The 144,179-nt window shown below is 42.9% G+C and overlaps 1 protein-coding gene across 1 annotated transcript; it reads right to left on the minus strand.

The window, feature by feature from the left end:
• Window positions 1-19,297: 19,297 nt before the first annotated feature.
• LY86 (lymphocyte antigen 86) lies at window positions 19,298-112,142 on the minus strand. Its single transcript, XM_073567319.1, has 5 exons — window positions 111,899-112,142; window positions 74,719-74,805; window positions 72,339-72,467; window positions 46,393-46,445; window positions 19,298-21,539 (listed from the first exon to the last, which is right to left on the minus strand). Exons 1-5 carry the CDS (start codon window positions 112,017-112,019, stop codon window positions 21,447-21,449), a joined length of 483 nt encoding a protein of 160 aa, XP_073423420.1. The 5' UTR covers window positions 112,020-112,142; the 3' UTR covers window positions 19,298-21,446.
• Window positions 112,143-144,179: the final 32,037 nt, after the last annotated feature.

Raw genomic sequence — 144,179 nt, forward strand, 5'->3', positions numbered from 1 at the left:
GAAAGCACTGGAGACTTCTAAGATGGCCAGCAATGAGTCCAGACCTGAATCCCATAGAACACCTGTGGAGAGATCTAGAAATGGCAGTTTTGAGAAGACACCCTTCAAATATCAGGGACCTGGAGCAGTTTGCCAAAGAAGAATGGTCTAAAATTCCAGCAGAGCATTGTAAGAAACTCATTGATGGTTACCGGAAGCAGTTGGTCACAGTTATTTTGGCTAAAGGTTGTGCAACCAAGTATTAGGCTGAGGGTGCCAATACTTTTGCTTTTTGCTTCATTCTCTTTTGTGTTTTTTCCTTTAAGACAAATTAAATGAAGATAATAATACCAAAGAATTTGTGATTGCAATCATTTTCAGGAAGAAACTGAGTATTATCTGACAGAATTGCAGGGGTGTCAATACTTTTGGCCACAACTGTAACATGACGCCCGCAGACCATGCCATCAAAGTCAGCATTTCAAAATGTCACTACTTCCCTTCTGATCCCCGACGTGTGCCCAAACAGTGGTTCCCCCCCACATATAGGGTACCAGCCTACTCAAGACAAACTGTACAGCAACTTTTGTGGTCCAATTTCTCCTGTTACCCTTGTGAAAATAAAAAATTGAGGGCTAAAAAATTTTTTAGTAAAAAAAATATTTTTTATTTTCACGGCTCTGCGTTATAAACTTCTGTGAAGCACCTGGGGTTCAAAGTGCTCACTATGTATCTAGATAAGTTCCTTAGGGGGTCTAGTTTCCAAAATGGGGTCATTTGTGGGGGAACTCCAAAGTTTAGGCACACAGGGGCTCTCCAAACACGACATGGTGTCCGCTAACGATTGGAGCTAATTTTTATTTCAAAAAGTCAAATGGTGCTCCTTCCCTTCGGAGCCCTGCCGTGCGCACAAACAGTGGTTCCCCCGCACATATGGGGTACCAGCGTACTCAGGACAAACTGGACAACAACTTTTGTGGTCCAATTTCTCCTGTTAGCCATGTGAAAATAAAAAATAGCGTGCTAAAAAATCATTTTTGAGGAAAAAAAATGATTTTTTATTTTCACTGCTCTATATTATAAACTTTTGTGAAGCACTTGGGGGTTCAAAGTGCTCACTACACATCTAGATAAGTTCCTTAAGGGGTCTAGTTTCCAAAATGGTGTCACTTGTAGGGGGTTTTCACTGTTTAGGCACACAGGGGCTCTCCAAACGCGACATGGTGTCCGATAATGATTTGAGCTAATTTTTCATTCAAAAAGTTAAATGGCACTCCTTCCCTTCCGGGCCCTGCCATGCGCCCAAACAGTGGTTTATGACCACATATGAGGTATCGGTGTACTCAGGAGAAATTGCCCAACAAATTTTAGGATCCATTTTATCCTGTTGCCCATGTGAAAATGAAAAAACTGAGGCTAAAAGATAATTTGTGTTGGAAAAATAAAAATGTCCATTTTTTCCTTCCACGTTGCTTTAGTTCCTGTGAAGGGTTAATAATCTTCTAGAATGTAGCTTTGAGTAGCTTGAGGGGTGCAGTTTTTAGAATGGTGTCGCTTTTGGGTATTTTCTGCCATATAGACCCCTCAAAGTGACTTCAAATGTGAGGTGGTCCCTAAAATAAATGGTTTTGTAAATTTTGTTGTAAAAATGAGAAATCGCTGGTCAACTTTTAACCCTTATAACTTCCTAACAAAAAAAAAATTTGTTTCCAAAATTGTGCTGATGTAAAGTAGACATGTGCGAAATTTTATTTAGTAACTATTTTGAGTCACATAGCTCTCTGGTTTAACAGAATAAAAATTCAAAATTTGAAAATTGCGAAATTTTCAAAATTTTCACCAAATTCCTGATTTTTTCACAAATAAATGCAAAAATTATCGACCTAAATTTACCACTAACATGAACCCCAATATGTCACGAAAAAACAGTCCCAGAATCGCTAGGATGCGTTGAAGCGTTCCAGAGTATTTATCTAATAAAGGGACACTGGCCAGAATTGCAAAAAATGGCCAGGTCATTAAGGTCAAAATAGGCTGGGTCATTAAGGGGTTAAGAGCCACCACACACAGACATATCTAGAACATGGGCTACAAGTGTTGCATTCCTTGTGTCAAGCCACTCGTGACCAATAGACAACCCCAGAAGTATCTTACTTAGGCCAAGGAAGAAAAGAACTGTACTGTTGCTCAGTGATCCACGGTGTTGTTTTCAGATGAAAGTAAATTTTGCATTTCATTTGGAAATCAAGGTCCCAGAGTCTGGAGGAAAAGTGGAGAGGCATACAATCCAAGCTGCTTGTTGTCTAGTGTGAAGTTTCCACAATCAGTGATGGTTTGGGAGCCATGTCTTCTGCTGGTGTAGGTCCACTGTGTTTAATCAAGACCAAAGTCAGCGCAGTCGTCTACCAGGAAATTTTAGAGCACTCCATGTTTCCCTCTGCCGACAAGCTTTTTGGAGATGGAAATTTCATTCTCCAGCAGGACTTAGAACCTGTCCACACTGCCAAAAGTACCAATACCTGGTTTAAAAACAATAGCATCACTGTGCTTGATTGGCCAGCAAACTCACCTGACCTTAACCCCATAGAGAATCTATGGGTTATTGTCAAGAGGAAGATGACAGACAGCAGATCAAACAATGCAGATGAGCTTGAGCTGAAGGCTGCTATCAGAGCAACCTGGGCTTCCATAACACCTCAGCAGTGCCACAGGCTGATCGCCTCCATGCCATGACGCATTGATGCTGTAATTGATGCAAACGGAGCTCCGACCAAGTATTGAGAGCATTTACTGAACATACATTTCAGTAGGACAACATTTTGGATTTTAAAATAATTTTTCAAGCTGGTGTTATAAAGTATTCTAATTTACTGAGATAATGACTTTTGGGTTTTCATTGGCTCTAAGCCATAATCATCAACATTAACAGGAATAAACACTTGAAATAGATAACTCTGTTTGTAATGACTCTATATAATATATGAGTTTCACTTTTTGAATTGAAGAAATGTAATAAATTAACTTTTTGATGATATTCTAATTTAATGAGAAGCACCTGTATTTATAACATTAACAACATTTAATATTCGGGAGCAGCCTGACATTTTCTAGAAAAGCATGAGGGTAATTTAGATGATTTTAGGTTTTTTGATCTAGAGAAGGTAACAAAACCAAATTAGGGTGTTAGATGGCAGCAGAAGATTTTTATGAGAGAAGCTTTTTGGATCATTTCCCTAGATACTAAGCAACCAAAGGGATTAAACTATAGAAGTGATACAATGTTCATTTATTGAGTTAATATGAGAATGGTAATGTTATTCCAGTATATATGTATATACATTTTTGTGACATTGTGCAGTAGTATATATGCATGCAACCATTGATACACTTTTTGTTTTTTTATGTGTTCTGTGTAGGGATGAGCGAACATGTCACCTGTTGTGCAGTCAATATGCATGCGGGAATTGCCTGTGAATCACTGTGCTGCCGCAGCCATCTTGGTTGTGGCATTACTATGATTGGCTGGCCAACACCAAAGAGATTGGAGTACATACAAACCACCACAAGGATAATAAAATCCAGATAGTTTATTAGACTAGATTACATACATGAAATAGGAGCCATACATATTGGCACCAGGGAGTGGAATAGGTGTGGAGACATACTGGTACAGCGGAGGAGAAAACAAGGGCGGAAAAGTATCCAGGGGTGAGTCAGATCATCACTTATATAGGAAACTAGCTGACGAGCCTGGCGTTGCCTGGGCATAGTAACCAACTGTGGTTAGTTATAACAAATTATAATGATTATTTTGCACATAAAAACATTTCACATCAAATATTCAACACTAAAGATTTGCAACACAAATTAACTAAACGATTACCCAAGTATTGATAGTATTATATTTTCAACTCATTCAAGAGCCTTTTCATAAACAACATGTGTATCTGTGTATCTAACCCTATCCTGTGTGATAATGTCTGCTGAGCTGTATACCTAATCCTCTCCTGTGTGATACTTTCTGCTGAGTTGTGTATCTAATCCTATCGTGTGTTACTGACTGCTCAGCCGTGTATCTAATCCTATCCTGTGTGATACTGACTGCTGAGCAGTGTATCTAATCCTATCCTTTGTGATACCGTCTGCTGAGCCGTGTATCTAACCCTATCCTATGTGATACTGACTGCTGATCTGTGTACCTAATCCTATCATGTGTGTTACTGGCTGCTCAGCCGTGTATCTAATCCTATCCTGTGTGATACTGACTGCTGAGCCATGTATCTAATCCTATCCTGTGTGATACTGACTGCAGAGCCGTGTATCTAATCCTATTATGTGTGATAGTCTGCTGAGCCGTGTATCTAATTCTATTCTGTGTAATACTGTGTGCTGAGCTGTGTTTATAATCCTATCCTGTGTGATACTGACTGCTGAGACTTGTATCTAAACCTATCCTGTGTGATACGGACTGCTGAGCCATGTGTCTAATCCTCTCCTGTGTAATACTGACTGCTGAGCTGTGTATCTAATCCTATCCTGTGTGATACTGACTGCTGAGCCGTGTATCTAATCCTATCCTGTGTGATACTGGGCTCCCCCTGCAGTCTGTGTCAGAGGGTGGTCTGTGTTGGCACGATAATAAATTGTGTTATTTCCAGCTTTACAGAAGGGCGATAACACCATAGAAATGATAAGAATAATAGGCAAAATTGTTTGGTGAATTGGAACGCGCAGGGTTAAAATTTCGCCTCACAACATAGCCTATGACGCTCTAGGGGTCCAGACGTGTGACTGTGCAAACTTTTGTGGCTGTAGCTGCGACGGTGCAGATGCCAATCCCGGACATACACACATAATAATAATAAATTTTATTTCTATAGCGCCGACATATTCCGCAGCACTTTACATTTCAGAGGGGATTTGTACAGACAATAGATATTACAGCATAACAATAATCACATAGATTATAACAAATACCAAGAGGAATGAGGGCCCTGCTCGCAAGCTTACAGTCTATGAGGAAAGAGGTAAACACGAAAGGTGGGTGGTAACAGTTGCCCTGATTGTATGGACCAGCCATAATGTTAAGTGTGTAACAGTACAGACACAGAGGGCTAATGGATGCATAAAGCATGTGGGAACATGATGCGGGGAACCTGGTTATGGTAAAACTTTTGGCTGTGCCACACAGGGATAGATTAGGTTAATGTGTTGAGGCGATAGGCCAGTCTGAATAAATGCGTTTTCAGGGCACGCTTAAAATTGCGGGGATTGGGGACTAATCGTATTGACCTGGGAAGTGCATTCCAAAGAATTGGTGCAGCACGTGTAAAGTCTTGGAGACGGGAGTGGGAGGTTCTGATTATTGAGGATGCTAACCTCAGGTCATCAGCAGAATGGAGGGCATGGGTAGGGTGGTATACTGAAACAAGGGAGGAGATGTAGGGTGGTGCTGAGCCATGGAGGGCTTTGTGGGTGAGGGTAATAAGTTTATACTGAATTCTGGAGTGGATGGGTAGCCAGTGTAATGACTGGCACAACGTAGAGGCATCGGTGCAGCGATTGGTGAGGAATATGATCCTGGCTGCAGCATTCAAGACAGATTGGAGAGGGGAGAGTTTGTACATACATACATACATACACTTTTTCCCCATTATGTACTGTACATAGGGGCCAAATTGTTTGGTGAATTGGAACGCGCGGGGTTAAAATTTTGCCTCACAACATAGCCTATGACGCTCTCGGGGTCCAGATGTGTGACTGTGCAAAATTTTGTGGCTGTAGCTGTGCCGGTGCAGATGCCAATCCCGGACATACACACATACATACACACATACAGTACATACACACACACATTGAGTTTTACATATTAGATATATACCACCAGTGGAATCAATAAAATACATAAACCACCCAATACATGTATATTCCGTAATTAATCCTGCTCACCCATTATATCTGGCACAGTCCTTGCGTCTCCCCGCTGGCCCCCTTGACATGTGTTTTGCGTAGCTGCTTTCTCAAAAAGGGGAGACTCCCATTTCCCCATATAGTTTCGTACAGTATAATGGCATCATATATATTTCCCTACAGTATAATGGCCCTATATAGTGCCCCACAATACAGTTTAATGACCTCATATAGTGCACCACAGTGTAATGGCCCCATATAGTGCCCCACACTATAATGTGCCTCATACAGTGCTCTACATATAAAGGCCCCATATAGTACCCCACAGTTTTATTGTCCCATATATTGCCCCACACTATAATATGCCCCACAGTACAATGTGCATCCTGGTATATGTTCCACTGCCTGGTATTTATCCCTCCATCCTAATATATGTCCATTATCCTGGTATATGTCCCCCATTCTAGTATATGTTCCTTATCCTAGTATAAGTTCCCCCATTTTGGTATATGTTCCCCCATCCTTAATTATGTCTCCCATCCTGGTTTATGTTTTCCCATCCTGTTACGTGTATCCCATACTGGTATATGTCCCTCCATAATGGTCCCCATCATGGTATATTTTCCCTCAGCATGGTATTTGTCCTCAATCCTGGTATATGTCCCCCATTCTTGTATATATCCCCATCCTGGTATTTGCCCCCATACTGGTATATGTCCCACATTCTGGCATATGTCTGCATCCTGGTATATGTCCCTCTGTCCTGGTATATATCTCCATCCTGGAACATGTCCCTCCATTCTGGTATATATCCCCATTCTGGCATGACATGTCCCCATCCTGGTATATGTCCCTCCATTTTGGTATTTGGACTCCATTCTGGTACATATCCCCCATCCTAGTATATATCACCCATCCTGGAATTTGTCCCCCACATATTGAATGCATAGAAAAAAACAATAAGCACTTCTACTCATCTTCCCCTCCACTCTAACACAGTGCGGCGTCCTTTTCTGTGTATTCAGAGCACAGCAGCATGAAGATTTCCCCATTCTGGTATATGTCCCTCCATCCTGGTATACAGAGGGGAAAAAAAGTATTTAGTCAACCACCAATTGTGCAAGTTCTCCCACTTAAAAAGATGAGCGGCCTGTAATTGACATCATAGGTAGACCACAACTATGAGAGTCAAAATTAGAAAACAAATCCAGAAAATCAGATTGTCTGATTTGGCAACATTTATTTTGAAAATTATGGTGGAAAATAACAAAAAAAAAAACAGGCAAACACACGTAAAATAGACTTGAAAAAAGGCACAAGTAAAATAATGAATTGGGTGCAAACAACAAAAAGAGCACAAAACACACAAAATTGGACAAAGCACAGGAGCAAAGGTAAAAGGCATGAATCGGGGTCTTCGTTACTTACAGTATGATTATGCTCCTAATAACAAACCTTTTGAGTTAGGTCTGTGCATTTTCTCGTAAACTGCTCAGGTGAAGGTTTTTTATGTTATACACTGCTCAGATGGGACCTTGCTACTGAGATTTGGGGAGCTTCACTTTTAACGGTGAATTATGTTTCTGTACAGCACAATCTATGAACATTCTGCACATATTGAAATACCTGTTAATTTTCACAATTACAGATGAAATATCAGAGCACATGCCAAAGTTTATTAAAAGGGTTGTCTTTGGGGTAAAATTGTTTTTATAATGACTAGCATGAAAAAAAAAAGAAATAAAAATCACCCCAATCAATTGCTCACAGTTTCAGGTCTAAAGCTTACCTGGTCCCGTTGGTCTCTTCTTGTTCTTCTTGTCCCATCTCAACACACCAGGATTCACCAAAAAAGCCAGCTCAACCAAACACTGGCTAAGAAATTCGACTTTCAAAGAGGACATTTCAGTTTTTTATTTATATTCCCTGGACAAATTTTTAACATATTCCCAACATCACAATGTACTTCTATGCTTTTTACTACCTAAGTTTGGATATAATAAGCTTATGCAAATTAATAGGTTAAATTGTACATTCTAGCAATTGGAAATGGAACAAAGCTGCCAACAATGACCGCCACTAAATATACTCATTCATTATTTTCGAATTCCTCTTGGCTAAGCATGTCATATATTTTGTAAGATGTGTTGATTAGTGTCTTTGGGAATCACATTTTTTGGCAGATGTTTAGTGTTTTTAACATATTCTAAATGAGATATGAAGCTGTTGGCAGTTTCTTTAAGCAAGTGCTTATGTTACAGAGCTAAAGTATCTGGAGGATTGGAGTGGTAATAGTAAGCAATCAGTCAATGTAGTGAGAAATTATTATGAACTGTTGGCAAAAAGTCACACTTGTGATGTCTATTCTGAATAATACAAATGTCAAAAGAAGGGCTGGCAAATGAACAAACCCATTGTGATTTAGGTGTGTGTGTACAGTTACCTAGCAAGATTTAGTGCACAGAATAAACACATCAAGTTTTCTCAAGGCTTGTGGCTGAAGATTTACACTTCACATCATTCTAGAATGCTTTAAAAAAACTAAATAGCAGAATAAAAGGTTTCTTTGTATAAGGCTAGTGGCTAGGAAAAGGCACAAGCAACTAGAATTTGAAAGGTATCACATTTGTTGTATAAAAACAGCTCACATTTTCAGAGCTATGAAGATGAATTCACAGTGACATTACTATGCCCATACAGCACCTCTGTACCTCAGATTAGAGATGAGCGAATTCGTTCGGATTCGGTTCCGAATACGATCGGAATCTAATATTGTTTTTGCAATATGTGTCGAACACAGCCGAACTTCATTAGAGTCAATGGGAGTAGAAGTTACCGAATATGTTCGGAACCGATCGGCAAACATACATTTGTCACGAAGAGTGTTCAAATATGGCTCGAATATGTCAAAATTAGATTCAGGGACAAAATCCAAACAAATTCGCTCATCTCTATCTCAGATGAGTGTCTGGATTATTATTCACAGACTGGCTTTCACTCCCATTTCCAATATGTTTCACGAGTGATGTAGAACAAATAATTTTGGTTTTGGCCGTTGCAGCTGAAAAGAGGAAATCGGAAAACCAGGGGAAGAGTCTTGAGGAGATCATTTGCATATTCCCAGTGCCTTCTGGGATAAGTGAAGAGTCTCCACAAGCTCAACGATCACTGGGTTTTGGCCGTTGCAGCTGAAAAGAGGAAATCGGAAAAACGGCGCGCCTATCGGCGCGCGAATTTGGGCTCATCTTTCATCGTTTTTAAGAAATCTCAAGATGGAAGAGGCCAGGAGCCATTTGGTGAGCTGCATTTCTTGCTACATGTTCACAGACTTACCAGTGGAAAAGCCAAACTTCACATGCCACAAATGCAAGCTTGTGTCCCTGTTGGAGGAAAAGTTGCAAAATCTCAAAGAGAGGTTAACTACGTTGAAGATCATTAAGGAAGGTGAAGAGTTCTTGGACAGAGCAGAATTATCTCTTCATGTTACAGAAAGAGAAGAAATTCGAAGTGCACCTGAAGAAACAGAGGAATGGAGACATGTGACCCAGAGAAGCAGGAGGATCAGGAGGCAGTCAGCACCCATACTGCTCAGAAACCAGTACCAGGCTCTCACGCAGGAAAACAATGAAGAAATACATCAGGATAAGACTTTGCCAACAAGCAGCAACCTTGTACACCTTCAGAGTCCTCCTGGATGGAGAAAGAAAAATGTTGTGAAGAAGAAACGGAGAGTGGTGGTCATGGGGGATTCCCTGTTGAGAGGAACTGAGGCCGCTATCTGCAGACCGGATATAACTTCAAGAGAAATGTGTTGTCTTCCAGGTGCAAAAATTAAAGATGTGTCTGACAGGATATCAGGACTCTTCAGACCTACAGATGACTACCCATTCCTGCTACTACATGTGGGGACAAATGACACCGCAAGAAACGACCTGGAAACCATCTGCAGAGACTTTGAAGACTTAGGCAAGAAAGTGAAAGAACTGGGAGCGCAGGTGGTCTTCTCTTCCATCCTCCCAGTGGATGGCCATGGAACAAGGAGGTGGAATAAGATTCTGCAGGTGAACAACTGGCTACGTCGATGGTGCCATCAGCAACGATTTGGATTTCTGGATCACGGAGTGAACTACTTATACGATGGACTACTTGCTAGAGATGGGGTGCACCTTACGAAGACTGGTAAGCATGTATTTGGAAGTCGCCTTGCTACACTTGTAAGGAGAGCTTTAAACTAGAACAACATGGGAAGGGAAGCAAAAGACCAGAAAAAGCCATACACCTGACAAATGCTATTGAGAACTCTGCTATTAGAAGTGGAAAGGAAGAACAAAGACGAAAGAATCTAATTAATAAAAATATTGGAGAAAGAGAAACCAATCACAAACTAAAATGTTTCTATACTAATGCACAAAGCATGGGCAACAAACAAGGAGAATTGGAACTACTAACACAGGAAAAGAAATATGATGTCATTGGAATCACTGAAACTTGGTGGGACAATACACATGATTGGAATACAAGACTAGAAGGATACAACTTATTTGCAAGAAACAGACTTGATAAACGAGGAGGGGGTGTCGCATTGTATGTTAGAAACGCGTATATCTGCACAGAGATTGAAGCTTCAGAGACTGGGAGTTCTGTGGAGACTGTTTGGGTAAGAATACAAGGACAGAACAATGGAAAGGACACCATTGTAGGCATTTACTACAGGCCGCCTGTGCAAGCTGAAGCTATGGATGAACTCTTTATGCATCAAATGGCCAAGTTCTCCAAAAAATATGACATAGTTGTCATGGGAGATTTCAACTATCCAGACATTTGTTGGGAATCTCTCTCAGGCAAAACTAACAGGTCAAGGAAATTCTTATCCTCTCTTGCTGACAACTTTATCTTCCAAAAGGTAAGGGAGAAAACAAGGGGAACTGCTACCTTGGATCTAATCCTTATAAACAGGGAGGAAATGGTTGAGGAGGTAAAAGTGGCTGGGACCCTAGGAGGTAGCGACCATGCTATTTTAGAATTTTGGATAACTAGAGGCGGAAGACCTGTGAAGACTCAGACATCAAGGTTAGATTTCAGAAAGGCAGATTTTAAGGGATTCAGAAAGAGAATTGGAGGGATCCAATGGCTGGATATCCTTAAAGACAAAAATGTCCAGGAAGGATGGGAAATCTTGAAAAATGAAATTCTCAAAGCACAGTTGTTAACAATTCCGAAAAGAGGGAAGAATAGGAAGCAGTTAAGGAAACCAGGATGGATGAACACAGAACTTAAGCACATGCTAAAAAGGAAGAAAAAAATGTTTATAAAATGGAAAGAGGGAGGCATATCTAAAGAAGAATATAATGCTGTCTGCAGAACCTGCAGGGCACAAATCAGATTAGCTAAAGCTGAAAATGAATTGAGGCTTGCAAGAGATGTCAAAAGCAATAATAAAGGATTTTGGGGATATGTCAAAAGTAAAAGAAAAGTCAAAGATGCTATAGGATTTTTACAGGATGAAAATGATGAAATGGTAAGACAGGATGTTGAGAAGGCTGAACTTTTAAATTCCTATTTTGCATCTGTTTTCTCTCAGAAAGGAAATGTAACATCAACTGTTATTCACTGTCCTATTAAGGGAATAGAAGAATCCATGATATCTATAAACAGAAAGATAGTGAGGAAACACTTAGCTAGCCTAAATTAATTCAAGTCTCCAGGTCCAGATGAATTACACCCCAGAGTACTGAAGGAGATAGCAGAAGAAATTTTTGAACCCCTCTCTATAATCTTTGAAAATTCTTGGAGAACAGGAGAAGTGCCAGAAGACTGGAGAAGAGCAAATGTTGTTCCTATCTTCAAAAAGGGGAAGAAGGTGGACCCAGGTAACTATAGGCCGGTGAGTCTGACTTCTATACCAGGAAAGATCTTTGAACAAATTATTAAACAACATGTATGTCAATACCTGGATAAGAATGAAGTGATTAAACAGAGTCAGCATGGGTTTGTAACTAATAAGTCATGTCAGACTAACTTAATTTCCTTCTATGACGGTATCACTGATTGGGTGGATCAAGGAAATGCTGTAGATATAGTATATCTTGACTTCAGCAAAGCATTTGACAAAGTCTCTCATACAATCCTTATTGAAAAAATGACTAAGTATGGAATGGACAAGGCAACTGTTAGGTGGATTCATAACTGGCTTAGTGATCGGACCCAAAGAGTGGTCGTAAATGGCTGCACATCCAGTTGGAAGAATGTCTCAAGTGGGGTACCACAGGGCTCTGTCCTGGGCCCTGTATTGTTCAACATCTTTATCAACGATTTAGATGAAGGAATTGAGGGTAAACTGATTAAATTTGCTGATGACACAAAGCTAGGAGGGATAGCTAATACTAGAGAAGAGAGAGAGAGGATTCAAAAAGATTTAAATAAACTGGAGAAGTGGGCAGCAACTAACAGAATGGTTTTTAACAGGGAGAAATGCAAAGTACTACATCTGGGCAATAAAAATGGAAAAAGCATATATAGAATGGGAGGAATAGGGCTAAGTGACAGCACATGTGAAAAAGACTTGGGTATACTAATAGATCACAGACTGAATATGAGTCAACAGTGTGATGCAGCAGCAAAAAAGGCAAATGCAATTCTAGGATGTATTAACAGAAGCATACAGTCTAGATCACGTGAAGTCATTATTTCCCTCTACTCCTCTTTGGTCAGACCTCATCTGGAATATTGTGTCCAGTTTTGGGCACCACATTTTAAAAAAGACATCAACAAACTGGAGCAAGTTCAGAAAAGAGCGACCAGAATGGTGACCGGTCTGCAAACCCTGTCTTATGAGGAAAGGTTGCAGGATTTGGGAATGTTTAGTTTGCAAAAGAGAAGACTGAGAGGAGACTTAATAGCTGTCTACAAATATCTAAAGGGCTGTCACATTGTAGAAGGATCAACTTTATTCTCATTTGCACAAGGAAAGACTAGAAGCAATGGGATGAAACTGAATGGGAGGAGACACAGATTAGATATTAGAAAAAACTTTTTGACAGTTAGAGTGATCAATGAGTGGAACAGGCTGCCACGAGAAGTGGTGAGTTCTCCTTCAATGGAAGTCTTCAAACAGAGGCTGGACAGACATCTGACTGGGATGATTTAGCGAATCCTGCTTTGAGCAGGGGGTTGGACCAGATGGCCCAGGAGGTCCCTTCCAACTCTACGATTCTATGATTCTATGATTCTATGAATTCAATTTCGGCCTTTCTCTCACCCAGTCTGAATCAGCTGACCTCCTATTCCTATACAATAAAAGCATAAAATGGCGTTACTTGGCTAGCTCCCATCTTTATTTTTACAGGCGGTGCTAGTTCACTCAGATTGATGGTGCTTGACCATGTGATCTGATTGATGCATTACCTTATGAAGATTCCCGCGTGGCTGCTCTTGACGTCATTAGACTGCTCAGTGACTCTTCATTGGTATGCGAAATAGTGCCAGGCATTTTTATTGTTATTGTGGCCGATCCACAGGAATTGAATCTCAAACTGTCCGAGTTTGTGGTGATTCAAATATGACTCAAACTCGATTCTCTGTGCGACGATTTGATCATCTCTAATTTAAAAAGTTCAATCCTCGTGGCATCAGTCTTAATTCTCTTTGTTTAACATTATAATGATATTTGTACCTAAACTGTCTTGATAGTGAACATGTGCTTTATATAAAGAATGATGGTAAAATAACAATTGCAAGACAACATTTTACCTAAATCAGAACGACCAAAACTGGAATGGATAGCAGTGCCAGTCCATTTTATTTGAGTCACTTTTTCCTGGTCAGTGTCCATATTTCTCTGAAACAGCCTTCTGTTCCTGACAGCAATAGTAATTTGAAACGCTGAGAAGCCTGATGTTTTGCTCTTTGTATTCCAATATGGCTACTTAGACATACTCTGAAAAACAGCTAAGTGTAAAGTTAGCCTATATTACAAGTCCGTGACTACATCAAGTTGCTAAAAAGTTTGTTTACTACAGAAAACAATTTACCTACCGTGCAAACCTCGTGGACTTTTTGTACTAGGGTTTGTTCAGTGTAGTAAACTGCTAACAAATGTTGTCTTATCCGAAAAATATTCACATGCAATAAAAAATAGAATTTCCATATCCACAAATCTGAATGTTATGAACGCGCTAAACAATGGTTTCTCAGTTAAAAATAATGAGAAAACTTGCCAAAGGTGTCCTCAGGTGCATCCAACATCTCCAGAGACTTATTTGTGGAATATTATCTATTTATGAATTTGTGGTTATTACAACAAGGATACTTAATCAAGGTCAGAAAATTTTAATTTATATTTGCCAGTTTTTTTGGCCTTGAAGAGGACCTTTCACACATTTGGACTTTTATAAACTGTATATTCCTGCACATAAGTAATTCATTCAAACATGCCATCACAATGCTCTGAATGAAATAAGGCAATTATTTATATCGTTGTGCTAACTTATGTGGATAAACGATGGATTAATAATGAAGAGAAGTGGCCTTGCACTAACTATGGTGAGTTGACGTCCTTTTGTCACATAGTAACATGTTTTTCTCCTTTTTGTTCTTCACTCAGTTGTAGAGATACAGAGCACCGAAATTACTGATGCCCAACATGTTCATTTTCTTATTCAGTATTTCAGTCAGCTCTATGGGACTATTAATTCACTGTGACTCTGATCAATCATGAAGAAAGCAGAGTCCTAGGGAAAAAAAAGTAGACGCCCACAGTTCTGATTAAAATGAAATGCCTATGGAGAAGGTCAGAACTGTGCCAGCGTGAAGTTACCCATCATGGGTCCACAGCTGATCCCGTGATGCTCCTCACTCTTCCTGTTGCCCCAACACTGTGATGCTGCTGGCTGTTCGCCTCCTCTCTTTACTAACAAGAAGTGCTGGAAGTCTTGTTGACAGAATCATGAGAGTATCAGAGCTGCAGGAATAGTGAGGAGCATCGTTGTAGCAGATGATTACCAACTCTGGGTGAGTACCATACTGGCACAGTTCTGACCTTCTCTGTGGCAAGGTTGCCCATTGCCCAGAAACTCCAGGACAGTCTGAAAAAAGAGGTCACTTTTTTGCCATGTCCATAAAAAAATTTGAAGCTGGATTCGTTTCTACAGATTATTTTGACTGTAATTAATATAATTTTACAGTTTCCAGTGAATGCAGCTGAGGTCATCATATCAGAATTATGGCCTTTAGCCATGTATCACTTATAATCATAATGATTTATTATGGTTTTCCAATGTGTCTGTAAAAATATCATCTGTTTGTGATGTTTTGATAAGCTGTCCAAAAATAAAAAGTCTGTGGCCGTTTCATTTCGGCCAGAACTGTAGGTGTGTACTTTTTCATTGCCCTTTTGAATGATTGGACAGCATCATAGTGGGATGAAAGCATAATCCCAAAGAGCTGAAGTTCCCTTTAGAAAGAGTATAAAATTAACATATACCAGTAATTAATTTCAGTGCCCTCTATCTCCTCCAAGAATGGACAAAAAACAGAAGGAAAATGTTTTTGTCTTCTTTCCTGCTACATTATGCAGGAATATACAATCTGTGTATATTCATTTTAACGTAATAAGTGAATAATGTAGTCAGAAATTTTTCAAAATAATATTTTGCAGGTGAATAATTATGTGAGATGTAGGGGAGACCTCGTTCATTTAAAATAGCTCTTTCTTTAAGTTAAATGTAATATGTATTTTACAAAAATATAATCACATAGTTCTCTAGAATGGACCTCACTTTAAAGAAGCACTTTTAAAGTTTTTATTCTCTTAATATATTGCAATCATGATATTATATAGCACTGTGTACTTACAGTTGCTCATTTTGCCTTTCTACCCAGCTAATTATTCTTTTTTCTTCACTCTATGTAGAAACATGAAGTTTCTTGTCCTTGCATTTATCAATCCCCTCTTCAACTTCTAACCCAGCTGCTCTGCTCTTCCCCCCTTCCATATAATTTTGCTGTGACTCATGACTTGTGCAGAGAAAATTGACCTCCTGTTTCTACATAGAGCTCAGAAGGAATCAGCTACTCCATTTTTAATCACTTGATGTCATAGACCTAATGGAAAAGAGAAGAATTAGCTGGTTAAAAAGGCAAAATGAGCAATTGTAAGTACACAGTGCTATTTAATGTGATAATTGTAATTTATTAAGAGGATAAAAATGTTGATGGGAGTGCTTCTTTAACCCCTTTCCGACATCAGGTGTAAATGTACACCGATGTCGGACTCTCTCCCTTTGATGTGGGCTCCGGCACTGAGCCCACATCTTTCCTGGCAAATGTCAGCTGTTTTGAACAGCTGACATGTGCCTCTAACAACCGCTGGTGGAATCATGATCCACCCGTGGCTATTATCCCCTTAAATGCCGCTGTCATTCTCTGACAGTAGCATTTAACTCGCGCTTCTGGCAAGTGTGCTGGAAATCCCACCCATCGGTGACCCTGTCACATGATCACTGGTCATGATGGGTTGTCATGACCTCTATAGTTGTCGCTACCGGATTGCTATGAGTGCGCTCATAGCAAGTGAGCATTTCTGCTACACACAGGCGATCTGATCATCGTCTTTATGTAGCAGAGCCGATCGGATTATGGCAGCTTCTAGTCTCCCATGGAAACTATTGAAGCATGCTAGAAGTAAAAAAAAACAGTTTTTAAAAATATTAAAAAAGATAAAAGTTCAAAACACCCTCATTCACCCCATTCAAAATAAAGCAATAAAAAAATAATCAAACATACACATATTTGGTATTTCCACATTCAGAATCGCCCGATCTATGAATATAAAAAATTAATTAACTCGATCGCTAAATGGTATAATGAGAAAAAAGTAAAAGCGCCAGAATTATGTTTTTTTGGTTGCCGCAACAATGCAATAAATGCAATAATGGGCAATTAAAAGATTGTATCTGCACCAAAATGGTATCATTAAAAAGTCAGATCGGCACGCAAAAGATAAGCTCTCACCCAACCCAAGACCACGGAAAATGGCGCAATTTTTTTTTGCTTAACAAAGTTTGAAATTTTTTTTCACCACTTAGATAAAAAAGAATCTAGACATGTTTGGTGTCTATGCACTCATAATAACCTGGAGAATCATAATGGCAGCTTAGTTTTAGTGAACATGGTTAAAAAAAACACAAAAAACAACTGTGGGATTGCACTTTTTTTTGCAATATCACCGCACTTGGAATTTTGTTCCCGTTTTTCAGTACACAGCATGGTAGAACCAAAGGTGTAGATCAAAAGTACAACTTGTCCAGCAAAAAAACAAGCCCTCACATGGCCATTTTGACCAAAAAAATAAAAAAAGTTATGGCTCTTGGAAGAAGGGGAAGCAAAAAATGAAAATGCAAAACCAAAAATAGCTCTGGTCGTTCAGGGATTAAGGGTCTGGTCACACAAGCATATGCATCAGACGAGTGCTGTTCCATGTGCTATTGAATAGCACTTGGACGAATGTTATGCTATGGGGCAGTGTTGATCAGCATTTTTTTCTCATACCAATTCGGCATGAGAAAAAAAATTGTAGCATGATGCGAGTTGCACCACAAATCGAATTGCACACAATCATTCAAGTCTATGAATGGTGGAAATCTTCCTACTGCACTCAGATGACATCCAAGTGCAGTCCAATTTCTGTGAACCCACAGAGTGGAGAAGATGGAGAAATTCTGTTCTCCATCTTCTCCTCGCCTATGCTACAATTCTCTCATCTGAGAGAATCTGATCACACTACGGTAAGTTGACTAAGTTGATCAACCTCGGTTCGGAGCGTCTCATTACCATAATCGACCATATTCTCTTGGAGGAAAGAAAATATGCTCGTATGACCTTGGCCCAATTGTGACTACAGGAAAGAATTTATGACGGCAGATTTCACTTCACTGAAATACCTTTATCTTTTGAAATGACAGTCTAAAATATACAGCTTAACGTTTTCATAAAAAATCACACAAACAAAAATAAAACATTCTTTAAATGTATAGGGTTACCATCATCAAATTGTACTGTTATTGTGAGCAGCATTGATAGTCTATATTGCCTTTTATATTCAAATTGTTAAGTCTTGTATGGTTTTACACCTACGAAACTGCTGGTCATTGAAAGAAGTTTCTCAATATCTCCCTTAGAATGGAGTGGTAATGCACATGTTTTACCACCTCTCCATTCATTCTTTAGCATTGTCTGCATTCAGCCATTATGCTGAGCTAGGTCTTAAGGCCCCGTTACACGCATCAATGTCCCAGCGATCCCACCAACGATCCGACGTGGATGGGATCGCTGAGACATAGCTGAACGCTGGTGACCTGTCACATAGGCAGACTCACCAGCGATCAGGACCTGCGAGCAAGCTGGTATCCAAGGTAAACAGCGGGTAACTAAGAGTCGCGCGGCTCTTAGATATCCGTGATGCGTGCTGGCCAGCGGGAGACCAACGATCAAAAAATGGCCCAGGACGTTCGAGCGCGATCAGCGATACCCGGCAGGGGGGCCGGTCACTTATACATGTCACACACAACTATATCGCTGGTGAGATCACTGTGGCGTCACAAAATCAGCGATCTCGCTGGCGATCTCGCTGTGTGTGAAGGGGCCTTTACTGAGGGATGAGTGCTGATTGTATGCAAATTGTGTGTTCTTGAAGAGGAATAAATGCCTCTATACAAATTAAACTAGTGTTCTGATGTATATGGGTGCACCAGCTGACTGATAGGGGGGAGAGGTTGATTGGCTTGTCCAATTTTGGACTGGTGATCGCAATGTTTTCCAGGTGATAAACCAGCGGCTTTCTCATACGGGATTGCTCAGCCGAATGAGTGCTCCTGTGTATAGAAGAGTCAGCAGAGATTGCTGTCCACTGAACAATTGGCCAAAGCATCGTCCAGAAAAAGTATAATGTGTATGGCCAGTTTAACACCCACTGTGTGCAGATTATAAAGCAATCTTGATGTCACTATTACGTCAGAGGGATCACGTGGTATGGTCTCTTCACTTGCACTAGCGTGACGTTCTACATCCCCCTGGGAATTCTTAAGGTCAGCTTGGCACAATTTTACATAGACACCAGCTGTCCACACAGGCCCCGGGAGGCATGGGTAGTGAGAGAATGTTTCCCTCACAGTCCCTGACATGGCACCACACTCGCTCACAACCCTGACAGGCTGAGAGGTCCCTTTCACTAGCACCAGAGAAACTGAACCTTATCAGCTTGGCAGGACTGCCACCAGTTCCTTGTTAGATATAAGCCCGGTCTGTTAACAGGATTATATCAGATCAGAGACCACCCCTGGTAGCATGGGAAGTTAAAACCAAGAACACGAATGTATGAATTCGTGGATCAAGATAAAAGAGCAGCCCAAGGTTAAATTATATATTTAATCACCTTAAAGGCACACTAGACAATACACTATATACACAATGGCTATACATATACAATGGTCAGATATGCAAACACCGGTGAAGTGCAAAAGATATAAGCAGATGAATCATGTCAATAACTGGTTTGATGTTTGACCATGTGTGCTGGGCCGCATGAGGACATGGGCTGCCAGGTGATTCCCTTTCCTCCCAGCACGTTATTTAACATGCCCCCCCTCTTTAGACGTGAATAGCAAGCATGAAGAAAAGAGAGGACCCAATGCCTTACACAAGCCTTTATCCTCTTCGCCGATCACCCCTTTGTGTCCCCTGGAGAGGCCTTATCCTTATCCCCCACCACTGGGTGTTTGAAGCTAAAACTCCCAAAATCTATGAAACGTCATGGGGCGGTGGTTCTGGCGCCATCGGATTTGTCTGAGCACTCATTATGCTTGGAGACCAAACACAGCATTGTTACCTGGCTTCTACCAGCCATTTTGCCTAACTGCCCACCCTGGGATGCTAGAATGGATCAAGACACTGGATGATGTTCGTCTCGTTCCCGAGATCTCGCAAATGTAATCGTCTGTGACTAAGATTAACGATAACTCCAAATTCTTCTTAAATCTAAAATATATAATGTACCAACGGCGCTAGTGGCAGGGTTGATTCTGCAGCGAGTAAGAAACCCCCACACCACCAGGGGTGAAAATAAACAATTTAAACAAAATGATACTCGCGCTGTGAATCAATGGAGAATAAAAAAAAAAAAAAAAAATATATATATATATATATATATATATATAGTTACCTGTAGGATCAAGACAATAAACTCATAAGCATTAAATGCTAGAAGACACTGAGTATTGATGGATCAAACTACAAAAAAGACAGAGCAAAACGTAGGTTTTTAAAAAAAAAAAAAAAAAAAGAGTGAAGTGTCCGGGTTAGGCTCTAGTGACTAAGACCATGGTTGGTATTGCGTTCTAATAGTTAATTAAAAACACCTACCATATAACTATGCAGACATAAGTAAAAACAGAAACAAACACACTGCGGGAACCATAAAGTGCTATAAACGTAACTTGCACCTACCCCCACTGTGACTATTACCTCTTAATAGGAGTGCAGTGGAAAACGCCAGGTGGTTCACTTATGTGAACAGACTTTTAAGCAGTAGATTCACCGCTGTGAGCAGACTTTTAAGCGGTAGAAGCCAGCGGCATATACTTGCTAATCGTTTAGGAAGTCTCTCAATCAGTAGATAAAAAAACAAATAAATCACCAAGCTCTGTTCCAGCCGTGTGGTTCCCCCAGTGTGTTCCATTGATTCACAGCACGAGTATCATTTTGTTTAAATTATCTTCTTAAATCTATTTATGAATTCCTATCTGACTAGTCAAAGCAGTTACACAGTGTGAGCTCCACAGGAGGTCATCCTGAATGAGCTTGGATATTAGCTGGTGTGGCTGGACCACCTGATGAGCATGGTGTCCTGTTACAGCTATACATGCTGAAGGAGGATTGTAATCTGCCATTAAATCCCCCCAATATTCTTCACAGGAGAGTTGACTGAGATGGATTCGACTGAACAATTGGCCAAAACATTGTGCAGAAAAAAACATCCAATGTGTATGGCTAGTTTAACACCCACTGCATGCAGATTATGACGCAATATCTTTATACTGAATGGTTGAATGGCAAGATTTCAACAAAATAATTACAGTGAAAAGCAAAGTAAAAAAAAAATATATAGATCCTCTAACTGCACTTGAACTGGTTTATTGCTTGCACTTAGCAGCGTCCCAGGAGGAATATATAAGGAGAATTTAGTGGAAAAGGCAATGTTGGCGATGCATGAATTGTGCTTTCATGTTGTAAGGTACTTCACCATAAAGCAAAATGAGTATTGACTTTTTACTGGAAGGCTCTGTTCACATTAACTTCATGTATTTCTTTCTTCATTTTTAAACAGATCTCAGTGAATCTTGATGGCTCCTATAACAGTATTTTTGCAGAAAGAATAGAACAGAATAGACGATCAATGTAGTGTGAACAGATTCTACCTCAGTTTAGCAATTAATTCATGATATGATTGCATGTAGACATTGTGATATAGATTTTACTGCCATAACTAATTGTTAAACCTATAATTAAGCTTGACGATGACTGTAAAGAGTGAAGTTTGCACAAGCAATTTTATAATTGTGTTCGTTCAGGAGCTCCAACAATATGTAATATTGTCCCTGCAAAAGATAATAGAAAAATAATGAACAGCTAAAATAACAATAAGATTCCAACTTTTTTATGCTGTGAATTAAATTATGGATAGATGTAAAACTATGATCAATTGGTTTACAATTATATGTTAGCAAAATCATGGCTGTAAATGGACCTGTAGCTTTTTAAATATTTTAATATACCGAGATTCGGTTAGATTGGTTTGATGCATTCTTCTTTTGACACAGTTTTTGAAATTCACCAATTTTGCCCAATCAACATTCCCAAACTGGGAAATGTACCACATATCAACAATAAATCCCTTTTGTGGCCCCCTAAATCCTTTATGACAAAGTGGGTCCCACACAATGATACATAAGAATAAATGTTTTATTACACAATAAATAAACAATCATGAAAGATTATTTTACACATATGAAAAGATTAAAACAGAAGGTGCTAGAGACCAGTGTGAGAGACCAAAATCCTTTTGAAGCACCAAAATCTATTTCCCATGTGAACATGGCTGTGTAGCATTACGGGGGAAAAGAGACTCACTCCTAATTATATACATGAGCTAACTGTCCTCAGACATGACTCGCTATATTTAGAGCAAAGAGCTTTTCAATACTCCCCCAGAAAAAATTCACACCCTGGGCTCTGCAAAAGCCTAACCATGTGATAAAAAACATGTGAAAATCTACAAACATACCAAGTACAAATGGCGCTTCTTTGGAAGTCCCTCACGCCCCGATGCGCGTTTCGCTGTGCTTCATCAAGGAGGCGTGTCTAAAGGGGGACGCAACCCATTTAAATATACATTAAGTTTCTATGATTGGTCAAAACTAATAGTTCACACCTGATTAAAACGCTGTATCGCTCCTAAAGTGCATATCGCGCCTGCGCGCATAAGAAATCAGTACCAACCCCCACATATTGCTGTTTATAATGCGCATTGCGCCTGCATGTGAGAAGGTCCTATACTTCACTCAAAAGCCGACCACGTGATCCTTTTCAACCAATGAACACATACTCAATGGTGGTCACATGGTCTCAACCGGAAAGGTCCTATTGGAATACACACTGAAGTAAATATACTGCGCCTGCGCGCTAATGATCCAAAAAATGTCCGAAAATAGGCATAATCGGCGCATGCTAGAGACTATTTGAGATCCGTCATCTAATGGGAGAAATACCCAGCGGTCATGTGATCCATGTACAGCTGGATACCGTATTATTCCAGCTGCCACGTAACACTAGTGACTCACCGCACATTTCTCAAGACATCTCAAGGTCCTAGCATGCGCATCGCCTCAATATTCCTGCAAATTCATTAGGGGATTTAATGAAATATTACTATTCTCTACAAACAAATCTAATATTAGAAATACTAAATGACATCCGCTGAATTACATTGTAAATTTATGTCAGTATGCTGAAAAACCCTACTACCATTCCCTACAGACAGTTTAATGTAAAACTTACTAAATGACATGCGCTGGATTACATTGTTGATTTATATCAGTATGCTAAAAGACCCCAAGAAAAACCTTTCCAGATAACTAGTATGAATATATATGATTAGAAAAACTACACAATCATTACAACCATCACTCTCGGAATATATAGTCAGTTGACCGAAAAACAATCAACATTTTATCTCTAACCCCATCCCAACATAAAAAAGGGGAGGGATGGAAAAACAGTCATGTACACACCAACATGAAAAAAGTGATAACTGCAGGATAATAATTAGTGTACAAAAGGTAATCCTAATTCGAGAACAAAGGTCCCTTCTTTACTGATGGATATAATCCTTCTCAGAACCTCTTCATCCATAAATGGACCCAGGTAGCCTCCAACATCAGCTGTAAGTGAGGAAATCAGGATATGCATTTTGGCAGAGCAAGAAACTAAAAAAAGATAAAAAAATTAGTTAAAATAAAATAAATATATGCAACCCCCTATACTACTTAAATATCTCGTGGCCACTATTTAAAGAAAAGCATTGAATCCAAAACTCTCATTTAGTCCCTGCGGTACAAGTGTCCCCAACCTGAAGATCCACTGGCACTCTCTCTTCGCAAGTTTATTTTGCAAGTCACCCCCCCTAGGGCCCATATCCACTATGTCAATTCCTTTTATCATCAAAAAATTAGAATTGCACTTATGAAACCTCTTAAAGTGCCTTGGCAAGGTTTTTAGTGATGTCTCATCCTTGGCTGTCTTCGCTTTATCTATGTCTAAACAGTGCTCACGCACTCTAACCCTAAGTTCACGAGTGGTCATTCCAATATAAACCTTACCACAAGGGCATTCAGCATGGTAAACTACACCTTTTAAGGAACAAGTAATATGGGCCCTAATATCAAATCTCCTTGACTTGTCATAATTAAAGAAATAGGAACTCCTTTTCATGTTGGCACACCCCTTACACAACCCACATGGAGAGAAGCCCTCCCGTTTTACATTCCTTCACAATTTGTCCCTCCCCTTAGGATCATATGCACTGTGAACCAAGATATCTCGTAGGTTAGGGGCCCTCTTGGCTACAAAAGATGGAGAAGGATGAAGACATTTCTTGAGAATCGGATCCGTAAAAAGGATCTTCCAGTGTTTATTCACACTCTGTTTTAATTCATTCCATCTATTATTGAAATTTGTGATAAATCTCACCTGATGGTCTGACCCTTCTTGTAATGACATAGAAAAATTTCCATGTAAAAGATGATCCCTTGGTGTACTCTTGGCCCTCAAATACCCTCTTTGGATCATCCTTCGGCCATATCCCTGGTCCTGAAGACGTTGCTTAAGAATCTTCGCCTGCTCTTCAAACTGAGACTCCTCCGAGCAAATCCGTTTAGCTCGCAGAAACTGGCCAATTGGTATGCCAGAAATTGTGGACCTAGGATGGGCCGATGAAGCGTGTAATAAAGAGTTTATGGATGTGGGCTTCCTATAGATGGTGGTGGAGAGACGTCCATCAGGGAGAGCTGCAATCGATAGGTCAAGAAATTCAATCTTGCATCCATATTTGTAGGTCAATTTGATGTTTTGGTCATTGGTGTTTAACCTAACCATAAATGATTCTAACTCATCCACCGGACCCTCCCAAATGAAGAGGATGTCGTCGATGTAGCGAATCCAATTATGGACCCTGTCCATACTGATTACACCCTCCTCCTGGAACACTGACCACTCCCAGGCACCCATGAACAAATTAGCATAAGAGGGGGCACATGAGGCCGCCATTGCTGTGCCGCTCTGCTGTAAAAAAATTTTTCCGTCAAATGTAAAAACATTATGGGTCAAAATAAATCTCAAAAGTGCAACGATGAATGATACCATATCACCTCCAATATTACCCTGTCCCAAATATTTTTCAACAGCCTTTAAACCATTAACATGGTCAATGGAGGAGTACAACACCTCCACGTCTGCTGTAACCAAAAGCATGTCGTTGGTCAGCTGGACGCCCTCTTATGCTAATTTGTTCATGGGTGCCTGGGAGTGGTCAGTGTTCCAGGAGGAGGGTGTCGTCGGTGTGGACAGGGTCCATAATTGGATTCGCTACATCGACGGCATCCTCTTCATTTGGGAGGGTCCGGTGGATGAGTTAGAATCATTTATGGTTAGGTTAAACACCAATGACCAAAACATCAAATTGACCTACAAATATGGACGCAAGATTGAATTTCTTGACCTATCGATTGCAGCTCTCCCTGATGGACGTCTCTCCACCACCATCTATAGGAAACCCACATCCATAAACTCTTTATTACACGCTTCATTGGCCCATCCTAGGTCCACAATTTCTGGCATACCAATTGGCCAGTTTCTGCGAGCTAAACGGATATGCTCGGAGGAGTCTCAGTTTGAAGAGCAGGCGAAGATTCTTAAGCAACGTTTTCAGGACCAGGGATATGGCCGAAGGATGATCCAAAGAGGGTATTTGAGGGCCAAGAGTACACCAAGGGATCATCTTTTACATGGAAATTTTTCTATGTCATTACAAGAAAGGTCAGACCATCAGGTGAGATTTATCACAAATTTCAAAATAGATGGAATGAATTAAAACAGAGTGTGAATAAACACTGGAAGATCCTTTTTACGGATCCGATTCTCAAGAAATGTCTTCCTCCTTCCCTGTCTTTTGTAGCCAAGAGGGCCCCTAACCTACGAGATATCTTGGTTCACAGTACATATGATCCTAAGGGGAGGGACAAATTGCAAAGGAATGTAAAACGGGAGGGCTTCTCTCCATGTGGGTTGTGTAAGGGGTGTGCCAACATGAAAAGGAGTTCCTATTTCTTTAATTATGACAAGTCAAGGAGATTTGATATTAGGGCCCATATTACTTGTTCCTTAAAAGGTGTAGTTTACCATGCTGAATGCCCTTGTGGTAAGGTTTATATTGGCATGACCACACGTGAACTTAGGGTTAGAGTGCGTGAGCACTGTTTAGACATAGATAAAGCGAATAGAAAGAACACCGTGAGCACAACTCAAGATGGTGCTAAGGTTAGGTTCCCAAACCGTTAAAGCAACAAATATAAACCTAGCACTCAACTTAAAGGTATTTGCAAGGCGGTTTATTGTAGTACACGAAAAAGACGTTTCGGTCAATGTGACCTTCTTCAGTTATGAGGAGAATCTCTCTCAGGTAATGAGCTTGTCAGAATATAGGAGAGGGGCAACCGTGCCTCCAGATGCGGTGGACACCGCATCTGGAGGCACGGTTGCCTCTCTCCTATATTCTGACAAGCTCATTACCTGAGAGATTCTCCTCATAACTGAAGAAGGTCACATTGACCGAAACGTCTTTTTCGTGTACTACAATAAACCGCCTTGCAAATACCTTTAAGTTGAGTGATAGATAAAGCGAAGACAGCCAAGGATGAGACATCACTAAAAACCTTGCCAAGGCACTTTAAGAGGTTTCATAAGTGCAATTCTAATTTTTTGATGATAAAAGGAATTGACATAGTGGATATGGGCCCTAGGGTGGGTGACTTGCAAAATAAACTTGCGAAGAGAGAGTGCCAGTGGATCTTCAGGTTGGGGACACTTGTACCGCAGGGACTAAATGAGAGTTTTGGATTCAATGCTTTTCTTTAAATAGTGGCCACGAGATATTTAAGTAGTATAGGGGGTTGCATATATTTATTTTATTTTAACTAATTTTTTAATCTTTTTTTAGTTTCTTGCGCTGCCAAAATGCATATCCTGATTTCCTCACTTACAGCTGATGTTGGAGGCTACCTGGGTCCATTTATGGATGAAGAGGTTCTGAGAAGGATTATATCCATCAGTAAAGAAGGGACCTTTGTTCTCGAATTAGGATTACCTTTTGTACACTAATTATTATCCTGCAGTTATCACTTTTTTCATGTTGGTGTGTACATGACTGTTTTTCCATCCCTCCCCTTTTTTATGTTGGGATGGGGTTAGAGATAAAATGTTGATGGTTTTTCGGTCAACTGACTATATATTCCGAGAGTGATGGTTGTAATGATTGTGTAGTTTTTCTAATCATATATATTCATACTAGTTATCTGGAAAGGTTTTTCTTGGGGTCTTTCAGCATACTGATATAAATCAACAATGTAATCCAGCGCATGTCATTTAGTATGTTTTACATTAAACTGTCTGTAGGGAATAGTAGTAGGGTTTTTCAGCATACTGACATAAATTTACAATGTAATTCAGCGAATGTCATTTAGTATTTCTAATATTAGATTTGTTTGTAGGGAATAGTAATATTTCATTAAATCCCCTAATGAATTTGCAGGAATATTGAGGCGGTGCGCATGCTAGGACCTTGAGATGTCTTGAGAAATGTGCGGTGAGTCACTAGTGTTACCGTGGCAGCTGGAATAATACGGTATCCAGCTGTACATGGATCACATGACCGCTGGGTATTTCTCCCATTAGATGACGGATCTCAAATAGTCTGTAGCATGCGCCGATTATGCCTATTTTCGGACATTTTTTGGATCATTAGCGCGCAGGTGCAGTATATTTACTTCAGTATGTATTCCAATAGGACCTTTCCGGTTGAGACCATGTGACCACCATTGAGTATGTGTTCATTGGTTGAAAAGGATCACGTGGTCGGCTTTTGAGTGAAGTATAGGACCTTCTCACACGCAGGCGCAATGCGCATTATAAACAGCAATATGTGGGGGTTGGTACTGATTTCTTATGCGCGCAGGCGCGGTATGCACTTTAGGAGCGATACAGCGTTTTAATCAGGTGTGAACTATTAGTTTTGACCAATCATAGAAACTTAATGTACATTTAAATGGGTTGCGTCCCCCTTTAGAGACGCCTCCTTGATGAAGCACAGCGAAACGCGCGTCGGGGCGTGAGGGACTTCCAAAGAAGCGCCATTTGTACTTGGTATGTTTGTAGATTTTCACATGTTTTTTATCACATGGTTAGGCTTTTGCAGAGCCCAGGGTGTGAATTTTTTCTGGGGGAGTATTGAAAAGCTCTTTGCTCTAAATATAGCGAGTCATGTCTGAGGACAGTTAGCTCATGTATATAATTAGGAGTGAGTCTCTTTTCCCCCGTAATGCTACACAGCCATGTTCACATGGGAAATAGATTTTGGTGCTTCAAAAGGATTTTGGTCTCTCACACTGGTCTAGCATCTTCTGTTTTAATCTTTTCATATGTGTAAAATAATCTTTCATGATTGTTTATTTATTGTGTAATAAAACATTTATTCTTATGTATCATTGTGTGGGACCCACTTTGTCATAAAGGATTTAGGGGGCCACAAAAGGGATGTGTAATGCAATTTTTAAAAAAATTTAATTAGGTCTTTTTAGTAAAACTAGCAATTGAATACTCTAATCAATTAATAGGATTTTTGATTTTACAGAAAAAAGCTTAAAGAGGACCTGTCAGTAGGTCAAAATTGGGAAGTTTTTGTTCCATTTATTTTTTATCCACCATACGCTTCCAGTTATACTGTCCAGTTTATTCAGTGCAAAGTTTTAGAGTCTCTATGAAGGGGGCCTGGTCTACAGAGTAGTAATTAAGGCACAACCTTAAAAAATTCTGTGAGCCATGCCTTCTTGATAAAGACCTGTTATGATAGTGCTTAGAGCTGGAACTCCAAACACCAATCTATATAGAAGTATATAGAAGTATAGCCAACAAGTGAGGGAAGTGAAAGGTGATCTTATAAATTCCATCCCAAAATGTGATAAGTCAAAGCCAAAAGGGAAAAAATGGAAAAAACCTGGAGAGAACCCATCCAAGAAAGGAAAACCAAGACAAAAGAAACCATCAGTATTTGGACAGAGATGAAAAAGACTGTAGCCCAGCAGAGAAGGAAACCAACCACACAGCAAAAGATCACCACATCGAATCCCAAAACGGAGCCATGACAAGACCATTAGAATTAGCACTAAAACATCCCCATCTCTTGATACTTACAAAAATCAGAAAAGTCAAGTGAACAGTGGTGAAAAAAGAGAAAAAAATAGCTAATTTTATCTTGGTTACAAGTCCTCTTTAAAGCTAAAGGATAAGTACCGTGGTGTAGTGACCACTGTGTCCGCTAGGGGGTGCTGTGTGTATGTCCTAGGAGAGAGGATGAATGGCAGAATACTGAATGACCGTTGTGTATCTCAAGGTGGGAGGCCTTGAGATGGAGACTTATGGGTGTGTTGATCAGCAGTCATACTGCTGAGGTGCTGTTTCAATGTGTTCTGCTCCAATGTGTCAATGCTCCTGAAGAGCACCCGCCGAGCCCCTGGACCTGGTGAGGCCGGTGTGTGGGGAGACCCTGGGAGGAGGGTCGCTCCCTGAATCGCACCCGGTGCACCCTGTATGTTGGACGGTCTCAGGTGGAGACGGAACGTCCTGAATAGCACACAGACAGGACACGTGAGTTTTGTGCTGTGTTTTTTTTTCTCTTGTCTCAACTCAGCTTGCGGTGGCTCAGTGGGAGTCAAGAAGGTGACAAGCGGCTTGCTGTAACTCGGCGGGGTTACAAAGGGGACAAGCGGCTTGCTGTAACTCAGCTGGGTTACGAAGGGGGCAAGCGGCTTCTGGTAACTCGGCGGGGTTACGAAGGTGACACCAGCAGCTGTGTGTGAACGGCAGCCGGAGGTGTCGGTGATCGTGACAGCAGGAACTGTGGTGGTGCCAACAAGGACTTGTGTGGTATCGTAAAGAGACATAAACTGTGTTGTGTGAACTGTGGTCTAAGGAGACCTGTAGAGAGGACATGGGGAAATCCCTAAAGGGGGAGGTGACCCAGATCGGGGTGGTAGCCCAAAAGGGGGTGGAGTCCCAGAGGGTGGCAGTGACCCAAATCGGGGTGGTCCAGAAAGGGGCCGGGGTGTCAAAAGAGGAACAGCAGTGTTTGTGTAGAGTGTTCAGAATGTGGGTTATACTTTCCGGAGCATGATGGACCACAAGTGTGTACCGTGATGCTGCACCGGGGAGAAATCTCGGGACAGTTGGACTCAAAGAGTCAGGTGACTTTGTTAGGAACTCCTCTCACTTTCTGTCTGACCAAGAAAATGGCCCAGGTTCGCTGTAAACATGGGGTCACTGTGAACTATGCGCTAGACAGAGTGTTGTTTGAGGGGCCCAGAGGCAGTGAGTGCCAAGGTGGTGGTATACCACCAGACTTAGTGTATACTTTGGAGGGGGCCGGGACTTTGTCGTGTTTGATGACCTATGGTACGAGGGTGGAGACGTTTCTACTGTTGGGCTAACAGATATTAAGACAGTGATGGCTCCTGACAGGGAGAGGTCAGAGGTAGAAGTGACCGGGAAAAGGGGTACGTCTGCCCAACAAACAGACCTGGCGTCTCGTGACAGGACTGACGTTGACCTGGTTGATACGACGGCTGAAGTATTCACACGGTTAATGGGTAACTGGAGGGATTGCTTGGCAGGTCGGGGTGACTCAGACTCTGGGGGTGACTATGGCTCTGAGAGGGAAAGGGAGCACAGACTAGAGGAGCTAGAGAAAGAAGTCTCTGAGCTCAAAGGTCACATGGTAACGTGGCAAGGACTGAATAAGGCCCTCAGAGAAGAGGTGGAAGAACATGTCAAATGAGAAGGAGTCCTGAGACAAACGGCCGAGCACAGGGTCGAGGAGCTCGATAAAGAAGTCTTGGAGCTCAGAGGTCACCTGTCCACCTGGCAAAGTGTAAACAAGACCCTTAGGGAAGAGATGGAGGAACTCAAAGAAACTGTAAGAGATCTTCGGCTGAGAGGAAACTGGACGAAGACATACAGCGGTTGGGCCCGAGTGACAACAAGACGGAACTGCCAGTACCAATCGTGGCAAAGGGTCTTGAAGAGAAAAAATCTTGTGAAGTGGGTGAGCAACGAACTGAAGAAGACAGTCACCCAGTCGGGTCACCGGTAGTGAGGGAAGTGTCTGTAGTAAAGCCAAAGCCTTCGGTCCAGGAAGTGAGCAAGACCAAGACCTTCAAGTCTGTGATTGATGTATCAGAAGACATGCAAGAAGCCTGCATTGAGGAAGGTGTGCATGAGGTTTTAAAGGAGGCGGTCAAGGCGTGTAAGGTGCACTGGGCACCTGAGACTCGACAGTTGGTGATAATATCGGCCAGGGAAGATACAGCAAACCGGGTAGCTGTCCTGAAAGAGATGCATTTGCAATGTCTCCACGCCAAACAGTTGGTCAGGCGGAGTAATATGAAAGCTGCTCGAGGCCTAGAGTTAGCAAGAGAGGCTATGGATTGGCTGGGTTTGCGGAAATATGTAGTTCCGGTTCCCAAAGGTCTGATTGGGAGAATCATTGGAAGATTCGGGAAGGTAATGCAAGACTTTGTGAATATCTCCGGTGTGGTGAGGGTGAGGATCCCTCCTGATGATGAAGACCAGATATCCAGTGAAGAGGGTAGGATTCCCATCATGGTGGTTGGCTCCATGGAAAGCCTGAGAAACTTTCGGATGCTATTGGAGTATTGAATGGGGTACCTGCAAGAGATTGAGAAGTTGAGGCTGGACCGTCGGCAAATCAATAAAGAGGTATGGAACACCAGGTGGCGGCCACCTTCAACCCAAGATGTAAGGACCCAAATGGTTCCTCCAAGAAGTGACAAGGCAGATGGCCGAAGAATGTCAGCAAGTGGTAGTTCGACTGGCAGGACGACGTTGAGAGACCGTAGTTCCTGTGAGATGCTGAATTATTTCAGACTCGGGCCAGACAGTAGGCTTAACTAAGACTTATGACCGTACTGACCGGGGGAGCTGGTCGGGGAACGGAACAAACAGGGAGAGGAATGTGGTGACCAAACAGTGTCTGATGATGCAGACAGGCTGTGATTGGGAGGACAAAGATCAGGTCGGATATTCTGACTGCTGGGGGCGGGGGAGGCCTAACGTAGGAATGAGGCCATATGACAGATGGAGACAGCTCTCTCAACCTGTGGGGCAAGGTGTAATGAGTGCCCGGTCTCGAGATCCTGGTGTAAAGGTGTGTGTTCAACCCCACAAGTTTGAACAGAGGGGGGAGGTATGTGGTGTAGTGACCACTGTGTCCGCTAGGGGGCGCTGTGTGGATGTCCTAGGAGAGAGGATGAATGGCAGAATACTGAATGACCGTTGTGTATCAAGGTGGGTGACCTTGAGATGGAGACTTATGGGTGTGTTGATCAGCAGTGATACTGCTGAGGTGCTGTTTCAATGTGTCCAGGAGAAGTCTCCAGGTAGCTGGGGAGACGGGCGGTTTAGTTACCTACCAATCCACCCAGGGGTGTGGTTAAGAACGATATTGTAAAGAGTGTGAGAATGGTTCAAAGACCTGTGATGAGGTCATAGCCATGTGACCTGGTGGGCGTGGCTACGGACCATATAAAATGGCCAGGGTAGGTCACATGGGTGAATGCTGGGCCCTGGTTGGTCCGTTTTAGAAGGCCCCATCTGGGAGAGATGGGGGCTGTCTTCCTGACAGCAAGGAACGCTGTGTTAAATGGCTGCACGTGCCTGATGATTCCCTGGAGGGAATGTCCATCTGCAGCATGATGAGGTGAAGCAGTCATGAGGAAACCCTGACATGGGGAAGATCTCTGAGGTTGAAGAGCCTGTGTATGCCTTACCTGAGTGACCACAGGGGTTACAGAGCTGAACTCTGTCATGGACGCTATGCTGATGTGATGAACTTTGTGTTACTGCTATGGGGTTATGATGCTGAATAAACCGCATGGACTATAATTGTTTTATGGAAAACCCATGCCGGATCTGGTTTTGTGGTGGCTAAGCGAGTATCCCCTACTTGAATAACAGCGCTACCTTACAGTACCTAGTGACATGCACACTCATTAATATGTATAATATACAGTATGTATAATTTAAGAAATTTTATTGGCAAAAAAGGGGGAAAGGGGAGACATACATGTAAATCAAGTAAAATCATGCAATGAGTCCCAGACCTAGCATTCCATAATAGCAAGTCACCAATCAAAGTAAGATGAAGAGTAGAGTTGAGCGAATTTGTTCAGGTCCCTGCTTATTCTGCAAGCTATAGCACTTACCGAATAAGCTTTCCGAATAAGAGCCCAACACACGGACTCTACATGTTTGTGCTGTGGCTGTCACACAGCTGCGACACATGCAGCTGCGGCACCAATCAGCTGATCAGCCAGCTCACTCCACGTATCCGGATTCCCGCTGCAGCTTATTCGGTAAGCTCTATAGCTTGCTGAATAAGCAGGGACCCGAACAAATTCAATCAACTCTAGTAAAGAGTACAGCTCAAATAGTGTTCATTCCCGAAAGTAATGTTAATGAAAGGTTCATAGGAGAAAATATATATATTAGCTACAGATAATATAACAATAAAGCACAGAGCCAATACAGAAGGAGCCCCCGACTGTGGTAATTATACAAAATACCACATATGTTGGAACATGGGAGAAGTCCCAGTTGATAGTGAAAACCAAGAATAATAATATATCAAAAAAAGCTCCAATAAGGCAGGTAAGACAAGATTCCAACAGATGGAGGCCTGCTAAAGGATGTACCGGCAACACCAATGTATGCACGGGAATGTATATATTGGAAAAAGAGGGCTAGACGCGAGGTGGCACTATGCCATAAAGTGGATAAGAGAATGAAGAGAATAGCCTCAGCCCTCAAAGGGATACCTTTAAATAGATATTGGTGGACCTGTCATGGATAAGGTATACCTACTGACACCAATAGCAGGAGTATAAGAAGCATGGTCAGGTCTGGGACATGATCCCATGCGTATCGCCGTGTGTAGCAAGCTTTGTCAGGGGAAGTGTAGCCTGTTAATGCCTATATAGATAATTAATTAGATTGAATACATACCGATGTTCAGCATGTAGTTGCCCCACAGAAGCAGAAGTAAGGAGAGTGTCACGAATTATGCCAAAGAGGGCAGCTGTCTCTGCCCTCAATAGAGAGGTGTGCCTGCATCGCAGGTGTATGAACACTGGTATTAGATCCAGCTAGTGGGCAGTAGCAATGTAAAACAAGCAAGCGCAATTGCAAAGAGCAAGATGCACGCGCAGCTCCCTGGAGACAGGTAAAGGCATATAGCCTGAATGTAGGAGAGTAACGCAGGCAAAATGGATACAGTTATGTGAGCAAAGTAATAATATCCCAATGATGCATGTCGGTGCGGGGCAGGGGTGAGCCCACTCGCCCACCCAGTGAAGTAACAAGGATTTATATAAAAATCAGCAAAAATCATAACAAAATATATATAGAATATATGAAATCGTCATGAATCCAGGGGCATCTGTGGTTATGGCAGATAAAATATTGTGAGACCCTAAACAGGTAGTATAGGTCAAGAGTGGAAACTAGGTATCATGAGGACATTCCCTGTATCCAGAACTTAGATGAAAATATTACTACTACCCTAGCCAAATTATCAATAGTAATGCTCACCACAAATAAGTACAAAAATCCAAGATCACCTCCAATTGGAGTACAGATCAACACCAGAGCATTTCAAATGGTAAAATATAATTACTTTTATTAATACAAATATCAAAACATTAAAAGACATACAAGTTTCCAAGATCAGTGCAAAAAGAGAGGGACCTGCAACTCCCATTATATGTATTTTTCTGCTGCATGGTATAGAACCTCATAGCTACTAAGCAATCAGTTGATGTATGCTCCTGGAAAGCTATACTATAAATGTCTGCTGTTTACACAAACATGCAGAGTATAATGACTACACAGCACAAGCTCATCGGTTCAGATAAACCAAAGTTATAAAATAACATCCATGGTATACCTATGTAAACTAGTTAGCATTAGAGCTACTGAGGCCATTACCTGAATCCTGGCAGCGTTAATAGAAGTCCCCTGGGAGAAAAATCCCTCCACCCCGACATGCACGTTTCGCTCCCAGCTTCCTCGGGGGGCGTGAGGAAGCTGGGAGCGAAACGTGCATGTCGGGGTGGAGGGATTTTTCTCCCAGGGAACTTCTATTAACGCTGCCAGGATTCAGGTAATGGCCTCAGTAGCTCTAATGCTAACTAGTTTACATAGGTATACCATGGATGTTATTTTATAACTTTGGTTTATCTGAACCGATGAGCTTGTGCTGTGTAGTCATTATACTCTGCATGTTTGAGTAAACAGCAGACATTTATAGTATAGCTTTCCAGGAGCATACATCAACTGATTGCTTAGTAGCTATGAGGTTCTATACCATGCAGCAGAAAAATACATATAATGGGAGTTGCAGGTCCCTCTCTTTTTGCACTGATCTTGGAAACTTGTATGTCTTTTAATGTTTTGATATTTGTATTAATAAAAGTAATTATATTTTACCATTTGAAATGCTCTGGTGTTGATCTGTACTCCAATTGGAGGTGATCTTAGATGAAAATATGTATGTTCAATAATAAAAGACTGTCCATGGTGTAGAGCATACACCGAAAGATGTAAACATATAATTTGGAAGGGAATACAAAGGCTACCCCACCCACCATGTGTAGCGCTAAAACAACTATGGTGGTCAAGATTTGGTTTTCCTATAGAGTTGACCATTGTGTTCAAAACATGCTGAGTAGAGATGAGCGAACTTGTTCAGAAAACATTCCGCAATCTCAAATTCAACACAAATTTAGCTCATTCTGATTTGTGTTCGGATTCCCAAGCATTTTTCCTTGAAGTTGGCTAAATTCGGGCACAGTTCAGTAAATGATTGTGTTTCCACTTATGGTTTTGTTAGGACCTTGGCTAGGGTAGAGTGGTTCTATATGATGACCGGGGGGATACGTGCTTTATGAGGGGAGGGTGTGTGTATAGGTCACAGTAGCAGCGGAGTGTAATTTTTTTTAAAGTTAACTTAATGTGTGTACATTCCGGCAGGCAATCAGGGTGCAGAAACCATCCACCATGTCCAGACACAAGTGCTTCTGTCATTGGCTGCTGAAGTCACAAGTCTTTCTCGATATAAAAAGTGGACATATTGTTTTGGTGTTGCCATTTTGTCAGTTTAACAGCACAGAGAGGCTGTTCCTGCTCCTACTGTTGCAAGTTGTCATATAGTTAGATAGGATCCAATCCTATGTGAAATCAATCTTCTAGCATCTAACTAGTTTGTGCCTATAGTGTTGTGCAGGCAAGAGTCCTCATTTCCTATTCAAAATAGTTTGGGCTAATGCTGTGATGCAGTCAGAATTCAGGAGGTCACATTTATTAATCAAAATCATTTGGGATAATATTGGGATTCAGGCACCAGACCCCATTTCCTAACCAAAATCATTTTGAATAATTTTGCGGTGCAGGCAGGATGCCCCATTTCCTAATTAAAATCGTTTGGGCTAAAGCTGGAGTGCAGGCTGGAGGCCCTATTTCCTAATCAAAATCATTAAGGCAATATTAGGGTATATGCATCAGGCCCCATTCACTAATCACAATAGTTTGGGCTAATACTGTGTTGCAGTCAGGAATCAGAAGGCCCCATTTCTTAATCAAAATCATTTGGGCTAATATTGGGGCACAGGCAGGAGGCACCATTTCCTAATCAAAATCGTTAGGGCTAATATTGTAATTTAGGCACACTATCTAAGAACATAAATACTGATTGTTAATTTAGTGACAGATGACTGACAGGTCTGAGGGTAGGGTTGTGAATCAGCTGTTTAAAAGAAGAGACAAATACATCCAACATGAGTGGGAAAAAGCGAAATCATGGTGGAAGGGGGAATAGGCTTGGTGTTCGACAAGTACATGGGTTAGGTGGTAATGTTACTAAAAGCTCTACTGTACAAACACCAGTTCATCATATCCAAAGACCACTGACAACATATGCTATTGTCTACTTGACTCCCTTTCTTTGGCAGCTGCACAGTGGTACGCCTTGTAGATGAAAGCCAAAAAGAGCATGTGGTCCACAAATCTTGGAATCCCCAAAAATTTGCTGGGCAAACCTCTGGATCTAACACTTCCTCTACTGCTTCTGGCTCCTCCACCTCCTCTAGGGCCTCCACCTGTGCCCTCATCTTCTCCATTAATGAGACACGTGTTCCAACAGTGCAGAGAATCCAGCCAACTCTGTACTGCGCAGCATTGTGATGCATTGATCTTGCGTTATTGCAGTTTGTGCCTGCTGTTGCTACAGATGTTACAAACTTTTTTTTATCTATGGAGACTCAAAGTGTATTGCATGTAGTGGAAGGAATCTCATAACACCAATATGCTTTTTCTACTCTGGGGAATTTGATGCCACTTTAGTGGTGTGTGACAATTTTTGGAAATGTGGAGACTCCAAGTTCAGTCTCCATCTGGTGGGTTGCCTGAAGTGGAAGGCATCTCAGAGCACCATTATGCTATTTCTCAGGAATTTGATGCCACTTTAGTGGTGTGTGATATATTTTTTTGAAATGTTGAGACTCCAAGTTGGGTCTCCATCTGGTGTGTTGCCTGTAGTGAGAGGGGTGTCAGAGGCCCATTATACTATTTGTACTATTATTATTACTTTAGTGGTGTGTGGCAATAATTTTTTGAAATGTATGCACTCCAAGTTTGGTCTCCTTCATGTATGTTGGTTACTTGTAGCAGTAGGGCTCCGAGGCTTCATCAGGTGTATAAAAAAATAATTTTCTATGTGTTTTCAACTCTGCAAGCTTATATCTGGTAACCAGCTTTTCCAATCTCTGCTCTGAATCCACTCCTGTGTCTCCATTCAATGTCAGCAAGCAGTTAATCCTGAATGCTATCTATGTGTTTTCAACTCTGCAAGCTTATATCTGGTAACCAGCTTTTCCAATCTCTGCTCTGAATCCACTCCTGTGTCTCCATTCAATGTCAGCAAGCAGTTAATCCTGAATGCTATCTATGTGTTTTCAACTCTGCAAGCTTATATCTGGTATATAGTTATTTTCAACTTACTCTGCTTGTCCCCTTATGTTGTGAGGTCAAGAAACTTTTCAAAGTGCTTTATGATCCATGTAGTGCTGGACATGTGTTTATTTGACCACAACATTTTATTGGGTCCTGGTGTCTCAATTTAGTGTGATTGATTAACAAGAAGAGAGAGCCAACAAAAAAAAACAAAAAAAAAACTTAGCCTTAACCTTCTATATATTCAGACATAGCTAGGGGGAGCATTTATGCAGGGGTGGCATTTATGCACATGTAATCGAAGTACATGTATCAAAGTACTTCTGGCAGTTATAACATGGCAGTTAGACAGAGCAGGAGACAGGTAAGACATTTATATACATCTACTCCCTGTACATTTGGAGTACAACAAATATATACCATATGCATTTGTGTAATTTATATCCTGGCCGCTGCATTCACACACATCCACCGCCCTGGCATTAACTCTCTACACTCCATCCATATTGGCCCCTCGCTTCTTTCCTCTCCTATGTATAGCACTCACGCTCTTTTCACATTGTTAAATTGCACAGATCCAGGCAGTCCCACCATTCAACATCAGAGACGCTCTCACAAATCACTTAACCATCTGCTCACTCTTTCTATCCTCCTTCTCCTAGTCGCAGGAGACATTGCTCCCAACCCTGGTCCCCCATGTTATAGAAAGTCAAACCCCCCAACTGCTACACTCAGAAACCCCTCTAATCTTATTAATATTCCCTGCATGCTATCTGTCTCTCTTAATTGTGCACTTTGGAATTCTCGCTCAGTGTGTAACAAACTCTCCTTCATTCATGACTTCTTCCTTTCTAATTCTCTTAACCTCCTGGCTCTTACTGAAACCTGGATCCAGCAGTCAGACACTACTGCTGCTGCTGCTCTTTCATACGGGGGGCTACACTTCTCTCATACCCCAAGATCAGACAATAGAGCTGGTGGAGGCGTTGGTCTGCTCCTATCACCAAAATGTACCTTTCAGGTTATTCCTCAAGTACCCTCACTTGTCTTCCCTTCTTTTGAGGTCCATGCCGTCAGACTCTACACCCCCTTCTCCATGCGAGTGGCGGTGGAGTATCGTCCTCCCGGCCCCTCCCATCAGTTCCTGGATCATTTTGCCACTTGGCTTCCACATTTTCTCTCCTGTGACATCCCTACCCTCATCATGGGAGATTTCAACATCCCCATTGCTCTTCCCCTCTCCCCATCTGCTACTCACCTTTTATCTCTAACCTCCTCATTTGGCCTTTCGCAGCTTACTAATTCTCCAACGCATGAAGACGGAAACTCCCTCGACTTGGTCTTCTCTCGGCTTTGTGCAGTGGATGATTTTGCAAACTCCCCTCTCCCGCTCTCTGACCACAATCTTCTTTCATTCTCTATAAAGAACTGCCAGGCTGCTCAGGTCACCCCCACTGTCCAGACTTATAGAAACATACAGGCCATTAACACCCAGAAACTTCTGAAGAACTTGCAGTCTTCATTGGCCCCTATCTCCTCCCTCTCATGTCCTGATTCTGCATTGAAGCATTACAATGAAACACTTCAAACTGCCCTGGATGAATTTGCACCCCCTATAAATAGAACACCACAACACAGACGGCGACAACCCTGGCACACAGTGCAAACACGTTTCCTGCAGCGGTGCTCCAGGTGCGCCGAACGTCTGTGGAGAAAATCCAATCTACACGAAGATTTCATCCATTTTAAGTTTATGCTTAGAACATACAACACTGCCCTTCACCTCTCCAAACAAACCTATTTCAACACCCTCATCACCTCACTGTCCAATAACCCGAAACGTCTCTTTGACACTTTTCATTCTCTACTCAATCCAAGAGTACAGGCCCCAACCACGGAGCTCCGAGCTGACGATCTGGCCAATTACTTCAAAGAAAAAATTGACCAGATCCGACAGGAAATTATCTCCAAATCCCCTCATACCATGCACTGTCCTCCCTCCCCCACTGCATCTAACTCACTCTCTGATTTTGAACCAGTCACAGAAGAAGAAGTAAGCAGGCTCCTTGCATCGTCTCGCCCAACTACTTGCACCAGTGACCCATTTCCGTCACATCTCCTCCAGTCCCTTTCCCCTGCTGTCACCCCTCACCTAACTAAAATATTTAACCTCTCTCTCTCTTCTGGTATTTTTCCCTCCTCATTTAAGCATGCCATCATACATCCACTACTTAAAAAACCATCCCTCAACCAAAACTGTGCCGCTAACTATAGACCTGTCTCTAATCTTCCCTTCATCTCTAAACTCCTGGAACGCCTGGTCCACTCCCGTCTTATCCGCTATCTCTCAGAAAACTCTGTTCTCGACCCTCTCCAATCCGGTTTCCGCTCTTTACACTCCACTGAAACTGCCCTCACTAAAGTCTCTAATGATCTGCTAACAGCTAAATCAAATGGTCATTACTCTATGCTAATTCTCTTGGATCTCTCTGCAGCATTCGACACTGTGGATCATCAGCTCCTCCTCACTATGCTCCATTCCATTGGCCTCAAGGACACCGTTCTCTCCTGGTTCTCCTCCTATCTCTCCGACCGCTCCTTTACTGTTTCTTTTGCCAGTTCCTCCTCCTCTCACCTTCCCCTTACTGTTGGGGTTCCTCAAGGATCGGTTCTAGGCCCCCTCCTCTTCTCCTTGTACACTGCCCCTATTGGTCAAACAATCAGTAGATTTGGTTTCCAGTACCATCTCTATGCTGATGACACCCAATTATATGCTTCTTCTTCTGACATCACGCCAGCCTTTCTAGAAAACACTGGGGATTGTCTAAACACTGTGTCTAATATCATGTCCTCACTATATCTGAAACTGAACCTGTCAAAGACTGAACTCCTGGTGTTTCCTCCCGCTACTAATGTACCTATACCCGACATTGCTATTTCTGTGTGTGGTTCCACTATTACTCCCCAGCAACATGCCCGCTGTCTTGGGGTCATACTTGATTCCGAGCTTTCCTTTGCCTCCCACATTCGATCACTGGCTCGCTCTTGTCATCTGCACCTCAAAAACATTTCTAGAATTCGACCTTTTCTTACTTTTGACTCTGCAAAAACTCTTACTGTTTCTCTTATTCATTCTCGTCTCGACTATTGTAACTCTCTTCTAATCGGTCTCCCTCTTACCAAACTCTCCCCTCTCCAATCTGTCTTGAATGCTGCAGCCAGGATCATATTCCTCACCAATTGTTACACCGATGCCTCTACCTTGTGCCAGTCATTACACTGGCTACCCATCCACTCCAGAATTCAGTATAAACTTATTACCCTCACCCACAAAGCCCTCCATGGCTCAGCACCACCCTACATCACCTCCCTTGTTTCAGTATACCATCCTACCCGCGCCCTCCGTTCTGCTGATGACCTGAGGATAGTATCCTCAATAGTCAGAACCTCCCACTCCCGTCTCCAAGACTTTACACGTGCCGCGCCAATTCTTTGGAATGCACTTCCCAGGTCAATACGATTAGTCCCCAATCCCCACAATTTTAAGCGTGTCCTGAAAACGCATTTATTCAGACTGGCCTATCGCCTCAACACATTAACCTAACCTATCCCTGTGTGGCAGAGCCAAAAGTTTTACCATAACCAGGTTCCCAGCATCATGTTCCCACATCCTTTATGCATCCATAAGCCCTCTGTGTCTGTACTGTTACACACTTAACATTATGGCTGGTCCATACAATCAGAGCAACTGTTACCACCCACCTTTCGTGTCTACCTCTTTCCTCATAGACTGTAAGCTTGCGAGCAGGGCCCTCACTCCTTTTGGTATTTGTTATAATCTACTGTATGTGATTATTGTTATGCTGTAATGTCTATTGTCTGTACAAATCCCCTCTGAAATGTAAAGTGCTGCGGAATATGTTGGCGCTATAAAAATAAAATTTATTATTATTATTATTATTATTATTATTATTTTGTTGTCAGCTTTTTATACCCCATTTCATTGCTAATGGGTGTGGTTCTAATAACCAAGGAACCAATCAATATTTATCAAACTCTTAATATATATGTTAGTTTTTTGTTATTTATTTATTTAATTTATTTATTATCTTTAGTACCTGCAGTTCTTCTAGTTTACTGCCTGACCGCTTGCACCAAGAGAAGTGAGGTGTTTAATCAGGCATATGAACAGGTGTTTTTTTTTGGAACATGTACACTTACGTGTGACTGCCTAAAATTTACAGATATACTGTTTTAACCCTGAAGGAGGGATGATGTTTTATAATATGCGTGCACACCATTCTTTTCTTGGGGATGAAGTTACAATATACATACTTTAACTGCTAAAGAGTTTGATAAATAGTGATTGGTTCCTCAGTTATTAGAACCACACCCATTAGCAATGAAAATGGGGTATAAATAGCTTACAACAATATTATTTTTTTATACACCTGATGAAGGCCTACATGGCCGAAACGCGTTGTGTTTTTTATAACAAAAAATGTTTTAAAGTTTTTATTGTCTTTTATAAAATTTTGCATTTTACCTAGCCAATAAAATATCATCTGATTTAACATCAGAGATACTTAGTTATTCGGCTATATAACCTTCTTGCTTCAAATTGGGTTAAGGATCCTCTGAAGGAAGCAACCTGAAACTTCTTAATTCGCAATATCAGGTGGAGGAAAATTTCGTTCTGGGAGAGGGAAATTATCTCCATGCTATTACAGACGGGCAGCATTCCGGTGGAAGGATCACCCTTAGAGTTGAGCGATACCGTCCGATACTTCAAAGTATCGGATCGGAATGGATCGGCCGATCTTAAAAAAAAGTATCGGTATCGCCGATTCCGATACCGGAAGTCCCATTCAAGTCTATGGGACTTCCGGTATCGGAATAAGAAAAACCCTGTTTTTGCCTTGTACAGCCTCTCTGGGGTCTGTACGGGCCTTTCGGGGGGCTGTGCCGGCCTGCCAGGGGGTCTGTGCAGGCTTCGGTGGTCTGTGCCGGCCTGCCGGGGGGCTGTGCCGGCCTGCCGGTGGTCTGTGCAGGCTCCGGTGGGCTGTGCCGGCCTGCCGGGGGGCTGTGCCGGCCTGCCGGTGGTCTGTGCAGGCTTCGGGGGTCTGTGCAGGCATCGTCCGATGGGACTACAAGTCCCATCGGGCGATGCCTGCTACCATGACAGTGATTGACACATTAGCCAATGATGGGACAGTAGTAGTCCCATCATCCGGCTAATGTGTTGAATGTAAAAAAAAAAAAAAAAAAAATTACATGCTACATACATGCTACATACATACAACATGCATACTACATACATGCTACATTCATACTACATACTACATACATGCTACATTCATACTACATATATACTACATCCAACATACATACTACATATATACTACATGCATGCAACATGCATACTACATATATACTACATGCAACATACATACTACATATATACTACATGCATGCAACATGCATACTACATATATACTACATGCTACATACATACTACATATATGCTACATACATACTACATGCATGCTACATACATACTGCATGCTACATACATACTACATGCTACATACATACCACATATATACTACATACATACTACATGCATGCTACATGCTACATACATACCACATACATACTACATACATACTACATACATACTACATGCATGCTACATGCATGCTACATGCTACATACATAACACATATATACTACATGCATGCTACATACATACTACATGCTACATACATACCACATACATACCACATACATACTACATACATACTACATGCATGCTACATACATACTACATGCTACATACATACTACATATATACTACATGCATGCTACATACATACTACATGCTACATACATACTACATACATACTACATGCATGCTACATACATACTACATGCTACATACATACCACATACATACTACACATATACTACATGCATGCTACATACATACTGCATGCTACATGCATGCTACATACATACTACATACATACTACATGCTACATACATACCACATATATACTACATACATACTACATACAATACATTCATACAATACATACATAGACATACAGTACATATAACATAGAGTAACATACTTACCAATACTTGTCACATTGTTCCCCGAAGCCATTGTCTTTTACGGAATATATATTAACATAACAAACCACAAAAATACTCACCCACGATCCGAAGCAGTCCACGAGTGTGTCCCACGACGATCTTGGGTAGAGAACTGCAGCATCAGCTGATGCTGCCGTTCTCTACGGGCTGCAGGAATCCAATGATGGAAGGTAGGTATCCTTCCGCACTGTATTCCTCCGCCACTTAAAAAAAAAAAAGTCCCTAGTCTCACTTTATGCCATTGCTGTGTGGGAATTTCCCACGCAGCAATGGCATAAAGTGAGACTAGGGACTTTTTTTTTTTTAAGTGGCGGAGGAATACAGTGCGGAAGGATACCTACCTTCCGTCATTGGATTCCTGCAGCCCGTAGAGAACGGCAGCAACAGCTGATGCTGCAGTTCTCTACCCAAGATCGTCGTGGGACACACTCGTGGACTGCTTCGGATCGTGGGTGAGTATTTTTGTGGTTTGTTATGTTAATATTTATTCCGTAAAAGACAATGGCTTCGGGGAACAATGTGACAAGTATTGGTAAGTATGTTACTCTATGTTATATGTACTGTATGTCTATGTATGTATTGTATGAATGTATTGTATGTAGTATGTATGTAGTATATATGTGGTATGTATGTAGCATGTAGTATGTATGTAGTATGTATGTAGCATGCATGTAGCATGCAGTATGTATGTAGCATGCATGTAGTATATATGTAGTATGTATGTAGCATGTAGCATGTAGTATGTATGTAGTATGTATGTGGTATGTATGTAGCATGTAGTATGTATGTAGCATGCATGTAGCATGCATGTAGTATGTATGTAGTATATATGTAGTATGTATGTAGCATGTAGTATGTATGTAGCATGCATGTAGTATATATGTAGTATGTATGTAGCATGTAGTATGTATGTAGCATGCATGTAGTATGTATGTAGTATGTATGTAGTATGTATGTGGTATGTATGTAGCATGTAGTATGTATGTAACATGCATGTAGTATATATGTGTTATGTATGTAGCATGCATGTAGTATGTATGTAGTATGTATGTAGTATGTATGTAGTATGTATGTAGCATGCATGTAGTATGTATGTAGTATATATGTGGTATGTATGTAGTATGTATGTAGTATGTATGTAGTATGTATGTAGTATGTATGTAGCATGCATGTAGTATATATGTAGTATGTATGTAGCATGTAGTATGTATGTAGCATGCATGTAGTATGTATGTAGTATGTATGTAGTATTTTTTTTTTTTTTTTAACATTTAACACATTAGCCGGATGATGGGACTACTACTGTCCCATCATTGGCTAATGTGTCAATCACTGTCATGGTAGCAGGCATCGCCAGATGGGACTTATAGTCCCATCGGACGATGCTTGCACAGACCCCCGGACATCAGCACAGCCCCCCGGCAGGCCGGTACAGACCCCCACAGGGTGCACAGACCACCGGCAGGCCGGCACAGCCCCCCCGGCAGGCCGGTACAGACCCCCACAGGGTGCACAGACCACCGGCAGGCCGGCACAGCCCCCCGGCAGGCCGGTACAGACCCCGGGCAGTCCACACAGCCCCCCGGCAGGCCGGCAGAGACCCCCGGAAGGCCCGAAATGACAGCGCATCATGATGCGCACACACCGCGCATCATGATGACGTCATTTCGGCTGTCAATCAACTTTGAACTTCCGATTCCGATGCCGACTTCCGATATTGAAAAAATATCGGAAGTCGGTATCGGAATTCCGATACAGCAAGTATCGGCCGATACCCGATACTTGCGGTATCGGAATGCTCAACACTAATCACCCTTGTTTGCAAACTTTTCCCAGTGTTGTGCCTCCTTGCACAACCACACCAGGTGAGCAAGTTTGAAGTTGTACTTTTCTCACCAGGCTAAATTGACTCATCTACTACGCTTAGATAGCGCTCTCCCTCTTTTTTCCCCTCTTCCTCTCTTTCCCTGGACCTTATTCACACTTGATCTAAATGAATTACATCATTATACCAATTAAGATTTCAAACTTGAAATCTTTATTTCATCGAGATCTGATGTGTGCTTTAAATGTTCGTCTAATTTTTTTTTGAGCAGCGTGTAAAGCAGTTAATCTATACTTAATGTTGGGCCTAAAAAGCTGTGTAGTATGGTTTCTCTTATTTTTTTATGCAAAAAAGAATTTTGCTATAAGCCTACATGAAAACAGGGTGCAATTTTCACAAATCATTCCTTGGTGGATTTTAGTACAAGTCTGTGACAAAACAGCTGCAAAATTCAGGTGGATCTGTAGAAAATATTGCTATTTGGGGATTTGAAATTCCACCTTAAAAATCTTAATCAGTACTTAATCAATAGATAGATAAATAAACAAAAAAAATCTTACTTTGGGTAGTTCTGCAATTCCAAATTTTACAGAGTGATTGTAAAATACATATTCTAGAAAGAAAGTTAAGACAGGAAAATGTTTTTATCAGACATGATTTTGGTCATTTACACTAAAAAGCAAAACTTAGGATATTGCTCTAACATAATTTACAACCATATTATTATTTTTATATATCCTTACTTGCCTATGTATGGGGCTTACAGCAACCACAACTTGTTTCTACTTTTAATTCAATTTCTTAATTTTATTCAAAAATAGGAAAGTAATCAGCACATCCCTCCAACAATGTATAAAATGTATAACAAGCTTTATTGGAGATTCATTAAAAACATGGAGTCCAAAAATATGAAAACCATGCTTTTAATGAATCTGCAATAAAGTGTGTTATACATTTTATAGATTGTTGGACGGATGTGTCAATTACTTTCCTCTTTTTTACTCTTTGGCTGAACTTCCAGCAGGATGGGCACTGGACACACAGATTTCAACTTCCATAATTAGACTGCATGGCGTTGTGATCTCATTGTCCTCCCCTCTCTCCAATTTACACCTTAATTTTATATTGATGCAAACACCCAATATAATTATACAAAGTCTTTACAAGGATGCTAATGAGCCCATTTTTTCTAGGAGGCTTTGCCAACACACAAAATCCTGACACGAGCCAGCCTCAGGATATTACGAGTGTGAGGTCGCATGTAGAAGGCCAGCATTTTATGTGAAGCTTGATGTATGTAGGGGCCTGGTGCTGACCTATGTCAAGCACTTGGTGATCTGGGTGCGGTAAATATCCTGGGTTTGGTCTAATGAATGTATTGAGGTCTGCTCTGGGGTACAGAAAATTGTTGGGGTGTAGCCTGAGGTCTTATTTTTTTTGGTCTGGGTTCTGCTTTAAGATTGGAAAGAATTTTGAGGTTTAGTCTGTCACCTGTTCTTTTTTCTCCCTACCCCCGTGACCAGGCCACAGCTAACAAAGAATCAGGATTCAATTCTTAGATCAATTACCCTATCCAAACCTGTTAGGTAGTGACAAAACGTAACATTACAACAGCCTTTTTGTTCCCAGTCCTGGACAGAAACCCAATTCTGTGAAGCTGTGCAGTATGGTGTAGACACAAGATCTTCCCATACATAGAGGTGTCAGTAGCACCTTGCCTGTTTGCGGTGGTGTACTATCACAGTTTCTATCATTTGATATAGATCATGTAGATGAACCTTGAAATGCTATACACCAGTCTTGGATGCCCAGTCCTGTGCAGAGGCATAATCTGGTGTAGGGGCCTACTAGAGGAATTTACATATTCCTGTTTGATGCTCAGAAAATTCTCATTTTCACTGAAAATGAGGATGATGGAAAAGAATATGGTAATCACGGAAGTAATGGATTTTTTTCTTCAAATGTAAGCATTTTAGCCCAATCCTGTGCAAAGGCCCAACCCTGCACAGGGGCTATGGGGGGGATTTCACACCGATCAGTTCCCAGAGTAACCTACATTTTTATAAAAATTGACAAATATGATAGTTAAGTTAGGCTAATTTTACATTTGCAGACAGAGGGCTGCGGACTTCCTCTGTGAAGCTTCACCCCTTGCCGCGCCTCCTCCGGTCAGCTCTGCCTATTTCTGCATGCGGCCTGCGTACCCTATCTTTAACATTGGGTACGCAGGCCATGCCACAGTATGCGGATGCCGCCACATGCGTCGTTTTGATGATGCGGCCCCCGCATAAAATTCCAACATGATGCTTTCTATCCGGGTCGCCGCATCGTCAAAACGACGCATGCGGCGGCATCCGCATACTGCGGCACGGCCTGAGGACCCAATGTTAAAGATAGAGTACGCATGCAGCATGCAGAAATAGGCTGAAACAGTAGAGGTAGGCCCATACACTATGGACAATAAGAAAGCAGTGGGAAGCATTTTAGGGCTCAAAAGAAGGCGGAGAAAGTATGAAAGTTGCTATCCTTTTGCCATACCCTGTTGCATCCCTGTCAGTGTTTTTCCAAGATAATCATGAGGGTAATGACATTGATGACACATTGCTAACAAATTTTTCAGCCTCTTCAAAGCACCTACAGTTGTGGCCAAAAGTATTGACACCCCTGCAATTCTATCAGATAATACTCAGTTTATTCCTGAAAATGATTGCAAACACAAATTCTTTGGAATTATTATTATCATTTAATTTGTCTTAAATGAAAAAACACAATAGAGAATGAAGCAAAAAGCAAAACATTGATCATTTCACATAAAACTCAAAAAATGGGCCAGACAAAAGTATTGGCACCCTCAGCCTAATACTTGGTTGCACAACCTTTAGCCAAAATAACTGCGACCAACCTCTTCCGGTAAACATCAATGAGTTTCTTACAATGCTCTGCTGGAATTTTGGAATTTTAGACCATTCTTCTTTTGCAAACTACTCCAGGTCCCTGATATTTGAAGGGTGCCTTCTCCAAACTGCCATTTTTAGATCTCTCCACAGGTGTTCTATGGGATTCAGGTCTGGACTCATTGCTGGCCACCTTAGAAGTCTCCAGTGCTTTCTCTCAAACCATTTTCTAGTGCTTTTTGAAGTGTGTTTTGGGTCATTGTCCTGCTGGAAGACCCATGACCTCTGAGGGAGACCCAGCTTTCTCACACTGGGCCCTACATTATGCTGCAAAATTTGTTGGTAGTCTTCAGACTTCATAATGCCATGCACACGGTCAAGAAGTCCAGTGCCAGAGGCAGCAAAGCAACCCCAAAACATCAGGGAACCTCCACCATGTTTGACTGTAGGGACCGTGTTCTTTTCTTTGAATGCCTCTTTTTTTCTCCTGTAAACTCTATGTTGATGCCTTTGCCCAAAAAGCTCTACTTTTGTCTCATCTGACCAGATAACATTCTTCCAAAACGTTTTAGGCTTTTTCAGGTAAGTTTTGGCAAACTCCAGCCTGGCTTTTTTTATGTCTCGGGGTAAGAAGTGGGGTCTTCCTGGGTCTCCTACCATACAGTCCCTTTTCATTCAGACGCCGACGGATAGTACGGGTTGACACTGTTGTACCCTCGGACTGCAGGGCAGCTTGAACTTGTTTGGATTTTAGTCGAGGTTGTTTATCCAACATCCGCACAATTTTGCGTTGAAATCTCTTGTCAATTTTTCTTTTCCATCCACATCTAGGGAGGTTAGCCACAGTGCCATGGGCTTTAAACTTCTTGATGACACTGCGCATGGTAGACACAGGAACATTCAGGTCTTTGGAGATGGACTTGTAGCCTTGAGATTGCTTATGCTTCCTGACAAGTTGGTTTCTCAAGTCCTCAGACAGTTCTTTGGTCTTCTTTCTTTTCTCCATGCTCAATGTGGTACACAGAAGGACACCGGACAGAGGTTGAGTCAACTTTAATCAATGTCAACTGGCTGCAAGTGTGATTTAGTTATTGCCAACACCTGTTAGGTGCCACAGGTAAGTTACAGGTGCTGTTAATTACACAAATTAGAGAAGCATCACATGATTTTTCGAACAGTGCCACTACTTTTGTCCACCCTCTTTTTTATGTTTGGTGTGGAATTATATCCAATTTGGCTTTAGGACAATTCTTTTTGTGTTTTTTCATTTAAGACAAATTAAATGAAGATAATAATACCAAAGAATTTGTGTTTGCTATCATTTTCAGGAAGAAACTGAGTATTATCTGACAGAATTGCAGGGGTGTCAATACTTTTGGCCACAACTGGAAGTAAGAGACGCATGGGAAATCCCAAGGTTACCGAAGCTCCAGTTTCTATGCTGCATAATATAGTCATCACCTTATGCTGTTCATACAGATGCTTCAACCTGTGCAGTGTTGAATTCCATCGCATTGCAGCATTGCATGTAGGGCAGTGCTCAGTCACATCACTTTTTCACTGCAAATTCTGAAGGCAGTTTTTTGCCGCAAAAGAACAGTTGAAATCTATGCACAATCTCCTTGTCTCTCTTCAAGTGGGCATACTTGTTTAAAAATATTCTGCAATCAAATTAAGAACATGCACCATTTAAGAAACAGATGTTACTTTGCCTAAATACGATGCAGCCATGATATTTTTGGCATTGTCTCCTACTAAGTTGCGTCTGTTGTAATTGACAGGGAACTATCTAGAGTGACCTACCAATGTACTACTGTGTTGCTGTTTTGGACTGGGAGATGTCCATTAAGGAGGATGTGAAATACACTAGGCCCTGTAGGTCCATAAGTGCTGCCTGATAGAGTTGAGCGAAACGGGTCGAAAAATTTCAAAAGTCGCCGACTTTTGGCAAAGTCGGGTTTCATGAAACGAAACCCGACCCTAGGATGAGGTCGGCCACGAGGTCGGCGACTTACGCGCCAAAGTCGCGTTTCAAAAGTTTGTTTTGCGCTCTTTTTCAGCCAATCAGGATCCACGGACACTGTGGGCAACGTGATGACATAGGCACGGGTCACCACCATCTTTCAGAAGGGCATGCAAGTGATTGGCTTGCTTTGGTGGGCGTCACAGGGGGTATAAAAGGGCGTGCACGCCGACCGCCATCTTACTTCTGCCGATCTTAGCATAGGGAGAGGTTGCTGCTGATTCTATAGGGAGAGTGTTAGGCAGGGAAGAAGAAAAAAAACTGCTTCTGCTGCTCGCGATTTTGCCTGTACAACACACCAGTCACTGTGTGTGCAGTGCAAGGGGAGGCTATATTGTGGTGTATCAGTGGTGTTGGTTGTTGGGCTGCCTTCTAAGGCTTCCTGACAGCTGCATTGCTGTTTACCCACTGCTCTGCAAACTGCTTTTTTAAAAGCAATCCAATCTCCCTTATCCTCTAGTCACTTTTGTCACAGCTGTGCCATCGAGCCTGTGACATAGCGCTCAGATATCAGTGGGCCTCACACAATCCAAAAGTGTCCAGTGTCCACAAGTGTCTGCAGAAATTCAAAATCTCCCTTATCCTCTAGTCACTTTTGTCACAGCTGTGCCATCGAGCCTGTGACATAGCGCTCAGATATCAGTGGGCCTCACACAATCCAAAAGTGTCCAGTGTCCACAAGTGTCTGCAGAAATTCAAAATCTCCCTTATCCTCTAGTCACTTTTGTCACAGCTGTGCCATCGAGCCTGTGACATACCGCTCAGATATCAGTGGGCCTCACACAATCCAAAAGTGTCCAGTGTCCACAAGTGTCTGCAGAAATTCAAAATCTCCCTTATCCTCTCGTCACTTTTGTCACAGCTGTGCCATCGAGCCTGTGACATAGCGCTCAGATATCAGTGGGCCTCACACAATCCAAAAGTGTCCAGTGTCCACAAGTGTCTGCAGAAATTCAAAATCTCCCTTATCCTCTAGTCACTTTTGTCACAGCTGTGCCATCAAGCCTGTGACATAGCGCTCAGATATCAGTGGGCCTCACACAATCCAAAAGTGTCCAGTGTCCACAAGTGTCTGCAGAAATTCAAAATCTCCCTTATCCTCTAGTCACTTTTGTCACAGCTGTGCCATCGAGCCTGTGACATAGCGCTCAGATATCAGTGGGCCTCACACAATCCAAAAGTGTCCAGTGTCCACAAGTGTCTGCAGAAATTCAAAATCTCCCTTATCCTCTCGTCACTTTTGTCACAGCTGTGCCATCGAGCCTGTGATATAGCGCTCAGATATCAGTGGGCCTCACACAATCCAAAAGTGTCCAGTGTCCACAAGTGTCTGCAGAAATTCAAAATCTCCCTTATCCTCTAGTCACTTTTGTCACAGCTGTGCCATCGAGCCTGTGACATAGCGCTTAGATATCAGTGGGCCTCACACAATGCAAAAGTGTCCAGTGTCCACAAGTGTCTGCAGAAATTCAAAATCTCCCTTATCCTCTAGTCACTTTTGTCACAGCTGTGCCATCGAGCCTGTGACATAGCGCTCAGATATCAGTGGGCCTCACACAATCCAAAAGTGTCCAGTGTCCACAAGTGTCTGCAGAAATTCAAAATCTCCCTTATCCTCTAGTCACTTTTGTCACAGCTGTGCCATCGAGCCTGTGACATAGCGCTCAGATATTCAGTGGGCCTCACAATCCAAAAGTGTCCAGTGTCCACTAGTGTGTGCAGAAATTCAAAATCTCCCTTATCCTCTAGTCACTTTTGTCACAGCTGTGCCATCGAGCCTATGACATAGCGCTCAGATATTCAGTGGGCCTCACACAATCCAAAAGTGTCCAGTGTCCACTAGTGTGTGCAGAAATTCAAAATCTCCCCTGTCCTATAGACACCTTGTACCTTGTTTTACATTACTATATAGTTTGTTGGATTTTGTCTACATTTCTACAAAAAATGAGGAAGTCTGGTGGAAGAGGCCGTGGAATTGGGCGGGGGTTGGCAGCTGGTAATGATGGTGTTGGTGGTGGATCTGATGGTAGTGGCAAGAGCAAAATAGGACCGAATGCAGGAGGTGTTGAGCCTGCGTCATCGTCTGGCTCCATAAGGCTTCGAAGGCTTAGTTTTCTAGGAGTTGGCAAACCGCTTTTAAAGCCAGAGCATCAGGAAAAAGTTTTGTCTTACATTGCTGACTCAGCCTCCAGCTCTATCGCCTCCTCTTCTTCAGTTGTAAAAAGTAAAAGCACTGAGTCGTCATTGGAGGCTCATGTTCATGAACCACACCTTTCCTTGTGTCCTTCACCCCAACCAAGATTGAAGGATGACGCAGGCCATACTACTGATTACTCCATGGAGCTGTTTTCACATACCATGCCTGGATTATCAAGTGAAATGGTGAATTACCCAGGCCAAGATGAATCTGACATGGAGTGCACTGATGCACAGCCGCTGATGGATGATTCTGCTGGTACATTCACTCAGAGCACTACATTGTCCTCGCAGTGTACAGAGCCAGATTCTGACCCTGATGAGACTCAGGTGCCCCTTCCCGCACACTATACCACCATACACGGTGACACAGAGGAAGGTGCACATGACATTGAAGAGGAGGTGATGGATGACCCAGTTGTTGACCCAGATTGGCATCCATTGGGGGAAGAGGGTGCTGCTTACAATAGCTCAGATGAGGAGCATCCACAGCAGACATCGACATCGCAACAGCTGTTATCTGGCAGGCCTGGAGCACTCCAAAGACAGGTTCCAAAAATCAAAAGAGTTGCTGGACAGCTTGTCCAGAGGGTCAAAAGATCACAGCATGCTAGGCCGCAAAATGTCTGCCAAAGTAGGAAGAGTGCAGTGTGGCACTTTTTTGAACAAAATCCTCATGATCAGGCCAAGGTTATCTGTAAGAAGTGCGCAAAGACCTTTAGCCGAGGAAAAATCTGAAAAATTTGAATACCAGTTGCATGCTTAGACATTTAACCACCATGCACTTGCAAGCGTGGACACAACACCAAACCTCATGTGCAACTGATCACAACGAAGGTAGTCAGCAACGCTACATTGTTTCCCCCAATGTAAGCTACTACATGTGGGGACAAATGACACCGCAAGAAATGATCTGGAAACCATCTGCAGAGACTTTGAAGACTTAGGCAAGAAAGTGAAAGAACTGGGATCACAGGTGGTCTTCTCTTCCATCCTCCCAGTGGATGGCCATGGAACAAGGAGGTGGAATAAGATTCTGCAGGTGAACAACTGGCTACGTCGATGGTGCCGTCAGCAACGATTTGGATTTCTGGATCACGGAGTGAATTACTTATACGATGGACTACTTGCTAGAGATGGGGTGCACCTTACGAAGACTGGAAAGCATGTATTTGGAAGTCGCCTTGCTACACTTGTAAGGAGAGCTTTAAACTAGAACAACATGGGAAGGGAAGCAAAAGACCAGAAAAAGCCATACACCTGACAAATGCTATTGAGAACTCTGCTATTAGAAGTGGAAAGGAAGAGCAAAGACAAAAGTATCTAATTAATGAAAATATTGGAGAAAGAGAAACCAATCACAAACTAAAATGCTTCTATACTAATGCACAAAGCATGGGCAACAAACAAGGAGAATTGGAACTACTAACACAGGAAAAGAAATATGATGTCATTGGAATCACTGAAACTTGGTGGGACAATACCCATGATTGGAATACAAGACTAGAAGGATACAACTTATTTGCAAGAAACAGACTTGATAAACGAGGAGGAGGTGTCGCATTGTATGTTAGAAACGCGTATATCTGCACAGAGATTGAAGCTTCAGAGACTGGGAGTTCTGTGGAAACTGTTTGGGTAAGAATACAAGGACAGAACAATGGAAAGGACACCATTGTAGGCATTTACTACAGGCCGCCTGTGCAAGCTGAAGATATGGATGAACTCTTTATGCATCAAATGGCCAAGTTCTCCAAAAAATATGACATAGTTGTCATGGGAGATTTCAACTATCCAGACATTTGTTGGGAATATCTCTCAGGCAAAACTAACAGGTCAAGGAAATTCTTATCCTCTCTTGCTGACAACTTTATCTGCCAAAAGGTAGGGGAGAAAACAAGGGGATCTGCTACCTTGGATCTAATCCTTATAAACAGGGAGGAAATGGTTGAGGAGGTAAAAGTGGCTGGGAACCTAGGAGGTAGCGACCATGCTATTTTAGAATTTTGGAAAACTAGAGGCGGAAGACCTGTGAAGACTCAGACGTCAAGGTTAGATTTCAGAAAGGCAGATTTTAAGGGATTCAGAAAGAGAATTGGAGGGATCCAATGGCTGGATATCCTTAAAGACAAAAATGTCCAGGAAGGATGGGAAATCTTGAAAAATGAAATTCTCAAAGCACAGTTGTTAACAATTCCGAAAAGAGGGAAGAATAGGAAGCATTTAAGGAAACCAGGATGGATGAACACAGAACTTAAGCACATGCTAAAAAGGAAGAAAAAAATGTTTATAAAATGGAAAGGGGGAGGCATATCTAAAGAAGAATATAATGCTGTCTGCAGAACCTGCAGGGCACAAATCAGATTATCTAAAGCTGAAAATGAATTGAGGCTTGCAAGAGATGTCAAAAGCAATAATAAAGGATTTTGGGGATATGTCAAAAGTAAAAGAAAAGTCAAAGATGCTATAGGATTTTTACAGGATGAAAATGATGAAATGGTAAGACAGGATGTTGAGAAGGCTGAACTTTTAAATTCCTATTTTGCATCTGTTTTCTCTCAGAAAGGAAATGTAACATCAACTGATCTTCACTGTCCTATTAAGGGAATAGAAGAATCCAGGATATCTATAAACAGAAAGATAGTGAGGAAACACTTAACTAACCTAAATGAATTCAAGTCTCCAGGTCCAGATGAATTATACCCCAGAGTACTGAAGGAGATAGCAGAAGAAATTTTTGAACCCCTCTCCATAATCTTTGAAAATTCTTGGAGAACAGGAGAAGTGCCAGAAGACTGGAGAAGAGCAAATGTTGTTCCTATCTTCAAAAAGGGGAAGAAGGTGGACCCAGGCAACTATAGGCCTCTTGAGTCTGACTTCTATACCAGGAAAGATCTTTGAACAAATTATTAAACAACATGTATGTCAATACCTGGATAAGAATGAAGTGATTAAACAGAGTCAGCATGGGTTTGTAACTAATAAGTCATGTCAGACTAACTTAATTTCCTTCTATGACGGTTTCACTGACTGGGTGGATCAAGGAAATGCTGTAGATATAGTATATCTTGACTTCAGCAAAGCATTTGACAAAGTCTCTCATACAATCCTTATTGAAAAAATGACTAAGTATGGAATGGACAAGGCAACTGTTAGGTGGATTCATAACTGGCTTAGTGATCGGACCCAAAGAGTGGTCGTAAATGGCTGCACATCCAGTTGGAAGAATGTCTCAAGTGGGGTACCACAGGGCTCTGTCCTGGGCCCTGTATTGTTCAACTTCTTTTTCAACGATTTAGATGAAGGAATTGAGGGTAAACTGATTAAATTTGCTGATGACACAAAGCTAGGAGGGATAGCTAATACTAGAGAAGAGAGAGAGAGAATTCAAAAAGATTTAAATAAACTGGAGAAGTGGGCAGCAACTAACAGAATGGTTTTTAACAGGGAGAAATGCAAAGTACTACATCTGGGCAATAAAAATGAAAAAAGCATATACAGAATGGGAGGAATAGGGCTAAGTGACAGCACATGTGAAAAAGACTTGGGTATACTAATAGATCACAGACTGAATATGAGTCAACAGTGTGATGCAGCAGCAAAAAAGGCAAATGCAATTCTAGGATGTATTAACAGAAGCATACAGTCTAGATCACGAGAAGTCATTATTTCCCTCTACTCCTCTTTGGTCAGACCTCATCTGGAATATTGTGTCCAGTTTTGGGCACCACATTTTAAAAAAGACATCAACAAACTGGAGCAAGTTCAGAAAAGAGCGACCAGAATGGTGACCGGTCTGCAAACCCTGTCTTATGAGGAAAGGTTGCAGGATTTGGGAATGTTTAGTTTGCAAAAGAGAAGACTGAGAGGAGACTTAATAGCTGTCTACAAATATCTAAAGGGCTGTCACATTGTAGAAGGATCAACTTTATTCTCATTTGCACAAGGAAAGACTAGAAGCAATGGGATGAAACTGAATGGGAGGAGACACAGATTAGATATTAGAAAAAACTTTTTGACAGTTAGAGTGATCAATGAGTGGAACAAGCTGCCACGAGAAGTGGTGAGTTCTCCTTCAATGGAAGTCTTCAAACAGAGGCTGGACAGACATCTGACTGGGATGATTTAGCGAATCCTGCTTTGAGCAGGGGGTTGGACCAGATGGCCCAGGAGGTCCCTTCCAACTCTACGATTCTATGATTCTATGATTCTATAAGCCCACCGGTTAGCACAGCAGCAAATGTTGAGGTGTCGTTGCAAGGCCACAGCAGTCAGGGAATCCCACTGTTATATCAATGAAAGACTGATTCTAGGCCATCAGAAAGAACAACAACTCCATCACCATCATCAACCCTCTCTCAGTCCGCCCTGTCCACCGCTACTTCCACCATATGCAGCTCTCAAGTCCAGCTCACCCTCCCAGACACTATGAGTAGGTCAAGAAAGTACTCAGTCTCTCATCCGCGTACACTGGGTTTGAACGCCCACATTGCCAAACTAATCTCGTTTGAGATGATGCCCTTTCGGTTGGTGGAAAGCGCAGCTTTCCGCAAACTCATGGCCTATGCAGTACCACGCTATGACCTACCCAGTCGCCACTTCTTCTCTCGCAAAGCCATCCCAGCCCTCCACCATCATGTGAAAGACCGCATTGTCCATGCACTCAAGCAGTCAGTGAGCGGAAAGGTGCACCTCACAACTGATGCATGGTCCAGTCGGCATGGCCAGGGCCGTTACGTGTCCATCACTGCGCACTGGGTTAATGTGGTGGATGCAGGGTCCACAGGGGACAGCGGTGGTGGGACAGTGCTGCCTAGCCCACGGTATAGGAAACAGTTGGCTGTAGGCGTTCGACCCTCCTCCTCCTCCTCCTCCAGAAGCGAAAGCTCGTCCACAGAGCGCAGTTGTACGAGCACTCCATCTGCAGCTGCCACTGTTGCACACGAGGTGTCCCCCTATCGAGCAGCTAGTGGAAAGCGTCAGCAGGCTGTGTTGCAGATGATGTGTTTGGGCGACAGACACACCGCCGAGGTGCTGGCCGAGTACTTGAAGCGACAAACTGAGTCATGGCTGGGCAGTGTACATCTTGAGGCAGGCAAGGTAATTAGTGATAACGGCCATAATTTTGTGGCAGTCATAGCCCTTTCAAAACTCAACCACATACCTTGCTTGGCTCACACCTTGAACCTGGTGGTGCAGTGCTTCCTCAAAAATTATCCGGAGTTAACAGCCCTGCTCCAGAAAGTGCGAAGACTGTGCGCGCACATCCGCCGGTCGCCTGTACACTCCGTTCGTATGCAGAAGCTGCAGCGATTGCTCCACCTTCCCAACCACCGCCTCATTATCGACATTGCAACAAGGTGGAACTCCACCCTGCACATGGTGGAGCGGCTGTGCGAGCAGAGGCAGGCTATAATGCATTTGTGGGAGGATACACGGCCAGGCACTTTGAGAGCAGACATGGAGTTGACAGGTGTGCAGTGGTCGAAGCTGAAAGACCTCTGTAAAGTCCTTCAGTGTTTTGAGGAATGCACATGGCTGGTAAGCGCAGACGACGCCATCCTAAGCATGAGCATCCCACTTATGCGTCTGCTCATGCAAACTTTGACGCACCTTAAGGAGCAGGCTTCTGCAGCCAATGTTGATGAGGAGGAAGAGGAGGAGGGAATCCTTGATGACATTCAACCATTGTCTGCTCAGGGACCTCTCCTGGACGAGGTGGAGGAAGAAGAGGATGATGGGGATGATTACTTAGGGGAGGAGGATGCATCTCGTGGGGCAAGTGAAAATGTTGGCGTGCCAAGGTCTGGTACAGGGTTTGTGCGTGACTGGAGGGATGTGGATTTTCCAGAAAGTGCTCCTCCACCCAGCACTCGCAGTGCATCATTGACACCGGGAACATTGGCCCACATGTCAGATAATGCCTTGCAGATCCTAAAAAGGGACCCCCGCATTGCCAAAATGATGAACGATGACGACTACTGGTTGGCCAGCATCCTGGATCCACGCTATAAAGGCAAATTACAAAACATCATGCCACAGGACAACCTTGACCTAATATTGGCTAATAAACAAGCAACTCTGGTAAATCGGTTGCTTGAGGCATTCCCAGCACACAGCAGCGGTGATGGTTCTCACACGAGCCGTACGGGCCGGGGGCAGCTTGGCAGAGGTGTTCATGGTGCACACAGCAGAAGTGGCATTGGAGACAGGGGTTTCATGACAATGTTGTGGACTGATTTTTCAAGTACCGCTCACACAACTGGTAATACTGCATCGATGGAAAGTGACAGGAGACAGCAGTTGTCAACTATGGTTACAAACTACTTTTCCTCCCATATCGATGTTCTACCACACTTGTCATTCCCCTTTGACTATTGGGCCGCTAAACTGGACACCTGGCCTGAATTGGCACAATATGCCTTACAGGAGCTCGCTTGCCCAGCTGCAAGTGTGCTATCGGAAAGAGTCTTCAGTGCAGCTGGATCAATCCTGACAGAAAAAAGGACCCGTCTGTCAACCCAAAATGTGGATGATCTAACCTTCATTAAAATGAACCACGCATGGGTTTCCAAGGATTTTGTCCCACCTTCCCCTGATGACACATAGGGTGACAGAAAAATGGCTTGCTTTGGTCCACCTCTTCCTGGGACTTGACCTATTTCACCTTTTGCATCAGCTGCATGTCCAACATCAACATATGCCACTTTCTAAAACTCCCTAACTGTGCTGCCTCCCCCCCATGGCCGGGGTCACCACCTAGCGCACGACACCGTGCGAGTGCCGTTGCCCTGGACAGGTGGGTAGGCCGACTCTTGGGCGTGGGCCCTCATAGTGCAATCAAGTGTCTCTGACGGTGGTGGTGCACACCTGCCGTCAGACACACCGCCGTACTATGAGAGGCCCAGTGCCAGTACCGACGCCCACGAGTGGGCCCCCCTTGCTTGGGCAGGGCCCCAGCATTTGCAATCTTTAACTCTCCCTGCTCCTCCGCTGTGTAGTCTGGGCCGTCAAATCCATACTGTGCCTGACACCGTCTGAGCCTGCCTCCTGAGACATATATTTTGAATGTGTACGCTATCCATACATGTTATCCGGGGATACGGTACCCTTTCTAACCTTTGTGCAATCACGTGCAATCCATACTGGGCCTAGCACCGTCTGTGCCTGCCTCCTGATGTATAGACATATATTTTGAATGTGTACGCTATCCATACATGTTATCCGGGGATACGGTACCCTTTCTAACCTTTTTTTTTTTTTAGAGTTGGAAGGGACCTCCTGGGCCATCTGGTCCAACCCCCTGCTCAAAGCAGGATTCGCTAAATCATCCCAGTTAGATGTCTGTCCAGCCTCTGTTTGAAGACTTCCATTGAAGGAGAACTCACCACTTCTCGTGGCAGCCTGTTCCACTCATTGATCACTCTAACTGTCAAAAAGTTTTTTCTAATATCACGTGCAATCACGTGCAATCCATACTATGCCTAACACCGTCTGAGCCTGCCTCCTGATGTATAGACATACATTTTGAATGTGTACGCTATCCATACATGTTATCCGGGGATACGGTACCCTTTCTAACCTTTGTGCAATCATGTGCAATCCATTCTGGGCCTAGCACCGTCTGTGCCTGCCTCCTGATGTATAGACATATATTTTCAATGTGTACGCTATCCATACATGTTATCCGGGGATACGGTACCCTTTCTAACCTTTGTGCAATCACGTGCAATCCATACTGGGCCTAGCACCGTCTGTGCCTGCCTCCTGATGTATAGACATATATTTTGAATGTGTACGCTATCCATACATGTTATCCGGGGATACGGTACCCTTTCTAACCTTTGTGCAATCACGTGCAATCCATACTATGCCTAACACCGTCTGAGCCTGCCTCCTGATGTATAGACATATATTTTGAATGTGTACGCTATCCATACATGTTATCCGGGGATACGGTACCCTTTCTAACCTTTGTGCAATCATGTGCAATCCATACTGGGCCTAGCACCGTCTGTGCCTGCCTCCTGATGTATAGACATATATTTTCAATGTGTACGCTATCCATACATGTTATCCGGGGATACGGTACCCTTTCTAACCTTTGTGCAATCACGTGCAATCCATACTGGGCCTAGCACCGTCTGTGCCTGCCTCCTGATGTATAGACATATATTTTGAATGTGTACGCTATCCATACATGTTATCCGGGGATACGGTACCCTTTCTAACCTTTGTGCAATCACGTGCAATCCATACTATGCCTAACACCGTCTGAGCCTGCCTCCTGATGTATAGACATATATTTTGAATGTGTACGCTATCCATACATGTTATCCGGGGATACGGTACCCTTTCGAACCTTTGTGCAATCACGTGCAATCCATACTGGGCCTAACACCGTCTGAGCCTGCCTCCTGATGTATAGACATATATTTTGAATGTGTACACTATGCTATCCATACATGTTATCCGGGGATACGGTACCCTTTCTCACCTTTGTGCAATCATGTGTAATCCATACTGGGCGTGAGAACGGCTGGCGAGCTGTTAAGCAAGCTACAGCACCTGTGGTTTGCACACGTAAGTTTTTCATTTTTTCAGGAATGATGGTTAGGCCTAATTCCGGAACTGCGGTTGACCTGCACTTACTGGGAAATCATCGTTCGCGGGTAATAATTGTAATCACAGATGCCCATCACTAACGTTGTTCAGCGGGTTATCTGCACCTGTAAGCGACAAACGCTGGCCTTTTCAGTGTAGCGCACATGCAGCCACGGACATGTAAGGGCATGACACACCAGTTATTGGCCAATCTCATGTGCCAGAGCCTCACGTGTCCCTCTAGTAAGCCGGACTCGGACCGCGGGGCATGACGGAGTCTTGTTCGTTAACGGAATTAAGCTTGCAATGTGTGCATCTTTTCTGTAGCTGGCATGGTTGAGGTTTCCCAGGTGGAGTCGAATTTAACCGTAGGCTCCACTCCTGGTGGTGCCCTTGTGGACATTCCTTTAAGGTTCAGCTTTGCAACCATACTGCCCACGTAAAACAAACACTTTGCCTTCATGAACGCTGTTTGGAGGGTCATGACTCGTGGGAATAATGCCGCCCAATCAGTTAACCTGCTAGAGAGATCCTTCGTTGCTCCCAAGCATGACATCACACTCCCTAGGAGGAAGGTAATGCCACTGTGGCGACCGTACTCCTGGGGGCGACACAAGTGCACTGATGCCCAGCCACTGCTCGATGAATCTGCTGGTACATTGACCCAGACCACTACATTCCCCTCGCACGCTACCCGGCCTGAATCTGACCCTGATGAAACTCAGGTTACCCTTCCCATATACAGTTCCATCTTACACGGTGACAAAGAGGAAGCTGCAGATGAAAGTGCAGGTTCGGCCCACCCGCCATCAGACACACCACCGTACTATCAGGGGCCCTGTGCCAGTGCCATCGCCAACGAGTGGGCCCCCCCTGCTTGCTCAGGATCACAGCACTTGCAAGGTTGAAATACTGTGCAGTGAGATGGAAGATGGGGACGACGAGGAGTCCAGACTAGTACAGGGATTCCCTAGCGAGGAGACTTATTTGATTGTTTTCAATGTTGGGACAGCAATTTTTGGGGAGCACTATACTCTGGAGAATGATAGATGGGGCCCACCATACACTGGAACATTCCAAAGGTGGACATCAGACACTGGAGCAGCATTTACAGGGCCCATTATACACTAGAGCATTAGAAATGGGGCCCATTATGTTTGGAGCATTATTTGGGCCCATAAGACAGTGGAGCTTCATCCATGGGGACCAACATATACTGTAGCATTATGTGGAGCTCATCATATACTGTTTCAAACATTATATGGGACCAATGATTCTGTATGGAGAAATAGATGGGCCTCGTCATGAGATGTAAAAAGTGAAGTATTTTTCATTGTACTATACCGCTATTTCTCTGCCGTATCGGAGCATCATGAGTTGTGGTATGTGTTAAAGGGGCGCTCTTTCGCCCAGGGCACATGAAAATCTGGAGCCAGCCCTACCCCCCCACAACTTTAGCCAAATAACCCCCATTTTTCAGTGCGTAACTAGTATTATGAAGTAAATTAAGGTTGACAAGCTTAAGTAATAAGAATTGATGCTTTTGGCATTCAAATGGGCACTGTTGGTGTGTTTCCTGTCCTCCTCTCACTGCCGACTTTTATTCCCCATTGACTTACATTGGGTTTCGTGTTTCGGGACGACCCCGACTTTTCCCTATAATCGGCCGATCTTGCTCGACCCGACTTTTGGAAAAGTCGGGTTTCACGAAACGAAACTCGACCCTAAAAAACCAAAAGTCGCTCAACGCTACTGCCTGATATTGTATCCAGACCTAGTGCCCAACCACAGAGGTATCATTAAATGGCTTAAAGGGAACCTGTTATCTAGTTTTGCCTCTAATAAATGCAGCCACTGCCTTTCGGGACTTATCGACAGCATTCTATAATGCTGTAGATAAGTCCCTGGTCCGACCTGAAAGAGAAGAACCCCCGGGCGGTCTGGTCCAATGGGCGTCACAGGACCTGGGTCCAGCGCCTCCCATCTTCATGCGATGTCATCATCCTGCTTGCTTTGTGCCGTGCTCCTGCGCAGACATATTGATCTGCCCTGTTGAGGACAGAGCAAAGTACTGCAGTGTGCAGGCAGGATGATGACATCACATGAAGATTGTAGGCACTGGACCCAGAACTGCTACACCCATCGGACCGGACCGCCCCGGGTGAGTATAATAAAACTTATTCTTCTTATCTTGTAGGTCGGCATTATAGAATGCTGTAGATAAGCCCCAAAAGGCAGTGGCCGCATCTTATAGCAGCAAAATGAGGTGACAGGTTCCCTTTAATTAGATTAGTGCAATTTTGCCATTCAAAACACTGACCTAGTGGGCCAGAAAAATATTGTACTGTCCCAGGCCATAATTGCTGTGCTGTTGTCTACATATTATGCCATAACAGCAATTGTAAGAAGCGGCACACAGTCTCCACCAAATGAAAATTAAAAGCAGGGACAGCTTTGTTGTAAATATAATGGTGTCTAGGTATCCTCCATCGAGGCTGGATGCACGCCATAATTTCACAAATGCCAGTAGAGTAGATATGGCACAGCAGTGACTGTAGTGAACTAGCACAAGTGGGAGTTTAGTGTTTACACAAATGACTGGATGTGTACTGATTAGTCATAGGAGAGCATGCTCAGCACTACTCAATGCTTGTTTGAGCATCTGGCCAGACAGATTTTCATAAAAATTATTGTCACTCAGGATGGTCTGACACATATTGATGTAATCCTTATGATCAAGAACAACAATATTACCCCCTTTGTCAGAGGGTTTTATTAATATAGTTGGATCTTTTTCTAACTCCTTTAGAGTTTCCATTTCTGATTTAGAGAGATTGTATTTGCCCTTTTTGGTACTATTTTCTAGTTTCTCTAAAACCTCCGCTCTTCTCTAAAACCTCCAACCTCCATTGATAGATAGGATACAGTATGTAGATTAAGATGAGGGACAACATTGGGTTCTCTATACATCTATCCTTCCTACTATTTGTTTTCCTTCTTTTGAAATGAATGCCCCTACATCTCATATTAATCCATAAGTTTCTCCTTACCAATTCTCCTTTTTGTCCTTAATCATCCGGCATTTTGAATGTTATTTAAAATATCCTTCCCCAGTTTTTGGAGTGGAGTTCCCCTCTTTAATTTGATATCAATATCATAACCTTTATTTAAAATCTTTTATTTGGTATTGAATTCTCCTTCTCGAATCAGCACATGCCATGACCTTTTTGATCCTCCCTCCTATTTTTAGTTATTGTTAGGATCTTTTTGATGGACAATTCCCCCTTAAAAAAGTAATTTTCCCCATCTGATAGTGGTGATTTAAGGGGTTAACAAACTGAATTGTTATGTATACCTTAGACACAGCGTGATACTGTTTGCTTGTGTCCTAAGTAGAGTTGAGCGATACCGTCCGATACTTCAAAGTATCGTATCGGATGGTATCGGCCGATCTTTAAAAAAAGTATCGGTATCGCCGATTCCGATACCGGAAGTCCCATTCAAGTCTATGGGACTTCCGGTATCGGAATAAGAAAAACCCTTTCCTGCCCTTGTACAGCCTCTCTGGGGTCTGTACGGGCCTTTCGGGGGGCTGTGCCGGCCTGCCAGGGGGTCTGTGCAGGCTCCGGTGGTCTGTGCCGGCCTGCCGGTGGTCTGTGCAGGCTCCGGGGGGCTGTGCCGGCCTGCCGGGGGGCTGTGCAGGCTCCGGGGGGCTGTGCCGGCCTGCCGGTGGTCTGTGCAGGCTCCGGGGGTCTGTGCAGGCATCGTCCGATGGGACTACAAGTCCCATCGGGCGATGCCTGCTACCATGACAGTGATTGACACATTAGCCAATGATGGGACAGTAGTAGTCCCATCATCCGGCTAATGTGTTAAATGTAAAAAAAAAAAAAAATAAAAAAAAAAAATAAAAAAAAAAAATTACATGCTACATACATACAACATGCATACTACATACATGCTACATTCATACTACATACTACATACATGCTACATTCATACTACATAAATACTACATGCAACATACATACTACATATATACTACATGCATGCTACATACATACTACATGCTACATACATACTACATATATACTACATGCATGCTACATACATACTACATGCATGCTACATACATACTACATGCTACATACATACCACATACATACTACATATATACTACATGCATGCTACATACATACTGCATGCTACATGCATGCTACATACATACTACATACATACTACATGCTACATACATACCACATATATACTACATACATACAATACATTCATACAATACATACATAGACATACAGTACATATAACATAGAGTAACATACTTACCAATACTTGTCACATTATTCCCCGAAGCCATTGTCTTTTCCGGAATAAATATTAACATAACAAACCACAAAAATACTCACCCACGATCCGAAGCAGTCCACGAGTGTGTCCCACGACGATCTTGGGTAGAGAACTGCAGCATCAGCTGTTGCTGCCGTTCTCTACGGGCTGCAGGAATCCAATGACAGAAGGTAGGTATCCTTCCGCACTGTATTCCTCCGCCACTTAAAAAAAAAAAAAGTCCCTAGTCTCACTTTATGCCATTGCTGTGTGGGAAATTCCCACACAGCAATGGCATAAAGTGAGACTAGGGACTTTTTTTTTTTAAGTGGCGGAGGAATACAGTGCGGAAGGATACCTACCTTCCGTCATTGGATTCCTGCAGCCCGTAGAGAACGGCAGCATTATCTGATGCTGCAGTTCTCTACCCAAGATCGTCGTGGGACACACTCGTGGACTGCTTCGGATCGTGGGTGAGTATTTTTGTGGTTTGTTATGTTAATATTTATTCCGGAAAAGACAATGGCTTCGGGGAACAATGTGACAAGTATTGGTAAGTATGTTACTCTATGTTATATGTACTGTATGTCTATGTATGTATTGTATGAATGTATTGTATGTATGTAGTATATATGTGGTATGTATGTAGCATGTAGTATGTATGTAGTATGTATGTAGCATGCATGTAGCATGTAGTATGTATGTAGCATGCATGTAGTATATATGTAGTATGTATGTAGCATGCATGTAGTATATATGTAGCATGTATGTAGTATGTATGTGGTATGTATGTAGCATGTAGTATGTATGTAGCATGCATGTAGTATATATGTAGTATGTATGTAGTATGTATGTAGTATGTATGTGGTATGTATGTAGCATGTAGTATGTATGTAGCATGCATGTAGTATATATGTAGTATGTATGTAGCATGTAGTATGTATGTAGTATGTATGTAGTATGTATGTGGTATGTATGTAGCATGTAGTATGTATGTAGCATGCATGTAGTATATATGTAGTATGTATGTGGTATGTATGTAGCATGTAGTATGTATGTAGCATGCATGTAGCATGCATGTAGTATGTATGTAGCATGCATGTAGTATGTATGTAGCATGCATGTAGTATGTATGTAGTATGTATGTAGTATGTATGTAGCATGCAGTATGTATGTAGCATGTATGTAGTATGTATGTAGTATATATGTAGTATGTATGTAGCATGTAGTATGTATGTAGCATGCATGTAGTATATATGTAGTATGTATGTAGCATGCATGTAGTATGTATGTAGTATGTATGTAGTATGTATGTAGCATGCAGTATGTATGTAGCATGTATGTAGTATATATGTAGTATGTATGTAGCATGCATGTAGTATGTATGTAGCATGTAGTATGTATGTAGCATGCATGTAGTATGTATGTAGCATGTATGTAGTATGTATGTAGTATATATGTAGTATGTATGTAGCATGTAGTATGTATGTAGCATGCATGTAGTATGTATGTAGTATTTTTTTTTTTTTTTTTTAACATTTAACACATTAGCCGGATGATGGGACTACTACTGTCCCATCATTGGCTAATGTGTCAATCACTGTCATGGTAGCAGGCATCGCCCGATGGGACTTGTAGTCCCATCGGACGATGCTTGCACAGACCCCCGGACATCAGCACAGCCCCCCGGCAGGCCGGCACAGCCCCCCGGCAGGCCAGTACAGACCCCCACAGGGTGCACAGACCACCGGCAGGCCGGCACAGCCCCCCGGCAGGCCGGTACAGACCCCGGGCAGTCCACACAGCCCCCCGGCAGGCCGGCACAGCCCCCCGGCAGGCCGGCAGAGACCCCCGGAAGGCCCGAAATGACGGCGCATCATGATGCGCACACACCGCGCATCATGATGACGTCAGGCCGTCAATCAACTGAACTTCCGATTCCGATGCCGAATTCCGATATTGAAAAAATATCGGAAGTCGGTATCGGAATTCCGATACAGCAAGTATCGGCCGATACCCGATACTTGCGGTATCGGAATGCTCAACACTAGTCCTAAGTGAATATATTGGATAGATACAGCTCATATTGATCGGCATTAGACGTCAATCATGATGGTGGTAACGCCTCCTGGCGTTTGCGGTCCATAGGCCACGTTTCCAGATATGACGATTGTGGTCCATAGCCGCGTTTCCAGATATGACGTTTGGCGTCCATGGCTATGTTTCTGGATATGACGTTTGCAGTCCATGGCCGAGTTCCAGGAACTGACACTGCAGAAGTTGTATCATCACATGCACTGTTTGATACTGGAAGTGACACATGCGGTTCAACCATGAGTTCCACTGCGGGACGCAATGGAAGTGACATCCTCACGCCACCAATACATGGACTTTTTGGTGGTCTATTTAAGTCGGGCATACTGTGCGATCTGGTATGCCCTTTATTCCCATATTTTGATGGGTTTTGATTAATATTCCCCACTATAATGCACTTTAACTTCTCCTGATGAGTAGATTAAAACGTAACGTGTCGGGAAGTGCCTAGCATGGGGTTATAATATAAAGGCATTCCACATTAATTCCTTCCGTGGGGTATTGGTTGGGTGAAAGTGAATACTTCCCCCCTCTGGCAATAGGAATTGGTGGCTCTCCAAAAAAGGCTGGACAGATGAAACAAATGAGGTGAGATTGTTGCATTACTAATGTTCCTGAATACTAAACGGTATGGCTAAACACATTCTACCTCAGCACAATATTGATTTAAAGAGCATTGCTATTTGAGCATTGATAATTGCGGTGTTCATGCTGAGTGACTTTTGATACTTTGGGTATTTCTTTCATGTACTGTATGTGTTGTATGTTTGTGTTTGGGTATCACTTTTGAAAGTATTTTAATTGTATTTTATAAAATAGTGTTTTAGTAATTAGTCCTACCCTGTTTTTTCTAAAAGAAAAAGTGTGTTTTTTTATTTCAAATAAAGGACTTTATTCTGGCTGTGGGTTAATTTATAGGATAAGTAATGGATAGGTGTCTTATAGACGCCTCTCCATTACTAATCCGTTGGCTTGATGTTACCGGACAATACAAAGGTGACATCAACCCCACAAATATGAACCCCACTTGCCACCACCACATGGCAAGTGGGAAGAATTGGACAAAGTGCCATAATTGGCCCATCTAACAGATACCCTTTTTCTGGGCACCTGCGGGCTGCTACTTTTAGACTGGGGTGAGGGACAATATCCTTGGCCCCTTACCAGCCTGAGAATACCAGCCCCTGATATCTGCTTTAGCTTGGCTGGTTGTCAAAAATGGTGGGGATCCCATGCCGCTTTTAAAAATTATTTATTTAAATAATTTTAAAAAACGGCATGGGGACCCCTTTATTATTGATAACCAGCCTTGCTAATGCTGATGATTGCAGTCCGCAGCTTTAAATTTTGCCTGGCTGGTTATCAAAAATAAAGGAGAGCCCATGCTGTTTTTTCCTTTTTATTTATTTATTTAGAGCACAAGAGCCGGGTGGTGGATACTCCCATTAGCTGCCATCTGCTCTTGCTGTTATTAGCGTCAGCAGGTGTAAGCTTATGGGAGTTGTAGTCCCATCAGCTGACAGCAGTGATCGGAGGTAAAATTTGTACCTCAAGTCACAGCTGCAAGCTCACGCTGTCTATTGACACTGTGGGAACCACGGCTGTCTGATCAGCAGTAATGATTTTACCGCTGATCAGAGGTAGAGTTTGACGCACCGCCATACACATGAAACATCTGATGCTCGAGGTGCTGAACCTGAACAGTAACACGGACTTCATGGTGAAGTATGTGTTTGATGTCCGTGCCTGAACAGTAGGTGTTCGGTATGGACCCCTACCTCTACTGTTCCCAGCACACTTTAGAGCCTCCTGTCTTCAGGAATGCTGAACAGTTCCTCAGGGGTTCCTTTTTAGTGCAGCAGGCACAACTGAACCTTCTTTTTGGGCTGCATTTTCACTTTTGGCTGCCCCACAACAAGGTCTCTTTTACTGCAACCTGCGTGACATAAGTGGCTGAGTGCCTCTGGATCTCGATTCCCCGCTGTTATTTTGGGCCTGCTCGGTGGTACTGGAGAGAGCGGGACTGGGAGGAGTCAGAGACTTAGCTGTGGGCTCTATCGGTTGTAGCTGAGTGGCCGACTAAGGACTCACCCTTTTTGGCCATGTTGCCTGGGGTTCTTCCTTTTCTGGTGGGAGAATGGCCACCGTGACCACATGCCACCCTCGTGGTCTGTCCTACTTGATGAAACTGAGACAGTCTCCCTGACACAGCATGTAGGGCCCATGCGGGAAAGACCCAACATCAAGGACCCGACATTCATAAATACTTTGTTGCTAGCGACATCCTTTTGAATGAGCCCCACCCTTTTGCTGAGATGTAGTGTCAGCAAAACAACAACCTATGTGAGACTAGCTTACTATGATGAAACAACATTAATTATGGATATTCACAAAAAACAATGATAGACCTACTCAGAACTAAGTGAATAAACCAAGAAGAAACAAAAATGATAAAATATATATAACATTTTATTGAATCATGATGTTAAAAATATATAAAATAGGGGAACCAGGGAACAAAATTTTATAACCATAGTACAGAGAAAATCATAAGTGGGAATCTGTACCAATCATTCTTCCTCAGCCGGAGTAAGGGTAGGCGCAAATGGTCAGTAAACGCTGCAGGTTGGACGCTGCGTACATGTGCAGCATCCAGATGTTACAGCATAGTGGTGGGATTTCAAGAAATCCCATGACCATTAAGCGTGCACAGACGCTCGCAGCTCACCTGTGGAGATGGACAAGTGGCACGTCTCTCCAGACTCCAGCATGTCTATTTATCTTATGGAGACGCGAGTCTCCACCAGATAAATTTCACCCATACAATGTATTGGACGCAGTCAATCCTCATGGTTCAATGAACACATGCAGATTCACCTGCGCTCAATAGCCGACAACGCTTTGGACGCAGCGAACATGTGTTGCGTCCAAAGAGCTCCCAATACATGATCATGTGCACATACCCTAAAAAGGCCAGGAAACAATCCTCGAAAGACTTCATTATTGTTGATCGCGCTCGTTTACCAGCCTGAATTTAGCGCTTGTAAATACAACAGAAATGTTTCTGTGTGATGGTGCAATATGTGACCATTTTGGGCCCCACTTTAAACTTTTGTCCAGGGCCCCACTTTGTCTAAAACCGGTCCTGTCTCATATAGATGCCTCTCCATTTCTAACCCAAGGGCTTGATGTCACCTGACAATATAAAGGTGACATCATCCCCACAAATATTAACCCACTTTCCACCTCCTCAGGGCAAGGGGGAAGAAAGAGGCTGAGCGCCAGATTTGGCGAATCATATGGATGCGCCATTTCTGGGGCTGCTGAGGATTGATGTTGGTAGCCTGGGGGGACAATATCTCTGACCCCTTCCCAGGCTATTAATATCATTCCACAGCTGCCTGTTTAGCCTTTGTTGGTTTGAATTTATAAGGGGACCCTAAGTTATTTTTTTTCTGGGGTCCCCTATAAATTAATCAGGATAGGCTAAGCAAACATCTGTGAGTTGATATTAATAGCCTGGGATCCTTATGGAGTATTGCCTCTTGTCCCAGGTTATTAAATTCACCCCTTAGCCATGGGATTTCTCTTTGGTTATGAAAATTGCGCAGGGGCCCACAACGATTTTTTTAATTTAATTCTTTAATTAACACAGGAGATACAAAGTTGCTGAGATTAGCAAGAGCAGGAGTCAATGATGAGAGATGATTTCAGCAGCCGACCGGTGCCAGGGAACAATTCGAACTGTAAGGCTTGTTCCCGGGTGCCTGTATGTGTCAAGCTGATGACAAACTGATGTCATCCATCTGTCATCAGTGTGCTTGTGTGTAACACGCATTTGTCCATGCTGGGCAAAAAAAACTGACATGTCTGTGGGTTTTTCACCCGGACACACGGCCTGTGTGAAAAACCTCACATGTGCGCTCTACCATTGAATACAATGGGTGTGCGTATGTCTGTATTTGCAGTCCTTAAAAAATGGACCACATATGGACATATAAAACGGACATGTGAAGAAAGCCTAGTACAGTATATAAGACACGCATCACTTTTACATATAAAACTGCACAACAGTATTCACATGATTTGTTTGTTGTTTTCAGGCGCAGTAACAGGATTAGACAGTCCACATCCTTACAGCCTGATAAAATCTTTTGCAATGTGTAAAATAATGGCATTGGCCATTTTAGGCAATTTGCACAAAGCAAAACACAAATTGTTCAAATTTGTTGAGTTAAGCAAATTTCTGAAAATTCAACAAGAGTTTTGTTTGCATCGAATTGATTTGCTCTTATGTAGCAACTTCTTTTTGTGATAATAAAGCATATAAAAGTGGATATGTCATATTTGTTACCTCCTTTTCTTCTCCCACAAAAGGAAAACTTTGGGGTTGTTTTCTCACATAAAGATTTTTCTTCATGAAATAGGCAAACTCCATTGATGAATATCCTTGTATTACTGTAGAGTAAATTGATATCTTGTCCTGAAATGAAAGAGGTACAGTATTTTTTATTCTTTCATGCACAGGAAAGCAAAAATCCTTTAACAATGCATGGATGCTAATTACATGTTATTTGCCTGTGTTTTTTTTACAGAAACACATGGAGATTACAAGGTAGAAGGGAGGTTCGGGGTTCTTTCACACCTCAGTTTTTTTATGTATGTGCATCCGTTATTTTTCAGTTAGATCACGGATTCATTACAATGAATTTGCCTTCACATGTCCCGATTGTTCGCAACAAATATTAGATGTGCTACTTTGATCTTTGTTGTGGATCTAACTCGCCAACGCAAATCAATGGCGCTGTGAAAAAAAAGAAACTGGCAACACACTGATATCATCCATGTACAGTTCTGATTTCACTGTTAAACATGCAGGAGAAGGTAAAAAAGATTCGTATGAGAAAAACGGATGTAACAAGCATTAGAAGAGCTGACACATGGACTAAAACTGGATCAAGTACACTGAAAAAAACATGGACCATTTTTCACCGATGAGAAAATACTGGTCTTACAATGACAGTCGTCACTATTAGACCTCCTTCACATAACCTGGTGATTCCTGAAAAGGCAAAAAAAAGCCAATACTGGTGAGATTCGTGTTTCGTGTACCATCGATAAGTACGTATGTGACATCTGGGTGACATCTGTGCGTCCGTTTGATGTCCATGCTCCATATTCGTGTGACATATCCTTGTGCAGTCCGTGTGTCCGTGTGACACGTACCAATGCCTGGCAAAAGTAGTACAGTTCATGCTGATCCCAGGGGCCAGCTGCTGAAGGCAGCTCTCATCATTGTCACTTGGTCTCTCTGAAATCAGTGCAACCAGGCGACAATGATTGGAGTTGTATTCAGCAGCAGCTGTGTAAAATAAAAGAATTAAATAAAAAAATGGCGTGGGCTCCCGCATAACTTTCATAACCAGCAGAGGGAAAGCCCACAGTGCTAGCAGTGATCCCATTGAGGTCACCGCAGTTCATCATTCCTGCCTACAGTGAACTGCCCATAGGAAGGCAGCTTCATTCACCGGCGGTAACCTCTATAACATCACCGCTCATCATTGAAGCTCATTGTGTCCTGGTTTTCTGAATAAACGGTCTCATCATGGCACATTTCAATTTGAAAATCAAATGTCGCAGAGATGGATTACAGCGTAGGACAGTATGGATTATCTTTTCTTGGACAGGTGAGGAGGAATATGGTTGTTTATTATTTTATTTTTTTTACAAAGGGCATTGGCATCAGAGGATTATTTTCACGTCTGATAGGTGAAGGATATGGTTGTGTTTTTTTTTTTACAGGGAACATGGGCTTCAGTGCATTAGGTTTAAATGTGAGTATAACTGTGCTTTTTTATTTTTAAATAAATGTGTAAAATAGGATATTGAGATTTAATTCAAATAAAGTATTTTATTCTTGCTGTGTGTTGATTTCAAAACTTACTATGGAGTTAGTAATAGGGGCGTCTTATAGATGCCTCTCCATCACTAACCCCTGGGTTTAATGTCACCTGACAATACAAAGGTGAAATCACCCCACTTTCCACTACAACAGGACAAGTGGGAAGAAAGAGACTAAGCGCCAGATATGGTGCATCATATGGATTGCCATTTCTGGGGCAGTTGAGGGCTGATATTGGTTGCCTGGGAGGGGTGGTAATATCTCTGGCCCCATCCCAGGCTGTTAATATCAACCCACAACTGCCTGTTTAGCCTTTGCTGGTTTGAATTTATAGGGGGACCCTAAGTTTTTTTTTTCTGGTGCCCCCATAAATTCACCAGGAAAGGCTAAGCAAACATCTGTGAGTTGATATTAATAGCCTGGGATCCTTATGGGGTATTGCCTCCTGTCCCAGGTTATTAAAATCAGACCCTAACTGTTGGATTTCTCTCTGGTTATGATAATTGTGTAGGAGCCCACAGAATTTTTTAAAAACTGACATGTCTGCGGGTTTTTCCACACTAACACACAGCCTGTTTGAAAAGCAAGATGTGCGCACCACCATTGAGTACAATCGGTGCATGTGTCTGTATTTGTGGCCCTTAAAAAATGGACCACATACGTACACAAAAACGGACGTGTGAAGGGATCATTAGGGCTGTGTTAGTTTTCGCTACATACAACAAGTTACTCCACTTATTGGCAGGCATGCAATTTTAGGACTCCATGAATAAATAGATTTTATCTGTTTGCATAACTCTGAAAAACTTCTGCAATGAGTAAATTTACTTACTTAAAATCACTCCAATTTTAGCTATTATACGCTGGGATAGAATTCTTGAACAAGGATTAAAGCTAACTCCTATATCTTGCAAAGGATCTGGAATGAAAAATGTTAAAATTAGATTAATAGAACAATATAATATACTGTAGACTGTAAGCCAGCAAGTGCAAAACCTTCTCCATTCTGTACCAGTCTTTCATTGTTAGTTTGCTCACTGTAATTTACAGTATATTCAGGTGCTTCTCACAAAATTAGAATATCATCAAAATGTTAATTTATTTCAGTTCTTCAATACAAAAAGTGAAACTCATATATTACAGTGGGGAAAAAAGTATTTAGTCAGCCACCAATTGTGCATGTTCTCCCACTTAATGAGATGAGAGAGGCCTGTAATTGACATCTTATGTAGACCACAACTATGAGAGTCAAAATGAGAAAACAAATCCAGAAAATCACCTTGTCTGATTTGGCAAGAATTATCTTTCAAATTATGGTGGAAAATAAGTATTTGGTCACCTAAAAACATGCAAGATTTCTGGCTCTCACAGACCTGTAACTTCTTCTGTCCTCCACTCATTACCTGCAGTAATTGCACCTGTTTGAACTTGTTATCAGTATAAAAGACACCTGTCCACAGCCTCAAACAGTCACACTCCAATCTCCTCTATGGTAAAGACTGAAGACCAAAGAGCTGACTTTCACCAGAAAGAAAATTGTAGCCCTGCACCAGGCTGGGAAGACTGAATCTGCAATAGGCAAGCAGCTTGGTGTAATGAAATCAGCTTTGGAAGCAATAATAACAAAAAGGAAGACATATAACAACACTGATAATTTCCCTCGATCTGGTGCGCCACGCAGATCTCACCCCATGGGGTCAAAATGATCACAAGAACAGTGAGCAGAAATCCCATAACCACACGGGGGGATCTAGTGAATAACCTGCATAGAGCCAGGACCACCGTAACAAAGGCTACCATCTGTAACACACTACACCACCAGGGAATCAGATCCTGCAGTGCCAGACGTGTCCCCCTGCTTAAGCCAGTACATGCTAGAGAGCATTTGGATTTTCCAGAAGAGTATTGGGAGAATGTCCTATGGTCTGATGAAACCAAAGTAAAACTGTCTGGTAGAAACAAAACTCAGAGGAGAGGGAATGCTGAGTTGCATCCAAAGAACACCATACCTATTGTGAAGCATGGGGGTAGCAACATCATGCTTTGGGGCTGTTTCTCTGCAAAAGGGACCAGGACGGCTGATCCGTGTACATGAAAGAATGAATGGGGTCATGTATTGTGAAATTTTGTGTGCAAACCTCCTTCCATCAGCAAGGGCATTGAAGATGAAACATGAATGGGTCTTTCAACATGATCATGATCCCAAGCACACCACCAGGCAATGAAGGATTGGCTTTGTAAGAAGCATATGAAGGTCCTCAAGTGGCCTAGCCAGTCTCCAGATCTCAACCCCATAGAAAACTTTTGGAGGGATTTGAAAATCTGTGTTGCCCAGTGACAGGCCCAAAACATCACTGCTCTAGAGGAGATCTGCATGGAGGAATGGGCCAACATACCACCAACAGTGTGTGCCAACCTTGTGAAGACTTACGGAAAATGTTTGACCTCTGTCATTGCCAGCAAAGGATATATAACAAAATATTGAGATGAATTTTTGTTTATGACCAAATACTTATTTTCAACCATAATTTGCAAAATGAATCTTGCCAAATCAGACAAGGTGATTCTCTGGATTTATTTTCTCATTTTGACTCTCATAGTTGTGGTCTAACTATGATGTCAATTACAGGCCCCTCTCATCTTTTAGAGTGGGAGAACTTGCACAATTGGTGCCTGACTAAATATTTTTTTCCCCACTGTGTAAAAGTGAAACTCATATTATATAGAGTCATTACAAATAGAGTGATCTATTTGAAGTGTTTATTTCTGTTAATGTTGGTGATTATGGCTTACAGCCAACGAAAACCCAAGAGTCATTATCTCAGTAAATTAGAATAATTTACAAAAAAACACCTTCAAAGGCTTCCTAAGCATTTTAAAAGGTTCCTTAGTCTGTTTCAGTAGGCTCCACAATCATGGGGAAGACTGCTGACTTGACAGATGTCCAGAAGGCAGTCATTGACACACTCCACAAGGGGGTAAGCCACAAAAGGTCATTGCTAAAGAAGCTGGCTGTTCACACAGTGCTGTATCCAAGCATATTAATGGAAAGCTGAGTGGAAAGAAAGAGTGTAGTAAAAAAGGTACACAAACAACCAGGATAACCACAGCTTTGAAAGGATTGTTAAAAAAAGGCCATTCAAAAATTTGGAGGAGATTCACAAAGAGCAGACTGCTTCTGGAGTCATTGCTTCAAGAGCCACCACACACAGACATATACAAGACATGGGCTACAAGTGTCTCATTCCTTGTGTCGACCCACTCATGACCAATAGACAATGCTAGAAGTGTCTTACCAGGGTGAAGGAGAAAAAGAACTGGACTGTTGCCCCGTGGTCCAAGGTGTTGTTTTCAGATGAAAGTAACTTTTGCATTTCATTTGGAAATCAAGGTCCCCGAGTCTGGAGGAAAAGTGGAGAGGCACACAATCCAACCTGCTTGAGGTCTAGTGAGAAGTTTCCACAATCAGTGATGGTTTGTGGAGCCATATCTTCTGCTGGTGTAGGTCCACTATGTTTTATCAAAACCAAAGTCAGCGCAGCTGTCTACCAGGAAATTTTAGAGCACTTCATGCTTCCCTCTGCCGATAAGCTTTTTGGAGAAGGAAATTTCATTCTCCAGCAGGACTTGGCATCTGTCAATGCTGCCAAAAGTACCAATACATGGTTGAAAAACAACAGAATCACTGTGCTTGATTGGCCAGCCAACTCGCCTGACCTTAAAGGGAATCTGTCACATCATTTTTCGCATATAAGCTGCGTCCACCACCATTAGGGGCTTATCTACAGTCTCCCATCTTCATGCGATGACGTCCTCTTCCTTGCTTCTGTCGCAGCTCCTGCACAGGTGTAATTCTCTGCCCTGTTGAGGGCAGAGCAAAGTATTGCAGTGCGCAGGCGCTGGGAAAGGTCAGAGAGGCCCGGCGCCTGCACACTGCAGTATTTTACTCTGCCCTCAACAGGGCAAATCAGTATGCCTGTGCAGGAGCAGCGACAGAAGCAGGGAAGAGGATGTCATCATATGAAGATGGGAGGCGCCGGACCCAGACCTGCGACACCCATCGGACCGGACCGCCCCCCCCAGGTGAGTATAATCTAACTTGTTTTTCTTATCTTTCAGGTTACATTGGGGGCTTGTCTACAGCATTATAGAATGCTGTAGATAAGCCCCTAATTGTGCTGGTCGCAGCTTATATGCAAAAAATGAGGTGACAGGTTCCCTTTAATGCCATAGAGAATCTATAGGGAATTGTCAAGAGGAAGATGAGAGACACCAGACCCAACAATGCAGATGAGTTGAAGGTTGCTATCAAAGTAACCTGGGCTTCCATAACACCTCAGCAGTGCTACTGGTTGATCGCCTCCATGCAATGCCGCATTGATGGAGTAATTGGTGCAAAAGGAGCCCCAACCAAGCATTGAATGCATTTACTAAACATACATTTCAGTAGGCCAACATTTTGGATTAAAAAAATCGTTTTTCAAACTGGTGTTATAAAGTATTTTAATTTACTGAGATAATGACTATTGGGTTTTTATTGGCTGTAAGCCATAATTATCAACATTAACAGAAATTAACATTAATTGAAATAGATCAATCTGTTTGTAATGACTCTATATGATATGAGTTTCACTTTTTGTATTGAAGAACTGAATAAATTAACTTTTTGATGATATTCTAACTTTGTGAGAAGCACCAGTATGTATTTTGCATGCAGTCCCTTCTCATGTAATATCTAATAATACATGTATATAGAAGGGACACCAAATAATCGTTTTGTCTAATTTTATAAGCAGTATTGTGTTTGCATATACATTACAGAGCCAGCTATCTACAGCCCAGACAGTAGAGATATGGAATTCACAGCCAATTAACTCGCTTCAACTCACTGATGCCAGGGAGAGTGCAGTGGGAAAAATTTTAATGATGCTCGTGCTGACATCAGTGAATTGAATTGAGTTAATTGACGGTGAACTCCCTTTATCTTTCTGATGGCACCACGATTGTGAGAAATCTCACGCTTGTGGTCGTCAGTCAGGTAATAGGAGTTCACCTTGAAACACTGAGCAACAGTAGCACATGCTGCTCAGTGTCTCTGCTGGATGGCAGGCTATATATTCGCATAATGCAACCATGCAGCCTGCCATCTAGATATAGAAGAGCTAGAGCCATTGCAGGACAATTATTATTTTCTCTGCGGACACGTGAGGAATATTGTTTATTATTTTATTTCTGTTACAGGAGACATTGGCTTCTGTGGACTTGGCAATGACTTGAGTTTGGTTTGATTTAGATAAATGAGTAAGTGTCATTCTTTCAATTAAAGGTCTTTATTCTGGGTGTTTTTATACTATATAAAACTATGGAGTTAGTAATGGGGGCTTCGCCTTATAGACGCCTTATAGACACCTTTCCATTACTAACCTCTGGGCTTGATGTCACCTGTCACAATACAAAGGTGGCATCAACCCCCTAGCTTTCACCCCACTTGCCACTGCACCAGTGCAAGTGGGAAAAGCGTGACTAAGTGCCAGATTGGCACATTTCATGGATGCGTCATTTCTGGGGCGGGTGAGAGCTGTTGTTTTTAGTCTGGGGGGGCAATATCCATGGCCTTTTCCTAGTCTATTAATATTAGACTGCAGCTGTCTGCCTAGCCTTTGCTGGTAATTAAATATAGGGGGACCTTACGTAATTTTTTTGTGATCCCCCATTTTAGAAACCAGGAAAAGCACTTGCTTATTTTACCCCTTTCTGACATGAGACATACTATCCCGTCCATGGGACCCGGGCCCATATGCCCATGGACGGGATAGTACATCTAGCTGATTGCGACCGGGTGTCAGCTGATTATCACAGCTGACATCTGGCACTATGTGTCAGGGGCGGTCACGGACCGCCCACAACACATTAACCCCTGGCACACTGCGATCAAACACGATCACAGTGTACCGAGGTTTAGGAAAGCATCGGCAGGGAGGGGGCTCCCTCCGTGCTTCCCTGCGACCCCCGCAGCCGCTCCTTCCCTGCAGGTCCCTGGATCCAATATGGCGGCAGGGACCTTCGGGGGCCTGCAGGGAGCCGGCTTCCTCATGCCTGCCAAGCGCCGGCATGAGGAAGCCTCCAGCAGTGCCTGTGTCAGATCGCTGATCTGTCACAGCGATCTGTGATGTGACAGATCAGCGATCTGTCACATGACAGTGATGTTCCCCCTGGGACAGTATAATAAAGTAAAAAAAAAAAGTGTAAAAATAATTTATAAAAAAATCGCTAAATAAATAAAAAAAAATGTATATATTCCCTAATAAATTAATTTTTTTGAAATAAAACAAAACAATAAAAGTACACATATTTAGTATTGCCGCATCCGTAACGACCCGCCCTATAAAACTGTCCCATTAGTTAACCCCTTTAGCAACCTCTTAAAAAATGAAAATAAAAAACAAGGCAAAAAATAATGCTTTATTATCATTAGGGTTGGAATTAGAATTGGGGGATTTCCACTGTTTGGGCACATCAGGTGCTCTCCAAACGCAACATGGCATCTGATCTCAATTCCAGCCAATACTGCGTTGAAAAAGTCAAATGGTGCTCCTTCCCTTCCAAGCTTTGCCATGCGCCCAAACAGTGTTTTACCCCCACATATGGGGTATCAGCCTACTCAGGACAAATTGCAAAACATCTTTTGGGGTCCAATTTCTCCTGTTACCCTTAGGAAAATAAAAAATTGGGGGCAAAAATATCATTTTTGTGGAAAAAAAAATTATTTTTTTTATTTTCATGCCCGGGCGTTATAAACTTCTGTGAAGCACTTGGGGGTTCAAAGTGCTCACCACACATCTAGATAAGTTCCTTAGGGGGTCTAGTTTTCAAAATGGGGTCACTTGTGGGGGGTTTCCACTGTTTAGGTACATCAGGGGCTCTCCAAAGGCAACATGACACACGCAGACCATTCCATCAAAGTGTAGTGAAACCTCCACCAGGGGGAGCTGGTGAGGGAAGAAAGGTTACACACTAAGAGTGGCAACACTGAGCAATAGCACAGGTGTGACAGGTAACGAGAGAGAATGGTCAGACGGACCGAGTCAGAAACTAGCAGGAGCTGATGTACCAGAAGGAGCAGCAATACACGTAGTCAAAATACCAAGCCGAGGGTCAGAAAGCCAAAACATGAGCACGGGGTCCAAAAATGTGATGTGAAATACGTGGTCGGGCTACAAGCCAGGAAGTCAAATGCCAGAGAGGGAACGTAGCAGCAGAGACAAATACCAAGAGACGGGGTCAGAGATCAGTCCGGGTCATACACGTGGATACTAGTCAAAGGCAGGAGGATCACCAAGGTACAAGGGTCAGAGGCTCTAAACTGGAAGCTTGAGCTATCACTAACACTGGTCAGCAGGCTGTGAGAGACTGAAATAGCCCAGCTAGCTCCTGAACGAGGCTGAGGAGATTAACCCCCGCATGACCAGTCCAGAGTGAAGACAGCAGAAAATAAACTCCGGTCTGGACCATGACACGTGCATTCCAAAACGTCACTACTTCCCTTCCGAGCCCCGACGTGTGCCCATACAGTAGTTTTCTCCCACATATGGGGTATCAGCCTACTCAGGACAAATTGCAAAACAACTTTTAGGGTCCAATTTCTCCTGTTACCCTTAGGAAAATAAAAAATTGGGGGCAAAAATATCATTTTTGTGCAAAAAAATATGATTTTTTTTTATTTTCCTGCCCAGGCGTTATAAACTTCTGTGAAGCCCTTGGGGGTTCAAAGTGCTCACCACACATCTAGATAAGTTCCTTTGGGGGGTCTAGTTTCCAAAATGGTGTCTTTTGTGGGGGGTTTCCACTATTTAGGCACATCAGGGACTTTCCAAACGTGGCATGGCGTCCAATCCCAATTCCAGCCAAAAAAGTCAAATGGCGCTGCTTCCCTTCCAAGCTCTGCCATGCGCCCAAACAGTGGTTTACCCCCACATGTGGGGTATCAACGTACTCAGGACAAATTGCACAATAACTTTTAGGGTCCTGTTACCCTTGGGAAAATAAAAATTGGGGTGAAAAGATCATTTTTTAGAAAAAATGTGATTTTTTAATTTTACGACTGTACGTTATAAACTTCTGTGAAGCCCTGGGAGGTTCAAAGTTCTCACCACACATCTAGATAAGTTTCTTGGGGGGTCTAGTTTCCAAATTGGTGTCATTTGTTGGGGGTTTCCACTGTTTTGGCACATCAGGGGCTTTCCAAACGCGACATGGCGTCCGATCTCAATTCCAGCCATAAAAGTCAAATGGCGCTGCTTCCCTTCCGAGCTCTGCCATGCACCCAAATAGTGGTTTACCCCAACATATGGGGTATCATCGTACTCAGGACAAATTGCACAATAACTTTTCGTGTCCTGTTACCCTTGGAAAAATAAAAATTGAGGGTGAAAAGATCATTTTTGTGGAAAAAATACGATTTTTTAATTGTACGGCTGTACGTTGTAAACTTCTGTGAAGCCCTCGTGGGTTCAAACTTCTCACCACATATCTAGATAAGTTCCATGGGGGATCGAGTTTCCAAAATGGGGTCACTTGTGGGGGCTTTCCACTGTTTAGTTACATCAGGGGCTCTCCAAATGTGACATGGCGTCCGATCTGAATTCCAGCCAATTTTGCATTGAAAAAGTCAAACGGCGCTCCTTCCCTTCTGAGCTCTGCCATGCGCTGAAACAGTGGTCAGTGGTTTTTTCTATCATATAGACCCCTCAAAGTGACTTCAAATGTGATGTGGTCTGTAAAAATAAAATGGTGTTGCAAAAATGAGAAATTGCTGGTCAACTTTTAACCCTTATAACTTCCTAACAAAAAAAAAAATTTTGTTCCAAAATTGTGCTGATGTAAAGTTAACATATGTGAAATGTTACTTATTAAGTTTTTTGTGTGCCATATCTCTGTGATTTAAGGGCATAAAAATTCAAAGTTGGAAAATTGCGAAATTTTCAAAGTTTTTGCCAAATTTCTGTTTTTTCACAAATAAACGCAAGTTATTTGAATGAAACTTTACCACAAACATGAAGTACAAAATGTCACAAGAAAGCAATGTCAGCATCAGTGGGATACATGGAAGCATTTCAGAGTTATTACCTCATAAAGGGACAGTGGTTAGAATTGTAAAAATTGGCCCGGTCATGAACGTGCAAACCACCCTTGGGTGTAAAGTGGTTAATAAGTATTACATGTTCTTATAATGCTGTTGTTAGTACAGCTCTCTTCAGAGACTGCACATGACATCTCCACCAGTACCTGCTCCTGTAACATATACTTCTGCCGCCAGGCACCACCATATGCATTCTACGGGTGGTGCTGCTAATAGAAGAGACATTGACACCAGAAGCTTTGGACGACTCAGGCCGCTAAGGTTAATGTAGCTGTGACCTGCAGTGTCATCCAGTCTGATAGTTTGGGTGTGTCTGCTGTCCAGCTGGAATTATCAGCTCCCTTCTTCAGCCAATTGGAGAGCACCACACCATACTGAAGCTTCCATCTTATTACTGGAAGCTGCCAAATATAGTGTTGTGCTCTTCTGGTTTAGTCCTATCTGTTACTTACTATTCTTATGTATTCTGATAAACTACTAATGCAGGAAAAGAAATGTAATGTCACTGGAATCACTGAAACTTGGTGGGACAATACACATGATTGAAATACATGGCTAGAAGGCTTCAACTTATTTGCGAGAAACAGACTTGATAAACGAGGAGGAGGTGTTGCATTGTATGTTAGAAAACCGTATATCTGCACAGAGATCCAAGCTTTAGAGACTGGGAGTTCTCTGGAAACTGTTTGGGTAAGAAAACAAGGAGAGAACAATGGAAAGGGCACCATTGAAAGCATTTACTACAGGCCGCCTGTGCAAGCTGAAGATATGAATGGACTCTTTATGCATCAAATGGCCAAGTTCTCAAAAAAATATGACATGGTGGTCATGGGAGATTTCAACTATCCAGACATTTGTTGGGATTCTCTCTCAGGCAAAACTAACAGGTCAAGGAAATTCTTATCCTGTCTTGCTGACAACTTTATCTTCCAAAAGGTAGAGGAGAAAACCAGAGAATCTGCTACCTTGGAGATAATCCTTTTAAACAGGGAGGAAATGGTTGAGGAGGTAAGAATGGCTGGGACCCTAGGAGGTAGCAACCTTGCTGTTTTAGAATTCTGGATAACTAGAGGAGGAAGACCTGTGAAGACTCAAGCTTCAAGGTTAGATTTCAGAAAGGCAGATTTTAAGAGACTCAGAAAGAGAATCGGAGGGATCCAATGGCTGGATATTCTTAAGGACAAAAATGTCCAGGAAGGATGGGAAATTTTGAATAATGAGATTCTCAAAGCATAATTGTTAACAATTCCAAAAAGAATCAGGATGGATGAACACAGAACTTAAACATGTGTTAAAAAGGAAGAAGGAAATGTTTATCAAATGGGAAGAGGGAGGCATATCTAAAGAAGAATAAAATGCTGTCTGCAGAACCTGCAGGGGATGCATGAGAGTAGCTAAAGCTGACAATAAATTAAGGCTTGCAAGAGACGTCAAAAGCAATAAAAAAAGGATTTGGGGGATATGTCAAAAGTAAAAGAAAAGTCAAAGATGCTATAGGATTTTTCCAAGATGAAAATGATGAAATGGTAAGAAAGGATGCTGAGAAGGCCGAACTTTGACCTTAATGACATGGCCATTTTTTGCAATTCTGACCAGTGTCCCTTTACGAGGTAATAACTCAGGAACGCTTCAACGCATCCTAGCAATTCCGAGACTGTTTTTTCGTGACATATTGGGCTTCATGTTAGTGGTAAATTTAGGTTGATAATTTTTGCGTTTATTTGTGAAAAAAACGGAAATTTGGCAAAAATTTTGCAATTTTCAAATTTTTAATTTTTATTCTGTTAAACCAGAGAGTTATCTGACACAAAATAGTTAATAAATAACATTTCTCACATGTCTACTTTACATCAGCACAATTTTGGAATCAAATTTTTTTTTTGTTAGGAAGTTATAAGGGTTAAAAGTTGACCAGCGATTTCTCATTTTTACAACAAAATTTACAAAACCATTTTTTTAGGGACCACCTCACATTTGAAGTCATTTTGAGGGGTTTATATGGCAGAAAATACTCAAAAGTGACACCATTCTAAAAACTGCACCTCTCAAGCTACTCAAAACTACATTCAAGAATATTATTAACCCTTCTGGTGCTTCACAGGAACTAAAGCAACGTGGAGGAAAAAAATGGACATTTTAATTTTTCCAACATAAATTTTATTTTAGCATCAATTTTATCATTTTCACATGGGTAACAGGATAAAATAGATCCTAAATTTTGTTGGGCAATTTCTCCTGAGTACACCGATACATCATATGTGGTCATATACCACTGTTTGGGCACACGGCAGGGCTCAGAAGGGAAGGAGCGCCATTTGACTTTTTGAATGGAAAATATGCTTGAATATTTGGCGGTTGCCATGTCGCGTTTGGAGAGCCACTGTGCGCCTAAACATTGGAGCTCCCCCACAAGTGACCACATTTTGGAAACTAGACCCCCCAAGAAACTTATCTAGATGCATAGTGAGCACTTTGAACCCCCAGGTGCTTCACAAATTGATCCGTAAAAAAAACAAAGTACCTTTTTTTCACATCAATTTTATTTAGTCTCACATTTTTCTTTTTCACATGGGTAACAGGATAAAATGGATCCTAAAATTTCTTGGGCAATTTCTCGTGAGCACACCAATACCTCATATGTGGTCATAAACCACTGTTTGGGCGCACGGCAGGGCCTGGAAGGGAAGGAGCGCCATTTGACTTTTTGATTGGAAAATTAACTCCAATCGTTAGCGGACACCATGTCGCGTTTGGAGAGCCCCTGTGTGCCTAAACATTGGAACTCCCCCACAAGTGACCCCATTTTGGAAACTAGATCCCCAAAGAGCTTATCTAGATGTTTGGTGAGCACTTCACAGAAGTTTATAACGCAGAGCAGTGAAAATAAAAAAATCATTTTTTTTGCTCAAAAATGGTTTTTTTAGCCCGCTATTTTTTATTTTCACAATGGTAACAGGATAAATTGGACCCCAAAAGTTGTTGTCCAGTTTGTCCTGAGTACGCTGGTACCCCATATGTGGGGGGAACCATTGTCTGGGCGCACGGCAGGGTGCAGAAGGGAAGGAGCGTCATTTGACTTTTTGAATGGAAAATTAGCTCCAATCGTTAGCGGACACCATGTCGTATTTGGAGAGCCCCGTGTGCCTAAACTTTGGAGCTCCCCCACAAATGACCCCCTTTTGGAAACTAGACCACCCAAGGAACTAATCTAGATGTGTGGTGAGCACTTTGAACCCCCAAGTGCTTCACAGAAGTTTATAAAGCAGAGCCGTGAAAATAAAAAAATAATTTTTTTCCTCAAAAAATGATTTTTAGCTCACTATTTTTTATTTTCACAAGGGTAACAGGATAAATCTGAACCCCTAAAGTTGTTGTCCAGTTTGTCCTGAGTACGCTGGTACCCCATATGTGGGGGGACCACTTTTTGGGCACACGTTGGGGTTCGGAAGGGAAGTAGTGATGTTTTGAAATGCCGACTTGATGGAATGGTCTGCAGGTGTCATGTTACATTTGCAGAGCCCCTGATGTACCTAAACAGTGGAAACCTCTCACAATTGACCCCATTTTGGAAACTAGACCACCCAAGGAACTAATCTAGATGTGTGGTGAGCACCTTGAACCCCCAAGTGCTTCACAGATGTTTATAACGCAGAGCCGTGAAAATAAAAAATATTTTTTTTTCCACAAAAATAATTATTTAGCCCCCAATTTTTATTTTCCCAAGGGTACCAGGAGAAATTAGACCCCCAAAGTTGTTGCGCAATTTTTACTGAGTACGCTGATACCCCATATGTGGGGGTAAACCACTGTTTGGGCGCACATGAGGGCTCGAATTGGAGGGAGCACTGTTTAACTTTTTGAACGCAAAATTGGCTGGGATTAATGGTGGCGCCATGTCGTGTTTGGAGACCCCCTAATGTGCCTAAACAGTGGAAACCCCTCAATTCTATCTCCAACCCTAACCCCAACACACCCCTAACCCTAATCCCAACTCTAACCCTAACCGCAAGCCTAACCATAATCCCAACCCCAACCCACCCCTAACCCTAATCCCAATCCTAATTACAACCCTAACCTCAATCCCAACCCTAATTCCAGCCATAACCCTAATTCCGGCCCTAATCGTAATTCCAACCCTAACCCTAATTCCAACCCTAACCCTAATTCCAACCCTAGCCCTAACCCTAATTCCATCCCTAACTCTAATTCTAACTCTAGCCCTAACCCTAACCCTAATTCTAACCCTAGCCCTAGCCCTAACCCTAACCCTTATGGAAAAATAAAAATAAAAATATTTTCTTTATTTTATTATACGTCCCTACCTATGGGTGTGATAAGGGGGCGGTGATTTACTTTTTTATTTATTTTGGTCACTGTGACAGTGATCAAAATAAATGAATGAATCTGCAGCGTCGCAGATTCCCGGCAGACGCACGGCGCATGCGTCCGCCATTTTCCAAGATGGCGGCGCCCATGATCAGGGACGGCGGGACACCGGGATGGCCAGAGGGAGTTCGGAGGCCTCGTGGAGGGTGATAGGGGGTGATCGGAGGGTGGGGGGACCGGAGGGAAGGTGGGAGGGGGCAGATTTTCACAGCGGCTGCCGATCGGCGCCGTCAGATGGTGGCAGCGGCCGATCGGTGCTGTCAGGCAGTTGGGGGGGTCAGATCAGTGTCTCCAGCCATGCCTGATGCTATTTCAGCATCGGCCATGGTTGGATTTGTAATATTTCATCAAATTTCATTGATGAATTATTACAATCGCTCTGATTGGCAGTTTCACTTTTAACAGCCAATCAGAGCAATTGTAGGCACGTGGGGGCTAAGCCACGCCCCTTTGGTTAACTCTAAGGTGTCCTCTGTGTGTGGGTCAGGTGACCTTTCAGTGACCCCGGTCACCCGACCCGCAGGGGGGCTTTAAAGTCATGACGCCACATAGGAGTCATGGGTCATTTTAACACCTCTTTTCATAACGCCTATGTGGCGTCAAAGGTCGTGAAGGAGTTAAAATTCCTATATTGTATCTGTTTTCTCTCAGAAAGGAAATGTAATATCAACTGATCTTCAGTGTCCTATTAAAGGAATAGAAGAATCCAGGCTATCTATAATCAGCAAGATAGTGATGGAATACTTAGCTTACATAAATGTTGTAATCTCTGCAGACAAGTTGTGGCTGGAGGAAGTTGTCATGTCGGTCTGGGCAAGATGGAAAAGATGGGAAAATTGAATGACTCCATAAGAAAGAATGTCACCATATGGCAGTAATATCAGTGTTGGCCTTTGCATATGTAGAGATTAGAGATGAGTGAGCACTAAAATGCTCAGCTGCTCATTGCTCAAACCGAACCATTTCTATTACTCGAATACTCATTTTGTGTAACGAGTATAATTGGAGTCAATGGGAAATCCGAGCATTTTTCCTGAAGACCCTACAAAGATGTCTGAGGTGCAGTGAAAATGTTAAAGTGGATGGGAAAAATGCTGAATGGAAGGAACAGCATGAGGAAAACTCCTGGAAGCATCTCTGAATCTACACAATGTATTAGACATAAAGGAGGGCCTCATACACATTCTGTTCAAATTGTCATGAGTAGGTACTCCTAGACTCATAAAGGCTATGCACTAAGTGCAAATCTTGTCAAAAATTACAAGCATGGTCATCCATATAGCCAGGGGCGGACACAGACTTTAGTGGGCCCCTGTGCAAGAAATTTTTTGGGCCCCCCCCGCCCTTCATAGGGCAGCAAAGTTATTTGTTATTTGTTGTTATCTAATATTGAGGCTATGCAGGGCTGGATATAATATCTGTAGGGTGCTGCTGGGCTGCATTTATTATTTGCCAGTTGCAGCCTCCAAATTACATATACAGGCCAGCACAGCCTCCATATAACATATATAGCCCACTAGCCCTGCATTGCCTCTAGTTGTTAATATATACAGCCCAGCACAGCCTCTAGATAAAATATGGTATACAGCCCAGCATAGCCTTCAGTTAATATATACAGCCCAGCACAGCATCCAAATAACATATACAGCCCAGCATAGCTTCCAGTTAATATATACAGTCCAGCAACAGCCTTCAGGTAATATATACAGCCCAGCACAGACTCCAGGTAATATATACAGCCCAGCACAGCCTCCGGTTAATATATACAGCCCAGCACAGCCTCCAGTTAATATATACAGCCCAGCACAGTCTCCAGGTGATATATACAGCCCAGCATAGCCTCCACTCCAGGTAATATATACAGTCCAGCATCGCTTTATGGTAATAGATACAGTCCAGCATAGCCTTCAGGTAATATATACAGCCCAAAACAGCCTCCAGGTAATATATACAGCCCAGCATAGCCTCTAAATAACATATATAGACCAAGACAGCCTCCAGGTAATATATATAGGCACCCCCGTTTCCCTTTGTTTCATAATGCTCTCCCCCATATGCGGTCTACTTTTGGCATAGTGCTTCTCACCCTATGTGGCCCCCCCAGTTTATGCTGATTCTCCCCATGTGCCCCCCCAGTTTATGCTGCTTCTCCCCCTATGTGGACCGCCCGACTCATGTTTTTTCTCCCCCCCATGAGCCGCCCCATTCATGAGCAGCCAAGCATCTCCCCCAGGGCCCACCCATTCATGAGTAGCCATGCTTCTCCCCAGGGGCCCCCCATTCATGAGCAGCCAAGGCCATGCTTCTCCCCAGGCCAGGGGCCCCCCCATTCATGAGTAGCCAGGCCATGCTTCTCCCCAGGCCAGGGCCCCCCATTCATGAGCAGCCAGGCCATGCTTCAAGTTCTCCCAAGGCCAGGAGCCCCCACATTCATGAGCAGCCAGGCCATGCTTCTCCCCAGGCCAGGGCCCCCCATTTATGAGCAGCCAGGCCATGCTTCAAGTTCTCCCAAGGCCAGGAGCCCCCACATTCATGAGCAGCCAGGCCATGCTTCTCCCCAGGCCAGGGCCCCCCATTTATGAGCAGCCAGGCCATGCTTCAAGTTCTCCCAAGGCCAGGAGCCCCCACAGTCATGAGCAGCCAGGCCATGCTTCTCCCCAGGCCAGGGCCCCCCATTTATGAGCAGCCAGGCCATGCTTCAAGTTCTCCCAAGGCCAGGAGCCCCCACATTCATGAGCAGCCAGGCCATGCTTCTCCCCAGGCCAGGGGCCCCCCATTCATGAGCAGCCAGGCCATGTTTCAGTTCTCCCCCAGGACGGAGCCCCAAAAAATCATGCCTGCCATGCTTCAGTTCTCCCCCAGGAGCCCCCAAAAATCATGCCTGCCTCAGTCCCAGTCCCTCAGTCCTGCTCAGCTCTGGTACTCTTACCTGGAGCAGACAGGGCAGGCCAGACCAAGAGGATCCATCCACTGTCCGCACATTCCTGAACTTCAGCATTTAGTTATGGGGCACAGCACACAGTGACTTCACAGACACACACTGACGCTGCGGCTGCAGCCACTGTCCGGCCGGCACCACATGCACAGTGAGTGGCAGTCAGTCTGTCTCCCCCTCTCCTCCCCCACAGCAGCAGCGCAGCACAGCACTGATGCTGATCTCACCTCAGGGCTGGCTCCTCTGCACCGGCGCTCGCACTCTCAGGACCCGCTCCCACCGCCTCCCACAGTGCTGTTCTCCTTCTTGCGCCTCGGGTCTGCGGTGCTCCACATGGTAAATTTGAATAGGTAAATAATTAGCCATACCTCCCAACTTTTGAAGGGAAAGCGGGACAAAGGCTGCGGTGCACACAGCCGCAAATTTTAGGCCATGCCCCGACCACACCCATTTTGCGACTAGCCACACCCATGTCCAACCGCACCCATTTAGCACTGCTGATCACACTGACTGGTACTGGGGGCATAGTGGCTGGCATTATGGGCACAGTGGCTGGTACTGTGGGCACACTGACTGGTACTAAGGAAAAGAAAGAAAGCAGAGAGAGAGATAAAAGAAAATAGAGAGAAAGAAAGGAGAGCGAGAGAGAAAGATCAGAGAAAGAACAGAGAGAAGAACAGAGAGAGAAAAAAGAAAGAACAGAGAGAGAAAGAAAGAGGGGAAAGAAAGAACAGAGAGCGAAAGAAAGAACAGAGAGAGAGAAAGAAAGGGAAAGAAAGAAAGAAAAATAAAGAGGGGAAATATAGAAAGAACAGAGAAAAAGAAAGAGAAAGAAAAAGAACACAGAGAAAGAAAGCGGGGACAGAAAAAAAGAACAGAGAGAGAGAAAGAAAGAGGGGAAAGAAAAAAGAACAGAGAGAGAGAAAGAAGGGAAAGAAAAAAAGAGCAGAGAGAAAGAAAGAAAGAAAGAGGGGAAAGAAAGAACACAGAGAAAGAAAGCGGGGACAGAAAAAAAAAACAGAGAGAGAGAGAAAGAAAGAAGGGAAAGAAAGAACAGAGAGAGAACAGATAGAAAGAAAGAACAGAAAGAGAGAAAAAAAGTGAAAGAAAGAACAGAGAGAAAGAAAGAGGGGAAAGAATAGAGAGAAAGAAAGAAAGAACAGAGAGAGAAAAAGAAAGAGGGGAAAGAAAGAACAGAGAGAGAAAGAAAGAGGGGAAAGAAAAAAAGAACAGAGGGAGAGTGAAAGAAAGAATAGAGAGAGAAAGAAAGAAAAAGAAAGAAAGAGGGAAAAAGAAAGAAAGAACAGAGAGAAAAAGAAAGAAAGAAAGAAAGAAAGAGGGGAAGAAAGAACAGAGAGAAAGAAAGAAAGAAAGAATGAGAAAAAAATGAAAGAAAGAACAGAGAAAAAGAGGGGAAAGAAAGAAAGAACAGAGAGGGAAAGAAAGATGGGAAAGAAAGAACAGAGAGACAGAGAAAGAACAGAGAAAGAGAAAGAAAGATGTAAAGAAAGAAAGAACAGAGAGAAATAAAGAAAGAAAGAGAGGGGAAAGAAAGAACAGAGAGAGAAAAAACAGAGAGAGAAAGAAAAAAAAGAAAGATTAGAGAGAGAAAGAACAGAGAGAGAAAGAAAAAGAGAGGGAAAGACAGAACAGAGACTGAGAAAGAAACAGAGAGAAAGAAAGAACAGAGAAAGAAAGAAACAGAGAGAAAGAAATATATAAAGAAAGATTCTATAAAGATACTATAGTAGCCCGGCTCCCATAGTAATGCCCACCTGAGCCTCCCGATGCAGGACATATCATGATCCGCACACATGGCCGGCATCCCTGATTCCAAGGCGATCCTGCTGTCCACGCTGTCGGAGGAGGACATGATGATGGATCTGAAGCATTCCTGGCTCCGTCACAATCTCCTCATGAAATTACCTCATTTCCGGTCAGCTTCCAGCATATCACTTCTGGTGGAACGTCACTTGCGAGTTTTAAAGTGCTGCTCGGGGCTCCGCCGTGTACTCCTGTGTCGGTGGGAAAAGCCCACTTTGTATGCCTCGTACACACTTGGCTCTGCTCCGTACATCCAGTTCACATATGGCTCCACTTCGTACACACACGGCTCTGCATAACCCATACACACGCAGCTCCGCTCCGTACACCATGTACACACACGACTCCGCTCCCCACACCTCGTACACACGCGATTCCGCTCCGCACACCTCGTACACACGCGGCTCCGCTCCGTACACCTCGTACACACGCGGCTCCGCTCCGTACACCTCGTACACACGGCTCCGCTCCGTACACCTCGTACACACGCGGCTCCACTCAGTACACCTCGTACACACGCGGCTCCGCTCCGTACACCTCGTACACACGTGGCTCCGCTCCGTACACATTGTATGCATGCGGCTCTGCTCCGTCCACCTCGAACACACACGGCTCTGCTACATCCACACTGTAAAACCTTCCTGACCCCACACAGAAACATTACCTCATCCAGCAGCATAACAACCAGCGCAGCAGAGTCCTGCAGCAGAATGCAGACAGACATGGAGCCTGAGGCCCCTGATCATGTGACCCCTGACTTCTCCCCTCTCACAGGTCCTGTGCTCACAGAACACATAGCCCAGCCACATAGACACGGAGGCCCCTGATCATGTGACCCCTGACTCCTCCCCTCTCACAGGACCTGTGCGCACAAAACACACAGCCCAGCCACACGCTTGGGAGCCATGAATTAGCCATGTGGTGCTGGAGGCTGGAGGGGCCCCCTCTCCCCCGGGGCCCCCATTCAATGAATGGGCTGCACGGGCAGTAGGTCCGCCCCTGCATATAGCCTTAAAGGCACCTTAAAGTTATTGCTTCATTCAAATATTGTGAACAAAGTGTAGTTGTGGTACTCCTACACTCATAAAGGCTTTGCTCTTTGTGAAAATGAAAAACATTATAAGTTGGGTAATCCATAGACCCTAGACGGCAACAACTGGCGAGCCTCATTCAAATATAGAACATTATAAACACTTTACGTGCTGCTATCACCAGGTGGTGTGTAAAAGTTGGTTCTAAGCCAGACGTTTTTCATTGTTATCAGAGTGAACCTGCCAGCACTTTTTGTTGACAGGCGAAAGCATCTGTCTGTTATGACCCCCCCCCCGTGGCACTAAAAATTCACTCAGACAAGATGCTAGTGGCAGAGCAGAACAACACCTACAATGCATAATGGGACAGATCATGCCAGGTGTTCAGTTTTGAGATCCAATAGCTGAAGGTGGCAAAGGAATTAAGGAGTACGCTAGTTTAGTCAGCCAGGAATTGCTTGTCCATCTTTTAAAACTTTTCTCTCCTTGTCAAACATACCTGGTCATGAGGGCATGGACGCTGGGAGGATGTCATATAATTGGCCCAGGCCTTTGACAGTGCAACCCTGCTTCTGCTGTACCTGGTGTGTGTCACCTTCACCTCTCCTCCTTGCCCCCTGGCACTAGCATTCTCTGATGGGAATTTTTTCAACATATTTTCCCACAATGGCCTTCTAGTAGAGTACCATTTTAGAAGACTTCTCCACCTCAGGAAGAAGAGATGCAACGTTTTCCTTGTATCGCCGGTCTAGCAGGGTGAACAACCAGTACTCTTTCTTGGCCAAAATGAATGTAATACAAGGGAAAGGCAGCAGTACATACAGTCTCCTATATGTGCCAAGGTCCCTGAAGCCAACTCTTCCCTGTCTCCACCATGATGACTACTCGCCGTCGCCTCCTCCATCTCTTCCTCCTCATTCTCCTCCTCAACTGTCCACGTAGGAGAGATGGGGCTAAGCTTGGGTAGTTACTATCCTCTTTTGCGCTCAGTCAGCTCCTGATTCTTCTTCTCTTCTTTAGCCTCCATCTTGTCATTGTTACCCAATCTGCATTGGGCAGATGAGATGTGATGAGGCTGGGCAGTATTTGTGAGTAGCAACTGTTTAAGTAGGCACATAAGTGGGATCATTGCGCTGATGATGGCGTCATCGCCGATAACCATCTTTGTGGAGTCCTCAAAATCTTGGACAACCACAACACAACTTCGTAAAATCCAACTTAAAACCTGTACTCAATGAAGACATTGGGGCGAGTTACAGCAATGTACAGTCACTATGGGTAAATATACATGGGGATGGACATAATGGAAAGATTCTAATAGGAGTTTGCTACAAACCTCCTAATATAGCTGAACAGTTAGAGGATGAAATGCTGCAACAAATTAAAAAGGCAGCAAACAGTAATAGGGTTCTTATTATGGGGATTTTAGCTATCCAGACATTCAATGGGACATAGAATCTTCTGATTATGCTAAAAGCTACAAGTTTTTATCCACAATTCAGGACAATTACCTCTCTCAGCTGGTAGAGGAACCAACCAGGGGAGGTAATCTGCTGGATCTGGTTCTGTCAAATAGACCAGAAACAATTTTAGATCTATAGGTCAGGGAACATTTATAATGCAGTGTCCATAATATGGTAAGTTTCAATGTAATTTTCAATCAAACATTCAAAAAGTGAAATGCCAAAACCTGTAACTTTAGGAAAGCTGATACATCCAATGAAGGGAACAGCTTAATCGTGTAGACTAGAACCATGTCATGGTAACTGGGGATACTGAACATAAATGGAGCATTTTTAAGGAAATACTACTAGAATCCTGCTGAAAACTTATACCCTCTGGTAATAAAATGTCAAGGAATAAAAAGAAACCATTATGGATAAATAAGACAGTACAAAGTTTAATAAGACAAAACAAACGGCATTCAAAATCTTGAAAGCCGAGGATACTGAAAAAATATTTTAGGAGTATAAAGATCTAAGGGTATGTTTCCATGTAGCGCATTGCGTGTGCTTTTGACGGAGTGGAAACCCCGCTCTGCCCAAAGCACCGCCCCCTTCTGTACGCACAGTGTTTCCTGATGTGCTCATTGAACAAATCAAGAATCACCGCATCGTATACATATTCATCCATTATAAGTTTATGCTTCGAACATACAACACTGCCCTTCACCTCTCAAAACAAACCTATTTCAACACCCTCATCACCTCACTGTCCAATAACCCTAAATGTCTCTTTGACACTTTTCATTCTCTACTCAACCGAAGAGTACAGGCCCCAATCATGGAGCTTCGAGCTGACGATCTGGCCAATTACTTCAAAGAAAAAATTGACCAGATCCGACAGGAAATTATCTCCCAATCACCTCATATCATGCACTGTCCTCCCTCCCCCACTGCATCTAGCTCACTCTCTGATTTTGAACCTGTCACAGAAGAAGTAGTAAGCAGGCTCCTTGCATCTTCTTGCCCAACCACTTGCACAAGTGACCCATTTCCGTCACATCTACTCCAGCCCCTTTCCCCTGCTGTCACCCCTCACCTAACTAAAATATTTAACCTCTCTCTCTTCTGGTATCTTTCCCTCCTCATTTAAGCATGCCGTCATACATCCACTACTTAAAAAACCATCCCTCGACCAAAACTGTGCCGCTAACTATAGACCTGTCTCTAATCTTCCCTTCATCTCTAAACTCCTGGAATGCATGGTCCACTCCCATCTTATCCGCTATCTCTTTGATAACTCTCTTCTCGACCCTCTCCAATCCAGTTTCCGCTCTTTACGCTCTACTGAAACTGCCCTCACTAAAGTCTCTAATGATCTACTAAGAGCTAAATCAAATTGTCATTACTCCATGCTAATTCTCTTGGATCTCTCTGCAGCATTCGACACTGTGGATCATCAGCTCCTCCTCACTATGCATCATTCCATTGGCCTCAAGGACACCGTTCTCTCCTGGTTCTCCTCCTATCTCTCTGACCGCTCCTTTACTGTATCTTTTGCTGGCTCCTCCTCCTCTCATCTTCCCCTTACTGTTGGGGTTCCTCAAGGATCAGTCCTAGGCCCCCTCCTCTTCTCTTTGTATACTGCCCCTATTAGTCAAACAATCAGTAGATTTGGTTTCCAGTACCATCTCTATGCTGACGACACCCAATTATACGCTTCTTCTCCTGACATCACGTCAGCCTTTTTAGAAAACACCAGCGATTGTCTAAACGCTGTGTCTAACATCTTGTCCTCACTATATCTGAAACTGAACCTGTCAAAGACTGAACTCCTTGCGTTTCCTCCCGCTACTAATGTACCTATACCCAACATTGCCATTTCCGTGTGTGGTTCCACTATTACTCCCCAGCAACATGCCCGCTGTCTTGGGGTCATACTTGACTCCGAGCTTTCCTTTGTCCCCCACATACGATCACTGGCTCGCTCTTGTTATCTGCACCTCAAAAATATTTCTAGAATTCGACCTTTTCTTACTTTTGACTTACTGTTTCTCTTATTCATTCTCGTCTCGACTATTGTAACTCTCTCCTAATCGGTCTCCCGCTTACCAAACTCTCCCCCATCCAATCTGTCTTGAAGGCTGCTTCTAGGATCATATTCCTTGCCAGTCGTTACACCGATGCCTCTACCTTGTGCCAGTCATTACACTGGCTACCCATCCACTCCAGAATCCAGTACAAACTTATTACCCTCACCCACAAAGCTCTTCATGGCTCAGCACCACCCTACATCTCCTCCCTTGTTTCAGTATACCTTCCTACCCGCGCCCTCCGTTCTGCTGATGACCTGAGGTTAGCATCCTCAATAATCAGAACCTCCCACTCCTGTCTCCAAGACTATACACGTGCTGCGCCAATTCTTTGGAATGCACTTCCCAGGTCAATACGATTAGTCCCCAATCCCCACAATTTTAAGCGTGCCCTGAAAGCTAATTTATTCAGACTGGCCTATCGCCTCAACACATTAACCTAATCTATCCCTATGTGGCACAGCCAAAAGTTTTTACTATAACCAGGTTCCCTGCATCATGTTCCCATATGCTTTATGCATCCATTAGCCCTCTGCATCTGTACTGTTACACACTTAACATTATGGCTGGTCCATACAATCAGGGCAACTGTTACCACCCACCTTTCGTGTCTCCCTTTTTTTCTCATAGATTGTAAGCTTGCGAGCAGGGCCCTCATTCCTCTTGGTATCTATGATCTATGTGATTATTGTTATGCTGTAATGTCTATTGTCTGTACAAGTCCCCTCTGAAATGTAAAGTGCTGCGGAATATGTCGGTGCTATAGAAATAAAATTTATTATTATTATTTATTATTATACATAGGGTAGACTATTTACATTGCGGAGACTGAGTGTCTCCACAAGATAAACAGACATGCTGCGGTCTAAAAAGACGCGCCACATGTCCGGTTTCACGGGTGTGTCACCCGCATATTAGGCTGCATAGTGGATACGGGATTTCATAAAATATCCTCCACTATGCTGTATCATCTGGACGCTGCGAATTAAACGCTGCGGCTGTACGCAGCGTTCAATCCGCAGCTAATCCAGATGTATTCCTGAACATGGAAACTAACCCTAAGTAAGAAATGTAAAAAAGAAATCAATTTAGCAAAGTTATCTACAGAGAAACAAATAGCCAACATTAAAATAAATCCCCAATATTGTTATAAATACATCAATACCAAAAAGAAAAAAAAACAGATGGTATCAACCTCTTAAAAGAAGACAATAATAAGATAATCATAGAGGACAAAGAAAAGGCTGAGATATTAAACAGTAGGGGTAGTATAGGGACGGTCAAAGGAAGGAGCGCCAGCCGTGCGTGTTTTAGGAAGAATGCTGCTCCAGCCGGGCTCCTCAAGAGAGGAGAAAATATGGCAGTTCAGTACAAACCCGGTCAGAAAGGAGCGCAAAAATAGGAAGGGGTAGTTAATAGTCTTCTAAAATGAAATGTCTGTTAAAGGGATCATTCAACAAGGCAAAAATCTAAGTTCATCACCTGATAAAATTAGTTTAACATAAAAAGTATACCTACGTCTGAGCAATTTAAACATTGACAAATCCCCAAATTATTTGTTATATACCACTGAAATTTACCAAGAACACGTAACTATGTATGGATGAGCAATATAATAATGAAACATTTTGAAACAAATATTTTGGATGGTTATAAACCACAAAAATTGTCCCAAGAATATGTAAAATTCTATGAATGAGCAATACAATGCTGAAAACAATTTGAATATTTTTTTTTGAGGGTTAGATGTCACTTAAATGCACCCAAGAAAATGTGATACCCTATGGATGAGCAATATAATATCCATACATTTTTGAACAAGTGTTTTCAGGGTTATGCAGCAACAAAATATACCCAAGAAGACGTTATACTGTATGGATGAGCAAAATAATACCAATACTTTTTTGAATAGTTTTTTGGAGTGTTATATACCATGGAAGTGTACTCACAAACATGTAATACTGTATGGATGAGCAATATAATACTGAAAAAAATTTTGATCAAGTTTTATGAGGGTTATATAGCAACAAAATGTACCCAAGAACACGTAATTCTGTATGGGTGAGTAAAATAATATTGATACATTTTTGAACAAATTTTTTGAGGGTTATGCACCACTGAAATGTACCTAAGAACACGTAATACTGTATGGGTGAACAATATAATACCGATACATTTTTTAACAATTTGTTTGAAGGTTAGATTCAACTAAAATGTACCCAAGAACACGTAATACTATGTGGATGAGTGACTGAATCCAGATAAATTTTTGATTGCTTTTTGGAATGTTATATACCACCGAAATGTAGCCTAGAACATGTAATATATTGTATGGATGAGCAATTCAATTCAGATATATTTTTGAACGTATCTTTTGTGGGTTAGATTTCAAAGAAATTTATCTCAGACCACGGAATAGTGTATGGGTAAGAAATTTAACTCAGCCAAATTTTTTAAAGCATTTTTTTATTTTTACATACCACCGTAAAATACCAATAGCGGTGTTAATCCCTTTCCGACATCGGGCGTAATAGTGCGCCGATGTTGGAATCCCTCCTTTGATTTGGGCTCTGGCACTTTCCTAGTATGTCAGCTGTTTTGAACACTAAGCAGGTTGCACTGTATGGATTTCTAACTGAACATAGTAAAAAAAAAGTAACACTTTTTGGAGTGGTATATAAATGTATTTAATGCTTTGTGGGAGAGTTATATATCACAAAATTGTACCACAGACGATGTAATCCTGTATGGCTGAGAATTTTAAGCCTGTAATATTTTTAATGCTTTTTTTTCAGTTTTATAGATCACAGAAATGTACCCCAGACCACAGAATAGTGTATGGGTGAGAACTGTAATTCAGCCAATTTTTAAGCTCTATTTTTGTAGTGTTAGAGATCACAGAAATGTACCCTACACCACTGAATAGTGTACAGGTGAGAAATGTAATCAAGTTAATTTTTTAATGCTGTTTTTCAGCTTTATAAATTACCAAAATGTACCACATAACACGGAATAGTGTATGGGTAAGAAATTTAACCCTGTCAAATTTGTAAACGCTTTTTTGGACTGTTATATAATTTTTTTTTACCCCAGAACACAGAACAGCATATGATTAAAAATTTAACCCAGGAACATTTTTCAACTATTTTTTGAAGTGTTATATATTGCAAAAAAGTAACACAAAGCACGGAATACTAGATGGATCAAAATATATTACATTCCCCCCCCCTAAAAAAAATGCAGCTATATATTTTGCATGGGACTGTACAGTCATAATCCCTGCCAACAGACTGTATTATTCCACTTCCCCTGCTCCTGTAATGTTGGTGTCATGCCCATACATCATTATTAAGCCAGGGCAGACAAACACTAAGCCCTTCTCTCATTGGGTATGAAACCCATTACAAAAATGTTAACCCTTAATAAGGGACCCTCTCTTTTATATGTAAACCACTGTAAATGGCGACAGAAATTACTACAGCTTTCTGACCTAAATAAAGCAATAACAAATCCCATTTTCTTAATAACTATAGACTATAATCCGATAACTTTCCATTTGGTTGAGTTAAGGCTCTTGTTACCTACCCCTATCTATGCAACTGTAAATAAATCCGGAGGTCACAGTTAGAGCTGCATCACACACAATCAAAATTTCACCCAGAAATGTCATTGCAAATAAACTTTTGAGCTTTCAATTACATTAAACTTCAACTCATAAAATATTCCACTGGGAAAAGAGTGAATGTCTTTAACCATTCTTATTTATGTCACTTGTCACCTTTGATATTGAAGTCTGGCTAAGTATGGATTGTGTCCAAAGAATAGACTGTGTTAGTCTCATGCATTTTTAAAGAAAAAACAGAGACTTGAAACAAGAAATAGCAATAAAAGCGAATATAAAAAATTTGAATTACTTTACAGTTATTTCCTCTGTTGCTTATAACGCATCAAGCCATTTTCCAATTCACTGATTGTGAATCAAATTATAAAAATCTTTTTCTAATTGAAATAAAATCATATGCTTCCCTATTGTTACAAACGTATGTGAGATGTCACAGGAGATAGCTTTACAAAGTCTCAAAAGCCTTTTTGAAAACTCATGCTATAACAACTCTGCTACTACAGTACCTCTGCTTTTGTCAATAAAGCTGCAGCTACCATTGGACGACCATAGCATGTTTCAGTACAGCTGGGAAATGTTGTTCTTTCATCCATATTTTGCAGCAGAGGGCTAGTTATTAGTGGAATGAACTTCATGATTTGAGCCATAGTCTGTGTTTGTACCCACTTAAACCCTCAACAGTTTGTATCTGGCTGCCAGTTATAGGTGATACGTACTCTAGTTCACTCCTTTTGCACTACCCTCCCTTACTTCGGTTGCATTTAACATTCAAGTGAAATTGACCAATTTTTTCCTCATGTGTCATGCTAGTGCATTCTAGTTGCTACAGATTTTTTATAGGCCCTTTGTTCACTGAAGCAGGTAGCCTGTCTGAACTTTTATTTATCCATTGACTCTTAATAATGTATTAGTTAATAACAGATGGAACTAAGAAGGAACTTTGAAGCTATACATAGCATGTCTTTCTAGTCCCTTTATGTTTGAACTGGGAGAGAGTTTCTCTCACTCATAAATTGTTTCTGGTATTAGCATCAATGTCCTAGAGGCAAAGTTACCTCTGTTTGCAGCACTGGAAAATACATTAAATGATGTCTATAAGGCTTAAAGGCTTAAAGATGACACATTTCCTTTGTAGCTTAGGTAAAAAAAAATATTGTCATTATTTATGCTTTAAAAATTGCAAAAAGAAAAATGTACCAATACAAAAGTTTGGCAATTCTTGAAGATTTGTGTGCTCAGATAACTTTGACCAAGGTTTCAGAGCGTAATTAGCCGGTTAGGGTTATGGCTTGTTCACTATCATTGTTAGGAAAGGCCAGGTGATGACAATTTTCCAGCTTTAGAAAAACTCAGCCTCCTCTAACCTTCTTCCCAAAAATCAGCCATGGGTTCTTCTTAGCAGCTGCTTAGCCCTCTGAAAATAAAAACGGAAAACAGTGAATATTCATTATCTTTAATAGTGGGCACATGTGATCGCCTGGTGGCTGCAGGAAGCCTGCTGCTGTGACTACTGTGCCCAATAATAAAGATCAATGAATATTCACTACTTCCCATACCTATGGGAGTGGAGAGCAGTGAATATTCATTCCCTTAAGTAATGGACACACTTCAGCGCCCAGCAGCTGCAGGAAGCCGACGGCTGCGGCTAACAGCATGTCCGCTATTAAAAAGAAACGAATATTCACTGCTCTCCACTCCCGTGAGCATGGAGAGCAGTGAATATTAATTTCTCTTTAGCAGCATGCACAGGTGTTAGCCGCAGCATCCAGCTCCTGCCTCCTGTGACCAATTGCTCTGCCACTTACCCACCTCCCCATCCATGTCAGGAACATCTGGACTATAAGATATATCCCCCATTTTCCTATATATTTTTGGAGTCCGAAAAATGCGGTACATGTTGCAGCACTGCTAAATTAAAGGGAATATGGCATCTGCCTTTCCTGGAATAGCTGTGAGCATGCTTGGACTGGCCGACAGGAGAACAGGAGTATCCTCTGATTGGCCCCTTTGCAAGAGTGGCCACCATCTTCTTATATGAGCAGTACTTGACACAATATACTTGAATGACTATGTATAGACAAAAGGCAGCATCTTATTAATGTAATAATCTACCCAGTTCATTGTTATATAAATCTGTGATTGAGAGTAATGTTACATTTGCATGAAGCTGAAAAGTGGGGCCTTGAAGTTGGTTACTGGTGGGCTCTGGGCACCCCAGTCCAACACTGGCAGTGAGGTTGTGAGTGCTGATGTATAGCAAAAAAACATGACAATAGTACTACTTTTTTGCTCTGTGGCTCCTTTGTCATCAACATCTGTGGGGGGTTCATATAGACCAGATTACAAGAAATTATTAAGTTATGATGGCATATACTATCTATATATAATATCTTATTAAAATGGAAGAAGAGCCTTTAAAAGGATTGGTCCGACTGCAGATTATGCTCCAGCGTTACCACTCCAGAAGATCTTCGACTGAACCAGAAGTGATGATCTCTCAATCTTCAGTCACCTGACTGGAACCAGTGGATGGCTGCAGTTTTCATGTGACTAGAACAAGATGTCACCGATTCCAGTCTAGCCGAAGATCCTCCAAAGTGGTGGCACTGGAGCACAGGGCAGTTAAATGGAGAGCACACCTTCACTATTAATTAATTTTTCTAACATTATCTGTCTTTGGTCAACGTCAGTGAGTGATAAAATTATTTTTACAATTAAATTGGACTGTTTTCTGTATATGGACAGAGGCAGTTTTGGACAAAATGGGGCCCTTGGGCAAAAGTTCAAAGTGGGGCCCCATCACACAGAATTATCTTGTTTGTATTTACATGCCCGGAGTTCAGACCATTAAGCGAGTGTGATCGACAATATTGAAGTTGTTTGGTGCTTGTTTACTATCCTCTTTTCGCCGACTGAGGAAAAATGATTGGCACAGATCAATCACAAGTAGATGTTCCCGTACAGTATCATGTTATCAGTAGCATATCTGCGATGTGCTGATGAGAACAATATGTTCCCGAGAACAATTATTTTTGTTCCTTCATAAACAATTCAATCACTCGATGAATAAGCAGTTTATTTTAATGCACCCCAGAGTCCTCCACATGGTAAAATGCACACTCCATAATCCTTCATATAGTATAATGTGACCCATAGTCCTCCATGCAGTATAATGTGCTCCATAGTTCTCCACATAATATAAATTGATCCATAGTCCTCCATATAGTATAATGCACTCCCAATAGTCCTCTATATAGTATTATGTGCCACATAGTCCTCTATATAGTATAATACACTGCCCATAGGTCTACATATAGTATAAATACCTACAAAAAATTGGAAGTATATGCCTAATATAAATGAATCATAATCAATCTTTATTCAAACACCAAATATTAAAAACAATAATAATTGAGATATTGTCTACATATAGTTTAATATACTTCCCATAGTCCTCCATATAGTATAATACACTCCCCATGGTCATCCATATAGTATAATGTACACCCCATAGACAGTATAATGCACCCCATTGTCCTCCATATAGTATAATACATTCCCATAGTACTCCATGTAGTATAACACAATCCCCATAGTCCTCAATATAGTATAATGCATTCCACATAGTCCTCCATATTGTATAATACACTCCTCATAGTCCTCCATGTAGTATAATGCAATCGGCATAGTCCTTAATACAGTAAAATGCACTCACCATAGTTCTCCATACAGTATAATGCAACTCCCATATAGTATATACAGCATAATGCACCCCATAGTTCTCAATAGAGTATACTGAAGCCCCTATATAGTATACATAGTATAATACACTCCCCATAGTCCTAGATAAAGTATAATTCAGCCCCATAGAGTACAAACAGTATAATACACAGCCTTTAGTCCATGATATAGTATAACCGCCCACCACTCCAGGAGTAAGCAGCACTGAACATGAGCTCCTGAATTTTCATCACTTTTTACCTTGTAATGAGGAAACTTTAGGACACAACCTGGAAAATTTCATCCCCGTGGAATACAGAAGTGAGCAGGACGGAGCCGGACTAATGATTTTTATGAAAAAGGAGGAAAAATAAGTTCTAAAGGACAAAACAAGAATCTCATGGAGGACAGACAGCAACCACCAGGCAGCACCAGGTCCGACATCCAGAGGACAGCAAGCACCCTCAGGTAGGACCATCCTCAGCCTCACCACACTCATAATCTTGCTAGAACTTAAAACTATCAGAAATAAGAATTAAAATTATAAAAATGGAAAATGTTAATTTGGAACAGGAGAAACAGAACAAAGTAAATGCTGATAGAGAGCCGGAGACGCAAGGCGGTAGGGGGTCAAAGATTCTGGAGATAACACACCCTGAAGGGCAGAGGAACAGTCATACAAAGAAAGCCATAAAAACCGCCACAATTAGAGAAAACCCAGAGACACTCTTTGCTGACTTCACATCTAGTGAGGAAGATAAAAGGAAAACCAATGTGTTATTCTTCACAGAGCATCTCCGGGCCTGGCACACCGCCCTGTGCAAGCAATATCAATATACAACCAAGTCTGATACCAATAATGGCCAGCAGATCAGAGTCTAAAACCATAAAGACGAGGAGTGCAGCTCACTTACCATCACTCTATACAACAGTGGCACCGTACTGGTACAAGGGACTGAGGACAATCTGGAGCAATTTGAAGACAGATTCCCTCATATTAAACTCCAGGCCCAATCCCACAAAGAACAACAAGCCCCAGCCACCTCTGATATTCCCACCATTACAGCCACCTCTGATGTCCACAGGCCTACAGAGACCTCCAGAGACACCACTGCCCCCAATGCTTCACACCCCTCTCCCAAGGGCCTCAGAGACTGTGTTTCTCAGCTAGAAAGAGAATTTGTACAATTTAAGGAAGAACATCTGAGAAACACTGGTGATAGAAATGCTAATGACCACATAGTTAAGGAGATAAACAAACTGAAATGTGAATACAGGTCATCCTTGCAGGAAATAAGAGCTGCAATGTGTGAACTGCAGAAAGAAAATGCCAGGCTGAGGCAGGAGATAGAAAAGCTGAAAGCACCAACACCTGGACATCTGAGCCAGGAGGGGGCCATAGAAATGAGGAGTGCAGGGGACATGACCTCCACTGGCCAGGAGGCTGAGAGGCCAAACAACCCCAATATGGAGGAACCGGAGTCTAATCAAGGTGAGCCAGAAATAAGACCCATAGAAGAGAGAAGAGAACCTGCTACCAGCATAATCTCCAGCACAGACCCCCATCAGCAGCCACATCCCCCACCAACAACATCACAAAGTCCTGACACCGTCCTCATAATGGACTCAAATGGGAAATGCCTGAATACAAGGTGGCTATTCCCAGGAAAAAGGATCAATAAAATCTGCTGTGCAACTATTGAGCAGGTGACAGCGGTCATCAATAATCCACGGTTTTCCAACCCAAACCATATCATTATACACACTGGCACAAACAATCTGCCAGACCAGCACCAGCAGATTCCAGGACAACTGGCCCAACTAGCAAAGACGGCACAACTAAAATTCCCTGACAGCAAAATCACTCTGTCATCTCTGCTCCCAAGAAAGGATATACCCAACCACACCATCCAGAACATCAATATGGACCTATCAGCAAAAATGAAATCTGTGCCAGGAGTGATTCTGACCCAACACCCCTCCATAAATCACCATCACCTCTATGACAGTAAGCACCTGAACAAAGAGCTGAAGAACATTGTACTGAACAGGGACCACCCTAGGTCTGGATTCAACACCAACCAGAATCCCGTGAAAAGAACCCCGACAATAAGAAGGAAAGAAACAACAATTATATCAAAGGAAGCTGAAAACATACAGCCTCACCCAAAATTGGACCATCAGAGGAGGAGACCACCATGGAGGAGTTCACCGACCTCACACAGAGACATGCAAAACAGAGGCATCCAGAGCAGAGATATACAGAGCAGAGATATGGAGGAGATGAAGACTCTGCTCAACACAGTGTGCAGGAAACTAATGTGACTGGATGGAACCAACATCATTAATAAATCAGTCAGAGATGAGGTGTGTCCTACACAGCCACACTCATTACAAGGTATATACACCCAAGATATATAGAAAAATGACTTCACTTACAATCAGCAGCTGGAATATTCAGGGTCTCAACATCTCGGCCTTTGGATGTAAAACAAATGACCCTGACTTTATACAAAGACTGATAAATATAGACATTCAGATCCTCCAGGAAACATGGACCAGAGCCAAAAACGAATTTCTGGTGTCCATCGGATACAGGGAAATCTCTGTCCCTGCCCTGAAAAATAAAAGCATCAAACAGGGCCGGAGCTCAGGAGGAATACTGATCTGGTATAAAGAGGAGCTCTACCAGTACATCAAACCGGTGAAGAGAGGAGGCAGCCACATATGGATTAGGATAAGCAGCTCCATCCTCACCTCTCAGTCTGATGTCCACCTCTGCGCCACCTATATACCACCACCAGAGTCACCCTACTTCAATCCAGACTGCTTCGGGATCTTACAAAGAGAAGCTGCCCACTATCAGGGCCTGGGCAAAGTTCTCATCTTTAGAGACCTCAATGCAAGAACAGGGAGAGAAACAACTTCCTGACCACGGATGGGAACATCTACATATTTGGAGCAGAGAATGACAGCCAAGACTCGGTAGTCACAGAGAGAAACAGCTATGACAGTACAGACAACAAAAGTGGTAAAAAGCTACTGAACATATGTAGAAGTTTAGGACTTCATATTCTTAATGGACGAACCAAAGGAGACTCCTTAGGGAGGTGTACACTAAACTCCCATGTAGGGAGAAGTGTAGTAGATTATGCCATTACAGATATGAACCTGGCAAATATCAGTGCCTTCATAGTCTCCCCACAAATGCACTTGTCAGACCACAGCCAACTTCTTCTGTACCTGAAATCTACAGAGAAACCATCCACTCAAAAGCCTCAGCAGAGCGGCGTCTTCACACAGCCTCCATCCTTTAAATGGCACAAAATGTCGGCATTAAAGTATAAAGAGGCTCCCAGCAGACCCGAAATACAGCGGATGCTCCACCACTTCTACAACTACGAGTACCAGCCTAACCCAAAGGGAGTGAGTCAAGCTGCAAAAGACCTCAACAATATATTCTATGCAATGGCCAGACTGTCTGACCTTAAAAAAGTCAACTACAAGAGACCAAAAGAAAAACAGATCAACGGATGGTTTGACAGAGAATGTAAAGCCGTAGAGACCCTGATAACAGCCACAAACAAGAAACACAGAGACCCCAACCACCCGGGTCTAAGGGAAGCCTATGAAACCATACAAAGGCAGTACAAAACCATCCTCAGGAGGAAGAAGCAGAGTTACATCTCCACCAAACTTAACCAACTCCAAGATGCGCTCCAAGATAACTCCTTCTGGGAACTATGGAACCACATGGGCACAAAAGACCAGAAAAACAACATCCTTATCCAAAATGGCAACATCTGGCTCCAGTACTTCAGAGACCTCTATAAAGACATTCCAAAGGAAGAACTAAGCCAAGAACAGGAAAGCATAATGGCAAAACTAAAAACAATGGAGGAAAAAGTAAAAAGCTTCCAAAACCCCGAGGATACACCTATTACATTACAGGAAGTAGCAGAGAGAATCTCTTCCATAAGATGTAGAAAAGCCGGTGGCCTGGATGGAATCCTACCAGAAATGCTGAAGTACAGCCCACCAGAAATACAAGGCTGCAATGGTTAAACTCTTCAATATTGTGCTAAGTGCTGGCTACATCCCTCGTACCTGGAACCAAGGCCTCATCACACCCATCCACAAGAATGGGGACAGGTATGACCCAGCCAACTACAGAGGAATATGTGTCAGCAGCAACCTGGGAAAACTGTTCGACAGCATCCTGAACAAGAGGATCCTCAGTTTCCTCACCGAGCACAACATCCTCAGCAAGAGCCAAGCAGGGTTCATGCCAAACCATCACACCACTAATCACATCTACACCCTGCACAGCCTCAATCAGAGACACATCCACAATACAAAGAACGGGAAGATATACGCCTGTTTCGTGGACTTTAAAAAGGCCTTTGATTCGGTGTGGCACCCAGGCTTATTCCTGAAACTGCTGGAGAGCGGAATAGGAGGAAAGACCTATGATGTTATCAAAAGCTCCTACACCGAGAACCTCTGCAGTGTGAGTGTGAATGGCAGAAGAACGGTCTATTTCCAGCAGAGCCGGGGAGTCAGACAAGGCTGCAGCCTAAGCCCAACGCTCTTCAACATTTACATCAATGAGCTGGCTACCGCTCTGGAATCTTCCACAGCAACATGTCTCACCCTCCACGATGCGCAGGTGAAATTCCTGCTGTATGCAGATGACCTGCTGCTTCTGTCACCAACCGAGAAAAAGGCCTCCAAGACAACCTGAAAATCTTAGAGAAATTCAGCTCCACCTGGGCACTACCGGTCAACCTAAAGAAAACCAACATCATGGTGTTCCAGAAGAGAAAGAGAAAATCAGACCAGCACCCTTCATTTGTCCTCAACAACTGTGCCCTTACAGGAACGGACAAATATACCTACTTGGGCCTAGAGATTCACCAGTCAGGGAGCTTCAAACAAGCCATAGAGCCCCTGAAAGACAAAGCATGCAAAACCTTCTATGCCATCCGAAGGAAACTCTACCATCTGAAGCCACCAGTGAGGGTCTGGTTAAAAATCTTTGACTCTATCATCGCCCCAATCCTCCTGTATGGCAGCGAAGTCTGGGTTCCTCACACCTACCCAGACTGGTCAAGGTGGGATTCCAGCCCAACAGAAATATTCCACCTGGAATTCTGCAAGCACCTTCTCCAAGTCCATCGGAGTACCTCCAACAGTGGTGGCCGGGCCGAGGTGGGCAGATTCCCTCTACAACTAACGGTTCTAAAGAGGGCACTGTCATTCCGGGCTCACCTACGTAGGAGCAATCCAAGCTCCCATCATCATAAAGCCCTGACACATGTAGGTAAAACAGAAAAACCAGGATCCTCGGAACAGCCCACCCAAACCCAACCTGACCAGAACACCAATCACAACAACCTGACCAAAGCCGGAATCAGGAAGATGGTAGACGAAGGCCAGGAGAGGTACGTAAGTGACTGGAAGAACAACATCATCAGCTCACAGAAACTGACCATGTACCGGAGTCTACAGAGAGACTACAGACTTGCCCCATGCCTGGAGAAACTCCCGGACCTCAGAGACTGCAAGATCCTGAGCCGATATAGACTCAGTGCCCACAGTCTGGCCATCGAATCCGGCCAACACAGGCAGAGCTACAAGCCCAGGGAGGAAAGACTGTGCCAACACTGTGACCAGGAGGCCCTGGAGGATGAGACCCACTTCCTGCTACACTGCCCCAAATACTCAGCAGTGAGGGACACTCATTTCAGGAGACTCTCACATCTATTCCCGGATTTCATCACCATGAAGGAGGAAGAGAAAACATATATCCTGCTGGGGGAAGAAAAGAGAGCACTGGAGATAGCAGCGCAAAATGTGAGCAAATGTCATAGACTGTGAGAAAGAGAACTATGATATGCCATGGACTTCTATAACCCCCCACCCTGGATCTGCCCCATGCCCCCCATCCACCTTCCCTATGCCATGGACTTCTATAGCCCCACCCTGGATCTGCCCCATCCCCCCATCCACCTGCCCTATGCCATGGACTTCTATTGCCCCATCCTGGATCTGCCCCCATCCACCTTTCCTACAGCCCCTACCCAACATCACTACAGTCCCTATCCCCATTCCCTTCTGTACACTTGCTTTGGCAAAACTAATGTGCATTTAGTCCTGCCAATAAAGCTTATTTGAATTTGAATTTGTATAATGCAGCCCCCACATAGTATCACAGCTAACATATAGTATAATGCAGCCCACATATAGTATGTATAGTATAATGCACTCCCCATTGTCCCTGATAGAATATAAGGCAGCCCCATATAGTACATACAGCATAATGCCCTCCCCATTGTCCTCGATAAAGTGTAATGCAGCCCCATAGAGTATAATGCAGCCCCATAGAGTGCATATAGTATAATGCTGCCCCCATTGTCCTCAATAGAATATAATGCAGAACCATAGAGTTGATCCCAGCCCCATAGATAATAATGCAACCTCATAGAGTATAATGCAGCCCCACAGAGTATAATGCAGCCCTATATAGTACATATAGCATAATGCAGCCCCTATAGTCCTGCAGTACTATGGCCACCACGTGCTTAATGATATATATATATAAGAATACCATACTCACCTCTCCCCATTCTCCCACTGCTCCTGTCTCTCCTGTGCTTCTCCTCTGCAGCTCCACTTCCCGACACTGCGTGGCACGAAATGAAGTGACGTCATCACACCTGCTGTGTCAGATGTAGAGGTAGAATCATGGGAGAAGCAGCGTCACCTTAGGGTCTCTCCTCCATCATTGCATTCAACGATATCAGCATGATGTTGAAACAGTTGAGTGCACAATACGGGGCTGGGGCTGGGTGCCAGCAGTGGCACCAGGCCCCCCTGACTTATGTGGCACCACTGCCTGGGTGCCCCTGGGGGAGAGTGGGTCCTAGGGAAATGCCTAGTATACCTGCCCCTAACGTCGGCCCTGCATCGGGAGCTGTACAAATGTTTATGCGATTATCTTGCAGTACTAGTGGTTAATGCCAAAATTTTGTCATGGTACTAAAGTATATGGCTTTTGGAAGGGAATGCGGTTGGGATCTCTGTTCATGGAAATGAAAACCGTGCTCTAATTACTTTTCAGCCCCTTAAAATGTAATAATATTTAACTAAGGGTACATATTTATTGCCTTCCATTCACTTTTCTACCATCAAAGACCACCAGGCATATTAGGTATTAACCAGGGTTACTATTTCTAGGCAAAATCTGGGCAGCTCATAAACATTTTGCTGTCAACATTGCGGGATCCAAAGAGCTTGTAGACCCCCAATCATAATACTTTAATGTGTGAAAAATTTTACCTGACACCAAGTATTTGATATCACATCTGAGAGCAGCATGATGTAGGGTCAGTGACCCTCATTCCTGATAAGATGGCAAAAACCTGGTGACAGATTCCCTTTAATACAGAAGCAGTGCTTTTACAATGCCATATGCCTTTAATGTTGGCTTTAAGGTACATGTTTATTCTTTATGGAAACGTACAATTACAATTAGTTTTCTGCTTATAAACATAGAATAGAAAACACACATTTGTGCCACAATGAATTACCGTGGCTCTGCGCTGTGACTGTCTCACCTCTACACAGGTTGTAGTTTTAATGAAAAATACCTAGTTCATGCTGAGCTGGCAGGCAGTGCTCCGTCATTGTATGCCCTTGGTAAAAACAGGCATTGCTTGCGTTCTAAGTTATCCTCAGCATGACATGGAAGTTATTAAAACAGTCAGGACTATGCAGTGATCTTTAGCAAACAAGGATTCAGTTTTCCGTGAACTCACCACAGCTTTTGTAATATACTTCAAAGTCCTTTGTCTTGCAGATTGTATGTGTAGGCCATTCTTTCATTTCTCCTGGCCACAGGAACCAAGAAATAGTGAGAAAGATAGCGAAATTCTTCATTCTGCAAGGAGCTGTCTTTCTTCTCAAGTAGAGGGTCAATTTTAGCCTGCTGTTTGTGATAACTTTTAGAAAACTAATTTCTACACATCTAGTCCTAATCTTAAATGTCAGATCTGTCTGGAGTGTGGGTATTTCGTAAATGATCAAGCAACGGCAATATTAGTTCCTCATAAAAGGTCTTGTTTCACTTCTTAAATTCGTGTTTTCGCATGTAAATGCTTTACTTACATTTTTAGGGAAGTATACAATGCGTCTTAATATGAAGCACACAGGAAAAAAACAATAAAGAAAAACAAATCATAATTTCTTACCGTAAATTCTCTTTCCTTTAATCCGAAGTAGCAGCAACAATGAAGATTCTATTCTCCTGGAACAAAGAAAGGTGATAGAAATTAACAAGCAAAAAGGGGGCTGCTTGGCACTCCTAAAAGGGTGCACAAATAGGGTTCCACTCCAATAATTATAAAAATGAGAATGCGGCACTTCAAAAAGTGGATGCAAAAATAATAAACTTTAACTTTATTATTTTTGCATCAACTTTTTTGAGTGAATCATTCTCTTTTTTATAATTATTGGAGGTGATAGAAATTAGTTTAAATTGTCTTCGGTCTATAAATACCTCCTAGCTTGTTATTACATATATTCAAGAAACCTTAGACCCAGAAAAACTGCGGAAAAACACAACTATATTGGAAGGGAAAGTACGTGCTGCTGTTTTGGACTAAAGGAAAGAGAATTTAAGGTAAAAAATTACACTTTCCTTGTTGTCCTGCAGCAGAACAATGGGGATATAGCAATTAACCATCCATTGGGTGGGTACTCAACCCCCAATCAAAAGAATCATTGTGCCAAAGGCTGACTTTCCAGAATCTCTGATGTCTAGACTTTAATGTTTCACGAGGGTATGGGCCAAACTCCAAAAGCCTGTCCTGCAGATTTGTGGAGATAGGTATGCAGCTTCTTTCTGCCCATGATGTGGACATAGCCTTAGTTGAATGGGCTTTTATAGCCTGTGGAGCTTAACAGCGTGCTTGCTTATAGCATTTTTTTAGGTGACCAAATACCTATTTTCCATCATTATTTGCAAAATAAATCTTGCCAAATCAGACAAGGTGATTTCCTGGATTTGTTTTCTCATTTTGACTCTCATAGTTGTGGTCTACCTATGATGTCAATTACAGGCCTCTCCCATCTTTGGATGGTTGGATAAAAGTGAAAGAGAGCTCTCTAAACTATTCTTATCTTTCTGAAGTTGGACTAGAGGAGTTTTTCTCTTGGTGACCATGTCTCCCTCACCCTCTTGCCCTTCATGTGGGCGCCCCATCCTGTTAGATGTACATATGTTACTATATCTCTCCATATAGGGGGAGCAAAAAAATTCTATCTCCAATTAGCACCCTTTACTTCTTACAGTGTTTGACAGGCAGCTGCAGCTGTGTCTACTGATAAACAGCAATGAGCGATCAATCACTGAGAGGGGCAGGCCATTGCAATGAGATGCTCCCCTCATGAATACACCATACTCGTAACCTTAAGTCCCTTATATTCTTTGCTAACTAAAAGTAGCCAAACTGCAAATTTGTATGTCTCATCAATGTTTAGATAAGAATTTTAACAGTATAACAGTGCAAACAAGTAGGGCTCACACAAGCGTTATTAATTTCTAGGAAGGTCCCCATTGGCTACAATGGGGTTCATCTGATTTTCATTTTACTTCTGTTTTATGGACAGAACTAAAAGTGCAACATTTACTTAAAAAAACGGAAAACAGATGGACCCATTATAATTAATGGGCGCTTCTGCTTCAAACATCCATTTTTACATGACTTTGTGAAATTCATTTCTCCCTTCTTAAAACAAACCAGAGAAGCAGAACTTCAAATGCGGAGGTTATCTGGAGACTAATAGAAGAATGCACAATCAATATGCCTTGAAACCCACCCAAATCTACTGCTTGCATAACCCCCTAGAACTAAAGATCCACACATACTTATACAGAGTGAGCTTGGAGATCTTTAACAAATGATGGTATAAGTAAACCATTTCAGATATGAAAACTACTTGCTCACCTCCCAAGATCAAAAGACCAAGATAATAATAGGGCTAGAGTGGCCATATCAGTGAGATCCCCTCAAGGTCCATGGCTGGCTCTGGAAGCCCCACAAATATAGGGTGAAGGTGCATATCCTCAACCTATGCCCCATATAGAGCCTCATTCTCAGGATCAGTGCTGGACCCTAAAGATTGGATGCCCTGCGATTTGTAAGATAGTCCTAGTGGCATATGTGGCTCTCCTGAGGGTCCAGTCGCCACAGAGGTACTGCACCTCAAGCAGAGGTATAGTATCCCACCTTTCAGGTAAGATGGAGACACCTGACCTGGCTCTGACACAACACTGCATCCACCACACACTGTAGCAGCAGGTGATGTGCTTCACCTTCCCTGCTGGCTAGGAAAGGGTGTAGGTGGGTGGAGCTGGAGGTTTAGAGCTGGAGAATAGAAGGGAAGTTAGGATCAGTCTTCCTGTAGGGGAAGAAGGGGAAAGACGTGCATAGGCAACCTTCCCATAGCGGAAGGTGGGAAGAGATAGAATTGTACAGCAGACCCCTGGTTGGAGAGGCTGCTGTTACGGACTGAAGGACTGAAAGAAGCTCCCTGAAGGGGAAAGGGATCTCCCAGAGGCACGGGTGGAGTGAGTGCTCCCCATGGGTCTCTGTCCACGCTGACGGACGTCAGGTGGGGGAAAATCCAGGTCGCAGAAGGGTCTCGGCCCCTAGCTTAGTGAAGTGGACAACAGGACTCAGCTAGCAAGCTGACAGCTGTGGCAACTTTAGGGACCACAGTCAACTACCACAGTTTTCATGTCCAGAAAGGCTGCCAGAAAGGATCAAGGAAACGCTTTGGGTCACGTAATCCAACAGGGTCCCTGGCAGCTGGCCTGGGACACTGACTGTGAGGTGCTGGAAGGGAAGGAAATCAGCACTGTGGAGACGGCCAGGGAAGGCATATACTGACAGGGAGTTCTGGAAAGGTGTCCTCTATCTGCCTGGAAGTTGGATGGATCCCTCACCTGGAGGATGCGGCACCAAGTGGACATCTGTACTGCAGACAGATCTGTGAGTAAAGCTTTGGAACTGCATTCAACTGTGTCTTCTTCCTGCGTTACCAACTCAGCACTGCTACATCCATCGCTTCACACTAAATCACCATCTCTCAACATCTCTCATCTGCCCTGGGACTCAGCTATGCCTGTTGAGAGCTATTTCAACTCTGCTGCATCACACCATCTGTCCCAGAGGATCTGCACTGCAGCGCTGGTCGCCTCTGACCAGATACCACAGGTGGCGTCATGAACACTTATTACAAAAACTCTTTATATTTGATTTCCTTGTAAATACACCCCTTTTATTGGATGTCCAGGGCCACGGACCGGGTCATCGTCGCTGTGACACTGCCCCTTTAAGATGCGGCCCGGTACCGAGTATCCCCCACTGCCCTGGCGGGCACTCCACAAACCGCTAACAGCGGCAGAATACATGGCCGCTATGGGGCCTTTGAGTTGGGGTAAAACTGCCAATGCTGTCACTAGGTCCCACCGCCCTACATTGCACGTTTAACCTTGGATGCTTATACAGTTGAAAGCAATGATGCAACAGGAAGCTGATCTTCCTTCATCATTCTCCCTCTGTGTTTTAACTTTGTTGTCTCAGAGCAGCAGGCACGATGACATCACTACATCATGCATGCTGTGCCAAGCAGTGCAGAACTTAGGCACACTCGCTTACTTCCTATGTGGGGCACATTATACTATATGAAGGGCTATGTGGCGGACATTACACTATATGGAGGGCTATGTTGTGCCGATAATACTTTATAGAAGGCTATTTGAGGTCTATTATACTAGTTGGAGGGCTATGTGTGGACCGTTATACTGTTCTAAGGGCTAAGTAGGGGCCATTATACTTCTTTCAGGGCTTTGTAGAGGCCATTATACTTATACAGTCAGGGCACACATTGCCAGAGGCAGCAAAACAGCCCCAAAACATCTTTAAACCTCCATAATCAATACACCCTTGAAGGCACCAACTGGAGTGCCTCATAAAAAAATGATGAAAGTGTAGCTGTGGTATTTCCAAACTCATATAGGCTTTGCACATAATGCAAAAAATTAAAAGAAACATCATCTAGTCATCTATAGACCTTTAAAGGCAACAATTGGTGGGCCTCACTCAAATATTCTGAAAGTGTAGTTGATGTACTCCTACACTCATAAAGGCTTTACACAAAGTGCACAAAGTGCAAAGCCAGAAAAAAATATAAGGAGTCTAATACAGTCACCCATAGACGTTTGAAGGCAACAACTTACGGGCTTCATGGAAAAATTAAGAAAGTGTAGTTGTGGGACTTCTACACTCATAAAGTCTTTGCACAAAGTGCAAAGCCATTAAAAATGATAAGGAGGGTAATGCATAGACCCTTGAAGGCAACAACTTGTGGGCCTCATAAAAAATTAAGGAAGTGTAGATGTGAGATGTCTACGCTAATAAAGTCTTTGCACACAGTGCAAAGGCATGAAACAATTGTGCGGAGGGTCATACAGTCATCTATAGACCTTTGAAGTGAACAAATGGTAAGCCTCATTTAAATATTGAAAAATAAAAACACTTTATGTGCTGCTGTGATCTGGTGGTATGAAAAAATCAGGGAAAATCCAGGCAGGCTCTACTGATTTTTATCAGAGTGAGCCTGTTAGCATTCTCTGTTGACAGCCAAAAGCGTCTGTCTGTTATGAACCCTCTGGCGGCACTAAAAATATGCTCAGACAAGACGCTAGTGTGGTGCCCCTGAGGGTCCAGTCGCCACAGAGGTACTGCACCTCATCCAGAGGTGTGGTATCCCACCCTCAGGTAAGGAGGGAATACCACCCAGGACTCCTTACACTTGCACCCAACACACACCAGGCTGGCCAAGAAAGGGTGTTGGTAGGTGAGTGGGAAAGGTAGGTAGAGGGGGAGGAGCTTAGGAAGTGGTGTGATTGAGGACATCCAATCAGTGACAGTTAGGTGACAGTTAGTGGGAGGAGTTAATGTGAGGTAAACGGATCATTCTGGAAAGATCCAGTCAGTCAGGGATGGACCAGCGAGAGAGCAGGACTGACATGGGGAGAGTAAGGGTCAGAGAGATACATCTAGAAGGAAAGAAGCTCCAAGGAGAATAGAAGGAGTCCTAGAGGCACAGGTAGGGCGATAAGCTACTCATGGGGCCCGTATCCTCATGTGCAAGGACCAAGCCACAGTGGGGGAGCCGGCCCCTAAGCCTACTGGAGAATATCATACAAGGCTCAGCTAGCAAGCCGGAGGCTGAGGTATTTTCAGATGCCTCAGCTGCAGCCACAATTATTCCCTAAAAAGACAGCCAATATAGGAGCAAGGGGACTTTGAGAACGTTACCAGACAGGGTCTGCGGCTACCGGCTCAGGAACACTGCTCGTGAAGGCGCAGGGCAGGAGGGAAAGGAGAGATCAGTGCAGAGACACGGCCTAGAAAGGTGAACATAAAGGGGAGTCCTGAAAAGGTGTTCACAAATTGCCTGAGAGTTTGCTGGACCCCTCCCCTAGAGGACACAGTGCCAAGTGGGCTACCATACACAGGAATTGTGAGTAAAAACCCTGAAACTGCACCCAACTGTGTCCTTCGTGTTATTAGCATCTCGCCTGCCATACACCGCAATCACCGTCACCGGCTCAACTGATAACACCTTAACTGCGCTGGGACACAGCTCTACCTGTGAAGAGCTTCACCATCTCTGCTGCCCTAACACCAACCCAGAGGATCTGCATTGCAGCGTCGGCTACACTTGCCAAATACCACCGGTGGCTATATCCATCACCCTTCATTAAACTTCCATCTTTACTGGACGCCCAGGGCCATGGACCGGGTCATTGCCACTGTGACATCCCCTTTAAAGAACCTGACCGGCCCTGTACCGGGTAGCCTAAGGCCCTGTGGGGCGCTCCACTAACAGCAGGGCTGCAGAACACCTCCAAGGTATAAGGGGACAGCTTATGGCATCTGTCCAACTTTGAGACCAAATAGTTGAAAGTCGCAAAGGAATTAGGGAATGCGCTGGTTTTGTCAGCCAGGTGTTGCTTGACCATCTTTAAAAAAATTTCCCTCCTTGTCAAAAATACCCAGACATCAGGACATGGACGCTGTGAGGGTGTCATGAAATTGTCCCAGGCCTTTGACAGTGTACCCCTACATTTTCTGTAGCTGGTGTGCCTCCTTTGCCTTTCCTCCTTTTTTCAACATATTTTCCACAATGGCCTTTTGGTATAACACAATTTAATAGACCTCTCTACATCAGGAAGGAGATATGCAAGGTTCCCCTTGTAGTATGAGTCTAGCAGCATGAACAACCAGTACTCTTTTTTGGCCATGATGAATGTAACACGAGGGTCACGGGAAAGGCAGCGGTACATAAATTCGGCCATTTGTGTCAAGCTCCCTACAGCCAACACTTTCCTGTCTTCACAATGATGACTACTCTCTATCTCCTCCCCCTCCATCTCTTCCTCTTCATTCCCATCCTGAGCCCATCCGTGTAAGAGAGACCGGACGAAGCTCCCCAAACCATCACTGTTTGTAGAAACTTCACACTAGACCTCAAGCAGGTTGCATTGTGTACCTTTCTACTCTTCCTTTAGACTCTGGGACCTTGATTTCCAAGGTCTAGAGTGAAGTATCCACAATCAATTATGTTTTCAGGGGCCATGTCATCTCCTGGTGTAGGTCCACTGTGTTTTATCAAGTCCAAAGTCAGTGCAGCCATCTACCATGAAATTTTAGAGCACTTCATGCATCCCTCTGCCGAAAAGCTTATTGGAGATGGAAATTTTATTCTCCAGCAGGAATTGGCACCTGTCCACACTGCCAAAAGTACCTGGTTTAAAAGCAACAGTATCACTGTGCTTGATTGACCAGCAAACTTGGCTGACCTTAACCTCATAAAGAATCTATGTAGTATTGTCAAGAGAAAGATGAGAGACATCAGATCCAAAAATGCAGATGAGCTGAAGGCTGCTATCAAAGCAACATGAGCTTCCATAAAACCTCAGCAGTGCCACAGCCTGATCGCCTCCATGCCATGCCGCATTGATGCAGCAATTGATGCCAAAGGAGCCCCTGTAGGAGAGTGGACTAATACGTGGACCAGTCTGGATTGAAAAATGGATATATGCTATGTGCTATTTGCTGTAAACATCACATGTATGTTTGGCGAGGAAGGGATTAGCTAGAGATAGTGTCAGTGTAATACAGAGCTTGGCCACTAGGGGGAGACACAGTGCAGAAAGAGAAAAAGGTCTTAACAACAGCTAATGCTAGGGAAAGCCAAGTCATGGTGGGCGGAGCTAATGGAACAGGAGATGGGGATTTCCAGGCTGAAGGGATAAAAAGGGGAGATTACGATTCCTAGGCATAATAAGAGCTCAGGAAGAGACAGAGGAGAGAGACAGAGAAGAAGAGAGAAGGAGAGAGAACACAGAGGGGGTGGCCCCAGAGAGACAGGGAACAGAAAGGACAGCCTGGGGTACCGGACTGCTGGGGAGCTGGGCACCGAAGAGAAGTACAGTGGGGAAAAAAAGTATTTAGTCAGTCAGCAATAGTGCAAGTTCCACCACTTAAAAAGATGAGAGGCATCTGTAATTTACATCATAGGTAGACCTCAACTATGGGAGACAAACTGAGAAAAAAAAATCCAGAAAATCACATTGTCACATTTTTTTGAAGTGTGTTTTGGGTCATTGTCCTGCTGGAAGACCCATGACCTCTGAGGGAGACCCATCTTTCTCACACTGGGCCCTACATTATGCTGCAACATTTGTTGGTAGTCTTCAGACTTCATAATGCCATGCACACGGTCAAGTAGTCCAGTGCCAGAGGCAGCAAAGCAACCCCAAAACATCAGGGAACCTCCGCCATGTTTGACTGTAGGGACCGTGTTCTTTTCTTTGAATGCCTCTTTTTTTCTCCTGTAAACTCTATGTTGATGCCTTTGCCCAAAAAGCTCTACTTTTGTCTCATCTGACCAGAGAACATTCTTCCAAAACGTTTTAGGCTTTTTCAGGTAAGTTTTGGCAAACTCCAGCCTGGCTTTTTTATGTCTCGGGGTAAGAAGTGGGGTCTTCCTCGGTCTCCTACCATACAGTCCCTTTTCATTCAGACGCCGACAGATAGTACGGGTTGACACTGTTGCACCCTCGGACTGCAGGGCAGCTTGAACTTGTTTGGATGTTAGTCGAGGTTGTTTAGCCAACATCCACACAATCTTGCGTTGAAATCTCTTGTCAATTTTTCTTTTCCGTCCACATCTAGGGAGGTTAGCCACAGTGCCATGGGCTTTAAACTTCTTGATGACACTGCGCACGGTAGACACAGGAACATTCAGGTCTTTGGAGATGGACTTGTAGCCTTGAGATTGCTCATGCTTCCTCACAATTTGGTTTCTCACGTCCTCAGACAGTTCTTTGGTCTTCTTTCTTTTCTCCATGCTCAATGTGGTACACACAAGGACACAGGACAGAGGTTGAGTCAACTTTAATCCATGTCAACTGGCTGCAAGTGTGATTTAGTTATTGCCAACATCTGTTAGGTGCCACAGGTAAGTTGGTAAGTTACAGGTGCTGTTAATTACACAAATTAGAGAAGCATCACATGATTTTTTGAACAGTGTCAATACTTTTGTCCACCCTCTTTTTTATATTTGGTGTGGAATTATATCCAATTTGGCTTTAGGACAATTCTTTTTGTGTTTTTTCATTTAAGACAAATTAAAGAAGATAATAATACCAAAGAATTTGTATTTGCAATCATTTTCAGGAAGAAACTGAGTATTATCTGACAGAATTGTAGGGGTGTCAATACTTTTGACCACAACTGTATATAATATATATTTTTCACTTTTTGTATTGAAGAACTGAAATAAATTAACTTTTTGATTATATTCTAATTTTGTGAGATGCACCTGTATCTATCCAATCATTCAACCAACAAATCAGCCAATCAACTAACCAGTCATTCACAAACTTCCCCAAAATTTTTTTCATCCTTACATTATATTCAAATATATTTCAGTTATCTTAAAAAATGATGAAACTTTCGCCATCTATACAGGAATAAATTTAGTTTGCGTTAGAAGGAATTTCTGCTAAATCATCAGGAAATGTTGATGCGTGGCCACTGGGTGGTGCTGTTTGCTAGCAGTTGTGCGTGATTACCCCTTTAACAAAACAGGAGTTCAATGGGAATTTGCTGCAGCACTGCATGATACACAAAATGAATTAAGTTTATTTTAAGCACAATTTAAGTATTTTTTTCTAATCACAGAGTCTAGGAAAATTCAATCAATATTATTTTAATACTTAGAGCAATATTGAGATTCACTGCTAATGCGCAGATGTAATAATGTAGCGTTTACGCTCTAGGTGAAAATCGGTTGTCAGGATTTTAGGTATAAACAGTGCGAAAATTAATTCCAGGTTTAAGCTTCTTGCTTCTCAAGATCCCTGTCAGAGAAGATATTTTTGTACACATTCACACTGAGGTGACAATCTAACCATGTGTCATGGATGGTGACCCTTGAGTAGTTGGACAATTTTAATGTGTTAATATGTATAACAAAATCATTTCTGATAACTCAAGTTACAGATTTCTGCTGATATATCTGCAAGGATTGTTTTAAAGCATTAACCCTTTCGCGCCAGAGCCTGTTTTTGCCTTCATGACCGGGCCAATTTTTTCAATTCTGACCAGTGTCACTTTATGAGGTAATAACTCTGGAACGCTTCCATGGATCCCAGTGATTCGGACATTGTTTTCTCATGACATATTGTACTTCATGTTAGTGGCAAAATTTCTTTGATATGACTTGCGTTTATTTGTTAAAAAATGGAAATTTGGTGAAAATCTTGAAAATTTGGCAATTTTCAAACTTAATTTTTATGCCCTTAAATCAGAGAGTCATATCGCACAAAATAGTTAGTAAGTAACATTTCCCACATGTCTACTTTACATCTGCACAATTTTGGAAACAAATTTTTTTTGGTTAGGAAGTTAAAGGGGTTAAAAGTTGACTAGTGATTTCTCTTTTTTACAACAAAATTTGCAAAACCATTTTTTTTAGGGACCACCTCACATTTTAAGTGAGTTTGGGGGGTCAGTATGACAGAAAATACCCAAAAGTGACATCAATCTAAAAACTGCACCCCTCAAGCTACTCAAAACCACATTCAAGAAGTTTATTAACCTTTCAGGTGCTTCACATGAATGAATGGAATGTGGAAGGAAAAAATAAACATTTAACTTTTTTTCACAAACATTTTACATCAGAACCAATTTTTTTTTATTTTCACAAGTGTAAAAAGAGAAAATGAACCAAAAATTTGTTGTGCAATTTCTCCTGAATATGCCAATACCCCGTATGTGTGGGTAAACCACTGTTTGGGCACACGGCAGAGCTCAGAAAGGAAGGAGCGATGTTTGACTTTTTCAATGCAGAATTGGTTTGAATTGAGATCGGACGCCATGTCATGTTTGGGGAGCCCCTGATGTGCCTAAACAGTGGAAACCCCCCACAAGTGACACCATTTTGGAAACTAGACCACTCAAGGAGCTTATCTAGATGTGCGGTGAGCACTTTGAACCCCCAAGTGCTTCACAGAAGTTTATAATGTAGAGCCATGAAAATAAAAAATCATATTTTTTCCACAAAAATGATCTATTCGCCCTCAAATTTTTATTTTCCCAAGGTTAACAGGAGAAATTAGATACCAAGGTTGTTGCGAAATTTGTCCTGAGTATGCCGATACCCCATATGTGGGGGTAAACCACTGTTTGTGCGCACAGCAGATCTCAGAAAGGAAGGAGCGCCATTTGACTTTCAATGCAGAATTGGCTGGAATTGAGATCGGACGCCATGTTGCGTTTGGAGAGCCCCTGATGTGCCTAAACAGTGGAAACCCCCCACAAGTGGAGCATTTTGGAAGCTAGACCACCCAAGGAACTTATTTAGATGTGTGGTGAGCGCTTTGAACCCCCAAGTGTTTCCTTAAAGTTTATAATGTAGAGCCATGAAAATAAAAAATCTTTTTTTTTCCACAAAAATGATCTTTTAGCCCCCAATTTTTTATTTTCACAAGGGTAACAGGAGAAATTGGACCCCAAAAGTTTTTGTCCAGTTTGCCCTGGTACCACATGTGTGGGAGAAAACTACTGTTTGGGCACACGGTGGGGCTTGGAAGAGAAGTAGTGACGTTCTGGAATGCAGACTTTGATGTAATAGTCTGCCGGCGTCATGTTGCGTTTGCAGAGCCCCTGATTTGCCTAAATAGTAGAAACCTCCAACATGTGACCCCATTTTGGAAACTAGACCACCCAACGAACTTATCTAGATGTGTAGTGAGCACTTTGAACCCACAGAAATTTATAATGTAGAGCCATGAATATGAAAAAAAATCCTTTTTTTCTTCACAAAAATGATCTTTTAGCCCCCAATTTTTTATTTTCACAAGGGTAACAGGAGAAATTGGACCCTAAAAGTAGTTGTCCAATTTGTTCTGAGTATGCTGGTACTCCATATTTTGGGGAACCACTGTTTAGACGCATGGCAGAGCTCGGAAGGGAAGGAGCTCCGTTTTGGAATGCAGACTTTGATGGTATGGTCTGCGGGCGTCATGTTGCGTTTCCAGAGCCCCTGATATGCCTAAACAGTGGAAACCCCCAATTCTAATTCCAACCCTTTTCCTAACATACCTCTAACTCTAATCCCAACCCTAACCACAACCCTAACCACAAACCTAACACCAACACACCCCTAACCCTAATCCCAACCGTAACCACAACCCTAACCCTAATCCCAACCCTAACCGTAGCTCCAACTCTAACCCTAATTTTCACCTCAATCCTAACCCAAGCTTTAGCCCCAACCCTAACACTAACCCTAACTTTAGCCTAATCCTAACTTTAGCTGCCCTAACTCTAACTTTAGCCTAATCCTAACTTTAGCCTAACAATAACCCTAGCTTTAGCTTAACAATAACCCTAACTTGAGCCTAACAATAACCCTAACTTTAGCCTAACAATAACCCTAACTTTAGCCTAACAGTAACTCTATCAGTAACCCTAACAGTAAAACTAACCCTAACTTTAGCCTAACAGTAACCCTAACAGTAACCCTAACAGTAACCCTAATTTTAGAATAACCCTAACCCTATCAGTAACTCTAACTATAGCACTAACCCTAACTATAGTACTAACCCTAACATTAAGCCTAATCCTAACAATAACCCTAACTATAGCACTAACCCTAACTATAGCACTAACCTTAACCCTAACAGTAATCCTAACCCTAACGGTAATACTAACCTTAACAGTAACCCTAACCCTATCACTAGCCCTGACCTGCGTACTTGTTTTTTAACTTTGTGACAAGATCGCTGCCTGGCATAGCTGTTGTCAGCAGCGCTTGTCACACTGTTTCTCTTCTGATCTCACACTGACTGGAGATCAGAGGAGAAGCAGCATTACAGTGAGGCAGATTGCTGGGAAAGTTCGTTGCTACAACAAACTTTCCCAGTGATCTCTCTCATTGGCTGCTATGATGCTGATGTCATCAGGACCTGAACCAATCAGGTCTTGATGAGGTCGGGGGTCACAGCAAGCATTGTGCGCTGGGATCCCCACATTATAAGGTACATGGGGGTCCCTGGGGGGCACAAAACTGCCAACCGTAGACAAACTTCTGCGCTGCACAAAGCCCAGCAAGCATCGACGTTTATCTACCGTCGGTGGTCATGAAGTGATTAAAGGGAATTTATAACTAGGCTATTGCTATGTAATCTGAAGTCAACATGATGTAGGTGTAAAGATCATGATTCCAGTAATGTGTCACCTACTCGTCTGCTTGTTGCAATTTTGAAAAAACATTGTTTTCTCTTCTGCTGCTCTACTACTTAAGTTCTCTAAATGATGAGCTCTGTATAACCCCCACCACTGATTAGCAGCTTTCTACACACACTGGGCATAGGCAGCAAACTGCCAATCAGTGATGGGGGCGTGGTTACACAAAGCAGACAGACTATAATGCACAAGACAACGAGTCCTCTAGGAATAATCTCCTGCTGATAAAACACTGATAAGAAACTGCACCAAGCAGACCAGTAAGTAACACATCACTGGAATCAATATCTCTGTCCCTACATCATGTTGCTCTCAGATTACATAGCAACAAAAACTGCTGACAGCTTCATTTTAAACATTCCTTCAAACTTTGCACTTTTACAACTGGAAATAGAGTAATAGCAGAATTGTGCTTTGCTGTGGCTATTGCTGCAATTCCACCACAATCCATTGAAAAATCTGCAGCAGAATCATCATGTTTTACATGTGAATTGTGCTGCAAATTGTGCTGCTAATTTGCCATAGAATTTACACTGTTGATTGAAAGATTTGAAAAAGCACAAAATGCTCATAGTTCCATGCAGGCTTTTCCTGCACTTTGAGGATGGGATCTTGAAAACTGTAACCAAATGTATTAAGCTTTGCTCATCATAAACATTATAAATCGCTCTGTTGTTCCTTCCGTGAAGTTGGACGAGTGTCATGCGTATGTCACTCCATATGTCATGCAAGTGCTATGTAAGTATGCAATTTTTTTCTCTCCTAGTATAAGTTTAACATGTGTATGTAATCCGTAGGCAATATGTTTTTAACATAATCTTTTATCTATATATAGAAAACTGAATGTATGTATGTGTGTATCACCAACCAATCACGAAGCATCTTTCATTTCACCAGAGCTGTTCAACAGAAGCTGAGCTGTGATTGGTTGCTGTGAGCAAGTTTTCCCACTTGACAACACCTCAGCAGACACTGACATGGTGGGAGAAATCTAGCATCCCTGGGAACATAAGCTCCCAGCCATTGCCTGCCCCCCAAAAAGGAGCAGAGCGCACATGACAGAAATGAATCCCCCCTCCTGTGCCCATATACACATCACACATCCTCCATCCCATAGGCACATCTTCCCTCTTAAAGGGATCATTGTTATGGAAGTCAGAGCAAATCCATCCAGCGCTTTGGTTTTGACCCCAGGCCTCTCTTAAAGGGTTTCCAGGTATGGAAGTTAGGACTGATCCACTCAGCTCTGTGCTTCTGACCCCAGGGTCTCTTAAATTGATCATTGGTATGGAAGTTAGGGCAAATCCACTCTGCGCTTTGGTACTGACCCCAGGCTCTCTTAAAGGGATCTCCTGCATGGAAGTTAGGGCAAATCCCTCAGCGCTTTGATTCTGACCCCAGGGTTCTATTAAAGGGATCATTGGTATGCAAGTCAGGGCAAATCCACGCAGCGCTCTAGTTCTGACCCAAGGCCCCTCTTAAAGGGATCATTTGTATGGAAGTGAGGGTAAATCCACTCTGCACTTTGGTACTGAGCCAAGGCCTCTCTTAAAGGGGTCTCTGGTATGGAAATTAGGGCAAATCCACTCTGCGCTTTGGTACTGACCCCAGGCCTCTCTTAAAGGGATCTCCGGTATGGAAGTTAGGGTAAATCCCTCAGCGCACTGATTCTCACCCCAGGCTTCTATTAAAGGGATCATTGGTATGGAAGTCAGGGCAAATCCACTCAGCGATTTGGTTCTGACGCCAGGCCTCTCTTAAAGGGATCCCCGTTTTGGAAGTTAGGACCGTTCCACTCAGCACTCTGGTTATGACCCCAGGCTGATGGGATGATGTGGGATATTAGGGGTAATAGTCCAGTGGCTCTAACTGATGGGATGATGTGGGATATTAGGGGGAGTCGTCCGGTTGCTCTGGATGATGGAATGATGTGGGATATTAGGGGTAGTAGTCTGGTGGCTCTGGCTGATGGGATGATGTGGGATATTAGGGGTAGAAGTCCGGTGGCTCTGGCTGACGGGATGATGTGGGATATTAGGGGTAGTAGTCCGGTGGCTCTGGCTGATGGGATGATGTGGGATATTAGGGGTAGTAGTCTGGTGGCTTTGGCTGATGGGATGATGTGGGATATTATAGTGAATGTGGCTATGTGGAGTGGGTGGGGCTCTACACTCAGCTTTATATATATAGATATAATCATTATAATTTGTTATAATTAACCGTAATTAGTTACTATGCCAAGACTGCGCCGGGCTCTTCAGCTAGTATACTATAATAATACTCTATGTAACTTAAAGATAGTTTTCAAAAGTAATAAAGCAATCTTATATAAAGATATAGATAATAGAGATATAATAGATACTTCAGATAATAAATAGATTGATATTAGATAGGTACAGTGGGGAAAAAAAGTATTTAGTCAGTCAGCAATAGTGCAAGTTCCACCACTTAAAAAGATGAGAGGCGTCTGTAATTTACATCATAGGTAGACCTCAACTATGGGAGACAAACTGAGAAAAAAAAATCCAGAAAATCACATTGTCTGTTTTTTTTTCATTTTATTTGCATATTATGGTGGAAAATAAGTATTTGGTCAGAAACAAGCAATCAAGATTTCTGGCTCTCACAGACCTGTAACTTCTTCTTTAAGAGTCTCCTCTTTCCTCCACTCATTACCTGTAGTAATGGCACCTGTTTAAACTTGTTATCAGTATAAAAAGACACCTGTGCACACCCTCAAACAGTCTGACTCCAAACTCCACTATGGTGAAGACCAAAGAGCTGTCAAAGGACACCAGAAACAAAATTGTAGCCCTGCACCAGGCTGGGAAGACTGAATCTGCAATAGCCAACCAGCTTGGAGTGAAGAAATCAACTGTGGGAGCAATAATTAGAAAATGGAAGACATACAAGACCACTGATAATCTCCCTCGATCTGGTGCTCCACGCAAAATCCCACCCCGTGGGGTCAGAATGATCACAAGAACGGTGAGCAAAAATCCCAGAACCACGCGGGGGGACCTTGTGAATGAACTGCAGAGAGCTGGGACCAATGTAACAAGGCCTACCATAAGTAACACACTACGCCACCATGGACTCAGATCCTGCAGTGCCAGACGTGTCCCACTGCTTATGCCTGTACATGTCCGGGCCCATCTGAAGTTTGCTAGAGAGCATTTGGATGATCCAGAGGAGTTTTGGGAGAATGTCCTATGGTCTGATGAAACCAAACTGGAACTGTTTGGTAGAAACACAACTTGTCGTGTTTGGAGGAAAAAGAATACTGAGTTGCATCCATCAAACACCATACCTACTGTAAAGCATGGTGGTGGAAACATCATGCTTTGGGGCTGTTTCTCTGCAAAGGGGCCAGGACGACTGATCCGGGTACATGAAAGAATGAATGGGGCCATGTATCGTGAGATTTTGAGTGCAAACCTCCTTCCATCAGCAAGGGCATTGAAGATGAAACGTGGCTGGGTCTTTCAACATGACAATGATCCAAAGCACAACGCCAGGGCAACGAAGGAGTGGCTTCGTAAGAAGCATTTCAAGGTCCTGGAGTGGCCTAGCCAGTCTCCAGATCTCAACCCTATAGAAAACCTTTGGAGGGAGTTGAAAGTCCGTGTTGCCAAGCGAAAAGCCAAAAACATCACTGCTCTAGAGGAGATCTGCATGGAGGAATGGGCCAACATACCAACAACAGTGTGTGGCAACCTTGTGAAGACTTACAGAAAACGTTTGACCTCTGTCATTGCCAACAAAGGATATATCACAAAGTATTGAGATGAAATTTTGTTTCTGACCAAATACTTATTTTCCACCATAATATGCAAATAAAATGAAAAAAAAACAGACAATGTGATTTTCTGGATTTTTTTTTCTCAGTTTGTCTCCCATAGTTGAGGTCTACCTATGATGTAAATTACAGACGCCTCTCATCTTTTTAAGTGGTGGAACTTGCACTATTGCTGACTGACTAAATACTTTTTTTCCCCACTGTAGATGTTCTGCAGATATATAATTTCAAAATCCCTCTACAGATAACTTACACCCTTTAGTGCTTTTCATGTGGCACAAAAGGGTGTAGCCTTGTTTGACATAGTAAAAAAATAAAAAAAACAACAACTTGAAATCCCCCTTGTTACAGAACCCCCCCAGCACCCCGAATAGGAGATGCATGTTTGATAGGTGTAATGTGAGAGGTATGCCCTTAATGCAGCAACCGACTGGCTGCGACCCCTGGGCAGTGGTAAACGAGATATCCCACTTCTGACCTCTCCCCACCTTTGTAAATCCCATGGCTATTGTAATGTACGTCTGGCGTCTTAAATGGAGCCTGTTATCTACTGGCCCGACACACATTGTTTGTCCTGCCCTCTGTATGTATATATATTCTGAGACCGATGAGTAAAATGTCACACTGGAAATATGTGGAGAAGCAGTGATCTTTTATATATTCCCATGTTACAAAGCCTTTCGAGCCAGCACCCTTCATTCAGAAGTGAGGAAAAACAGAGTGGACCTCCTGAGAAACAGGGTGGTAATGTAAAGAGGTATTATAGCACAGAAGACCCCATTACACTGGTGGCAGACAGCAGGATATGATACCCCGTCTATAGTAGTAAAGGACTGAATGGAAAACAACTACCAGAAGTTAAAGAGGAATACATTAAAAGACCTGGTGGAAGCTCGAGGGTTAATCGCCAGCAACAAAACAAAAGCGGATTTGATATCAACCATCATGTAACACGACAGTGCAGCGCCTCCCAAAGTGAACGTGGAAGAGACTGAATTCCAGAGGGAAATAAAGAGCAGACTGGCGTTCTATGGCCCTAACCCTGCAGTAGAGAGCAGTAGAGATCGTACGAGAGGTGATGGCTGATGTGCGTACTGAACTGAAGGAAAAGATGGCAGAGCGGACCAGGATAGAGCTAGCCAAGATGGAGATGGCAGAGCGGACCAAAATAGAGCTAGCCAAGATAGAGCTAGCCAAGATGGAGATGGCAGAGCGGAGAGAGGAGAGTCAGTGAGCAGGGGGAGCTCTGACGTCCGCCCAGGTACCGTCAGCAGTAAGCCACAAAAAAATCCAGTATAATGCCTTCCGACAGTTGGGGGAGGCAGAGGAAGTCATTGATGGCTTTCTGCAGGACTTTGAGCGGCAGCGTGCCCTTCATCAAGTGAAGCCGGTCGGTTGCTGCATTAAGGGCATACATCTTACATTACACCTATCATACATGCATCTCCTATTTGGGGTGCTGGGGGGTTCTATAACACCCCTATTTTTTGATAATCAGCAAAGGTAAAGTAAAACATATCAGCTGCAGGCTTATATTATCAGTCTGGGAAGGTCCCTGGTTATTGGGATCTTCCCAGACTAAAAATACCACCAGCTCTCAGCCGCCCCAAGCACTTTGCCTCACTCTTCCCGATTACCCTGGTGCATTGGAAATTGGGGTAATAGGGCTTGAGGTTGATGTCAGCTGTGATTTGTAAAAAATGACAGCTGGCATTAAGCCCCGGTGTTAGTAATAAAGAGGTGTCTGTCTATCACACACCTCCATTACTAACTCAGTAATCAAAATTTAAAAGCACACATAAAGAGGGGTACAGCGGGGGTTTCCTGTTGGCATGAAACCCCTCTTCTAAATGGAGTCAGTCATGAGTACTGTATGTGGTGCGGTTGTCACAAGTGTCTCACGACCTCCCGGGAGATCTGGAGTTAGGCGATGTTTACATACGGTAAATTGCAGATCTTCCACTTAGTCTGTGTGTTTTGTTCCTCATATTAAATGTACTTTGCTTATTTGGTGCTGAAGAGGTTAACAACTCTTTGTATGCTGATTAGAGACATGCAGCGCCATCTCACATCTGCCCCTGACCTGTTTGTTTTCTCTCTTTAAAACCTGGCCAAACTTTCTCATCCTTGTCTGTGAAAGTTTTACTTCCTGGCTTGCTGGAGTTGGTGTGCTGAAGTTGGAGTTCGTAGTTGCTTTTGGAGATTGTTGTCTGCTGTTTTTAGATGCATGCTTTCTCCATTACACTTTACTCATTTGGTTTGCACCTTCCTATCCTTCCCTTTCTTCCTCTCTACCCTTGATGATTGTTTTCGCATGTAAGTTGCTTTTTGTTATCACTGTTTGTCTTACGTGTATATACACAAGCATACACTGAAGAAGAAAAGGATAGCAATGTTTTGACTTTCAGGCTTCATATCTAAACATCCACTACTGCTTTAATTGTGAGATTACCATCATTTTATAGACAATCCTCTTGGATATTTCACACATAAATTTGAGTTGCAATTATTTAGCATATGATTAGTTGTGCAGATTTTTGTCAAGTCACAGCGTTGTTACTGTTTTGCTCCTGGTGGTGGTAAAATACTTTTCTTCCTGAATACTACAAAATACAACCTGTTCTCACATTCCCTAATAGCTCAGTGTATTAGTAGGTTGATTCCAAAGCAAAAGGTCATTGGTTTGAATCGAGGAGCAGCCATAAAAACAATTTCCCAAGAAAAGAAAAGCAGCATCATCCAACTCATCGATAACGGTCTCTTCACCATGAAAATTGCCAAACTACATCATGTGAGTGCTGTGGCAGTTGGAAGAATATGAAATGAAGTTAATTTATCCATTCAGAAGCCAAAAGTTGGATGCTCAGTCAAAATATCGGAGTCAAGTCAGCTCATTCCAAGGTGTAGCAGATCTGATGTGACAAACATGGCAGTGGAGGTGGCTCATATGCTTCATAATAGTGAGGCTACAGACATTGATGCAAGCACCCTGCGACACACATTACATAAGTCTGGAATGGTGGCCCAAAAACAGGTGAAGAAGCCTTACATTACACCAATATTGTGATAATAAGCGTCAGTTCGAGTTTGCAAACAAGTACGAAAAGTGTACATTTAAAGATTTGAAACGGGTGATTTGGTGCAATGCAACGAAAGTCAATAGACTACGCTTGGATAGATGCAAATGAGTTTGAAAGAAACAAGGTGTGAAGAAACCAGATTATATCTTAATTACCCAGATGACTGTGTTTTTTGCAAGCCAAGGGGAGTTCGTTTTTTAATCTGTATATTGGCTTGTGGATTTAAGTGTTTATGTTTGGTGGGTCAAGAATATAGTCTTGCAAGCTGATATACTATTTAACATACTGTGTTAGGGCCCCGTCACACATAGCGATCTCGCTAGCGAGATCGCTGCTGAGTCACAAGTTTTGTGACACAACAGCGATTTCACCAGCGAGATCACTGTGTGTGACAGCGATCAGCGACCGGCCCCCCTGCCGGCATAGCTGATCGCTGTAGGAAACCGCTGGACATTTCTTTTGTTGCTGGTCTCCCGCTGGCCAGCACGCATCGCTGCGTGTGACAGGCGGGAGACCAGCAATCTGCTGGTAACTAACGTCCACATAGGGTATCCAAGGGACGTGCGTCCCTTAGATACCCGATGTGTACATTAGTTACCAGCTCCCTGCATCAGCGTGCTGGTAATAATAATAATAATAATAATAATAATAATAAATTTTATTTTTATAGCGCCGACATATTCCGCAGCACTTTACATTTCGGAGGGGATTTGTACAGACAATAGACATTACAGCATAACAATAATCACATACAGTAGATTATAACAAATACCAAGAGGAGTGAGGGCCCTGCTCGCAAGCTTACAGTCTATGAGGAAAGAGGTAGACACGAAAGGTGGGTGGTAACAATTGCCCTGATTGTATGGACCAGCCATAATGTTAAGTGTGTAACAGTACAGACACAGAGGGCTAATGGATGCATAAAGCATGTGGGAACATGATGCTGGGAACCTGGTTATGGTTAAATTTTTGGCTCTGCCACACAGGGATAGGTTAGGTTAAACTAACGAACACTAACGAACACAGAGACGCCGCGCACTCGGCGTCGCTGTGCTGATCGCTGGTGAAGCTGTCTGTGTGACAGCTCACCAGCGATCACATAGCGACTCACCAGCCATCCTGACACGTTGATATCGTTGTCGGGATCGCTGGTGAGTCGCTATGTGTGACTCCAGCTTAAGTCTGTAATAGTGACTTGTACATAGTGTGTGTTATGATTGAGTCACCGTAGGAGGCAAAAACAGAAATGCTAGCTAAGTCGAGAAAACCAGAGAAGTTGGCAACTATCAGATTGCAGACCCCTGAACCTATCAACACAACTAGCAGTAGCCGTGGGGGGTTCCTACGATGACCTAGACCCCTCGATCACAGCCGGAGAGATACATAGGCCTAAAGAAGGAAAGGGGAAATCTAACTGCTCCAGAGCAGACCCCAAAGCAATAGGCAGCCCCCCACATATAATGACAGTGAAGCAAGATGAAAACACTTACACAGACAGAAAGACAGGCTGAGCAAAGACGGGCCCCAAAAACTACCTAGATAGGAACGGATAGGAAGGCTGCTGTCTGCAATCTGCCAAAACCCTATCAGAGACAAAAGCCAACAAGCTGATATAAAAATGGCCCTGAAGCAACTAAGCTTCAAAAACTAAATCAGCACTCAGGTACTTTCAGAAGACAGAGCTAACGGAACACTGCACACTCCAGCAGGGAGTGGCAGAATCCAAAAAGCAAGAAAAACAAAAACAAATCTTAAATGCAAAAAGGCAAAACAGAAAACTTAGCTTTAGGAGAGCAGGAATCAGACTGGTGTCCAAGAGTCCACAGAGAAATCACCCGCAGGGCAGAAAGGGCGTAGGCTGCCTTAAATCCAGTCAGTGACTCCACTCAGCCAATCGTCTTCATTAGTCCCAGGTGCCTGATAATCAGGCTCACTACCTTCCTTCACTAGAATAGGGAGTTCACCAGGCCTCAGTGACGGAGGGGAGAATGAACTCACAACAGTACCCCCCCTTGAGGAGGGGTCACCGAACCCTCAACAACGCTACCAGGGCGATCAGGGTGAGCCCGATGAAAGGCACGCACCAATCTTTTGGCATGAATATCAGAGGCAGAGACCCAGGAATTATCCTCCTGACCATAACCCTTCCACTTAACCAAATACTGGAGTCTCCGTCTAGCCAGACGGTAATCCAGAATTTTCTCTACTCATATTCCAAGTTACCTTCAACCAATACAGGGTCCAGAGGTGCCACCTCAGGCACAACTGGCTCAACAAACCTCTTCAACAAGGACTTATGGAACACATTATGGATCTTAAATGTGACAGGAAGAGCCAAACGAAAAGAGACCGGATTAATAATCTCCAAAATCTTGTAAGGTCCAATAAATCTAGGCTTAAACTTAGGAGAAGTCACCTTCATAGCAATATTTTTTGATGATAACCACACCATATCACCAACCTTAAACTGGGGACCAATGGTCCTATGTCGATTGGAAAACCGCTGGGCCTTTTCCTGGGAGAGAGATAACTTATCCACCACTTGGTCCCAGATCTGGTGCATTCTCTCCACCACAGTGTCAACACCTGGGCAGGCAGAGGGCTCCACCTGCCCTGAAGAAAATCGAGGATGAAACCCAAAGTTACAAAAAAAGGTGACATCAAAGTGGCAGAACTAGCTCTATTATTTAAAGCAAATTCGGCCAAGGGCAAAAATGAAACCCAATCATCCTGATCAGCGGAAATAAAACATCTCAAATACGACTCCAAGGTCTGGTTTGTTCTCTCTGTCTGCCCATTGGTCTGAGGGTGAAAAGCAGAGGAGAAGGACAACTGAATTCCCAACTTGGAACAGAATGTCCTCCAAAATTTAGACACAAATTGAACTCCTCTGTCAGATACAATGTTCTCAGGAATCCCGTGCAAGCGAACCACCTGTTGCAAAAACAGGGGCACCAACTCAGAGGAAGATGGCAACTTAGGGAGTGGTACAAGATGAACCATCTTAGAGAACCTATCACAAATCACCCAAATAACAGTCATTCTTTGAGAGACCGGCATATCAGAGATGAAATCCATTGAAATATGGGTCCATGGCCTCCTGGGGACCGGCAAAGGCATCAACAACCCACTAGAGCGAGAACAAGATTTAGACCGGGAGCAAGTCCCACAGGACTGCACAAAATTCCTGACATCATGAGACAAGGTGGGCCACCAAAAAGAGCGACTCACCAGATCTCTAGTACCAAAAATACCCAGATGACCAGCCAATGCAGAGCAATGAACTTCAGACATCACTCTCTTCTTCCACTGGTCAGGAACATACAACTTTCCACTGGGGCAACGCTCAGGTTTGTCCTCCTGGAAATCTTGCAGAGCAAGTCTCAAATCGGGCGAGATGGCAGAAAGAACTACCCCTTCGCCTAAGATGGTAGCAGGCTTGGTCACCACAGGAGAATCAGCAAAGAAACTCCTAGAGAGGGCGTCTGCCTTGACATTCTTAGTTCCAGGAAGGAAAGAGACCACAAAATCAAAACGTGTAAAAAACAAGTCTAGGGTTCAAGCGTTTAGCCGACTCTAGGTAAATCAAATTTTTGTGGTCAGTGAGGACCACAACTTGATGTTTGGCTCCCTCCAACCAATGTCTCCACTCCTCAAATGCCCATTTCATGGCCAACAGTTCCCGATTCCCCACATCATAGTTACGTTCAGATGAAGAGAACTTTCGGGAAAAGAAAGCACAGGGATTCATTTTAGATGTTACCGGATCCTTTTGGGACAACACTGCTCCTGCACCAATCTCAGAAGCATCCACCTCTACCTGAAACGGGAGTGAGACATCAGGTTGCCGCAGAACCGGGGCGGAGGTAAATCTACGCTTCAGCTCCTGAAAGGAAGCAACCGCCTCCGGAGACCAATTCAACACATCCGCACCCTTCCTGGTCAGGTCAGTCAATGGTTTGGCAATACTAGAAAATTTGCTATAAATTTCCGATAAAAATTAGCAAAACCCAAAAACTTCTGGAGGGCCTTCAAAGAAGTGGGCTGAACCCAATCATAAATGGCCTGTACCTTGGCCGGGTCCATTTCAATAGTTGACGGAGACAAAATAAATCCCAAAAAAGAAATCCTCTGTACTCCAAAAATGGTTTTGATCCTTTGACATACAGAGAATTCTCTCTCAAGATCTGGAACACAGTCCAAATATGTTCCACATGAGCATCCCAATCCTTGGAGAAGATCAAAATATCGTCCAGATAGATAATCAAAAATTTATCGACAAAGTCTCGGAAAATATCATTCATGAAGCACTGGAAGACAGAAGGGGAATTAGTGAGCCCAAAAGGCATCACCAGGTACTCAAAATGTCCCTCCGGATTATTAAACGCCGTCTTCCATTCATCCCCCTGCTTAATGCGGATAAGATTATATGCCCCCCTGAGGTCAAGCTTGGTAAACCAGCAAGCACCTCTGACTCTAGAGAATAGATCCGAAATCAGGGGTAATGGATACTGATATTTAATAGTAATTTTATTGAGGGCACGATAATCAATACAAGGCCTTAAAGAACCATCCTTCTTGGCCACAAAAAAAAAACCGGCACCTAAGGGTGAAGAGGATGGTCTAATATGACCTTTCTCCAACGCCTCCTTAATATAGGACCGCATAGCCTCGTGCTCGGGTACAGATAAATTGAAGAGCCGACCCTTAGGAAATTTACACCCCGGGCTTAGTTCAATAGCACAGTCATAACTCCTATGAGGAGGCAAGGGCGCAGACTCATTCTCACTAAATACATCATAGAAGTCTGCCAAATAGTCAGGAACCTCATGCGACTGAGGAGAGGTGGAAAAAAACGGAGCCTCACTAAATATGGATGAACTCTTTATGCATCAGATGGCCAAGTTCTCCAAAAAATATGAAATAGTTGTCATGGGAGATTTCAACTATCCAGACATTTGTTGGGAATCTCTCTCAGGCAAAACTAACAGGTCAAGGAAATTCTTATCCTCTCTTGCTGACAACTTTATCTTCCAAAAGGTAAGGGAGAAAACAAGGGGAACTGCTACCTTGGATCTAATCCTTATAAACAGGGAGGAAATGGTTGAGGAGGTAAAAGTGGCTGGGACCCTAGGAGGTAGCGACCATGCTATTTTAGAATTTTGGATAACTAGAGGCGGAAGACCTGTGAAGACTCAGACGTCAAGGTTAGATTTCAGAAAGGCAGATTTTAAGGGATTCAGAAAGAGAATTGGAGGGATCCAATGGCTGGATATCCTTAAAGACAAAAATGTCCAGGAAGGATGGGAAATCTTGAAAAATGAAATTCTCAAAGCACAGTTGTTAACAATTCCGAAAAGAGGGAAGAATAGGAAGCATTTAAGGAAACCAGGATGGATGAACACAGAACTTAAGCACATGCTAAAAAGGAAGAAAAAAATGTTTGTAAAATGGAAAGAGGGAGGCATATCTAAAGAAGAATATAATGCTGTCTGCAGAACCTGCAGGGCACAAATCAGATTATCTAAAGCTGAAAATGAACTGAGGCTTGCAAGAGATGTCAAAAGCAATAATAAAGGATTTTGGGGATATGTCAAAAGTAAAAGAAAAGTCAAAGATGCTATAGGATTTTTACAGGATGAAAATGATGAAATGGTAAGACAGGATGTTGAGAAGGCTGAACTTTTAAATTCCTATTTTGCATCTGTTTTCTCTCAGAAAGGAAATGCAACATCAACTGTTATCCACTGTCCTATTAAGGGAATAGAAGAATCCAGGATATCTATAAACAGAAAGATAGTGAGGAAACACTTAGCTAACCTAAATGAATTCAAGTCTCCAGGTCCAGATGAATTACACCCCAAAGTACTGAAGGAGATAGCAGAAGAAATTTTTGAACCCCTCTCCATAATCTTTGAAAATTCTTGGAGAACAGGAGAAGTGCCAGAAGACTGGAGAACAGCAAATGTTGTTCCTATCTTCAAAAAGGGGAAGAAGGTGGACCCAGGCAACTATAGGCCGGTGAGTCTGACTTCTATACCAGGAAAGATCTTTGAACAAATTATTAAACAACATGTATGTCAATACCTGGATAAGAATGAAGTGATTAAACAGAGTCAGCATGGGTTTGTAACTAATAAGTCATGTCAGACTAACTTAATTTCCTTCTATGACGGTATCACTGATTGGGTGGATCAAGGAAATGCTGTAGATACAGTATATCTTGACTTCAGCAAAGCATTTGACAAAGTCTCTCATACAATCCTTATTGAAAAAATGACTAAGTATGGAATGGACAAGGCAACTGTTAGGTGGATTCATAACTGGCTTAGTGATCGGACCCAAAGAGTGGTCGTAAATGGCTGCACATCCAGTTGGAAGAATGTCTCAAGTGGGGTACCACAGGGCTCTGTCCTGGGCCCTGTATTGTTCAACATCTTTATCAACGATTTAGATGAAGGAATTGAGGGTAAACTGATTAAATTTGCTGATGACACAAAGCTAGGAGGGATAGCTAATACTAGAGAAGAGAGAGAGAGGATTCAAAAAGATTTAAATAAACTGGAGAAGTGGGCAGCAACTAACAGAATGGTTTTTAACAGGGAGAAATGCAAAGTACTACATCTGGGCAATAAAAATGAAAAAAGCATATATAGAGTGGGAGGAATAGGGCTAAGTGACAGCACATGTGAAAAAGACTTGGGTATACTAATAGATCACAGACTGAATATGAGTCAACAGTGTGATGCAGCAGCAAAAAAAGGCAAATGCAATTCTAGGATGTATTAACAGAAGCATACAGTCTAGATCACGTGAAGTCATTATTTCCCTCTACTCCTCTTTGGTCAGACCTCATCTGGAATATTGTGTCCAGTTTTGGGCACCACATTTTAAAAAAGACATCAACAAACTGGAGCAAGTTCAGAAAAGAGCGACCAGAATGGTGACCGGTCTGCAAACCCTGTCTTATGAGGAAAGGTTGCAGGATTTGGGAATGTTTAGTTTGCAAAAGAGAAGACTGAGAGGAGACTTAATAGCTGTCTACAAATATCTAAAGGGCTGTCACATTGTAGAAGGATCAACTTTATTCTCATTTGCACAAGGAAAGACTAGAAGCAATGGGATGCAACTGAATGGGAGGAGACACAGATTAGATATTAGAAAAAACTTTTTGACAGTTAGAGTGATCAATGAGTGGAACAGGCTGCCACGAGAAGTGGTGAGTTCTCCTTCAATGGAAGTCTTCAAACAGAGGCTGGACAGACATCTGACTGGGATGATTTAGCGAATCCTGCTTTGAGCAGGGGGTTGGACCAGATGGCCCAGGAGGTCCCTTCCAACTCTACGATTCTATGATTCTAGGTACACCGGCAACCCCAACTCACCACAGACACAGACTTCCAATCCAAAACTGGATTATGAATCTGCAACCAGGGAAACCCCAGAACAACGGCATCATGCAGACCATGCAACACCAAAAATCTGCAATTTTCTTGATGGTCTGGGGCGACCCGCATGACCAACTGGGTCCAAAACTGAGGTTTATTTTTAGCCAGAGGGGTAGCATCAATCCCCCTCAAAGGGATAGGCGTCTGCAGAGGTGTCAATGGAAATCCACAACGTTTAGCAAAATCCAAGTCCATTAGGTTTAGCGCTGCTCCCGAATCCACAAAAGCCTTGGCGGAAAATGTGGACAGGGAACAGATCAGAGTAATCGCCAAAAGAAATTTAGGCTGAACCCACCAACAGAAAACGTGTGTGCAAAGCGTTTCTCACGTTTAAGACAAACAGAAATAATATGTGAGGCATCTCCACAGAAAAAACACAGCTTATTGCGCCTTCTGAATTCCTGACGTTGCGCCTTAGACAAAACTCTATCACATTGCATAGGTTCAGACGTCTGTTCAACTGGTGGCAACACCTCTCGTGTAATCCTGCGTTCACGTAAATGCTGATCAACCTGAATGGCTAAAGACATAGAATCGTCCAGACCAGAGGAAACAGGAAATCCCACCATAGTATCTTTTACGGCTTCTGACAAACCCTTCCGAAAGAGAGCAGCCAAGGCACTATCATTCCAGGTAGTAAGGACCGCCCACTTTCGGAACTTTTGACAGTACAACTCTGCAGATTCTCGACCCTGGTTCAATGCTAACAGGGTCTTTTCAGCCTGATCAATAGCATTAGGTTCGTCGTACAGCAACCCCAAGGCTTGAAAAAATGCGTTCACATTAGTCAGAATAGGGTCATCTGGTTTCAAAGAAAACGCCCAATCCTGGGGATCGCCATGCAGCAAAGAGATGACAATTTTAACCTGCTGCGCGGGTCTCCCTGACGAGTTAGGCTTCAAAGCAAAAAATAATTTACAATTATTTTTGAAACTCAAAAATTTAGATCGATCCCCAAAAAATACATCAGGTGTGGGGATCTTTGGTTCAACAGCATGTGAACGAGCAAGATAGGCGGAAATTCCTCGCACTTCAGCAGCGAGCTGCTCCACACGATCAGACACTTGCTTTATCTCCATTGAGAGAAAAAAAAAATTCCCCCTACGGCCTCAGAGATATAGAGGAAAGAATATACAAACTACTTTTTTTTTTTAAACACAATTCTTTCCTGCTATTGAGTACCCCAGGATCTTCGGTTTGGCGGGTGATTCTGTTATGATTGAGTCACCGTAGGGGGCAAAAACAGAAATGCTAGCTAAGTCCAGAAAACCAGAGAAGTTGGCAACTATCAGATTGCAGACCCCTGAACCTATCAACACAACTAGCAGTAGCCGTGGGGGGTTCCTATGATGACCTAGACCCCTCGATCACAGCCGGAGAGATACATAGGCCTAAAGAAGGAAAGGGGAAATCTAACTGCCCCAGAGCAGACCCCAAAGCAATAGGCAGCCCCCCACATATAATGACGGTGAAGCAAGATGAAAACACTTACACAGACAGAAAGACAGGCTGAGCAAAGACGGGGCCCAAAAACTACCTAGATAGGAACGGATAGGAAGGCTGCTGTCTGCAATCTGCCAAAACCCTATCAGAGACAAAAGCCAACAAGCTGATATAAAAATGGCCCTGAAGCAACTAAGCTTCAAAAACTAAATCAGCACTCAGGTACTTTCAGAAGACAGAGCTAACGGAACACTGCACACTGCAGCAGGGAGTGGCAGAATCCAAAAAGCAAGAAAAACAAAAACAAATCTTAAATGCAAAAAGGCAAAACAGAAAACCTAGCTTTAGGAGAGCAGAAATCAGACTGGTGTCCAAGAGTCCACAGAGAAATCACCCGCAGGGCAGAAAGGGCGTAGGCTGCCTTAAATCCAGTCAGTGACTCCACTCAGCCAATCGTCTTCATTAGTCCCAGGTGCCTGATAATCAGGCTCACTACCTTCCTTCACTAGAATAGGGAGTTCACCAGGCCTCAGTGACGGAGGGGAGAATGAACTCACAACAGTACCCCCCCTTGAGGAGGGGTCACCGAACCCTCAACAACGCTACCAGGGCGATCAGGGTGAGCCCGATGAAAGGCACGCACCAATCTTTTGGCATGAATATCAGAGTCAGAGACCCAGGAATTATCCTCCTGACCATAACCCTTCCACTTAACCAAATACTGGAGTCTCCGTCTAGCCAGACGGGAATCCAGAATTTTCTCTACCTCATATTCCAAGTTACCTTCAACCAATACAGGGTCCAGAGGTGCCACCTCAGGCACAACTGGCTCAACAAACCTCTTCAACAAGGACTTATGGAACACATTATGGATCTTAAATGTGACAGGAAGAGCCAAACGAAAAGAGACCGGATTAATAATCTCCAAAATCTTGTAAGGTCCAATAAATCTAGGCTTAAACTTAGGAGAAGTCACCTTCATAGCAATATTTTTTGATGATTACCACACCATATCACCAATCTTAAACTGGGGACCAATGGTCCTATGTCGATTGGAAAACCGCTGGGCCTTTTCCTGGGAGAGAGATAACTTATCCACCACTTGGTCCCAGATCTGGTGCATTCTCTCCACCACAGTGTCAACACCTGGGCAGGCAGAGGGCTCCACCTGCCCTGAAGAAAATCGAGGATGAAACCCAAAGTTACAAAAAAAGGTGACATCAAAGTGGCAGAACTAGCTCTATTATTTAAAGCAAATTCGGCCAAGGGCAAAAATGAAACCCAATCATCCTGATCAGCGGAAATAAAACATCTCAAATACGACTCCAAGGTCTGGTTTGTTCTCTCTGTCTGCCCATTGGTCTGAGGGTGAAAAGCAGAGGAGAAGGACAACTGAATTCCCAACTTGGAACAGAACGTCCTCCAAAATTTAGACACAAATTGAACTCCTCTGTCAGATACAATGTTCTCAGGAATCCCGTGCAAGCGAACCACCTGTTGCAAAAACAGGGGCACCAACTCAGAGGAAGATGGCAACTTAGGGAGTGGTACAAGATGAACCATCTTAGAGAACCTATCACAAATCACCCAAATAACAGTCATTCTTTGAGAGACCGGCATATCAGAGATGAAATCCATTGAAATATGGGTCCATGGCCTCCTGGGGACCGGCAAAGGCATCAACAACCCACTAGAGCGAGAACAAGATTTAGACCGGGAGCAAGTCCCACAGGACTGCACAAAATTCCTGACATCATGAGACAAGGTGGGCCACCAAAAAGAGCGACTCACCAGATCTCTAGTACCAAAAATACCCAGATGACCAGCCAATGCAGAGCAATGAACTTCAGACATCACTCTCTTCTTCCACTGGTCAGGAACATACAACTTTCCACTGGGGCAACGCTCAGGTTTGTCCTCCTGGAAATCTTGCAGAGCAAGTCTCAAATCGGGCGAGATGGCAGAAAGAACTACCCCTTCGCCTAAGATGGTAGCAGGCTTGGTCACCACAGGAGAATCAGCAAAGAAACTCCTAGAGAGGGCGTCTGCCTTGACATTCTTAGTTCCAGGAAGGAAAGAGACCACAAAATCAAAACGTGTAAAAAACAAGTCTAGGGTTCAAGCGTTTAGCCGACTCTAGGTAAATCAAATTTTTGTGGTCAGTGAGGACCACAACTTGATGTTTGGCTCCCTCCAACCAATGTCTCCACTCCTCAAATGCCCATTTCATGGCCAACAGTTCCCGATTCCCCACATCATAGTTACGTTCAGATGAAGAGAACTTTCGGGAAAAGAAAGCACAGGGATTCATTTTAGATGTTACCGGATCCTTTTGGGACAACACTGCTCCTGCACCAATCTCAGAAGCATCCACCTCTACCTGAAACGGGAGTGAGACATCAGGTTGCCGCAGAACCGGGGCGGAGGTAAATCTACGCTTCAGCTCCTGAAAGGAAGCAACCGCCTCCGGAGACCAATTCAACACATCCGCACCCTTCCTGGTCAGGTCAGTCAATGGTTTGGCAATACTAGAAAATTTGCTATAAATTTCCGATAAAAATTAGCAAAACCCAAAAACTTCTGGAGGGCCTTCAAAGAATGGGCTGAACCCAATCATAAATGGCCTGTACCTTGGCCGGGTCCATTTCAATAGTTGACGGAGACAAAATAAATCCCAAAAAAGAAATCCTCTGTACTCCAAAAATGGTTTTGATCCTTTGACATACAGAGAATTCTCTCTCAAGATCCGGAACACAGTCCGAATATGTTCCACATGAGCATCCCAATCCTTGGAGAAGATCAAAATATCGTCCAGATAGATAATCAAAAATTTATCGACAAAGTCTCGGAAAATATCGTTCATGAAGCACTGGAAGACAGAAGGGGAATTAGTGAGCCCAAAAGGCATCACCAGGTACTCAAAATGTCCCTCCGGATTATTAAACGCCGTCTTCCATTCATCCCCCTGCTTAATGCAGATAAGATTATATGCCCCCCTGAGGTCAAGCTTGGTAAACCAGCAAGCACCTCTGACTCTAGAGAATAGATCCGAAATCAGGGGTAATGGATACTGATATTTAATAGTAATTTTATTGAGGGCACGATAATCAATACAAGGCCTTAAAGAACCATCCTTCTTGGCCACAAAAAAAAACCGGCACCTAAGGGTGAAGAGGATGGTCTAATATGACCTTTCTCCAACGCCTCCTTAATATAGGACCGCATAGCCTCGCGCTCGGGTACAGATAAATTGAAGAGCCGACCGTTAGGAAATTTACACCCCGGGCTTAGTTCAATAGCACAGTCATAACTCCTATGAGGAGGCAAGGGCGCAGACTCATTCTCACTAAATACATCATAGAAGTCCGCCAAATAGTCAGAAACCTCATGCGACTGAGGAGAGGTGGAAAAAACCGGAGCCTCACTAAAGGTAC

The sequence above is a fragment of the Dendrobates tinctorius genome, unplaced genomic scaffold (genome assembly GCF_039654945.1).
Source record: "Dendrobates tinctorius isolate UK_male_01 unplaced genomic scaffold, ASM3965494v1 ptg000004l, whole genome shotgun sequence".
NCBI classification, from domain to species: domain Eukaryota; kingdom Metazoa; phylum Chordata; class Amphibia; order Anura; family Dendrobatidae; genus Dendrobates; species Dendrobates tinctorius.

Bases quoted from the DNA above. Each gene is read 5' to 3' on its own strand.
- LY86 (XM_073567319.1), bottom strand. From the start codon at position 112,019: ATGAAGAATTTCGCTATCTTTCTCACTATTTCTTGGTTCCTGTGGCCA. The intron at 72,468-74,718 runs GTAAGTAAATTT...CTTTCATTTCAG, and splicing joins TAAAATTGGAGTGATTTTAA to GACAAGATATCAATTTACTC. The intron at 21,540-46,392 runs GTAAGATTTTTT...TATCTTTTGCAG, and splicing joins GAATTGCAGAACTACCCAAA to GGACAATATTACATATTGTT.